At 41.1% G+C, this 144,179-nt stretch overlaps 2 protein-coding genes across 8 annotated transcripts; one reads left to right on the forward strand and one right to left on the reverse strand.

Moving 5' to 3' along the window:
• Positions 1–31,525: 31,525 nt before the first annotated feature.
• Positions 31,526–92,852, reverse strand: LOC147439595 (uncharacterized). 7 transcript variants are annotated; one of them, XM_086485414.1, is made up of 4 exons: positions 92,087–92,835; positions 91,017–91,590; positions 31,899–31,952; positions 31,526–31,809 (listed from the first exon to the last, which is right to left on the reverse strand). In XM_086485414.1, exons 1-4 carry the CDS (start codon positions 92,366–92,368, stop codon positions 31,769–31,771), a joined length of 951 nt encoding a protein of 316 aa, XP_086341540.1. In that variant the 5' UTR covers positions 92,369–92,835; the 3' UTR covers positions 31,526–31,768. The 7 variants fall into 7 exon arrangements, with proteins under 7 accessions (XP_086341540.1, XP_086341542.1, XP_086341543.1 ...); XM_086485416.1 differs by lacking the exon at positions 31,899–31,952 and having other exon boundaries at positions 92,087–92,841; XM_086485417.1 differs by lacking the exon at positions 31,526–31,809 and having other exon boundaries at positions 31,950–31,990; positions 92,087–92,840.
• A 25,678-nt stretch (positions 92,853–118,530) lies between these two features.
• LOC147439596 (large ribosomal subunit protein uL1) lies at positions 118,531–121,271 on the forward strand. The gene is made up of 4 exons (XM_086485419.1): positions 118,531–118,687; positions 120,114–120,333; positions 120,475–120,846; positions 120,936–121,271. The coding sequence occupies exons 1-4, from the start codon at positions 118,683–118,685 to the stop codon at positions 120,987–120,989; spliced, it is 651 nt and encodes a 216-aa protein (XP_086341545.1). The 5' UTR covers positions 118,531–118,682; the 3' UTR covers positions 120,990–121,271.
• The last annotated feature ends 22,908 nt before the right edge of the window (positions 121,272–144,179 follow it).

The raw sequence follows: 144,179 nt of genomic DNA on the forward strand, positions 1-144,179 counted from the left end.
ACTTGACAAGCACTTTCAAACCATTTTACAAGCACTTTCCGACCACTTGACAAACACTTTTTGACCACTTAATAAGCCCGTTTTGACCACTTGGTAAGCACTTTTAGGCCATTAGGCAAGCACCTTTAAACCACTTGCAAGCTTAGTTGCATTTATACGTCCGTATAATGAGTTTTATACATATAAAATGTGATTAAACGTTGTATTCCCACATAACACGCGTTTAATTGTATAAAGTATATGTTGATCTAACTATAGTTCAATCAAAAAGTATTTTGATCGAGCTACTAATTTATATAACAAAGAAAAAGGTGATGACAATTCGAACGAACTATCATATTTCAGCTTTTATTGACTGATGATAGCACTTAGAGAGTACCTGCAGAGCACTTAGAGAGCTAATGAGGTGATCATTCTGCCATTTCTTAATTGTTTTTTTATTTTTAATTAACTTTTTATTTTATGCTAACCCTATCGTTGTAGAGCACAGTCTCACACTTTAGGGTTGGCCTGTAGATCAGTACATTATTCTTGAATGTGTAGACCAAAGCGTCACACTATAGGAACGATTTAGCTTAGGCACTTTTCTGGATTGTGTAGACCTTCACGTCACACTACATGAGACTTAGAAAAATTCACACTTTTTTCATGATAGTGTAGACCATTGTGTCGCACTACAAGAAAAATACAAAGAGGGTTATATTTCATACCTCTAGGTGTGCAAACCATCGTGTCACACTATAGAGAGGGTTTAGGGTTCAATAATCAATCTATATCCAGCTGTGTAGACCACCACGTCATGCTATAGAGATGGTGCAATGAAGTAATTGATCACTTTTTCAGTACATGACATTACAAATTCAATGAGAAATAAAATGTTGCATTGTCATGACATCTATCATATTTATGCACATACAGATGCTTGAATGCTTGTTCTAAGCATGTTTGAGAGTGTTTAAATATGACAGATATGTCAATTGTGCACAATTTCTATTCCTCATTGAATTTGTAGTCATTTGTTATGAACAAGTGACTTTACTATATATCATGTTTTAGAGGATCATCTAGGATGAGCATTTAATCCACTTGCATCAAAGTTTGAGGATTTCATTACCGAGCTTGTGAGACACTGTTTCATCAAGCTCAAAGCCTCATTTTCTTTGATGCAATTTGACCCAATCATGTTGAAAAATGGAGTCATGCATGTAACAATCAAGCAACTCTTGGGACAAATCAACAGGATGTTTGAGAGCATCCAACAGCTTGAGCCTGAGACCAAGACTCTCCCAAGAATTCTAGATTGAATGCAACTAATTTCACAACCGCATTCAGTAAGGGCAAAAGCAGAGAAGAAGACTTCTCCAAACGTCCAATGACTTAAGAGGAAGTTCTAGTTGCTCATGGAGCACTTGTTGAATCTGTCACCCAAACTCCAAGAGCAATCACATCTTCTACATGTTCCTCTATTATAGAGGTGATTGCTCTGGATGAAAGCCTAACCCCCCCCATCCTTCACTTGCTTAGAAAAATTTCTACTTTTCACCTACAATCTCCCCAACTCGATGAAGGTTTCTTTGGTTTTGTGAAGCAAGTGAAGGTAATGCATCCAGAATTCAAGGATGCAGTGTACGCGGTCAATACTACACGACAAATCTCCCATACAAATGGCACTAGAAGAGGGCACTTCCATGCATATTCAACATCATGGTATGATCCTTCCAAAAGCTCTTGTGCACCATAACATGAATGCTTATCTTCATAATGTGGAACAGTGGACACCTAGAGCAGTGGATACAAGCATGGCACCATGATGGGAGAAAACCAGCCATAAGAGAGTTCCAATACATCTTACCAATCACAAATGCCCTCTTTCAAATGCTAAAATTTTTGTATAGCCATGACTTTCTACACAATGATATACATTCTTATAACATAATGATACACTTTAGCACCAAAGGTGTGTATGTCGGCATTGCTGATTAGGAATCAAGCATTGTTGCAAACACTAAAGAGACATTTCCTTGCATACTGCAACTAAGCCCAGAAGCAAGAGCACAACAAGAAAGAGATTGTCCATGGGAAGCTCCTAAAAATACTAGCACAAACCCCCCACCTTTCACTAAAGCCTCTGATGTATATAGCTTATGCTAAATTCTTAGACGCTTGATTTTGTGTTTTCACAACCTCTTGAACATAAAAAGCAAGCATACCACCCCAGGGAAAGAGAGGAATCCCTTAAATAGGCCAAATGCATGGGATTTATCACTCTATATGAATGGAGCCCACAATGTTGGCTATGATATTGTAACTTACTCTGGTCTACGACCAATTGATGAATGATCAATGAATTACATGTTTTCTGCCATTGTTTAATGTGTGCAATTCTTGCTCAATTTTATTTTTTAAGTATTTTTTGAAAATCGTGCCATAAATTGTTTCATATTTAGTAAAAAAAATTCTAAAGCAATTTCAAAGCTTGTGGGTCATGCAAATTTCATGTTGCTAACATGTGCTTCTTGCTATGCGTAGATGGAAAACGTACCTCATCACACTGACACACCACCCCAAGCTGATGATATGCCTTTTGAGCAAGATGATGTACCACCGCATCATGATCAAAATGCAAATGAAGATCCCTACTTGAACCATGAATCAACACAACAAATCTACCATGAAGAGGAGACTCATGTAGCTAAAGGCAATCTAAGTGGTTTGGCAAGGTCCCAACAGGAAAAATCAGAGAACGATGGAGTGTCTTTGAGCTACAAGGAATGCAAGAAATTGTGCTCGATTCATTTTGCACGGCATACACTTTTCAGGTCCTCTCGCAAAACGCAACAAGTTCTCCTCCTTTAAAGATTTCAAATTTTCAACACACAATAGTGGCACATCACATGTACGCCAGATTCTTACAGGTGTATAGATAGAATCCAAACAACAACCATATAGCAATCTATGTTTTGTAGCAATGCTATTGTTATATGTTTTGGGGTGCAAAGTAGATTGGAACGATCGACCTAGAACATGAGGAGTTGGCAAGGAACGACCGGCACAATGAGTTCACGCTCATGAAACAAATGAAGGAGAGTCTCCATGCAAGAAGGGCTTCACTTACCTCCTTGAAGAGACAACAATCCTTGAGCAATTGGCAAGCCAAGGTATTGAACTCTCCAACCAAGGAGAGACTGCAAAAGCCTGCGTGCCCAATGCGAAGCATTAGAAGCCGAGAATATTGGATTCAAGCAGAAACTAGTAAGATATGAAGAAAAATTTGGACCCTTAGAGGAAGATATACTACAAGCAGGGACAATCAGATCCATGGGAATAAATGAGTTTTTCTTGTTGAAGCTTATGGAAGATTACACCCAAGATCTAAGCTAGATCTTCTCTATGCACATTCCATCCTTTTTGTAATTTCTGTTTTTGTAAAAGCCCACACTTTTAGAAATAACCAAATTAATGAAATTGATTTGTGTGTGTGTGTGTGTGTGTGTGTGTGTGTGTGTGTGTGTGAGAGAGAGAGAGAGAGAGAGAGAGAGAGAGAGAGAGAGAGAGAGAGAGAGAGAGAGAGAGAGAGAGAGAGAGAGAGAGAGAGAGAGAGAGAGAAAGAGAGAGAGAGAGAGAGAGATGTCTAACACTCCAGATATTTATTTGATTAATAATGTTGCTTATACATCATCTGGAGTGTCAATCACAGGGACCAAGTCATCTACTTCCTCCACATTTGAACAATTTGGATCCACATCTTCAAGATCCCACTCAATTTGATCATCAGAGTGGGCTTCATCTGCAATTGCTTCATGGGTCTAAAAACATCCGAAGCTTTGCTCTATAGCTCGTGTAGCTCTCCTTTCTAGCTTGTGCATTAGTCACAAATTGCAAAAGACGCATACTAGATCTGTAACCCATTCAGGAGTTAATCAATTTCTTTTCTTAGTGTGTACAAAGGCAAAGGATGACCAATTTTTTTCACAACTTCCACTAGAGTCAGCAGACACTCACAAGACCCTGATAGCCACGTGTTGTAGCTCCACTTTCTCCCCGCCATATTCTTTCCACCAAATAGATTCACTCATTATCTTGATTGCATCTATGTGTCATGGATCTCCGAACATTCCTTTTTTGTTGGTGTAAGTTGTTTTCTGTGTATAAGCAACCCTGCCATCTACATCACACAATAAATGAGCACACACTTTGTTAAAATTATTGATGACCTTGTTATTAGTAGACTAATTTTTCATTTGAAACTTTGGATCTAGTACAAAGCCTGCTCCATGTAACGGGGTGTGTAATTGATCCCACTGTTGCTCAGTAAAAGAGACCATCATGTTTTTGTCTCTTACTATAAATTACATACTCTCTTTCAACTTGCAAACAACTTCATGCATGTACCAATAAACCTGCCCAAATATGAACGCATCTTTGTCAAACAAGCACACTAGATGCACGAAGGGCTTTGTAACATTGATAGTTTTTCCCACATTTCTCTAGAACACTAGAGATTTCACAAGCTCAAAGCACTTAGTGGTTGTGGGCTCATAGCAAGGATACTTGTCAATCCAAATATCCCATGTTCTGTCTGAACTTGTTTCACAAAGGGCCAGCTTTACCTGTAGCAAGAATGCAATACGCTGTTGCAAATTGTGTTTCACAAAAGATCTGCAAATCCTTGCCATTAGTTCTAAAAAGAGCATAAGTAAAGGCATGCTCTCTAATGAACCTGACTACATGATTAGTGTCTGTTAAAGTCGTTCTCATTGACGACACTTTTCCAAAGCCTTTGAGAAGCAAATTCAAAGTGTGGGCAGCACATGGAACCCAGATAAGCTTAGGATACTTTTTTTAAATTGCACGCCTTGCACCTTTATAGTTTGATGCATTGTTTGTGACAATGGGAGTAACATTTTTGGGCCCACCAGCTTTTAGAATTGCATGCTCATAGATGACTACTAAAAATTGTTTGTTTTTTCTTTTAAGGATGTATCAATTGATTCAATGAAAATGAATCGCCTAGGACAAAACAATATCGCATTTATCAAGGGTTTTTTTTGACAAATTTTCCATCTGTCAAGAGCAATTGTACATCCATATTGTGGCACGTACTCAAGCATTGTGCACTTTAAAATACTCTCTGTTGAAGCTTTGACTTTATTTAAATATTATGTATGCATCTTGTTGTAATCAAGTGCCACAAATTCTTTCTTTGTTGTGCTCATCAAAGCATCTTTGAAGATAGGATTACGGATTACATTAAAGGGGATTCTGTAAGCGACAAAGGCTTGATTCCACTTGAGATGTAGCTCAATCAACCATTGCTTGTCAAATGCTTGATGTAAAGTGTAATGGAATGACCTATAAACTTTGAGAATAGCAGAAGGAGAATCAAAGAGAACATTTTGGTGAGATTACTTTGAGAACATAGAGGGTGAACTCAATTCATGGTAGCAACACCTTGTGACCTAGTTGATGCAATGAAGATGGAAAACTTCATGCATCACGAGAACAACATAAACTATGTAAAAAGTATTAACTATCCCAAGCCTTAGTCCCAAGGCCTCAAACACCTTCGAAGGTGGAGAGAGCTAGCGGGGAATGAGGGTAGGGAAGAGGAAGAAGAAACATTCCATAGGAGAAAGATGTAGTTCCTCACTTATCACCACTCTTGTTGCTAGCATACATAATAGCATAGTAATGAAGATGGAGAAGATGAAAAGCTTAAGCATTGAAGATGGAATTGTACCAAGTCTCTCTTAATGGGAGAATCTATAATACAAATGTCTATTGGAGGGGGGATCGGCTCCACATAAATTTGGTCCTCAATTGTTGTCAAGTTCTCTAAACTCTTTCTCTTGCAAAAGTATTGTTCATGCCAAGTTAATTAAGTATTATGTTTATGTTGCTACCATCAATTAAGTTCACCCTCTATGTTCTCAAAGTAATCTCACAAAAATGCTCTCTTTAATTTTCCTTCCTCTATGTTCATAGGTCGTTCTATTACATAAAGTAGTAGTATTATATGCCTATTGACCACCAACTGGTGCTACTCATCATCCTTTTAAATGGGAAGTGATAGGTATGGGATTTGAACCACCAGATGCTTTGATTGTATGTTGTAGTAGCATGGGAGCATTTTTCACCCTATTCTGCACACGCGGGGGGACGGGCTTACTTCATCTTCAAAAATAGTCTTCACATCCCTCTTGCTAAATGAATTATCAAGCTAGCACATTTTCAGGTATTTTGAACACATGTTCTTTATTTTGTGTGCATTCCAGCTAAATTTGTGGCCACAAGATCATTAACCTCAACCTCAATGAGGTCTTTCCTACTATCAATTCATCTATGTAGCTCCACTCATATCCTTTCACCATATCGCAAAGAGGTCTCAAAGCATAGCAAAACTATTTATCAATATTATACGTCAGATTAGTTTCAATCTGTACAAACCATTGCTACTCTATTTAAGTATCAAATTGTCACCATTGCTTTCTTATTTAAAAATCAACAAACATCTACTATGTCACAAACATAAACATTTCATAATCTATTGTTTATTACATCTTAAATGTTATTTTTCAGTATGAGAGTTCACTCTATACATGACAAAGAATCATTTAATTTATATTTATATACTTTTTAAGCGTGAGTAAACTCTACACATAACATGCAATTTTCTAAATCTACTCTTAATGACCTTCAAGTGTGAGTCAATCTCTACACGTGAGGTAATTTTTTGCTACCCTACCTAAATCACTTCCAAATGTGAGTCAAACTCTACACAAGGTAAGTGATGATTATTTTCCTTGCAGAAATCACCTCAAGTGTGAGCATTACTTTACACTTGGCAGGCAATCACTAGTTAAGTTTAGTTGAGTTACTTTTAAGTGCGAGCATGGCTCTACACAAAGAAGTAACTACAAAATTAAATAAAATTAAATTACGTCCAAGTGTGAATTTGCCTACACATGGTAAGCATTCACTAAATCTATTCTAACTAATTTAATTCACACAAAATATATAATCCAATTTATATAACTACCAAAATCTAAATCTAATTTTGTATCCTTTTACAAAAATAACCTTACTTCTAAATGAAAACTCAATCAATACATTTTTTTTCTTTGGTTTTGATTTTTAGAGTTCACTTGTAGGTTGAATTCAAGGCAACTAGTTCAATAAAGAAGCCTACAATGGAAAAGGGCTCGCGATTCACGTAAATATAGAACAATTTAATTCGATCAAAATATAATTCAATCAAAATATAGTGCGACCAAACTACTAAGAAATTAAACGATACAGTGATTTTGCGGATGTGGCCTTGTATTATATGTCTGTTTAAGTGATGGTGTTCTATAATACATCCATTTAAGGCGTAGTATGTGTACGTTGTATAATGTACAATGCAACTTAGGTAAGAACAACTAAAGTCGCACCAGGATAAGAAACACACAAAAAATGTAAAATCTTAGAGTTTGTGTAAGGAGTTGTTGATTTGAGTTGTTTTTTATGCTGTTTTTATTTTATCTTCCTTGTTCATAGGAGTGGAGTAAGTAGAAGTGTGTGACAAGTACTCTCATCATCTTGGATTTGATTTGAGTCGGAAAGACCATCATTGCTATTTTGAAGCTAAAGTGTGGTCAATGGAGGGTGAATGTCTAAAAAGTGAAACACATGAAAACAAGTTGTGATCTGAGAATGCAGATTGCATGTAAAAGAGTGTGTCAATGCACAACATCAAACAAAAAGTTCAACTAAAAGAAGGATGAGAGGAAACTTGATGCCGGCTGTAAAAGGAAAGAGGTCTTATTTTATGCTTGTAGGATCCTATGATTGCATAAAGGATAAGGTGTCAGTGAAACTCTCTATAGTTTCTTAACAGATTAGTTTAAAGCCAAAAAAGAAAAAGGCTGCTAAACCACCCAAGGACATGCCTAAGACAATTGATGAATTTGTCAAGCCTTGTTGGACAAAAGTTGATCAAAGAAAGAAATATAACCAATTGAAATGGACCTTGAAAGAGGTGTGGATGACGGAGATGGAAAGTGGGAATGAAAATGGGTCAGAGAAGGACTCGGGTGGAAAACAAATTGCTATACGCAACGTCAATCTACAATTTAACAGCCACCTTGGCATTGACTCATGTCAAGGATGACATGAAATAAGAGGGGGGGAGTGTTGGAAGATTCCAACATCAATAGATACCGACTCTAGAAAGAGAGATACTCGAGAAGACTTTTTAGCCTTTGTACCAAAAATTGATAGAAACTCTATTGCTAGAAAACCATTAGGTCTTTGATCAATCTATAATTATGAAAAATTTGTGAATATGAGCTCTCAAGTTGTAACTTATGTTATTCTTGACGTAAATCCAACCCTTCTACATGAAACCCAAAGCCGGGGTTTGTAAAGTTTTGGAGAATCGTCATTATCATTAATGAAATTGAGTAGATAGGAATTTCTTTGCACGGCGTGTGTTCTCTATTTCTATTATTTCTTTATCTCTTTGCACCGCATTGCATGATCATTGTATTGAAATTTTGAGAGCACCTTTGTGTTAGTCTCAAGGAGCTCTATGCATAGATATCAACATTGCAAGCGTCTTGTGAGATTCAAGTGTCTACTCCTACAACCTTTTAGGTGACACATCTCACTATATGAGTGTTGGTTTGAGATTTTGCAATTATATCAGATTCTCGACACTTTGAAGCACCTAGTAGGCATGCCTAACATTGGATTTGATGACCTGAAATTATGTTGCTAGAAAAAAACACATTTTTTTCTTGTGTGCAGATTTTAGGTGTGTTTCAAACCGTGCATAGATGATGTCTATTAAGTTTCATGTTGTTTGGAGTTGATTTGCTATTGGTTTTGCATGTGGATGTGTGATTGGATCAAAGAGGTAAAAAACACGTTTTTGGTAGTTAGAGTACACAACGACTATTTCATCAGAGTGTATTGTGTTCAGATGAGAGATTGAAAACCTCTTGACATGTTTCAAGGCATGCCTCCATGACCTAGTTGAGTCGCTTGTTTCCCATGATTGAAATTATAGCCTTGGATCTGTCTCATCATGAGATGTGAGTAACCCCGAGACAGTGCGAAAATCATGGACACGTAATTTGTCAATGTTCTTCTCCCCCCCCCACCCCATGATGGTGCATCCCCTTTGTGCGGTGAGAGGAAGGTTGTACCCAAAATATTTGGGTAGTGTCAAATCCTCGTGTTAGTGTATACACCGATTGCTCAAGGAAATTACAACTATTTTTGCAAAATGTGAAGTCACTCTTCACTATTGTACCTCTTCACAAAGCTTGGAAAAATTTGAAGCTCAAGGATCTTGGAATCTCTAATGCCTTTGGTGTGGTATGCCTTGATTCCATTGATGTTTGAAGTGTGTGATGTGATATAGCTATGTGCTAAAAGATAGAGTACAATGAAAAATTACACCCAAAAAAAGATAATGTCATCACCATGAAAAATAAATTGTTGGGGATAAGGATGGGCACATTGGGAACAACAGCCAAGGTGTTTGAGTTGGGCCAACTTGAAAGATCAACCTTTAGAGAAAGTCAAGAGAGTCTTGAAGTGTGAACGACCTCTTTGATAAATTCCAATAAAGGAATATACCCAACAAAAAGAAAAAATACTTTAAAGCTTACAAGTTGTTGACGACGAATAGGTGTCGGTATCTAGGCAAGTAGGGGCAACCCCAAATTATACCAAATGGCAATGGATGCCGGGGTTGGTGAGCAATGCATGCCACAAGTGGTTAATGGGAAAGCGGGGTGTCGATGACGAGCTTGCATATCAAGTGGGACATATGTGCGTAGATTGGAGGTGCTTATGAGGACGACAAGGACTATGAGTGATGATGGTGAAGCTAGTGGCAAGACAAAATGTAGCACATTTGGAGGTAGTAGCCAAGCAGCTAGAGCAAGGTCGTGCAACTTCATCAACAGACTTTGGAAACGATTCATAGGCAAGGCAAGTGCATAGGTTGCAGGTAGTTGACAATGTGAAAGCAAGTAGGGAAAGTATGACTAGGCAGTAAGCATCGAGAATTTGATAAATGGATATACAATGTCCTATGGTTGTGTTCACAGATGCCATCGAGGAGTAGTCTACCCTAGCAAGTCAAACTGTAGAAGAAAAAGCAAAGGCATAGGCACTTGCAAAATAAAATAATGTTGAGCATGACTTTGCAGTTGCTAGATGATGTGTGAGCAATGGGTTTGACGGCAAGCTGTAGTCGGTGTGGGCCATGAGTGCAAAGATAGAGGCCCTACCTCTTGTGGAAGATAAGCATGCCACGAGTTGAGTCACCAAAAAAATAGCCGAACTTGATGTGATAGTTGGTGCAATTATATGCCATCTCATACCAACCCAAATATGGCGTGTGTGTGCTGCCACTGACTGATTGCATGTGTTTTCTTTTTTTTTTTTAAAGGTCTCTTGTGCATGCCTTTTCCTTCAATGCCTCAAATGGTTTATGTATTTCCAATTACTTGCTAAAGCTAAGAATTGTGCTTGCACAAAGATACAGAGAGAGAAGATGAAATGGAAATCGATGAGCTAAGTGTGCGACTAATTAGAGCTAATAGAGGTCAATTATCATAATGATTATTAATGCAAACCTATGAGCTCTAATATTAGTTGAAAGGATTAAGGAGGGTAGATTAGTGTGCCATTCATGGAAATGGCATCCTTGGAGAGGTTAGCGTAGAGCTTGAGCGAGAATACACAATGGAATAGATGCAAAATAAACTGAGTATGTGCCCAAGATTTTGAAAAATGAAAGGGCGATACCATCTCTCGCTTTAGAATAATCACCCCAACATATGTGGCGTCTCTCGCTGTCTCTCTCTCTCTCTCTCTCTCTCTCTCTCTCTCTCTCTCTCTCTCACACACACACACACACACACACACACATCAAACAGGTGGCTGGAAGATTTCGAGGCAAAGGCTATTGTAGAAAGGCATGCAGGTAGAACATACTGAGACAGTGGGTTGTTGCAAAAATGAGGCAACTCTCTCTCTCTCTCTCTCTCTCTCTCTCTCTCTCTCTCTCTCCTCTTATTTTGTCTCGCATGCTCTCTATGTGTGTCATGAGATAGCTTTCTCTCTCTCCGCTTTCACTGAAAATTCCTTGAGAATTGTTGGAGGAGGACATGGGGATGCAGATGGTTGGGTGCAGAGGAGCAGCGGATAGACTAGGGTGGGACAAGGGAATCTTTCCATTTAACTAATGAATTTAATAAAAGCTGATTATTTCACACACCAAAGAGAGTACAAAAAACTGCATATATACTAGCTTGTGACATGGACCTTGCCTGCTACACATGCTTCACATACACACAAGCTTCTTGCTTACTCACACCTCTTGTCTTCATAAAGGCATACACATGCTCCATATGACTTCTAGACTAGGGGGCTTTCCTATGGATGTGAGGTGCGACAAAATCCACAACCCCAACACTTTAATATGCTCATGCTAGAGGCTAATGAGTTGATGCCAAGACACAGGTCCACATATGGATGAGAGGGATGTAGCCATCCTAGTGATGCTGTGCGCTCCTTGCCGCACTGTCGAAGCAAGGGACTTGCCAATACACCGTGTGCGAGCCACAAATGGCTCCAAGCACACAGCAAGCCTAAACTAGCAAGCTCAAGAGAGCAAAGGGTGTGTCACTCACCGCTCTACGCTCGCCTTCGTGGTGGATTCCTCGCCGCGATTAAGAAGAAGCTGCAGTCGTGCCGCGCTCAACCGCTTCGCCGCCGTCGTGCCTCCGTAATGCTCGATCGCACACACACACTCCCTCTCTCTCTCTCTCTCTCTCACACACACACACACACACACACACAAGGAGGTGAAGAAGAAGAAGATGGAGATGGAGATGGAGCAAGAGCACTCTTCTATTGCGCAAATGAGAGAATGAGTAAAAATTAGGTTTAGTTGGCTTTTATATGATCTTACCCCATTCACACTTGGGCGCCCATGCTTAGCCAACTAATCCCTTGAATGTCCCAGTTAGAGTGTGCCTCTCATCTGCGATCACTCTTACCCTTTTCCTATTGGTCCGACAAGCCCGGTACCTGACTCTACCAAATACATAATACATGTCCGTCGTAGGTTTTGGGGTGTCCGTGAGCCGTGAGGGTTAACATGCCCCCCTTCCTGATGTAGATTCCGTCCTCGGAAGCTATTGAGTTGAAGCTGGTTCGTCGAGGTGGAAGAGAATTTGAGATGAATGTCCTTAGCCTTCTTCAGTCACTGCAAAATCAAACAACATTGGCACAGTAATTGCATTCTCATAAGTGATTAAAAAGCATATGCAGTTTTAGGTAGACAAATTGATTGGTAAAAGAATTTCAAACAATTTGTTAGCAATGAACATTAAATTTCAATGTAATCAAATGCATAAACAGATGTAAAGGTAAAAAATTAAACAAGTCTGGGGTCGCTAATTTGACGGTCGAAAGGCACTAGAGATCGAATATTAATACCATGGGTAAGCTTCTTAATTATCTGTGGTCAATTAAGTTGTTTAATCGCGAGAGCCAAGTATTCATGTTCGAGGGCTGACTAGAGGCTATATCTAGAAAACCTTGTAGTTAAGCTACCATAAAAGGAATTTCTCATGAAATCATCGCCTGACTGATTACTTTTTCTTTGACCCCCCAAAGTCTTTTCACATTGATTCAATTATGATGTGTGTGCTTATTTTGTATGCCTTGGGTTTTTTGCTTTTCAAGGAAAAGCGCCCACACTGGGAACCTCTAGGGCTCTAGTACCATAGGCAATACATGTGAGTGAAGTACCAAATCAAGCTGAGATTTCTCTTCCAGCTTAAAATTTTACAGTGTGGCACTTTGATTTTTTGTTTGTTCATTTTCAGCATTTTAATTTTGTAACTTTGGGGGGTCATATAACACTGTTACCCTCCCCAGGCTCATCACATTAGTAAACTCCCTTTATAATACTTAAGCTAAAGGTCAATAGGGTTAAGCCCACTAGAAAGCCCTAGTACATTTCACACAATGCTGCCTAAATCGGATTAAGAACCTAAGTAACCATTGCTTATTAGGAAGGCATTCCCCATGTTATTAAGAGAAGATTTCTAATACCTAGCTTGGTCAAACTAGCTTAGTCGGACTGCTTGATTTTTAAACCTAGACAAGTGATTATGACAAAACATTACATTGAATTAAATGTTTGATACTAAGCAAATGCGTTGAATATTATGGTACCAATCACAATCAAAGCAGACAAACATGGATGCAAAAAGATAAGGGCAATGCTAATGGACATAAAACACCTGTTTGTGTCGATGGTCGCGCTTGATTTGAAGTGTGAACGAGAGAAAGATTCCATGAAGGTCCAAATCCTATCAATAGCAACACGTTCCTGTACACACTAGGAAACAAAAGGAATACCTCCAGGAGGCACATCAGTGGGAAAAGAGAACTTTGCTAATCTCTCAACTCTAAAACAGAAACACTCCTATCGTACTAATCTTACCTACCCTCCATCACTCAAGTGATGAGGATCAAAGGTGTTTTATGGCATAGGTTTCTGTTTCAGTGTACCAGATGTAACTGTGTAGGTCTGAGTCAATGTTTTGACTTTTAATGTGCATACTCGTTTGCTAATTGCTCTTGCTCTTTTTTTTTTTTTGTGAGTATAAAGCTATATATATATATTTCCTAAAATTGGTGATTGAGAGGTCAGGGAAAAAGGTTGAGAGGGAAGCAAGTGAATGATGACTGTCAGCAAACACTTCCCCCTTCCTTGGGCAGATCATACCATTTGAAATGAGCTTGTCATCCTTTGAAACCAATTGTTCCAGTTGGTAATAGGTGAGGATTTTTGATAGTAGTTTTCTATTACCCTAGGTGCCTCGTCAAGTTGCAAGGGTGGTAAGGTACTCTCCCAGGATCGAACTTGAAGTGGTTCATCAGGTGATTCTTGAACACTGGGAGGTGTGGATTCTTTTGTAGCTTCATGGAGGTCCACTACTATAGATGGAGGCTGTGTAGAAGCTTTTACCTCTATGGATGTATTACATGAGGAGCTAGAAGCTTCATGGGACTCCCCCATTCCTGAGCTAGGTGGAACAAATCGTTCTTTCTTTGGTACCCAAACTAGCTCGGGAGCGGGTGTGTAGCATTTTGTGATTTTTTTCTTTCCACGATCATTGATTCGTTTTGGAGCTACGGGATTGGGCTCACTTGGGTCAGGTGATAGGTAAGAGCACAATCTACGTTTTGGCACCCAGATTTGATTATTTCCTTGATAGTAGCCTTGGGCTTCCAATAGTCGTTTAGGGATCCATCGCAACATTTTCTTACTTTTCTTGGAGCGAGTGGTACGTTTCTTACAAGGCTTCTGTTTTTTAGCACTAGCTATGGTCACTAAGGAAGCTTTAGGGACCCACTTGTATGTTTTCTTCGTTACCTTAGGATGAGTCTTGTCGGAAGCGATATGCATTGCTTGTAGCATATTTAAGGGTACAGGCATTTCATCCCCCTCAGGTGTTACCCAAGTCGTCCCCCTATTTCCCCAAGTGTCTATGGTTGCTGCTAGGTGGACCCAATCCACATTGTCTGACTTCGTCATCCCAGGTAGGATATCCATATGGACACTCTTTGGGGGTGTGGGGTCCACGTGCGATGTGAAAGGAGAGTCCATTTCCCCACCCCCTTCGTGTGCTTCATTTGCATCAAGTTCCGAGCGAGTAGCTCTACCTAATGTTTCCATGAAACGGCTAAACATACTAGTACTAGGCTATGGAGCTTCGGGAGGTGCATGGCCTTCTCTCTCAGTGTTTTGGGTAGGGTATGCTTCCATGATTTCTGAGTCGGAGGAGGAATCACTAGCGGCTATTTTAGGGTCTTGGGTGGTGCTACCTTGTGTCCCCGCTGAGGGTCTAGAGCTTATCGTGGATGGGTAATGGGTGTCCGTATGAACAGAGGCACTACCAATGTGATCGTGGTCTAACACTCGTCCAGAGCGTAGGTTCATATGACTTGATCCCCTAGAAGCGTCAGTGAGTGCCCGTGAAGGCTGCTCACCTAGTATTTTTGGGTGTTTTGCAACCCAAGTCTTTCCTTAATTTGACTTTTTGGTCCTTTTTTTCTGACCCGGCTATAGAATAGAGCGTATGATAGCTCAAAACGAGCGTCTATGTCAGAGGGTCGTGCCGTGCTTTACAGCAATCCGTTTGGTCACTCTATGCCCTCGGAATCCCTAAAACTGTCAATTTCCAGTAGGGAACTAGGCCCAAACTAAAAAGTCTAAGGGTGCAAGTGGGAAGAGAAAGGAGGAGAGTGGAGGACTTGCCCCACATGCTCTCATTCTCTCTTGAGGGAGTAGGGTATATATATAAGAGTGAGTCTAGTACATATCATAAGATTGAGAACTAAGGCTTGGGCTTGGGCTAGCTTGGGCTTGGGCTTGGGCTTGGGGAAATGATCCCGATCTATCTTTTATACAAACCAACCCGTCCGTTTTTATAACTCATGTCTTTTATACAAACCAACCCGTCCGTTTTTATAACTCATGTTTTTTATTTTCGAAAATTTAACCGCCCGCTCACTCGCGTTTTTATAACTCATGTTTTTTATTTTCGAAAATTTAACCGTCCGCTCACTCGCGTTTTTATTTTTCGGGCTCACTCGCGTTTTTATTTTCCGGATTTTTTTTTATTTTTATTTTTTCAGAAAAAAATTTTAAATTTTTTTTTTTTAAATGCGAAAAATGCAGAAAACGCAGAAATTGAAAAAACGCAAGAAATGCAGAAAATTGAAAAAGCACAGAAAATGCAGAAAAATGCAGAAATTGGAACTTGACAGAAAATTTAACACTGAAAATGCAGAAAATGTAGAAAATGCAGAAATTGAAACTTGACAGAACCAGAAAATGCAGAAAATGCAAAAACGCAAGAAATGCTAACTGTGCAGTGCAAACCAAAAAACGTAGAAAACGTAGAAAACGCAGAAAACGCAAAAAACAGAAATCTCCACACAACTACACACACTCATTCCCTGCCTTTCCTATGATAGAAATTGCACCACAAGAAAGCGTAAAGTGCTAACCGAGCTTAGTGTAGGGCATATCCCCGACAGCGGCGCCAAAAATGTGCGCTCCTTGCCGCACTGTCGAAGCAAGGGACTTGCCAATACACCGTGTGCGAGCCACAAATGGCTCCAAGCACACAGCAAGCCTAAACTAGCAAGCTCAAGAGAGCAAAGGGTGTGTCACTCACCGCTCTACGCTCGCCTTCGTGGTGGATTCCTCGCCGCGATGAAGAAAAAGCTGCAGTCGTGCCGCGCTCAACCGCTTCGCCGCCATCGTGCCTTCGTAATGCTCGATCGCACACACACTCTCCCTCTCTCTCTCTCTCTCTCACACACACACACACACAAGGAGGTGAAGAAGAAGAAGATGGACATGGAGATGGAGCAAGAGCACTCTTCTATTGCACAAATGAGAGAATGAGTAAAAATTAGGTTTAGTTGGCTTTTATATGAGCTCACCCCATTCACACTTGGGCGCCCATGCTTAGCCAACTAATCCCTTGAATGTCCCAGTTAGAGTGCGCCTCTCATCGGCGATCACTCTTACCCTTTTCCTATTGGTCCGACAAGCCCGGTACCTGACTCTACCAAATACATAATACATGTCCGTCGTAGGTGATGGGGTGTCCGTAAGCCGTGAGGGTTAACAGATGCACATCCATACATGATGAGTATTCCTAATGATGTAGTGCATGTAGTAGATAGCACAGAGAACGCTAGTATAGCCAGGGTTGTGCAAATTTTGACGGCACTCGGTTGTCTCATGTACGACCTCGCCTATAGTGGGAGCATTTGCAGTAAGGATTGTCAATTGTAAAATGATTGACACTAGCACGATGTATTGTGGAGCTATGTAGACTATACAAAGATGTATGTGAGATTTGCATGCAGGCTTTAGCATGGATTTGCACGCTCGTCTATCGCTAGAGCTAATATGACTACATATAGATTAAGTGAGTGAGTTAGTGGACATAGGCTAAGAGAGTCAGGTAAAGGCGGCATGTACCTTGCCCTATCCGGTGTTTGATCACACACTGACTTCACTGACTACTAATATTATTCTTTCTCATAAAAGAATAAGGGTTCTCTTTCATTTAGTAGTGAGTACTCCATCCACAAACACTCTTATCACTCTACACTCAACACACACACACACACACACACACTTGCACCACACAAATTTTTCATTGGCGTGCTCTTCAGAGATCCTTAGTCAGAGCCCCTATTCCCAAGCCTAAGACTTCCAAGTGTCAAAGCCAATGATGTCCTCTCCACCTATCACTTAAAAAAAACTAACTATTATCTAAAAAACCATAAGAGAAGCTTCACACAAGAGTCAAAAAGGTAGCCACATAAATTTGTATTTTTTTTCCATACTCATAATTGTGAATTGAGATAATTTATATTAACCCGATAAGAATACAATAGCCCTCAAGCACAACATGTGCCTTGAGGGGGCTAGGGTTCCATAAAAAAAAGTTCTATAAAAATGTTTGAAAAAGTCTATAAAAGCTTCATCTCAAATAAACCTTTACCTCTTGATACATGCCAACATATTTGTGATATAACGCACCTAACATCTAAGTCTATCAAATCATAATCATGGCACACATATTTATTGACCTATTTTGTATGACAAATTTCTTTCTTGGGATGGCACACTTAGGGGCATTGTATTAAGCTACAAAAAGGTTCTTTTTAAGTTAGGTATGCCATATCACTCCAAAGGAGAATTTCTATCCACCCATTATGATGATGATGTATAAGTGCCTATTGCAAGAGGACTAGATACTATCCTCTTTAAAAGTATAGGATTTTTCTCGTTGACAACAATCTTATGCATATAAAACATTATGCATGCTATACATATATCCAAGGCATCTATCACTTGTGATACACCACTATTGCCTAGACCAACAACATCATCAATCAACTAACCAAAAAAACAAGCAATGGATAATGCACAAATCATTAAAGAGCAAAAAGGCACCCACAACAATAATCATATTGCTACAAGAAGATCAATGATACCAACAAAATGGAATTAAAAGAAACTAGCTGTAGATGCTATGGAGGAGATACAATTGAACAAATTATGAAACCAAAAATTAAACCCTAATATGTAAAGCACTTTTTGGCCTGCCCAAAGGGCTAAGGCCATAGTGATGTGTTCTCTTTTTGCTAATGGAAAAAGAGAGATTATTTTGCAAAAATGCATATTTTTTTATTTTTTGATTGGTTGTTGGAGAGAGAGGATACTCATTTTAAGGACTCAGCAGCCTGGAGTGTGTTGTATCATGATTTTTTTCATTAAATAAGTGATAATTTTGCTTTGTTGTGTGTGCATCGTAGTAGACTGTAGGGTCCTTAATTATGAAAATACTTGTTTTGAGTGGAATCAAAACAGAGTGGTTGAGGAGACGTAATTGAAAAGTTAAGAAAGGGTCCTCGTTCACTTATAATGACACATGCATGTAGCTCTGTCTCTCTCTCTCTCTCTCTCTCTCTCTCTCTCTCTCTCTCTCTCTCTCTCTCTCTCTCTCGCTTCTTGCGTGAGCCATCCTACTCTGCTAGTCTCTGTCCTGTCCCCCCTCTCTCTCCTCTACTTCCTTAGGCAAGCATCCCGTCTCTCGCTGCCCTGTAGTCTTTTTCTTGCCCTCAAAATTCCTACACCTCAAACTCCTATAGCCCTCCCATTTCCTTGTCTGCACTGTCATTTTTTGTTGCTTTCCATCGCCATGGCTACACCCTAACTTTTAAGTAGGTGTGTTCAATGATTTTTTTGGGGCTTCATTCAGGAGGATCAGAGTGATCATTGCCATTCAGGTTCAAGCAAAAGTTGCATTCAAGGAAGGGTGGTGGATGGTGACAGCAAAGAAGGGGAACAAGGAGCTTCCAATGTGTTTGACCGTGAGTAATGTAAAGAAAGAGGATGCAAGAGAGCTACACAAGACAAGCACAAAGCACACAGAGATGGAAAGCTTCTTCTTCTTCTCACAGAAAAGAGAGTACAAAATGACTAAGTGCTAAAACTAAAAAGTAGCCCATATGTACATGCGGTCACTAAGTGTGAACTCGCTAGAAGCGTACTAGGCTGGCACTATAAGTGTAGTCCAGCTGTAGAATCATTGGTAGAGATCCTCCGTGTCGGTCACCTGACGCGCCAGTCAGTAAATGTCGTAAGCGGCCAAGACCCGTAGTGGATGCTAGCTCAAGATGTAGAGCTCGACATCTCAACACTCCCCCTCGAGCTCTGCATGTCGCAGAGTCCAAGCATAGTCCGAAAACGCCGAAGCTTCTCAGCTCCGAGGGCCTTGGTAAAGATATCCACTATCTGCTCCTCTGTGCTGACGTAGACCAAGTCGATGTCGCCCGCCAACACTCGCTCTCGAACGTAGTGGTAATGGACCTCTATGTGCTTGGTCCTGGCATGGAACACTGGGTTCCTAGCCAACTGCATGCTACTGAGGTTGTCACAATGGATGACAATCTGCTGGGCTACCTGCACTCCCAAGTCCTCAAGTAATGTGCGTAGCCAAGCTACCTCGTACGCTGCAACTGCTGCACCTCTGTACTCAGCCTCTGTGCTCGATAAAGCAACCGTAGGTTGCTTTTTGCTGCTCCAAGTAACAGCAGCACTCCCAAAAGAGAACATGAAGCCACTCGTAGATCTCCTATCAACAATGCTACCTGCCCAATCTGCATCTGTATACCCATACAATGCTAATGGCGCATCTGTTGCATAGAAAAATGCGTAGTCAAGAGTCCCTTGCACATACCGAAGTGTGCGTCGTACTCCATCCAAATGTGGCTTCCTCGGAAGCTGCATGAACTGACTCTCCAAGCCTACTGTGTAGCTCAAGTCTGGCCTCGTGATAGTCAAGTAGATTAGACTACCCACAATCTTTCTATACATCTTGACATCCTCAACAACATCACCCTACTCTGCACTCAGCTTTGCATTCACATCCAAGGGAATAGAAATTGGCTTACAATCAGCCATACCATACTTTGACAACATGTCCAAAGCATATTGTCTCTGTGACAGCCATACACCCTCTAGAGTCCTGATCACCTCAATGCCAAGAAAGTAGCGCAACTCGCCCAAATCTTTCATTTCAAACTCCTATTTGAGAAGACCCTTCACATGGTCAATCTCCATAGCATTGTCACCCACAATAATAAGGTCATCTACATATATGATAATGACCACAATCCCCACATCACTCTCACGTACATAGAGTGAATGATCAGCATGAGCTCTCCTAAACCCAATACTGACAAGATACTTGGCAATCCTGTCATACCATGCTCTAGAGCCCTGCTTCAAACCATACAAAGCTTTGAGAAGTCTGCATACATAATCTGTGTAACCTGGATCGACATAACCAGGTGGCTGATCCATATACACTTCCTCTTGCAACTCACCATTCAAGAAGGCATTCTTTACATCCATTTGATACATAATCCATCCTCTAGATGCAGCCACTGCTATGACAACTCTCACAGTCGTCATCTTTGCCACTGGAGCAAAGGTCTCCTCATAGTCTATGCCATACGTCTGTGCATAACCCTTTGCGACCAGCCTTGCCATGTGACGCTCAATGTTACCATCAGCCTTATGCTTGGTTTTATACACCCATTTACAGCCAATAGCTTTCTTGCCACTTGGCAATGGCACCAACTCCCATGTGTCGTTTGCTTCCAATGCAGCCATCTCTTCATTCATTGCGTCATCCCAATGCACATTTCCAACTGCATCCTCAAAACATGTGGGCTCCACATCTTGTATCACCTTAGCCATGTAGGCTTGGTGATGCGCTAGATACCCATCATAAGTCAATTTCTGAACTGGATTTTTGACTCTGTTAGATCTGCGCGGTCTTGGGTCAATCCTTTTCCCTCTAGCATCTTCTTGTACTTTCCTTACACCAGGTGTCCTGACAGCCGGAATTCCAAATTCCTCATCAAGACTTTGTTCAGAACCATCTGAATCCATGTCTACATGTGAAAAACCTGATCATGCATCAGCCATAAAGGGAGGTTCATCAACCTTTTCCTTTCCTTTTCGTGATACATTCCCTGTACCTGCTGGTGGAGTAACTTGCGTACGTAGTCTACCATTCCATGGCTTCTCAACAGAGCCACGAGAAGACGACTCTTGTGGTCCACTCAAAACCTGAGACTGTGGCCTCACATTTTGTACAACCACATCATCTTTTACATCAGCCCCAATAGTGCCATGTGCATTACTGTACCAGCTGCTCATCTCATCAAAGACTACATCTCTGCTCAATCGTAATTCTCGTGTAGTAGGATTGTAGCACCTGTACCCCTTTTGTTCAAGGGAATATCCCACAAGAATACATTTCTCTGCTTTAGGATCCAATTTCCTACGCAACTCATCTGGTACATGCACATAGGCTATGCAGCCAAACACTTTCAAGTGTGCCAAATCAAGCTTTGTACCTGTAAAATTTTCCTCAGGCGTTACATCATGCACCGCAGCTGTAGGTGTCCTGTTCATAATGTACACAGTTGTATTTACAGCTTCAACCCAGAAATGATGAGGCATATTCTTCTCATTCATCAATGCACATGCAACCTCTGCAATGTGCCTATTTTTCCTTTCTGCGACCCCATTCTGCTGTGGAGTATATATGCATGTAAATTGTCTGCGTATACCATGCATTCGCAAAAAATCTGAAAAATCATTGGAGAAGTACTCTCCCCCTCCATCTGAACTCAATGTCTTGATTTGCATATCTGTCTCCTTCTCAATCATGACTTTGAAGTCCTGAAAGTGACCAAACACTTCACTTTTGTTATGCATGAAGTAGACCCATACTTTCCTTGTATGGTCATCAATATAAGAGAAATAATACCTGCAACCATGTATACTTGTAGTATCAGTTGGACCCCAAACATCTGTGTGCACCACCTCAAGTGGCTTTTTACATACATTGCGCTCATGTGGAAATGAGTCCTTTGACTGTTTTCCAAACTGGCATGCTGCACACACTTTATGCATACCATCCACCTTGAATTTGGGCAGGCATGTCTACATTCAGCGTAAACATTCTGCCCACACATTTTCCCTCTGTGATCAGCTTACAGCCATTCTGGAAATCTTCTACATAACAGCCATTCGGATTGAAGCGAACCTGCAAACCCTGCTCAACCATTTGTCCAACAGAAACAAGATTCTTTGTAATGTTTGGGACATGAAGTACATCTGCTAAGTACTTTGATTTCCCACTCTTCGTATTTAGAGGTATGTCCCCTACATGAGCAATGGGGTGAGTTGTGTCATCTCATGTCTGCACATAGCCTGACACATTTGGTTTGCGCATATCTCTAAACCACTCTCCACAAGACGTCATGTGATTAGAGGCACCTGAATCCACATACCAAACATCATCTTCGAAGGAATTCTCTGCAGTCATTGTATTCATTACATGCTGCATAACAAACATGCGCTCGTTTTTGCTGTCAGCTGCATCTCTGCTAGTAGATGCATAGTTGCCTTGTTCTCTCTTTCCACTTGCTTTTCCCTTTGGACAGTCATGTGACATGTGACCTCTTTCACCACAAGTCCAACATTCTATGCTATCTGCAGTATGTTGCTACCTGCTTGATCCTGCACCATGACCTCTTTGACTCCCCCTGCCTTGAGACTGGTTTCCCCTGCCACCTATATTGTTTTGATTTGATTGACCTTCTTGAAATTTTCCCCTGCAACCACTTGGGCCTCGACCACGACCTCTACCTCTACCTCTGTTGGAGTTAGAATAGAAGGCCTGTTCAGAATTATTTCTGCCATGAGAAGAAGATGTGTCAAGGTTCTTCTCCTCAAGAATAAGCATAGAAATCAAATCTTGGAACACGGGGATGTCGTCTCTTGTATTCATGGAAGACCTGAAATGTACATACTCATCTCCTAGTCCATCCAAGCATGCACGGACAATGTCATCGTCCTCCACTGAGACTTTAATAGATCCAAGAGCCTCGATGATACTCTTGATCTTCAAAGCATAATCATTGATGGAGAGGTTGTTCCTCTTAACCTGATTTAGCTCCAACTTTAGTTGAAGCTTCCTGGCCTTGGTGTTCACCTCGAAAACTCTGCCTAAGTTTTTCCATGCAATGGCGGGGGTTTCAGCATCCTGTAGATAGCCCATCATGCCATCTGTGATGCTCATAGAAAGCCAATACGTCACTTTGCTCTGGCCTTGTTGCCAGTCCCTCAAAGCTTTCATTTGTTCTGCTGTAGCATTTGCCTCGGGAATCTCTGGTTCCTTTTCATTGTCTCCTTCTACATAGTCCCAATAACCTTTTCCTTTTAGGAAATTTGTTATTCTGAACTTCCATGCAGGGTAGTTATTTTTCTCAAGCTTCTCAGTGACAATCTGGCTGAAACCGTCAGATATCTTGAAGCACTAAGACAAAATAGCTGCAATCCGCAAAATTCTGCAAATCTGTTGAACCTGCTATCGTGGTACCTGTAACGCTTTCTACACTCAACGAGTGTCCACAATCAAGCGTACATACAACCACTATACTTGTACAATAAATCTCTGTATACTGCACTTTGGAGACCTTGTCGTGCATTGCGAACAAAGGTATTGTGATGCTCTTGCTCTCTTAGCCTCTCTTGCCTGCACCAGGCTCTGATACCATGTAAAGAAAGAGGATGCAAGAGAGCTACACAAGACAAGCACAAAGCACACAGAGATGGAAAGCTTCTTCTTCTTCTCACAAAAAAGAGAGTACAAAATGACTAAGTGCTAAAACTAAAAAGTAGCACATATGTACATGCGGTCACTAAGTGTGAAGTCGCTAGAAGCGTACTAGGCTGGCACTATAAGTGTAGTCCAGCTGTAGAATCACTGGCAGAGATTCTCCGTGTCGGTCACCTAACGCGCCAGTGAGTAAATGTCGTAAGCGGCCAAGACCCGTAGTGGATGCCAGCTCAAGATGTAGAGCTCGACATCTCAACAAGTAAGGGAAAGGGCTATGGAAATGGCCAAGAGACGTGTGGGCTGCGAGGCAACAGGGGGAAAAACGAGGGCATGCATAACAACTAATTCTGTTTATTTCTAAAGCAATGGTATGTAGGAGCGCCATGTGTGTTGGTGCATAGCCATGCCAAGAGAGAGAATTAGGGTGCGGGATCAATGGCGTAGTGCAACAAGCATGGGAAAATCCAAATGAGGTTGATTGTGTTTGCTCTCAGCAAGGCCTATGTGTTGAGTGGCATCCGTGGGGTTCCCTAGGGGGGCAGATGGAAGGCGCACATGTAGATAGGGCAAGGGCTGCTTGTATGTTGAGTGGACTCGATTGCGTGCCAGAGGGAGACATGGAAGGCACACATGCAGGTAAGGCGAGGCACAAGGAGGGTGAGGCGGAGGGGCGGTGCACAAAGCCGATGATGGCCACTTTTGCTTTGCAATTGGGACGGAAATCTATGAATACTTAATAGAAATCAATGGTTTCTATGCAAGATGGACCGAGCTTTCCTCAAAAATTGAGGGGAATTTTTCCCTTGTCACTATCATCGCCATCTCTACATCATCTACGCTCGCCATTGCATGACCATCTCTACCCTCTGCTTGCCCCCTAACCCTTCCTTCACCATGGCTTGTTAAGTTGTTTTGCTCTCGTCTACGCACTCCTCTCTCTCTCTCTCTCTCTCTCTCTCTCTCTCTCTCTCTCTCTCTCTCTCTCTCTCTCTCTCTCTCTCTCGTCTAAGTAGATCCATGTCACTGCCCCCATGGGTAGCTCACCCGTCAGGCACCTCAACCTCGACCTGCAGATGATTGAAGACGAGGTCAAGGTTGAGAAGTTTTACTTGTCCTTTTTGTAACAAGGCCAAGGGATTGCGTATTCAAAAAGCCTTTTCCTTGGTTTTTTTTGTTGGGGTATAGGCGCCTGTGCCTTGCCCGACCGCCCAGAGTCTGGGCGCCCACTGACTTGTATAACTTATACATAGCATAAGTGTATAGGGGGCTGCTCACTCTTTGAGTCTCCCCACCCACATCGTGTGTGTGTGTGTGTGTGTGTGTGTGTGTGTGTGTGTGTGTGTGTGTGTGTGTGTCTCCTTATCTCTCTCACTCTCCGTCTGTGGTGCTCCCCGATCCCCTTCAATTGGTATCAGAGCGTAGGTGCGGAGGGAGCACGTATGTGCACAGTCACGACGACAGCGAAGAGCCAGTTTCATTCCCGAAATCGCGTCCGCGCGCACGCACTTTCAAGAGTGCAAACAGGGTTTCGACTTCGGCATCAGCAAATTCAGCTTTCCGAGAGCGTTGCCATCAGAAACCTCATTCGAGCTACGGTTGAGGAGCTACATTTTTCAGCCCTCTTTTGGCAGTTTATGCTGCGTTTTTGGGTCGAAACGGAGGTTTTTGGCATAGCTTTCACACCCGGACTCGGATACATGTGATCCAGGAGTCTACCTTGGGGTTTTGGCACGCTCCGGACACGCTCGTCATATCAGAATTTTAAAATTCTGAACGCTGAATTTTTAGCAGCAGCAGTTGTTTATTGTGTGTCGAAGATTCCACACATGGTTTGATCTCAGATGTGAGAGTGATATTTGCTGCAAGTTTCCTCACAGGTGGGAGGATACAATGTATGCCTTATGTGGTTTGATGCTCAGGGAGACTAATGTGATTGCATTTTGCGCTCGGCAATGTATGCCTCGAGCATGTTTTTTGGCAGTCACAGGTAGAGCAGATATTTGTGTACTAGATTTGCAGGTGTTTGCAATGATGTATGCAAAGTGTGGAGATTGGTGCATGCATTTGGAGTGCGGTTTGATGCGCTTTGGTTGCTCATGGTTTTGAGTGTGCAGTCAGTTTGGTTACTGGTTTTGTGGCCGTTTTACTGACGAAACTCTGGCGAAATATTCCCAGGAGTTTTATGCGCATCATTTATGCGATCTAGGTAGAGATTGCGGGTTGCACTCAACATTTGTGTGCGGTGTTCTCTGCAGGTGGGAGATTTGTGTGTGTGTATGCATCAATACCGCACAGTGTGGGCTTGGTGATTAGCTCACGGGTTTGACAGGCGTACAGTTATCTTGGCACACTCACAGGAGTGAGTATTGTGATGTATGCTTGTGTGGCTACGAGCTAGGTAGCCGGATTCGAGCACTAATGGCTTGAGGTTTTTCAACAGGTTTCAGCTACAGGTTTACAAGTTTACAGGCAGGTTTGAGGGCTTATTTGGGTGCTGAATTTTCAGCCATTGTTTCCTCTTTGCAGGTGTCCATGTATGCCTCAGTTGTAGGCTGATCTGGGACACGTTTGTGACTCTTTTATGTAGTTGTTTAAGAGCTGAATTTTGGGGTTGTTTTGGGGCTGATTTATAGCCATATTTGCAGACTTTTATTGATGCGATTCGAGCCAGTTTAGGGCTGATTTGGTTGACATTTGCTACTCATTGTTGGTTGCTCTTTTGCGAACATTATGGCTGATTTTTCATTTGACTTCCAGCGTTATGGTCTGACACAATTTGATGGTACAGATTTTGTTGCTTGGAAGGAACATATGCTTGTTGCATTGACAGATTTGGGGCAGGATAAACCCTTGCGTGGTTTATCGGCGAAGCCCAAGTCTATGAGTGATGATGATTTGCAGGATCTTGATGAGTTAGCCATGTCTACGATTCGTTTGCATCTGGTTGAGTCTGTTGACTGGCAGGTCTCGAGGGAGACTACAACTCATGCTTTATGGCAGAGTTTACATGCTATGTACGCGACATCCATGTCTACAGGGAAGTCTAGTCCCACTTCTATGTCCATGGGAGAGATTGGTCCCACACGCAAGTCTCGACGGCATAGAGACTTGACATGTTGGCATTGTGGACATAGAGGGCACATTAGGCGTCGATGTTTCAGGCGTTTGAGACAACGGAGGCGACAGATGCGTGATGCAAATTTGGGCATGACAGATGCTAGTGAGATCAGTACGGTGGTTACTGAGTATGCTTGTGACGGCGATGTCACATTTACATCTAGTTTGTCTTCGGACGATCTTATGTCTACGGATTACATATCTGCACATTGTCTTCACATTGGTTACTAGATTCAGATGCTACTTTCCATGTCACGTCACATCGTGAGTGGTTTAGCACGTTTTCTAGTGGGAGACTTGGTTGTGTGCACATGGCTGATGGTGTTATGTATGACATTGAGGGTGCAGGAGACGTATGTTTGTCCTTGCCCAGTGGTATGAGATTTACCTTGTCTTCACATTGTCTTCACATTGGTTACTAGATTCAGATGCTACTTTCCATGTCACGTCACATCGTGAGTGGTTTAGCACGTTTTCTAGTGGGAGACTTGGTTGTGTGCACATGGCTGATGGTGTTATGTATGACATTGAGGGTGCAGGAGACGTATGTTTGTCCTTGCCCAGTGGTATGAGATTTACCTTGCGTCATGTGCGTTATGTGCCAGATCTGAGACGGGATTTTATCTCAGTCAGACAGTTACGGAATAGTGGATATCAGATTTCGCTTCGAGAGCGAGATTTTGTGATGTATTTGGGTTCGCTAGTGATTGCAAGAGGTGCCAGGAGTGGTACAGGTTACCCATTGCATGTGGATCACGGGAGAGACGGTGTTGTCTCTCTGATCATGCAGCCAGGTAGAGAGCGAGAGAGCAGGCGAGTCTCTTTTGCTCATGGGTTGCAGGGTACTTTGCATGGAGTGCAGAGTAGTGAGCTCGTTGTGCACACAGTTGGGGCACGACTTGAGCAGTCACACAGAGAGGTGACAGAGTCAGACATCCATGCCTTGCTAGTGACTGAGCAAAGCAGAGAGTCAGTTGTGCGAGATACTTCTATGCAAGATAGACAGGTAGAGCGGTCTTGCTCTAGTGAGTCACGACAGGAGGACGTTGTGCAAAAGTCTATGCATACAGAGTTAGAGCATGAGAGCTCTAGTGAGTCACAGCAGATTGAGTGGTCATGTTTGCAGTGGATGATTGCAGAGGAGGCTGAGATGTCAGCGATTATGCAGTCATTCCTTTCTATGCTCGACAGTGAGCATGGGGATATAGTTGTGCAGGATATGTCTTCCAACAGACACCTAGAGCAACTATTTTGCTCTGAGGTTGCACGACAGGTTGATGCGTCTTTTGCGGACAGTCATAAGATGCATGTGGTTGACACGCCTTGTCAGTCAGAGATGCCTATTTCCAGGGATATATATGTTGATGCATGCTCCGTAGAGCTAGGAGGGCCCGCTAGCATTGCATCGGCATTCGGTGGTCTCATGTATGAGATGTTGATCTTGAGACCGGATATCGCAGTTGTAGTGGGAGCATTTGCAGTTGGGGTTGTCAGTCGTTTGTTGACTGATGATGGCAAGGTGCACGAGGGAGATATGCAAGTATTGCGTACATACTTGCAGTACGTGTGCGGTACGTCTGGTGGTGTATGGACTTACACGGGAGCAGGACAGCCGGATGCACACGATCACAGCCAGCCAGTGGGTATCGGTTGAGAGAGGTTTTCTCTCACCTTTTGTAGTCTTTAGACTAGGTTCCCTTGCTTAAAGGCACAGTCGCCTTTAAGTGGGAGGTTGTTGGGGTATAGGCGCATGTGCCTTGCCCGACCGCCCAGAGTCTGGGCGCCCACTGACTTGTATACCTTATACATAGCATAAGTGTATAGGGGGCTGCTCACTCTTTGAGTCTCCCCACCCACATCGTGTGTGTGTGTGTGTGTGTGTGTGTGTGTGTGTGTGTGTGTGTGTGTGTGTGTGTGTGTGTGTGTGTGTGTGTGTGTGTGTGTGTGTGTGTGTGTGTGTGTGTGTCTCCTTCTCTCTCTCACTCTCCGTCTGTGGTGCTCCCCGATCCCCTTCATTTTTGTACGGAGAAATGTTGTTTGAGTTGTAATTTTTAACCTAAATACCTAGATTTTGAAGAGAAAGCCCTCATCCTTCGTTATGGTCGTACAAGGAGTTGATGTGGCCAGCCACATGGCCCAGTCCCAGGCCCAAACCTAACACATGTACAACAACATTACTTGCATCCTCATCCACATCCTCAAGAGAAAGCATCTCATGATTTCCTAAAGCATCTGAGCACTACCTCGCCTCCTCCCTCCCTACGCATCTTGTCCCTTGGTTAGCTTCAAATTGAAAACAAAACAAATTGAGAGGAAATTTTGTGGAGTAGTTCTTGCACATCTCTCTCTCTCTCTCTCTCTCTCTCTCTCTCTCTCTCTCTCTCTCTCTCTCTCTCTCTCTCTCTCTCTCTCTCTCTCTCTCTCTCTCTCAATGTAGTTCTTAGATAGAGAAGTGCTCCAAAATCTAAGGCACTCAGCAATTACCAAGTTACTACAACACCACAGTAGCCTATCACCTGATGCTCATTATTTGAGATGACATGTTGTAGACTCCTTGATACACAATTACCTATTTTACCTTATGAAGTGAATCTAACAAATTGATAAAATTATTTAGGTCGTGGAAATGGTATATTGGGTAGGCCTCATCATTTCATCACTTGCTTACATTCCAATGTTGATCATGGGTAGGCCTCGTGATTTTATCACTTGTTATATCATCCCTCAGCCCTCATTTTGTGCAGGGAAGCTTGTGCACCTTTCCTTTTGTTTGGGAGACTTGTATGTTAGCCCTTGGGTTTAATGGGTGTCTTGTGTTTTGTGTGCCATACCCCTAATGTGTTTTGATGGGAGGATTGTGTGAGTGCAACAAAACCCATAAGGGAAGATTTGTTGGGTGTGAGTTCTGTTACAACACCCTCTACCTATGTGAAAGCCTAGTAAGCCTATCCATGTGATCTATCCCATGTGGAATCCTATGTGTAAGGTGAGTTGGAAAGAAGAAACTACCTGTACTTCTTGCATGTGTAAAAATTCAAATATCCTTTCTAGCTCTACATAAGAGCTTGTGATCTACAAACTTTATACATAATTAATCTACTCTCTACTTTTGCATCAAGACTATCTCTTTAATATCTTGCTTAAGTGGTATCATCTTGTTAGTGTACTTAATCAAATGTATTAACCATGAATGGCTTGAATCATCCACCATAATCTATATCATTGACATCCCCTTATCATCCTCTCAAACAATTGCATTGTAAGAGAGGATGATTGATGTAATGAATGATATAATCAAGAAAATGATTACCACCTACATCAACCCTCTTTACAAGAGCAATGATGCCATCTTGCCAAATGTCTTTTGCACCCACACACTTTTTTGTATGATGCAATAAAGTAAGCCCTTTTAGGGATTTACATGTCCATGATCCATGATTACCTCCCAACTTGCACACAGTACATGTCCATCCAACCAAGGTAGATATAGTGGCATGATTGGATTGCAAGCATTTCTAGGAAACTCTACTTTGAAGTGTTTTTTGCAATAACCTCCGATAGTCTCAATACATTAGAAGTGCACCTATGGAAATGATATCTAGCCGAGTTCAAGGATGGACAAGGAGTGTTATTGTATCACCAACTTTGTTTGTAAGGCATGAGTGAGCTTCTTCTTCAGAAATTGCTCAACACCCATCATATTTGCACCAATATCTACCATCTATAGCACCTCGCCTATCAACCTCCCACATTTATACATTCAATAAAAATGCATAATTTTCTCTACCCTCCTTAAATATCCCAACTTTCAATTGAGGGGGAAGGTGTCAAGACCTGGCACTTTGGAAATATAGCTAGGTATCACAACTAGCAGGGGATGTCACTGATTGTTGTGGGGTTCTTTGTCTGCATATAAAGACCTATAAGATAAGAAAAAATTTCCAATAAAGAGGTGGTCATTTTCTTGTTCCACAATATGCATGGAGCATATGAGGAGTTTATTCTAAGATTTTATATTGAATGCTAAGAAGGGTAAATTACATTTATTATACCCAATTAGTAGTTGATATTCTAAAATAGTTTTGCTTCAATCTTAGAGAAACCTTGTTAAGGTTTACCTCTACTTTTTGAATAGTTGTTACCTCTATTCAACAATGCGATAAGGTACTACTAATGTGCGCAACAGGATGCCAGTTGCTCTGACTCTTGTGATCGAGTGTCTCCCTCAAATAGTTGGTGTATAGGTTGGAAAATTTTGTTCTTGGATATGGTTGGTTACCAGGTGGATCCCAAAATAGAAGATATACAGGATGTTTGTGTTTAGTTTTGTCTATGGTTATCTATGGTACCCTGGCTCAGGTTTGTGGAGCAGGGTCAGCTTGTAATTCTTTTAGGGAATTAATTATATTGCTCATAGTTGTGAGTGGTGCGGAAAAAAAAAGATACTACTAATGTGAATCGATGGAATATCTAATTATCTTTACGATAAAGCCATTTACAAGAAGTCCACATACGTTTGCCAAGCAATTTAATGTTGTGACCTCTCAATGTTGATTGCCTTGTCTCTGATCTCTTCTATGTTCTATGTCAACAACAAACAAAAAAGGTTTATAAGGGCAAATGCTCAACATGGCACAAAACAACATTGGGAGAATACTATGCAAAGATATTTAGGCTAGATATCAATGAAAATAATGTATAGTTGGAACAACTTTAGCATTGTAGAAGTTTTTCTACAGAGTCGTTGGTGATCCATCAACATATTGAAACTAGGAACATGACCAGGTCATTCTTGCCATTGTTTCAAGGTTCGGCAATGAGCTAAATTTTTTTTATAGTGTCCCAAGGACTCCCATGGCCAAGCCAACCAACCCTGTATAAAATAAGGAATATTAACCATTTTTTTCAATGTAACATCAACATATGGAAAGATTTTATCTCAAATTAAAGATGCATCATTACCTCCCATTTTTAGAGCTTTGCCGAGTAAGTGGAGACTTCCTATGGCAAGACTTACTGGAAGCCATGTTAACAGGAACAAGATATTAAACATGCTAGAGATACAAGTATGTCATTAAATTTACATAGAAAGAAATAGTGATTTGTGCTTTTGTAAGTAACTCTAAAGAGAAGCCTTGTAGCAAGATCATGAGCATGGACTCTCTCTCTCTCTCTCTCTCTCTCTCTCTCTCACACACACACACACACCAACTCATACATACACATGCATATTCATGCATGTGCACACCAACTCATACACACACGTGCATGAATATGCACCATACATACACACACACACATGCATGCATATTCATGCATATGTGCACACCAACTCATACACACACATGCATGAATATGCACCATACACACACTCACACATGCATGAATATGCATGTGTGTGTGTATGGTGCATATTCATGCGTACACACACACACATGCATGAATATGCATATGCATGTGTGTGTGTGTATGGTGCATATTCATGCGTACACACACACACATGCATGAATATGCATGTGTGTGTATGGTGCATATTCATGCATGTGTGTGTATGAGTTGGTGTGCACATGCATGAATATGCATGTGTGTGTATGAGTTGGGGTGTGTGTGTGTGTGTGTGTGTGTGTGAGAGAGAGAGAGAGAGAGAGAGAGACAGAGAGAGATTGTTTGCACATGTACACGCATGCATGTGTGTGTGTATGGTGCATGAATATGCATGTGTGTGTATTGAGTTGGAGTGTGTGTGTGTGGGAGAGAGAGAGATTGTTTGCACATGTACACACACACATACGTGTTTTCTTCGCATGTATCTTTTAAAGAGAGAGAAAGAGAGATTGTTTGCACATGTATACACACAAACACACACACACACACACACACACACACACGTTTTCTTAGCATATCTCTTTGGATGTTTTTTCATCCATTAAAACCCTCTAGCTATACAACATTTCCTGCAGTAAATGTATCAACTATCGGAGACATAAATATGTTGTATTGAGATTACATCCTCTACCCTTGCATGAGTGTAGCTGGCATGTTTAAGTGATTACTTGAATTATTCCAACATACCAAAATCTTGCTTTTTCGCTATAATTATCTCTCCATTCTTTCTTGAGATAAACATTGTATATCATTGGGTCACACACACAAACAAACATGTACACGTGCACATACCCATATAGATGACATATCATCAATGTAGGTCAAAGACAACCTAAGGGTCCATATAAAACTATTACATGCTCTACAATGACCATGTCAATAAGCCTTGAAGCTTGTGGAGATTAGGATGGAAACTGAAGGTACAAAATGCAAATTTGTGAAGATAACCAAGAATTTAACGTAGCAAGCTTCCACTATCACATCCTGAATGTAGTCACAAAGGTTCTTTAAACCTTGCTTGTTTAAAGAACCCAGTCTATACCAAATCATAGGTGTATTGGAAAAAAAAAAACTTGTACATATTCTATTCTATTGAGAAAAAGGCACATGGCCTATATATATATACACACATAGTTCCAATCACAAATAGGAATTAAACATGATCACTACTATAAAACCTAAATAGATTCTTGTAGGTGAACTTTGAAAAAACTACAATGCTTTGTTTTTTTGTTGCAAAACTCACAATTGTGAGTGATTATTGTATTAGAATTCCATCAAAAAATGTACAAATTCACCTGAGTGACAGATAGTTACATTGGTCGCACCAAGTACCAAACTATTAACAAATCTTTACACAGGATGACTCGATCGGATGGCGAGAGTCGTCCTAATCTAGTCATCCAAGTTTTTCCCTTTTCTTAACACAAATATAATCTCCTTGATTTTATGTACTATCTCTAAGAAGCTAGCCATCGATAGGTCGCTGTCAAAAAGTCGGCAGTTTCTAGCCTTCCAAAGATTATTTAAGAAATAGTATCTGACAATTTGAGTACAAATTAACAGTGCTGAACTTCTAAACTGTTTGCCACCAAGGCACAAATTTCTCTTGAAAAATCCTATTTCCCACATCCTTTGAATCCATTTGCACAGCTTTCCTTCGAGGCCTCTGATAGCCGAGCATTCCATGAAAAGGGGGCCCAGGTCTTCGCTAGCCAATCTGCACCCTGAACATCTATCAAGTCCGATACCACCTGCTTGAATCTTGACTCCTGTAGGCAAGGCCCCCCAAAGTTCTTTCCACAAAGATATCTTCATACACTGAGGCCACTGTGGATTCCAGATATTCTTCATGACCTCCATCCATCGAGCCTCCGACCAATGCTTCTTCCACTTCTTGTTTAAAGGGGCAAACCAATCAGCCTCATGTATTAAAATTTGATAAATGCCCTTGGCCTGGGGTATAGAGAATCGGCTACTCATGGGTCATTTCCAAGCTTTCCACAACAAAGTAGATTCACAGATCGGCATCAGAACGCGGTATGGCGTTCTACAGCCCTGTTAATAAGTAGCTTCTCCATGTTACTGAGTTTAAACTGGGCAACCACCTGGTGAGCAGATTTCCAACACTTGTTATTCCTATCCTAGAAGTGGCACAGCCTTTGAAGCCCTTTATTGTTCATCCTTCTTGCAACCTCTCTCCAATAAGGGTTCAAGAAAACTCTAGCAGCTTTAGACAACAATGGGGACTAGTGCAAGATAGAGTTCTGTACGTATCTGGTTGATTCATCCCATTCCAGTGTCCATGTTGCTCTAATGCACTTTCGCACCAGCTCTCCAGTGATGCCACTCAGTTTTAAGTTGGCCCACCCTGGGGCTAAAATTTTGTCATGCACCTCGATCTCTTTCGATTGACAACCTTCAGAGAAAAGTTTTGCCTTGTCAATCACATCCTTGGTCATGATATTCCAAGACCGGTCTTGATTTGAGATGGACACCACAAAGCTGGCACATAGAGCCTCCACATGAATAGTTGGGCTAAGAATTTCAAGGCCACCTTGCATCAGCGGTCTAGCGTTGCCCATTGCCACGGTGCCCAGGTTTTAGTGTTTGTTTCTCCATAAGATACTTTTAACGGAATTTAAAAACTCCTTCCATTTACATTTGGCCATTTTGAGGAGCAAGCTAGTGAATGCAATATAGGGAATCATAAATGAATTGATCACCCTGATCCGACTGTGGAAGGGAAGCAACACATACTGTGAAGCTTAGTATATCTCGGTATAAGCTTAGCATATCTTAGAGTAAGCCTTGTATATTGATATCCCAAGAGAGCCATAGCCTTATGTTGTAGTTCCTTACTTTGCAACTTCTATAGCGATCCCTTGCACACCTTGTCCATACTTTGTATGTCGAAATCATCTTAATATACTCCTTCCGCTTGCAATCTTTATAGTGTGCGTATTTTGGTATCAGAGCCATAATCAGAGTAATTACTCAGTCATTAATTCGTGTCTAATTAATCTCTTGCAATCATTAAGCAAAGGTTACCTTTCATACTACCAAGACGGCTAGCAAAGTGTTTGTTCTCTTTCAACAACGTCTGCCAAAGAATCAATTGGTGTTTTCCAAAATCGTGTTGTAAGGCAAGGTCGTGTGGTCACGTGGTCTGACGGTCGCCGCCGGCATCTAAGAGTGTAAATCCACAAGCATCAAATCCTCAAGTAAACTCCCGCAGTAAACTCCTACCGTACAACTCAATTTTAGGTAAACATTCAATGGCATTATTGAACAGATCTTTGTCAAAAGTGACCAAGTCTTTTGCACACCTCCCTATGGTTGTAGAAGAATCCGAACCTTCTGCTCAATGGCAAATCCCAGAACTTAAACCCGATCAAGTATATAAACATAAAAATTAATTAAACTTAGAGCCTCTACTGTCTATCTAGATAATAGGTCAATAGCATCTATTCCCTCATATATTTTTATGCATTTTATTAAGCTTACTGAGATCCTCCAACATGACAAAGCAGAAGCCCTAAAAAAGGTTATCACTTTGTTCACCTTGGCTGTGTACAAATAGGTGTAAATCCTCTTTTCAGAGCAGGCTTAGCTGTATCATGTCTAATAATGATTTTAGACACCATACACAAAAATTTGCAAGATCAATTCCTTAGCGGAATTGAAAGTAACCTTGCAGACGGACCAGTCTATTTGCAAGTTCCTCCAAACTATAATGTGTCGCTAGACGACCCCTATTTCGGCGAAGCTTTAACTCTTGCAATAAAAATTGTTGGTTGTGATCTAAAGCATTTAACTCCCAACGTTGAAATTGCTTTCTCTGTTTTAGGTAGAGCAATTAACGTCGGGTTACTAGCAATATATGAAGGTAAATTAACAGCAAGTGAGAAAAAAGATCATAAAGGGCAAAACATTATTATGCGCTCAGATGATCATTCTTAGATGCTTCGCTGTGATCAAATGGCTTGGTCCGGAGTAAAACTACCAGAAAATTGGGCAGTTGATATACAGCTTAAACTACAAACAAAACTTATAAATAGAGTTCTGAATATAGATAGCATAGATTCCTCTAATTATTTAATTAGTTCACAAAAGCCCATTTCCTCAGCTATTGGGCATAAAGCCCCTACAAAGTCTAGAGCTATGCGAGTAAAGGATTGCCAGCATTTTGGAAACCTTTGAGCAAAAGGATCAAACCTTTTGCAGACACTGCTTAAGACTCATAGGAAGGTTAGACTCTTCCTCCTCTGCTTTTACTATCCAGTTTTGCATGATTGAAGGAAAATATTTTATTGTCTCTGACACAGATAAAATCTTTATAGCTCCTTATGTGACTATGCCTGATCAAGCAAAACATTGCCCTGAATTGCTTCAAAGCAATTACCATACTGTCAAGCTCCATTTCCTGGAAAAGCAATTGAATGACTTGCATAAGGTAGTTATTGAGTCAACTCATAAACTTGCTCATATGCAAATTCAATTACAACAAATGCTTGAAAAACTCTCCCTCCTCTGTACATACAGATTTAATAGTTCCCTCTTCCCTTGAGTTACCTTCCTTCTCATTTCATAAACCCTCAATGCATACTCGCTCTGGTCACTCTGGAAAAAATATTTCGTTTAATGTCATGACTGTTGATCAAGAACATGATAGTTCTTTAGACATTGAACCGGGGTGGGAAGACTGGAAAGCTGCGGAGCAGCTTTATTACTAGCCACGAAGTGGCTTATCAGACGAATATGATAGAGATCTTTACACTCTAGCTTGTTGCCACAAAAATCGCAACAAACTAATTGATAACGCAGGTAAACCTCCATCCACAAAACCCAAAGGTGTAACCATAGAATCCATCGACTACCAATGGACTGATGACCAACTCGAGCCAATATGGGATATGACCAATGAAGAACGTAGAGTTGGAATTAAAGATTATGGTCCAGCATTTATCAATGGTGATTGGGATCAGTTCGATTCTTTCTATGATGAAAGAATTTACAATGGTCTTCAAGAAGAAATAATTGCTGACAATCTTCCATCTCCTCCAATAGAAATTGATAATCCTTTTTCTCAGGAAGAGTCAGAGATTGATGATTTGCAAGCCGACATCCCTCTAGTGCCATTACATATGAAAAAAGATGAACTTATGGATGAAGCCTCTAGCAGTGCAGCCCAAGCTTCTAAACATCCCCAATTTGTGCAAGGAATTAAAAAGGTAGGTGACATTATCTTTTACAACATTGATAATTTAGAACAAGAGGACATCATTCTTGTTCTAGAATACATGCATAATTGGATCTATCAGCAAATGTTATTTGGGCGAATGCGACAACAAACTACAATAGAAGCTGCAGTAAATGGTTTTACAGGTATGCTCAAAAGGTGGTGGGAAATGTTACCTCCAGAGATCAAAAACTCTATCTTACGACCTGCTGGTAATGCGTCACCTCTATTACTACTGATAGAGAGCATCTACAAAGAATCATTGGACATCAAGAAGATCAAGCATCAGTGGCCTTACAAGCCTTTCATGAGGCTCAGATCTGTAATTTCTCCTCTACATGGGATTTTTGTATTTATTGCAGAAATCTAATATACAAAGCAGGAAAATACCATTCTCGGGAAATCAAAGCAGAATTTGTGTGCAAGCTACCAAAAGCAATTACAAAGCTCCTTATTGAGAAGCTGGATAACCAAAATCTAAATCTCCAAACAATGACTCTTGGAGATATAATCCAAGCTCTATAGATAGTCATACAAGAACTCTGTATTCAGAAGCAGGCACAAAAAGAATTGAAGGATTCCAAACCTTCAAAGAAATTCTGCAAACAAAATCACTACTCTAGAGATTTTGGATGCACAGACAAAAAGATAAAATGTTCTTGCAAGCATTCAAAGAAGGAAAAGAAGGAGAAAAATTATAGAAAGAAACCCAAGCGCAGGTTTTTCAAGAAATGTAAGTCCACATCTTCAAAGAATGACAACAAATGTTTTATTTGTGGAAAACAAGGTCATTGGGCTTCAGAATGTCCAAAGAAGAAAAAATCAGTAGCATTCAAGAATATTATTCTTGAAGATGGATATAGCTACTCTGAGATATCCTCCTCTGATTTCTCTAATTTTGAGTTCAGTATTGCTCAACTTGAAAGCAAAGTGCCTTCAACAGAAGAAAGCAGCTTCGACTCCGACTCAAGTACCGAGATATACTAAGCTTCACTCAAGATAATTTACAATGAAAGGGAGTCTCCATTTTATAGGAGTTTGGGTGGCTTCCTTTACAAGCTTCATGTAATGCGCATTCTACAAAGTGGGCATGTGGTCTTCTACTAAAGAAAAAGTGGACATGTGTTAAAAAGTGGACATGTGTTTTCCACTAAGGTGATCATGTGTATTCCACTAAAGTAGAATCTTCTTGTGTGTTCCATTATGCTTACGCTTTTTTCCAGTCACTATGTGCCGGAGATCAAAAACTCTATCTTATGACCTGCTGGTAATGAGTCGCCTCTATTACTACTGATAGAGAGCATCTATAAAGAATTCATTGGACATCAAGATCCCACTAGAAAGCTGCGGAGCAGCTTTATTACCAGCCACGAAGTGGCTTATCAGACGAAGATGATAGAGATCCTTACACTCTAGCTTGTTGCCACAAAAATCACAACAAACTAATTGATAACGCAGGTAAACCTCCATCACAAAACCCAAAGGTGTAGCATAATGAAACACACAAGAAGATTCTACTTTAGTGGAATACACATGATCACCTTAGTGGAAGACACATGTCCACTTTTTCTTTAGTGGAAGACCACATGTCCACTTTGTAGAATGCGCATTACATGAAGCTTGTAAAGGAAGCCACCCAATCTCCTATAGAAGGTAGACTCTCCTTTATTGTAAATTACCTTGAGTGAAGCTTAGTATATCTCGGTATAAGCTTAGCATATCTTAGAGTAAGCCTTGTATATTGATATCCCAAGAGAGGCATAGCCTTATGTTGTAATTCCTTACTTTGCAACTTCTATAGCGATCCCCTGCACACCTTGTCCATACTTTGTATGTCGAAATCATCTTAATATACTCCTTCCGTTTGCAATCTTTATAGTGTGCGTATTCTGGTATGAGAACCATAATCAGAGTAATTACTCGGTCATTAATTAATGTCTAATTAATCTATTGCCATCATTAAGCAAAGGTTATCTTTCATACCACCAAGAAGGCTAGTAAAGTGTTTGTTCTCTTTCAACAACGTGTGCCAGAGAATCAATTGGTGTTTTCCAAAATCGTGTTGTGAGGCAAGGTCGTGTGGTCGCGTGGTCTGACGATCGCCGCCGGCATCTAAGAGTGTAAAGCCACAGGCAGCAAATCCTCAAGTAAACTCCTACCGCACGACTCAATTTCAGGTAAACATTCAATGGCATTCTTGAACAGATCTTTGTCAAAAGTGACCAAGTCTTTTGCACACCTCTCTATGGTTGTAAAACAAGTCGAACCTTCTGCTCAATGGAAAATCCCAGAACTCAAACCCGATCAAGTATATAAACATAAAAATTTATTTAAACTTAGTGCCTCCACTGTCTATCTAGATAATAGGTCAGTAGCATATATTCCCTCAGATAATTTTATGCATTTTATTATGCTTACTGAGATCCACCAACAAGACAAAGCAGAAGCCCTAAAAAAGGGTTATCACTTTGATCACGTTGGTTGTGTACAAGTAAATATAGATAGTATAAAATCCTCTAATTATTTAATTAGTTCACAAAAGCCCATTTCTTCAGCTATTGTGCATAAAGCCCCTACAAAGTCTAGAGCTATGCGTGTAAAGGATTTCCAACATTTGAAAACCTTTGAGCAAAGAGATCAAACCTTTTGCAGGCATTGCTTAAGACTCATAGGAAGATTAGACTCTTCCTCCTCTGCTTTTACTATCCAGTTTTTCATGATTGAAGGAAAAGAATTTATTGTCTTTGACACAGATAAAACCTTTATAGCCCCTTATGTAACTATGCCTGATCAAGCAAAACCTCGCCCGGAATTGCTTCAAAGTAATTACCATACTGTCAAGCTGCATTTCCTTGAAAAGCAATTGAATGACTTGCATAAGTTAGTTATTCAGTCAACTCATAAACTTGCTCATATGCAAATTCAATTCCAACAAATGCTTGACAACTCTCCCTCCTCTGTACATACAGATTTAATAATTCCCTCTTCCCTTGAGTTACGTTACTTCTCATTTTATAAACCTTCAATGCATACTCGCTCTGGTCACTCTAGCAAACATTTTTCCTTTAATGTCGTGATTGTTGACCAAGAACAGGATAATTCTTCAGACATTGAACTGGGCTGGGAAGACTGGAAAGCTGCGGAGCAGCTTTATAACCAGCCACGAAGTGGATTATCAACCGAAGATGATAGAGATCTTTACACTCTAGCTTGTTGCCACAAAAATCGCAACAAACTTATTGAAAATGCAGGTAAACCTCCATCCACAAAACCCAAAGGTGTAACCATAGAACTTATCGACTACCAATGGACTGATTACCAACTCGAGGCAATATGGGATATGACCAATGCAAAACATAGAGTTGGAATTAAAGATTATGGTGCAGCATTTATCAATGGTGATTGGGATCAGTTCGATACTTTCTATGATGAAAGAATTTACAATGGACTTCAAGCAAAAATCATTCCTGACAATCTTCCATCTAGTGCCATTACATATGGAAAAAGATGAACCTATGGATGAAGCCTCTAGCAGTGCAGCCCAAGCTTCTAAACATCCCCAATTTGTGCAAGGAATTAAAAAGGTAGGTGACGTTACCTTTTACAAAATTGATAATTTAGAACAAGAGGACATCATTCTTGTTCTAGAATACATGCATAATTGGATCTATCAGCAAATTTTATTTGGGCGAATGCAACAACAAACTGCAGTAGAAGCTGCAGTAAATGGTTTTACAGGTATCCTAAAAAGGTGGTGGGAAATGTTACCTCCAGAGAGCAAAAACTCTATCTTACGACATGCTGGTAATGCGTCGCCTCTATTACTACTAATAGAGAGCATCTACAAAGAATTCATTGGACATCAAGAAGATCAAGCATCGCTGGCCTTACAAGCCTTTCATGAGGCTCAGATCTGTAATTTCTCTTCTATATGGGATTTTTGTATTTATTGCAAAAATCTAATATACAAAGCAGGAAAATACCATTCTCGGAAAATCAAAGCAGAATTTGTGCACAAGCTACCAAAAGCAATTACAAAGCTCCTTATTGAGAAGCTGGATAACCAAAATCTAAATCTCCAAACAGCGACTCTTGGAGATATAATCCAAGCTCTACAGGTAGTCATACAGGAACTCTATATTCACAAGTAGGCACAAAAAGAATTGAAGGATTCCAAACCTTCAAAGAAATTCTGCAAACAAAATCACTACTCCAGAGATTTTGGATGCACAGACAAAAAGACAAAATGTTCTTGCAAGCATTCAAAGAAGGAAAAGAAGGAGAAAAATTATAGAAAGAAAACCAAGCAAAGGTTTTTCAAGAAATGTAAGTCCACATCTTCAAAGAATGACAACAAATGTTTTTTTTGTAGAAAACAAGGGCATTGGGCTTCAGAATGTCCAAAGAAGAAAAAATCAGTAGCATTCAAGAATATCATACTTGAAGATGGATATAGCTACTATGAGATATCCTCCTCTGATATCTTTGATTTTGAGTTCAGTATTGCTCAACTTGAAAGCAAAGTGCCTTCAACAGAAGAAGCACCTTCGACTCCGACTCAAGCTTTCAAGATTGCCCTATTGCAATGAATGTCATGAGTCTAGAAGACTTCATGCCTATTCCCTTCAACCCTCAACAATGGAAAAGGTTTTCCAAAGGAAAACAACAGTTCCAATCAGATGACTTTTTAGATCAAATTTGGAGAAGACTTTTCCGCCATTTGTTCTTCTGATTAAGTCTTCCTGAAGAGGGATAGGAAATTTCTTCGGAACCAGAAATTTGTTCAGGGGTTTGTAATCAATTACTAACCTCTTTTTCCCTCTCTTCTGTTCGTTGTGATTGTTGACGTAGAAGGCTCTACAAGCCCAATTTGAGTTAGATGGTTGGATTATACCTTTCTGCAGTAGTTCTTCTATTTCTCTGCGGCAAAGCTCATTATCGAAAATTGACATTCCTGGGTGGGAAGCTTTGGTTGGATTAACTTCAGGGATAGTAGGGAGAGTGATCATGTATTTTTCTTCATCCCAGAAGGCTAAGGGGTTGTCGGAGGTTCTCTGCATGATCTTTTCTTTTATTTCTTCTATTTGGGTTTTGTATTTTGCTTTGTTTTTTTGGAACCACTCTCTAAATGTGCTATCACAATAGTTTATGGAAACTAAATAGTTATTGATAGCATAACTGGCTCTCTGCTTAATCGGAGCAGTATATCTTTTACCCAGATAAGAGAAATGAAAGCTTGTTTCTGTGAATGTGCTAGGGGTTAGCTTTGATATTAGATCAAACCCAATTACTAGATCATAGCACATATTTGAACTGTGTAAGGATAGTCTAATAGGTAATCTAGCACTGCCTAGCTCTATCCATGCATAGACATATTCTCTGATTGTTGCCTTGGAGCCGTTACCATATTTTACCTGCCTGACTTCTGGATATTTCTTGATCATTATTGATGGGAATAAAGCTTTTTTTGCAAAGCTTCCTCCTGCACCTGTGTCAATTAAAGCATCCAGAGCAATTGCTTGAAAACCTTTTGGTTTGATTAGCAATCCTACAATAGGGATGGCCACATTATTTTCATTGATGATTTGTGTGTCGTTGGCCATATTCGTTTCTGTGGACTCCCTTGTTTCTTTGGGTTGAGGCTTGGGTTGCTTGAACAGGGTTATCAAATCTTTCAAATTTTTAAAATCTTCTTCAGATAGTTGATTACCTTTTGAAGTTGGCTCAGCTAGCTATTCTTTTGGAAGTAAGATATCCCATGGAACTGGAGCAGGTGGAGTTGGGGTATTTGGAAAGAACTGAGAAGTCTGAGAAGTCTCACCCCCCCAAGAAAGGAAAGTGGTTTCTCTAGCAGTGAAATCGGCTTCCCATTTATGGAGAGCCTGCTGTTTTTCAAACAGAAGCTCGCGTTGACGCAATTCCTGTTCTTTTTTACACAATTCTTTATAAGAGTGATCTTGTTTAGAACGGGATGTCGATGGCATATCCTGAGGGAAATCAGAAGCTTCTTCGTCAGAATTAGAAGAATTGAAAGGTGTTCTTCCTGGTAGCAATGTTTGGAGAGGTCGAGCTTTGATTTTGCCTGAGACCAGATTACTGATGAAGTTGTGATCAAAGAGAGGCTGACTTGCTTTAATTTGCTTTAGTTTCATTTTGGTGGCTAAAGCTAGAATGACCATTTGTTCTAAAGCTAGTGCTTTAGGTTTGTCAGCTTCACGTAGAGCATTTCTAAGCTCCTTCTGATAAGTAGATGCTTCTTTGGAAGTATGTTGAGAAGAGGTCTTCTTACCCGGTTTTTCAGATCCGAAGGAAGAATCTGAATTGCTTGAAGCATAGTCATCTGATTGGAACCGTTTTTTTCCTTTGGAAAACCTTTTCCATTGTTGAGGGTTGAAGGGAATAGGCATGAAGTCTTCTAGGCTCATGACATTCATTGCAATAGGTCAATCTTGAAAGCTTGAGTCGGAGTCAAAGCTGCTTTCTTCTGTTGAAGGCACTTTGCTTTCAAGTTGAGCAATACTGAACTCAAAATCAGAGATATCAGAGGACAATATCTTAGAGTAGCTATATCCATCTTCAAGAATAATATTCTTGAATGCTACAGATTTTCTCTTCTTTGGACATTCTGAAGCCCAATGACTTTGCTTTCCACAAATAAAACATTTGTTGTCATTCTTTGAAGATGTGGACTTACGTTTCTTGAAAAATATGTGCTTGGGTTTCTTTCTATAATTTTTCTCCTTCTTTTCCTTCTTTAAATGCTTGCAAGAACATTTTATCTTTTTGTCTGTGCATCCAAAATCTCTGGAGTAGTGATTTTGTTTGGAGAATTTCTTTGAAGGTTTGGAATCCTTCAATTCTTTTTGTGGCTGCTTCTGAATACAGAGTTCTTGTATGACTACCTGTAGAGCTTGGATTATATCTCCAAGAGTCACTGTTTGGAGATTTAGATTTTGGTTATCCAGCTTCTCAATAAGGAGCTTTGTAATTGCTTTTGGTAGCTTGTGCACAAATTCTGCTTTGATTTCCCAAGAATGGTATTTTCCTGCTTTGTATATTAGATTTCTGCAATAAATACAAAATTCCCATATAGAGGAGAAATTACAGATCTGAGCCTCATGAAAGGCTTGTAAGGCCAGCGATGCTTGATCTTCGTGATGTCCCATGAATTCTTTGTAGATACTCTCTATCATTAGTAACACAGGTGACGTATTACCAGCAGGTCGTAAGATAGAGTTTTTGATCTATGGAGGTAACATTTCCCACCACCCTTTGAGGATACCTGTAAAACCATTTACTACAGCTTCTACTGCAGTTTGTTGTCGCATTCGCCCAAATAACATTTGCTGATAGATCCAATTATGCATGTATTCTAGAACAAGAATGATGTCCTCTTGTTCTAAATTATCAATGTTGTAAAAGGTAACGTCACCTACCTTTTTAATTCCTTGCACAAATTGGGGATGTTTAGAAGCTTGGGCTGCATTGGTAGAGGCTTCATCCATAGGTTCATCTTTTTCCATATGTAATGGCACTAGAGGGATGTCGGCTTGCGAATCATCAGTCTCTGACTCTTCCTGAGAAAAAGGATTATCAATTTCTATTGTAGGAGATGGAAGATTGTCAGGAATGAGTTCTGCTTGAAGACCATTGTAAATTCTTTCATCATAGAAAGAATCGAACTGATTCCAGTCACCATTGATAAATGATGGACCATAATCTTCCAACTCTATGTTCTGCATTGGTCATATCCCATATTGGCTCGAGTTGGTCATCAGTCCATTGGTAGTCGATGGATTCTATGGTTACACCTTTGGGTTTTGTGGATGGAGGTTTATCTACATTATCAATTAGTTTGTTGCAATTTTTGTGGCAACAAGCTAGAGTGTGAAGATCTCTATCATCTCCGTCTGATAAGCCACTTCGTGGCTGGTAATAAAGCTGCTCCGCAGCTTTCTAGTCTTCCCACGCCAGTTCAATGGCTGAAGAATTATCATGTTCTTGGTCAACATTCATGACATTAAAGGACAAATGTTTGCCAGAGTGACCAGAGCGAGTATGCATTGAGGGTTTATAAAATGAGAAGTAAGGTAACTAAAGGGAAGAGAAACTATTAAATCTATATGTACAGAGGAGGGAGAGTTTTTCAAGCATTTGTTGGAATTGAATTTGCATATGAGCAAGTTTATGAGTTGACTCAATAACTAACTTATGCAAGTCATTCAATTGCTTTTCAAGGAAATGCAGCTTGACAGTATGGTAATTGCTTTGAAGCAATTCCGGGCGAGGTTTTGCTTGATCAGGCATAGTTACATAAGGGGCTATAAAGCTTTATCTGTGTCAGAGACAATAAAATCTTTTCCTTTGATCATGCAAAACTGGATAGTAAAAGCAGAGGAGGAAGAGTCTAATCTTCCTATGAGTCTTAAGCAATGCCTGCAAAAGGTTTGATCTTTTTGCTCAAAGGTTTCCAAATGTTGGCAATCCTTTACTCGCATAGCTCTAGACTTTGTAGCGGCTTTATGCACAATAGCTGAAGAAATGGGCTTTTGTGAACTAATTAAATAATTAGAGGATTTTATACTATCTATATTTATTAGTACACAGTCAAGGTGATCAAAGTGATAACCGTTTTTTAGGGCTTCTGCTTTGTCTTGTTGGAGGATCTCAGTAAGCTCAATAAAATGCATAAATTTATCAGAGGGAATAGATGCTACTGACCTATTATCTAGATAGACAATGGAGGCTCTAAGTTTAAATAAATTTTTATGTTTATATACTTGATCGGGTTTGAGTTCTGGGATTTTCCATTGAGCAGAAGGTTCGGCTTCTTCTACAGCCATAGAGAGGTGTGCAAAAGACTTGTTCACTTTTGACAAAGATCTGTTCAAGAATGCCATTGAATGTTACCTGAAATTGAGTCGTGCCACGGTAGGAGTTTACTGCGGGAATTTACTGTGGGAATTTACTGCGGAAGTTTACTTGAGGATTTGATGCCTGTGGCTTTACACTCTTAGATGCCGGCAGTGACCGTCAGACCATGTGACCACGCGACCTTGCCTCGCAACACAATTACGGAAAACACCAATTGATTCTTTGGCAGACGTTGTTGAAACAGAACAAACACTTTGCTAGCCTTCTTGGTAGTATGAAAGATAATCTTTGCTTAATGATGGCAAGAGATTAATTAGACACTAATTAATGACTGAGCAATGACTCTGATTATGGCTCTGATACCAAAATACACACATTATAAAGATTGCAAGCGGAAGGAGTATATTAGGATGATTTCGACATACAAAGTATGGACAAGGTGTGCAGGGGATCGCTATAGAAGTTGCAAAGTAAGGAATTACAACATAAGGCTATGCCTCTCTTGGGATATTAATATACAAGGCTTACTCTAAGATATGCTAAGCTTATACCGAGATATACTAAGCTTCACTCAAGATCCTTTACAATGAAGGGGAGTCTCCCTTTTATAGGGGATTGGGTGGCTTCCTTTACAAGCTTCATGTAATGCGCATTCTACAAAGTGGACATGTGGTCTTCTACTAAAGAAAAAGTGGACATGTGTCTTCCACTAAGGTGATCATGTGGATTCCACTAAAGTAGAATCTTCTTATGTGTTCCATTATTCTTACGCTGAGGGAACTATTAAATCTGTATGTACAGAGGAGGGAGAGTTGTCAAGCATTTGTTGTAATTGAATTTGCATATGAGCAAGTTTATGAGTTGACTCAATAACTAACTTATGCAAGTCATTCAATTGCTTTTCCAGGAAATGCAGCTTGACAATATGGTAATTTCTTTGAAGCAATTCAGGGCGAGGTTTTGCTTGATCAGGCATAGTTACATAAGGAGCTATAAAGATTTTATCTGTATCAGAGACAAAATATTTTCCTTCGATCATGCAAAATTGGATAGTAAAAGCAGAGGAGGAAGAGTCTAACCTTCCTATGAGTCTTAAGCAATGCCTGCAAAAGGTTTGATCCTTTTGCTCAAAGGTTTCCAAATGTTGGCAATCCTTTACTCGCATAGCTCTAGACTTTGTAGGGGCTTTATGCACAATAGCTGAGGAAATGGGATTTTGTGTACTAATTAAATAATTAGAGGAATCTATACTATCTATATTTAGAACTCTATTTATAAGTTTTGTTTGTAGTGTAGGCTGTATATCAACTACCCAATTTTCTGGTAGTTTTACTTCGGACCAAGCAATTTGATAACAGCGAAGCATCTAAGAATGATCATCTGAGCGCATAATAATGTTTTACCCTTTATGATCTTTATTCTCACTTGCTGTTAATTTACCTTCATATATTGTTGGTAACCCGGAGTTAATTTCTCTACCTAAAACAGAGAAAGCAATTTCAACATTGGGAGTTAAATGCTTTAGATCACAACCAGCAATTTTTATTGCAAGAGTTAAAGCTTCGCCAAAATAGGGGTCATCTAGCGACACATTATAGTTTGGGCGAACTTGCAAATAGACTGGTCCGTCTGCAAGGTTACTTTCAATTCTGCCAAGGAATTGATCTTGCAAATTTTTGTGTATGGTGTCTAAAATCATTACTAGACATGATATAGCTAAGCCTGCTCTGAAAAGAGGATTTACACCTATTTGTACACAGCCAAGGTGAACAAAGTGATAACCCTTTTTTAGGGCTTCTGCTTTGTCATGTTGAAGGATCTCAGTAAGCTTAATAAAATGCATAAATTTATCTGAGGGAATAGAGGCTACTGACCTATTATCTAGATAGACAGTGGAGGCTCTAAGTTTAAATAAATTTTTATGTTTATATACTTGATCAGGTTTAAGTTCTGGGATTTGCCATTGAGCAGAAGGTTCGGCTTCTTCTACAGCCATAGAGAGGTGTGCAAAAGACTTGTTCATTTTTGACAAAGATCTATTCAAGAATGCCGTTGAATGTTTACCTGAAATTGAATCGTGCCGCGGTAGGTGTTTAATGCGGGAATTTACTATGGAAGTTTACTTGAGGATTTGATGCCTGTGGCTTTACACTCTTAGATGCCGGCGGCGAACGTCAAACCATGCGACCACGCGACTACGCGACCTTGCCTCACAACACGATTACGGAAAACACCAATTGATTCTTTGGCAGACGTTGTTGAAACAGAACAAACACTTTGCTAGCGTTCTTGGTAGTATGAAAGATAACCTTTGCTTAATGATGGTAAGAGATTAATTAGACACTAATTAATGACTGAGCAATGACTGAGTAATTACTCTGATTATGCCTCTATTACCAAAATACGCACACTATAAAGATTGCAAGTGGAAGGAGTATATTAGGATGATTTCGACATACAAAGTATGGACAAGGTGTGCAAGGGATCGCTATAGAAGTTGCAAAGTAAGGAATTAAAACATAAGGCTATGCCTCTCTTGGGATATCAATATACAAGGCTTACTCTAAGATATGCTATGCTTATACCGAGATATACTAAGCTTCACTCAAGATAATTTACAATGAAGGGGAGTCTCCCTTTTATAGGAGATTGGGTGGCTTCCTTTACAAGCTTCATGTAATGCGCATTCTACAAAATGGACATGTGGTCTTCCACTAAAGAAAAAGTGGGCATGTGTCTTCCACTAAGGTGATCATGTGTATTCAAATAAAGTAGAATTTTTTTGTGTGTTCCATTATGCTTATGCTTTTTTCCAGTCACTATATGCTGGCATAGCCGTAGCATCGTGGATGACATCAGTGCTTGTGTCACTAGGAGATAGTGGAGGAAATAATATTATTCCACCTGGCCTTTATGATGAGATGGCTTTAGGATGACAGCGAGGACGTTGTAGGTATCATACATTGAGTCCTTCGTGGAAGAATGTACAGGTTGTAGCTAGATAGGTAGCTGCTTGTGATGAGGTTACAACTTCAGTTTGGGTGGTAATTGGAGTTAGGTTAAACTCATTAAGATATACATTGGGCCATTCATGTGTAGCAATGGTATACTGAAGTTGGTGCAGGATCTTTGGATGATGCCTTTTTGCCTTCCATCGGAATTTAAAATATTTATCATTAAAGGTGATGGGCTGCAATTTATCCAGAATATCATTACTGATGATCATATCATAACTGGGCTGAGAGTAGAGATAGGCAAAGATAGGTATTCTGGCCTTACCAAGCAGTAACCATAATCTGGCTTGATTTTTTATCGGTTCTTCGGATTTGTTAGCACACTTTATCAGAAATGGTTCATCTAGTTTTTTCCAATAGTTTTCAGGAACAAACCTTTCATTTAGAAGATTTAGGCTAGCTCCTGTGTCGATTATAGCATGAAGGGAATTCTGAAACTGAGTATTCAGAATTATTGTAATGGAGACTCCTTTTAGTGGTGAGACACTATTGTCTCCATTTAGTGGGTCCTGAATTTCTTCTTGTTGTGAAGAGATGAACTCTTTACTTGTTTTGAGATCTTCTTAAGGGTTTGATGATTGTTTAGAATCAACCTTGTGTTGTGACACACGGTGGTTTGGATGTCATTAATGACTTCTTGAAGTTTGTCAAGTTTAGAGGGAATCAAACTTGAGTGGTCAGAGGTTTTTAATTGGGTGCTTGTTGGAGAGAACCAGTTTTCTAATGGTTGTTTTTCTTTTCTTTTACTCTGTATAGATGATTCTCTTGAGATTTGCTCATGGGTATGTATATCATCTATTTTTTGAGCAAGGACTTGAAGTTCTGTAGGATCATCAATCCATTGTTGAACATGTCTGTTGATTGGATTGATCCATGCTTTCTTTATGGCTTCCTGGTTAATTGGCCTGATCTGTTCAGCATTCAATTGCTTTGGAGGGTCAGCTTCTTCAGAGATTTCGGCTTCTGAATCAGAGTCTTCATAGTTAACATAGAATTTTCTCCAATCTCCATACCATGCTGTCCTAAGTATGGTTACTTTAGTATTGATCCATTTAGCCTTATCTTGATCAGTTTGCTGGCTAAGAGGATTCTAGATCTAGAATAGTTTCTTTTTTCTTATGGGAATAATAGATAGAGGAGTCTACCTTTTCTGCTTGGGTTAGAAATGGTAGATCTTCTACCGGAATACCATCAATACTTATTGCCGGAGATTCTAAAATATCTTGTCTCTGTCCTTCAGTGATTTCTTGAATTGTAATAGAGACATTGCTTTTAGTTTCAGACTCTTTACCTTTTGTTGATGAAGAGCTTGATCCTATTTCTTTGGTCGAGGAAGCTGGGGGTAATTTTCTTTTGAAAGGGGCCTTGCCAATTACCATGATATCTGTTTTTAGAGGTCGGATATTGTTCAGGCCACTTTCAACCATATTCATTTCTGTGGACTCCCTTGTTTCTTCGGGCTGAGGCTTGGGTTGCTTGAACATAGTTATTAACTCTTTCAGATTTTTAATATCTTCTTCAGATGGTTGATTACCTTTTACATTTGGCTCAGCTGGCTATTCTTTTGGAAGTAAGATATCCCATGGAATTGGAGCAGGTGGAGTTGGGGTATTTGGAAGGAACTGAGAAGTCTGAGAAGTCTCACCCCCCCCCCGAGAAAGGAAAGTGGTTTCTCTGGCAATTAGATTGGCTTCCCATTTATAAAAAGCCTGCTGTTTTTCAAACAGAAGCTCGCGTTGACGCAATTCCTGCTCTTTTTTACATAATTCTTTATAAGAGTGATCTTGTTTAGGACGGGATGTTGATGGAATATCCTGAGGGAAATCAAAAGCTTCTTTATTAGAATTGGAAGAATTGGAAGGTGTTCTTCTTGGTGGCAATGTTTGGAGAGGTCGAGCTTTGATTTTACCTGAGACCAGATTATTGATGAAGTTGTGATCAAAAAGAGACCGACTTTCTTTGATTTGCTTTAGTTTCATTTTGGTCGCTAAAGCTGGAATGACCATTCGTTCTAATGCAGGTGCTTTAGGTTTGCCAACTTCACATAGAGCATTTATAAGCTACTTCTGATAAGTAGATGCTTCTTTAAAAGTATGTTGAGAAGAGGTCTTCTTACCTGGTTTCTCAGATTCGAAGGAAGAATCTAAATTGCTTGAAGCATAGTCATCTGATTGGAACTGTTGTTTTCCTTTAGAAAACCTTTTCCATTGTTGAGGGTTCAAGGCCCAATGGCTTGTTTTCAACAAATATAACATTTATTGTCATTCTTTGAAGATGTGGACTTACGTTTCTTGAAAAACCTGTGCTTGAGTTTCTTTCTATAATTTTTCTCCTTCTTTTCCTTCTTTGAATGCTTGCAAGAACATTTTGTCTTTTTGTCCGTGCATCCAAAATCTCTGGAGTAGTAATTCTGTTTGCAGAATTTCTTTGAAGGTTTGGAATTCTTCAATTCTTTTTGTGCCTGCTTCTGAATACAGAGTTCCTGTATGACTAAATGTAGAGCTTGGATTATATCTCCAAGAGTTGCTGTTTGGAGATTTAGATTTTGGTTATCCAGCTTCTCAATAAGGAGCTTTGTAATTGCTTTTGGTAGCTTGTGCACAAATTCTGCTTTGATTTTCCCAGAATGGTATTTTCTTGCTGTGTATATTAGATTTCTGCAATAAATAAAAAAATCCCATATAGAGGAGAAATTATAGATCTGAGCCTCATGAAAAGCTTGTAAGGCCAGCGATGCTTGATCTTCTTGATGTCCAATGAATTCTTTGTACATGCTCTCTATCAGTAGTAATAGAGGCAACGCATTACCAACAGGTCTTAAGATAGATTTTCTGATCTCTGGAGGTAACATTTCCCACCACCTTTTACGGATACCTAAAAAACCATTTACTGCAGCTTCTACTGTAGTTTGTTGTCGCATTCGCCCAAATAACATTTGCTGATAGATTCAATTATGCATATATTCTAGAACAAGAATGATGTCCTCTTGTTCTAAATTATCAATGTTGTAAAAGGTAATGTCACCTACCTTTTTAATTCCTTGCACAAATTGGGGATGTTTAGAAGCTTGGGCTGCACTGGTAGAGGCTTCATCCATAGGTTCATCTTTTTCCATATGTAATGGCACTAGAGGGATGTCGGCTTGCAAATCATCAATCTCTGGCTCTTCCTGAGAAAAAGGATTATCAATTGAGATGGACAATTGTCAGGAATGATTTCTGCTTGAAGACCATTGTAAATTCTTTCATCATAGAAAGAATCTAATTGATCCCAATCAGCATTGACAAATGTTGGACCATAATCTTTAATTACAACTCTATGTTCTACATTGGTCATATCCCATATTGGCTCGAGTCAGTCATCAGTCCATTGGTAGTCAATGGATTCTATTGTAACACCTTTGGGTTTTGTGGATGGAGGTTTACCTGCGTTATCAATTAGTTTATTGCGATTTTTGTGGCAACAAGCTAGAGTGTAAAGATCTCTATCATCTTCGTCTGATAAGCCAGTTCGTGGCTGGTAATCAAGCTGCTCCGTAGCTTTCCAGTCTTCCCACCCGTGTTCAATGTCTGAAGAACTTACTCTAAGATATACTAAGCTTATACTGAGATATACTAAGCTTCACTCAAGATAATTTACAATGAAGGGAGTCTCCCTTTTATAGGAGATTGGGTGGCTTCATTTACAACCTTCATGTAATGCGCATTCTACAAAGTGGACATGTGGTCTTCCACTAAAGAAAAAGTGGACATGTGTCCTCCACTAAGGTGATCATGTGTATTCCACTAAAGTAGAATCTTCTTATGTGTCCTATAAAAGGGAGACTCCCCTTCATTGTAAATTATCTTGAGTAAAGCTTAGTATATCTTGGTATAAGCTTAGCATATCTTAGAGTAAGCCTTGTATATTGATATCCCAAGAGAGGCATAGCCTTATGTTGTAATTCCTTACTTTTCAACTTCTATAGCGATCCCCTGCACACCTTGTCCATACTTTGTATGTCGAAAGCATCTTAATATACTCCTTCCGCTTGCAATCTTTATAGTGTGCGTATTTTGGTATCAGAGCCATAATCAGAGTAATTACTCAGTCATTACTCAGTCATTAATTGGTGTCTAATTAATCTCGTGCCATCATTAAGCAAAGGCTATCTTTCATACTACTAAGAAGGCTAGCAAAGTGTTTGTTCTCTTTCAACAATGTTTGCCAAAGAATCAATTGGTGTTTTCCGAAATCGTGTTGTGACGCAAGGTCGCGTGGTCGTGTGGTCTAACGGTCGCCGTCGGCATCTAAGAGTGTAGAGCCGAGCCACAGGCATCAAATCCTCAAGTAAACTCCCGCAGTACATTCCCGTAGTAAATTACTACCCCAAGACTCAATGGCAAGTAAACATTCAATGGAATTCTTGAACAGATCTTTGTCAAAAGTGACCAACTCCTTTGCACACCTGTTAACCCTCATGGCACACGGACACCCATCACCTACGATGGACGCGTATTATGTATTTGGTAGAGTCAGGTACCGGGCTTGTCGGTCCAATAGGGAAAGGTAGAGTGATCGCCGATGAGAGGCGCACTTTAACTTGGACATTCAAGGGATTAGTTGGTTAAGCATGGGCGCCCAAGTGTGAATGGGGTGAGCTCCTATAAAAGCCAACTAAACCTAATTTTTACTCATTCTCTCATTTGTGCAATTGAAGAGTGCTCTTGCTCCATCTCCATCTTCTTCTTCTTCTTCACCTCCTTGTGTGTGTGTGTGTGTGAGAGAGAGAGAGGGAGAGTGTGTGTGCGATCGAGCATTACGAAGGCACGACGGCGGCGAAGCGGTTGAGCGCGGCACGACTGCAGCTTCTTCTTCATCGCGGCGAGGAATCCACCACGAAGGCGAGCGTAGAGCGGTGAGTGACACACCCTTTGTTTTCTTGAGCTTGCTAGTTTAGGCTTGTTGTGTGCTTGGAGCCGTTTGTGGCTCGCATACGCTGTATTGGCAAGTCCCTTGCTTCGACAGTGCGGCAAGGAGCGCACATTTTTGGCGCCGCTGCCGGGGATATGCCCTACACTAAGCTCGGTTAGCACTTTACGCTTCCTTGTGGTGCAATTTCTATCATAGGAAAGGCAGGGAAGGAGTGTGTGGAAGATTTCTGTTTTTTGCGTTTTCTGCAATTGCTGTCAAGTTTCAGTTTCTGCTATTGTCTGCGTTTTTTCAATTTCTGCAATTTCTGCATTTTCAAGTTCGGTGTTTTCAATTTCTGCAATTTTCTGCATTTCTGTCAATTTGTTGCAATTTCTGCGTTTTTTCTGCATTTTCTGCAATTTCTGCGTTTTTCTGCATTTTTTTCAATTTCTGTATTTTCTGCATCAACAAAAAGAAAAAAAAAATTTGGAAAAAAAAAAGTTTTTTGAGAAAAAAAAATAATTTTGAAAAAAAAAAAAAAAAAAAAACGGAAATAAAAAAACGCGAGTGAGCGGGCGGCGAAATTTTTCGAAAATAAAAAACGTGACTCTTAAAACGGACGGGTTGGTTTGTATAAAAGATAGATCGGGATCGGGATCATTTTCCCAAGCCCAAGCCCAAGCCCAGGCCCAGGCCCAGGCCTCAGGCCTCAGTCCTATGATATATACTAGACTCACTCTTATATATATACCCTACTCCCTCAAGAGAGAATGAGAGCATGTGGGACAAGTCCTCCACTCTCCTCCTTTCTCTTCCCACTTGCACCCTTAGACTTTCTAGTTTGGGCCTAGTTCCCTACTGGAAATTGACAGTTTTAAGGATTCCGAGGGCATAGAGTGACCAAACGGAGGGCTGTAAAGCACGGCACGACCCTCTGACCGATACGCTCGTTTTGAGCTATCACACGGCCCATTCCACGACACGCTCTAAAAAATCTAGCAAAAAAACAAACAAAAAACACACTAAAAACTAGTCACAAGGCCTCCTAGAGCAGCTTTTTGACACCTTAGGGTATCAAAAGCACATGCACTTGCGCTCTGGGCGGGTGCTAGAACACGAGCATATTGAGGGTGCCTCTGTTCATACGGACACCCATTACCCATCCACGATAAGCTCTAGACCCTCAGCGGGGACACAAGGTAGCACCACCCAAGACCCTAAAATAGCCGCTAGTGATTCCTCCTCCGACTCAGAAATCATGGAAGCATACCCTACCCAAAACACTGAGAGAGAAGGCCATGCACCTCCCGAAGCTCCACAGCCTAGTACTAGTATGTTTAGCCGTTTCATGGAAACATTAGGTAGAGCTACTCGCTCGGAACCTGATGCAGATGAAGCACGCGAAGGGGGTGGGGAAGTGGAATCTCCTTTCACATCGCACGTGGACCCCACACCCCCAAAGAGTGTCCATGTGGATATCCTACCAACTTCTTACCAAGAAGGCCCTGTTGAGCTGCCTCCTTCAGAAGTTCCCTCTAGAGTACCGTTGGTGGCAAGTAAAACCACGGGGAGCAACATTGCTTCTACCTCACAAGAAACCGTTAACACGTCGACTCTAGAAGGATTGTTCATTAATGATCATTGGACATACGACCTCCACACTGAGGTGTTGACGGATCTACACTCTGGCCACGCCTACCATCTAGGATGGATAGAGATTGTACAATCCACCTCTAGTGCCACGAGCATCGAAGATCAACAGAAAATGATCTGTAATGTTATCCATGGCATTATTCAATCAGAAAGGCAAAACCGAGGGGTAAATATACTCTCAACTGGCCCCATGAGATTTCTGGATACGAGCAAGGCTCAACAGCCTACTCTATCACAAATGGAGACTCCTCTAATGAGCCCCATGGACCCATCTTACGTCATTTCACCTGGGGTCTCTATGCAATCTGAGCCTCCGAGCGAAAACTTTAGCTTCCCTAACTTGGCTCAACCCTCTATCAAGGAAAACACAGTGCTCACTCCAGGGATAAGCCTGACAGAGAATGTACCGATGACATCTACGGTTAGCGCAGTGCCACTACCTAGTGTCGTAGTACCTAATATGGGGCCTCGACCATATGTGCCTCTAGCCCCTTATGCACACATGGCCCCCACACCTCCAATTGTACCACTTGCTTATGCTCCTCGAGTGCCGCTCCCTAGCTCTTATCCGAGTGGACCTATGCCCGGTTATGTTCCATATCCTGCATCATCTACACATATGCCAAGACCGACACCCGTCCCTCTCCCACATATGATTCCAAGAGTACCTCCACCGGCCCTGCCTCCTCACATAGGTGACTTGGCAGCGTTTGCTCAAACCATAGGTTGATCTATCGCGGAAAATATGCGTCATGCATCTGATAGAGAGCCTAGAAGTAAGGCAGTACAAATTGCCAAACTCACGCAAAAATTCAATGGGGATGAAGATGCTAGGAAACACATTGAAGTGTTTGAACAAGTATGTGATTCCTTAGGGGAACACAACGAACTACATAAGTGCAATGCCTTAAGCTTGACATTAAGTGGGAAGGCTGGAGATTGGTATAGGACCCTAAGGGTGGACGAGAAAACAATCTACCCTACCCTTCGAAGGTTGTTTCTAAAGGAGTACATACGAGAAGGTGTGCTTTGGGGTGTAGCATCTCAGCTACAGAAGGCCGAACGTAAGGAAGGAGAGTCAGTAAGGGACTTCATTAGTCGTCTGAAGCACTTAAACTCTCGTTGCCCTGTAAATGAGCGCTTCAACAATAACCAACTGCTTGATCGATTCATTCGAGGATTGAGGAATGAAGGAATCTATAATGGACTAGTGATTAGAGGTATCACAACCTGGGAAGATATCACTGCCAATGCAATCCAATTAGAGGACAACTTGATGATAGCAGGCATGAGGGTGTCTACTGACACGAGATCCACTAGCTCACAAGCCATTGAGTATGAACCCATGACTACAAAGCCCATTGCCAATGAGCCAAAGGTATTTGAGACATTCTTGACAGACCTCACCAAGGCAATCCAAGAGTCTCTTAAGGATAATCGACCCCCTCAAAATAGTCACATGTATCCAAGAAGGGAGCAACAATGGTGTTCCATTTGCTTAGGTCCACATAGCACTAGTGAGTGCCCTACGTTTAGAGTAAAATTTAATGGAACTTGCAACGCATGTGGTAGGTATGGTCACCAAGCTAAGGATTGTTTAATGATCAAACGTATGATGGCAAATAGACCACCTGTAGCCTGGACGGATGCGCCTCGAGCTCCTGTATTGATGCCTACTCCACCTGTTGAGCAACTACCGCAACACATGGTCCCTAGATCTCAAAATGTTGTACAAGCTACACCGCTACCACCTCCTGTGCTAGGACCGCAACCCCCGCATCCAAGAGTCGCCCCTATGAACCAAGTGGGTTGCGAGCCATCAAATGCTTATCCAGATGGCTGTGAGGAGGAAATAGACACCAGTATTGCCTACGGACTTGATACATTGGAAGAGTGTCCTATATACTACATGGAAGATTGTTGGGGACAAGTCAAGCCGGTTTATCAAGCTGCTGCTCTCGCATCCAGAGGTCAAAATATCAACACCCAGGCTAGGAGGCCACCTCTTCAATGCTACGAGTGTGGTGGACCACATCGAGTAGCGGAGTGCCCTATTAGGCTGCAAAAGAATGCTGCACAGATGCAAGTGAATCAAGGGAGCACGTCTGCAATGCCAATACTCACATGTAATCGTTGTGGCATAGATCACTTGATTGCCCAATGCCCCTATAACCCAAATGCGCCTAAAATCACACCCCTGAATTTGGTCGAAATTGCTAGTGTGACGTCACCAATACCACCCGTCGCACCCGCTTATGCGATTACACGGTCCATGCTTCAAGGGCCAAGACATATCCTCGAAGAGAGAGATACCGCGTCAGTTATCCAAGCAAAGAAAAAGAAGACACGAAGGAAGAAGTCGCAGAATACGGAAAATTCAAAGCCAAGTTCCAAAACAAACATAGGAACAGGAGATGACCCCGTGTATATGAATGACCTCGAGGATGATTCAGATTCAGTCGAGACAATGGAGACTAGAACCAATACCACAAAGGGAAAGACCGACAAAGAAAACCGTAACATGGAACCAAATGAAAACCGAATGAGAGAAAACCATAAAGAGCCTCTGAAAACACCACAAGTGTTTCCAAATCCAATCCAAGACCCCCAAGATAAACCGCAGGGGCAAAAAGGGAAGAATCGTAAAAAGAAGATTGGGACGTACCCAAACCCTGTAGACGAGATTAAGCAGGTGAAACATCTAAGAGGTTTAGTGGAGGAGACTCAAAGGAAACTAGAACCAGAACCCATGCATATCAAAATTCATGACACAGTGTTTCCCACGCAAGTTCATCCACCCCACATGAACCATAGACCGTTAGCCATATCTAGTATCATCCAAGAAGGGAGTGAGGACAGGACATCATAAAGTGAGCATACACCTTTCTTGTTGGAAAGGATGTTTAACGAAGGAATACCTGATCCCATTGAGGAATATGAGATTCCATCCTCACCAGTTCCTAGTCAAGGACCTACACCCTGCAAAACGCCAATGAATGTTGCCAAACTAGTGGACTTCATGTCTTCTGAGGTCCGAACCACGATCATAGCAAAGCTGTATGGAGATCCTGAGTTATTCCTTGCACTTCGAGCATTCCTTAACGGAGAGCTACGAACGGGATTACCGCAGTTTGCGCAACCAAATAGGCCTGACTCGATTATGATTGATGAGGAAAATCATGTGCAATCACTTGACTTAGATGGACACGAGTCTGTGATAGAGGTACCCATTAACGAATTAGGCCAGTATTTTGAAGGCGACGAGTCTAATGCGACCCTACCCATCACTACCAAGGGATTAACTATAAAGGGAATTCTTGATGGTGGTGCAGGAGTTAGCATCGTTACAAAAGATTGTTGGGAATCCATGGGAAAACCCCGCCTCAGTGTTACTAACATTGTGGTAAAGATGGCAAATGGTACCATAGCCAAACCTATGGGGATGCTCAAGGATCTTAAGATCAAAGTTCTAGGACACAAGGTACGACATACGTTCATTGTAATGGATTTCTCTAAACACCTTATGTCATATGAAATGATTTTAGGACGACCATTCATGAGGGAAGCACAAATGGTTCACGATTGGTCTAAAAATCATGTCTATTTGCAATTCCAAGACTCTGTCCTTAGAGTGGATTTGGTGACTGGTAAGGTACACCCCTTAGGGAGTAAAACCATTATTGATCATCGCTCTGACACCACAGTTCACTCGACCCCACTACAATATTGTTACACTTGTAAGAAGGATACAGACATTGGCCAAGATTCTCCTTACATGGATGTGTTACCGGGTATGACGGAATCAGACAATGTAGACTGGGTCCACCTAGCATCAACCATAGACACTTGGGGAAATAGGGGGACGACCTGGGTAACACCTGAGGGGGATGAAATGCATATACCCTTAAATATGCTACAAGCAATGCATATCGCTTCCGACAAGACTCATCCTAATGTAACAGAGAAAACATACAAGTGGGTCCCTAAAACCTCTGTAGTGAGCATGGTTGATGCAAAAAAACGGAAACCTAGTAAGAACCGTACCACTCACTCCAAGAAATGTAAAGAAACGCTGCGTTGGATTCCTAAACGACTATTGGAAGCCCAAGGATACTATGAAGGAAATGATCAAATCTGGGTGCCCAAACGTAAAGTGTACTCTTACCTGTCACCTGGCCCATGTAAACCCAATCCTGTGGCTCCAAAACAAATTGAAAATCGCGGAAAGGAAAAAATCATGGAATGTTACATACCCGTTCTAGAGCTAGTTTGGGTACCAAAGAAAGAACGATTTGTTCCACCTAGCTCAGGAACAGGGAAATCAAATGAAGCTTCTTGCTCTTCATGTAGTTCCTATATGCAAATAGAAGCTTCGACACAACATCCACCTACCACTGTACATATCCATCCAAGCACGAAAGAGTTTGCACCTTCCGGGGTAAGTTCACCACCTACAACAACGTTGCAAATAAAATCCTGGGAGAGTACCTTACCACCCTTACAACTTGACGAGGCACCTAGGGTAATAGAAAACTACTGGCAAAAATCCTCACCTATTACCAACTGGAACAATTGGTTTCAAAGGGTGACAAGCTCATTTCAAACGGTATGATCTACCCAAGGAAGAGGGGAGTGTTTGTGGACATCCATCATTCACTTGCTTCCCTCTCAACCTTTTTCCCTGACCTCTTAATCTCCGATCTTAGGGAATGTATATATATAGCCTTATACTCACAAAAAAAGAAAAATAGTAAAGAGCAAGAGCGCCTAGCAATGAGAGAGCACCCTATCAGATCTTACATATAAGTCCAAATTCACCGTGTCAAGTCAAGCAACACACAAAAACAACTCTTATGTTTTAAAGGCCTAACCAAATCTATCTGTCTTGTCAGAAATGGCTACTTCACCAAAGGCATGCACTTCTATTTTTGATGAAAGGTACCCCTTGTCTTTTCAACAAGTGTTCTACGTATGCTACCCTATACTTTCTTGCGAATGGGATTTGATAGAGAGCCTTGCATGTGAGAGAAATTTTGAGGAGTTAGAATGGCTGATACGTCTATGGCTAACTAGTGATCCCTACCCAGTGGCGAATGTGTCTCCAATGGCACATGCTTATTCTTTTGCACAAGATGAGTATCCACGCATCACGAGGGTCTTGATTAGCATGCTTGCACAAGAGGATGATGAAGAGGAACTAATAGAGACCGAGGAAGACTATGGCCTCACGGACAACGATTTTATTTATCTAGATGATGAGGATAGAGGCCTAGCCTTAGGGTGGCCACCCGGTTTATATAATATCCTCTTTCCTTGATTCTAAAAGGGGTGACAGATAGGTAGGTTAGGGGTCTAGATTGTGTTTTGAGTTTGTTTTTTAGGAGTTTTAATTTTTCCCACTGATGTGCCTCCTGGAGGTATTCCTTTTGTTTCCTAGTGTGTACAGGAGCGTGTTGCTATTGATAGGATTTGGACCTTCATGGAACCTTCAAATCAAGCGCGACCATCAACACAAACAGGTGTTTCTTATCCATTAGCATTGCCCTTATCTTTTTTGCATCCATGTTTGTCTGCTTTGATTGTGATTGGTAGCGTAATATTCAGCGCATTTGCTTAGTATCCAACATTTAATTCAATGCAATCTTTTGTCATAATCACTTGTCTAGGTTTAAAAATCAAGCAGTCCGACTAAGCTAGTTTGACCAAGCTAGGTATTAGAAATCTTCTCTTAATACCATGGGGAATGCCTTCCTAATAAGCAATGGTTACTTAGGTTCTTAATCCGATTTAGGCAGCATTGTATGAAATGTACTAGGGCTTTCTAGTGGGCTTGACCCTATTGACCTTTAGCTTAAGTATTATAAAGGGAGTTTACTAATGTGATGAGCCTGGGGAGGGTAACAGTGTTATATGACCTCCCAAAGTTACAAAATTAAAATGATGAAAATGAACAAACAAAAAATCAAAGTGCCACAATGTAAAATTTTAAGCTGGAAGAGAAATCTCAGCTTGATTTGGTACTTCACTCACATGTATTGCCTATGGTACTAGAGCCTTAGAGGTTCCCAGTGTGGGCGCTTTTCCTTGAAAAGCAAAAAACCCAAGGCATACAAAATAAGCACACACATCATAATTGAATCACTGTGAAAAGACCTTGGGGGGTCAAAGAAAAAGTAATCAGCCAGGCGATGATTTCATGAGAAATTCCTTTTATGGTAGCTTAACTACAAGGTTTTCTAGATATAGCCTCTAGTCAGCCCTTGAACATGAATACTTGGCTCTCGCGATTAAACAACTTAATTGACCACAGAAAATTAAGAAGCTTACCCATGGTATTAATATTCGATCTCTAGTGCTTTTCGACCGTCAAATTAGCGACCCCAGACTTGTTTAATTTTTTGCCTTTACATCTGTTTATGCATTTGATTACATTGCAATTTAATGTTCATTGCTAACAAATTGTTTGAAATTCTTTTACCAATCAATGTGTCTACCTAAAACTGCATATGCTTTTTAAGAGAATGCAATTACTGTGCCAATGTTGTTTGATTTTGCAGTGACTGAAGAAGGCTAAGGACATTCATCTCAAATGCTCTTCCACCTCGACGACCCAGCTTCAACTCAATAGCTTCCGAGGACGGAATCTACATCAGGAAGGGGGGCATGTTAACCCTCATGGCACACGGACACCCATCACCTACGATGGACGCGTATTATGTATTTGGTAGAGTCAGGTACCGGGCTTGTCGGTCCAATAGGGAAAGGTAGAGTGATCGCCGATGAGAGGCGCACTTTAACTTGGACATTCAAGGGATTAGTTGGTTAAGCATGGGCGCCCAAGTGTGAATGGGGTGAGCTCCTATAAAAGCCAACTAAACCTAATTTTTACTCATTCTCTCATTTGTGCAATTGAAGAGTGCTCTTGCTCCATCTCCATCTTCTTCTTCTTCTTCACCTCCTTGTGTGTGTGTGTGTGAGAGAGAGAGAGAGAGGGAGAGTGTGTGTGCAATCGAGCATTACGAAGGCACGACGGCGGCGAAGCGGTTGAGCGCGGCACGACTGCAGCTTCTTCTTCATCGCGGCGAGGAATCCACCACGAAGGCGAGCGTAGAGCGGTGAGTGACACACCCTTTGTTTTCTTGAGCTTGCTAGTTTAGGCTTGTTGTGTGCTTGGAGCCGTTTGTGGCTCGCATACGGTGTATTGGCAAGTCCCTTGCTTCGACAGTGCGGCAAGAAGCGCACAACACCTCTCTATGGCTGTAGAAGAAGCCGAACCTTCTGCTCAATGGCAAATCCCAGAACTCAAACCCGATCAAGTATACAAACATAAAAATTTATTTAAACTTAGAGCCTCCACTGTCTATCTAGATAATAGGTCAGTAGTATCTATTCCTTAGACAATTTTATGCATTTTATTAAGCTTACTGAGATCCTCCAACAAGACAAAGCAGCAGCCCTAAAAAAGGGTTATCACATTGATCACCTTGGTTGTGTACTCTTCCTCCTCTGCTTTTACTATCCAGTTTTGCATGATTGAAGGAAAAGATTTTATTGTCTCTGACACAGATAAAACCTTTATAGCCCCTTATGTAACTATGTCTGATCAAGCAAAACCTCGCCCGGAATTGCTTCAAAGCAATTACCATATTGTCAAGCTGCATTTCCTTGAAAAGCAATTGAATGACTTGCATAAGTTAGTTATTGAGTCAACTCATAAACTTGCTCATATGAAAATTCAATTCCAACAAATGCTTGACAACTCTCCCTCCTCTGTACATACAGATTTAATAGTTCCCTCTTCCCTTGAGTTACCTTCCTTCTCATTTTATAAACCCTCAATGCATACTCGCTCTGGTCACTCTGGAAAAAATATTTCCTTTAATGTCATGACTGTTGATCAAGAACATGATAGTTCTTTAGACATTGAACCGGGGTGGGAAGACTGGAAAGCTGCGGAGCAGCTTTATTACTAGCCACGAAGTGGCTTATCATACGAAGATGATAGAGATCTTTACACTCTAGCTTGTTGCCACAAAAATCGCAACAAACTAATTGATAATGCAGATAAACCTCCATCCACAAAACCCAAAGGTGTAACCATAGAATCCATCGACTACCAATGGATTGATGACCAACTCGAGCCAATAGGGATATGACCAATGCAGAACATAGAGTTGGAAGATTATGGTCCAGCACTTATCAATGCTGATTGGGATCAGTTCTATTCTTTCTATGATGAAAGAATTTACAATGGTCTTCAAGCACAAATCATTCCTCACAATCTTCCATCTCCTCTAATAGAAATTGATAATCCTTTTTCTCAGGAAGAGTCAGCGATTGATGATTCTCAAGCCGACATCCCTCTAGTGCCATTACATATGGAAAATGATGAACCTACGGATGAAGCCTCTACCAGTGCAGCCCAAGCTTCTAAACATCCCCAATTTGTGCAAGGAATTAAAAAGGTAGGTAACATTACCTTTTACAACATTGATAATTTAGAACAAGAGGACATCATTCTTGTTCTAGAATACATCCATAATTGGATCTATCAGCAAATGTTATTTGGGCGAATGCGACAACAAACTGCAGTAGAAGCTGCAGTAAATGGTTTTACAGGTACCCTCAAAAGGTGGTGGGAAATGTTACCCTACTACTGATAGAGAGCATCTACAAAGAATTCATTGGACATCAAGAAGATCAAGCATCGGTGGCCTTACAAGCCTTTCATGACGCTCAGATCTGTAACTTCTCCTCTATATGGGATTTTTGTATTTATTGCAGAAATCTAATATACAAAGCACAAAAATACCATTCTCGGCAAATCAAAGCAGAATTTGTGTGCAAGCTACCAAAAGCAATTACAAAGCTCCTTATTGAGAAGCTGGATAACCAAAATCTAAATCTCCAAACAATGACTCTTGGAGATATAATCCAAGCTCTACAGGTAGTCATACAAGAACTCTGTATTCAGAAGCAGGCACAAAAAGAATTGAAGGATTCCAAACCTTCAAAGAAATTCTGCAAACAAAATCACTACTCCAGAGATTTTGGATGCACAGACAAAAAGATAAAATGTTCTTGCAAGCACTCAAAGAAGGAAAAGAAGGAGAAAAATTATAGAAAGAAACCCAAGCACAGGTTTTTCGAGAAACGTAAGTCCAAAATGACAACAAATGTTTTATTTGTGGAAAACAAGGTCATTGGGCTTCAGAATGTCCAAAGAAGAAAAAATCAGTAGCATTCAAGAATATTATTTTTGAAGATGGATATAGCTACTTTGAGATATCGTCCTCTCATATCTCTCATTTTGAGTTCAATATTGCTCAACTTGAAACCAAAGTGCCTTCAGCAGAAGAAAGCAGCTTCGACTCTGACTCAAGCTTTCAAGATTGCCCTATTGCAATGAATGTCATGAGCTTAGAAGACTTCATGCCTATTCCCTTCAACCCTCAACAATGGAAAATATTTTCCAAAGGAAAACAACAGTTCCAATCAGATGACTATGCTTCAAGCAATTCAGATTCTTTCTTCGAATTTGAAAAACCAGATAAGAAGACCTCTTCTCAACATACTTCCAAAGAAGCATCTACTTATTAGAAGCAACTTAGAAATGCTCTACATCAAGCTGACAAACCTAAAGCACCAGCGTTAGAACAAATGGTCATTCCAGCTTTAGTCACCAAAATGAAAGTAAAGCAAATTAAAGCAAGTCAGCCTCTCTTTGATCACAACTTCATCAGTAATCTGGTCTCAGGAAAAATCAAAGTTCGACCTCTCCAAACATTGCCACCAGGAAGAACACCTTCCAATTCTTCTAATTCTGATGAAGGAGATTCTGATTTCCCTCAGGATATTCCATCGACATCCCGTTCTAAACAGGATCACTCTTATAAAGAATTGTGTAAAAAAGAGCAGGAATTGCGTCAACGTGAGCTTCTGTTTGAAAAACAGCAGGCTCTCCATAAATGGGAAGCCAATTTAACTGCCAAAGAAACCACTTTCCTTTCTCCAGGGGGTGAGACTTCTCAAACTTCTAAGTTCTTTCCAAATACCGCAACTCCATCTGCTCCAATTCCATGGGATATCTTACTTCCAAAAGAACAGCCAGCTTAGCCAACTTCAAAAGGTAATCAACTATTTGAAGAAGATATTAAAAATCTGAAAGAGTTGATAACCATGTTCAAGCAACCCAAGCCTCAGTCCGAAGAAACAAGGGAGTCCACAGAAACGAATATGGCCAACAAAACACAAATCATCAATGAAAATAATGTGGCCATCCCTATTGTAGGTTTGCTAATCAAACCAAAAGGTTTTCAAGCAATTGCTCTGGATGCTTTAATTGACACAAGTGCAGGAGGAAGCTTTGCAAAAAAAGCTTTATTCTCGTCAATAATGATCAAGCAATATCCAGAAGTCAGGCAGGTAAAATATGGTAACGGCTCCAAGGCAACAATCAGAGAATATGTCTATGCATGGATAGAGCTAGGCAGTGCTAGATTACCTATTAGACTATCCTTACACAGTTCAGATATGTGCTATGATCTAGTAATTGGATTTGATCTAATATCAAAGCTAACCCCTAGCACATTCACAGAAACAAGCTTTCATTTCTCTTTTCTTGGTAAAAGATATACTGCTCCGATTAAGCAGAGAGCTAGCTATGCTATCAATAACTGTTTAGTTTCTATCAACTATTGTGATAGCAAATTTAGATAGTGGTTCCAAAAAAAAAGCAAAATACAAAACCCAAATAGAAGAAATAAAAGAAAATATCATGCAAAGAACCTCCGACAACCCCTTAGCCTTTTAGGATGAAGAAAAATACATGATCACTCTCCCTACTATGCCTGAAGTTAATCCAACCAAAGCTTCCCACCCAGGAATGTCAATTTCCGATAATGAGCTTTGCCGCAGAGAAATAGAAGAACTACTGCAGAAAGGTATAATCCAACCATCTAACTCAAATTGGGCCCTCAGAGCCTTCTACATCAACAATCACAGCAAAGAATAGTTCTAAACAATGGGAGATCTCACACAGCAAAACCATCGAGTTAATCAAGCTAATCTGTCAGCAACTTCTCCCATTAAAGCTACCAGGTGAAGGACAACTTATCCTCTACACCGATGCCTCTCTTGAACCATGGGGAGCATTTCTCTATGAAGCAATTAATCATAAAGAAATGATGGTCTGCAGATTTGCAAGTGGATCCTTGCTAAAAGCCGAACAAAATTATCCCTCTGCTCAAAGGGAGATTCTTGCTGCAAAATTAAGCATCAAGAAATTCAGGCTATTTCTTTTGGGACGAGTTTTCATTCTCTGAATGGATCTCAACGATTTCCCTGGATTTCTTACTTCAAAAAATGCTAGCGAAGATAAACGCCTCATCTGATGGGCCTCTTGGTTTGCCCAATGGGACTACAAGTATGAACATATCAAAGGCACCCGCAACGTCCTTGCTGACATCCTAAGCCGTCTCATCCCACGGGCCGGGTGGAATAATATTATTTCTCCTAGTGACACAAGCAGTGATGACATCCACAATGTTACAGCTGTGCCAGCACATAGTGACTGGAAAAAAGCGTAAGCATAATGGAACACATAAGAAGATTCTACTTTAGTGGAATACACATGATCACCTTAGTGGAAGACACATGTCCACTTTTTCTTTAGTGGAAGACCACATGTCCACTTTGTAGAATGCGCATTACGTGAAGCTTGTAAAGGAAGCCACCCAATCTCCTATAAAAGGGAGACTCCCCTTCATTGTAAATTATCTTGAGTGAAGCTTAGTATATCTCGGTATAAGCTTAGCATATCTTAGAGTAAGCCTTGTATATTGATATCCCAAGAGAGGCATAGCCTTATGTTGTAATTCCTTACTTTGCAACTTCTATAGCGATCCCCTGCACACCTTGTCCATACTTTGTATGTCAAAATCATTTTAATATACTCCTTCCGCTTGCAATCTTTATAGTGTGCATATTTTGGTATCAAAGCCTTATATATCTATATATATATATATATATATATATATATATATATAAAAGGATAAGTGGGCATTGTCTCTTAACAACTAAAACAAGGTGAAGCTTCACTTTAGTCTTTGGCATTCTAGAATAATAGAATGCGAGAAAGGTAAAGCCGCATCAAGTTGTGAAATGAAAGGTGAAATAACAAGGTGACGAGAGTCATGAAGGCTTCTGAATTTAAGAGGGGAAGAGAGTTATGGGGATTGGGGAGTATGTTAAAATCAATGCCTACAATCACAAGACATTTTTGTTGTGTTTATAAAATCATATTGTCCATTATATACACATAATCACAAATTTCTTATATATTACGTGTCCCACTTAAACAACATAATATGCACATTGGCATTGTAAAACAAAATAGATTGAAAAAGAAATCAAATAAAAACAACAAAATAAAAGGACCAAAGAACGTTTAATTTAGTGCATAAGAAAAAGTAACTCTATAAGAATACAAAATAATAAGATAATTTAATGAAATAAATTTTTATGAAACCCTTAAATGAAAGCACTTTTTCACAAATAAAAATATCAAAAAATTTCATTACATCAATACTTCACATCAAGATTCCAGGGGATCAAACTCCTATGAATGCACTCCTTAATTTCTTGTTCTTTAAGGCCTGTATGAGCAAGCAAAAAAGACCCATTTGATATAATAAATCCAAGAGGACATTAAGGCACGTCTCAATCATCACTGAAAACATTGAAAGTATGCCTAACTCAACTCTCCTCTGAGCCCTTTTTTTTTCCATAAAGGACGACAGAGTTAGATTAATAGAAAAGGCAAAACTACAAAAGTACAAAAAGCTACATCGCCCCCATGGGCTTTGGGTGTACTGCCAGATGGACTGTTACAAATCACTTTTGGGAAGATTAGGTGTAATTGCGGTGATATATACATTACACGGAGTTTAGGGTCTCCTCCAAAATCTCCATTAGCCTAACTCCATTCCACCACAACCTCCTTGTAGTTTTGCCTTCTACCTGACACTTGTCCATCGTGTTTCTAAGGTGGTCAATCGAGCCGTTCACTATTAATTCATGAGATTTGTTGAGGTCAGCTTTTGTGTAACACTCCACTCCCAACAGTCCAGGAAGACTTTATACTCAGCATTGTATAGGGTAACTTTGTCGAGCTTGAGTTGGTTTGCCTGCACATTAGCAAAACAAAACATTTTTCTCATATTTGGTGTCTGGTAAGCCTGGTCAAAGATTCCGTTGTTCCTCTCAACCCAGATTGTGTAATACTCCACTCCCAATAGTCCAACAAGACTTTATACTCAGCATTGTATAGGGTAACTTTGCCCAGCTTCAGTTGTTTGCCTACAGATTAGCAAAACAAAATAGTTTTCTCAGACTTGGTGTCTGGTAAGCCTTGTCAAAGATTCTGTTGTTCCTGTCAACCCAGATGATCCAAAAACATTCTGCTTTAATTGTATTCCAAAGACAAGAAAAAGTGCCTATGAAGTCAGCTAGCAGAAGTTGTTTCCAATTAGGAGTAAAACCAAGAGCAGATACCAAGGGTTTTAATACTTTGAGACCTTCAAAACAGTTACATAAAATATGCTGAATATTTTCAATTCCCCATTTGCACTTGACACACATACCATCCCCCAATCCTGCAGCTGCTCTTTTCCCCCCCATCCAGATGGCTTTGTGCAAAGCGCTAGCCTTTATAGGCCTTTTCCTCACCCGAAATGCCCCTCTTCCATTAGTGTTTTTGTTTGCCCTGGCGTTTTGCCATAGTAAGACCGAGTGCTTTGGCTGAAATCCTCGATTCCAAATGTTAGTAAACTTGAAATCCCGTTGTTTTTTAGCATAATTAACTTTCCATCTCTTATTAAGAGTGACATGCAGGGGAGTAGGGAGGCTAGGGGAATCAGGAGGGTGTTGCATCTTGAATCCTCCTTTCCAGTATACACTTTTAGCTGAAGGGGAGTCTTCCACGGAAAGGGTCCAGTATTGTTCCTTGGGGAATTGATCCTGTTACTGATGATTTTAAGATCCCACGGGAGTATATTAAACCTAGCAAGGAGCTCTGTCTTGGACACCCATCTATGCTCTGCCTTTTTCCATAAATCTTGCCATGTTTTGATGCCCTTGAGATGTACTCTTCTTGTTGTTTTTCACTCTCTTTGTGTGATTGGTAGAATGGAGGCCATGGGTAGCCAATTGAGTCTATGCTTCTGATGGGGAGAGAGTGTTTGTTATCCCAGTCAACTCTAAGGAGTCCTCTATATCTGTTCCATGCTTCCCACAAGGATTTGAGGAGGTCATATCCTATTGGGATGAAGGGTTGAGGGCCAAAAAAGATTGTGAACCAGGGGAAGTTCACCCACTTTTTATTGTCTTTGACAAAGAACTTTGATAAGTGTCTGAAGAGTAAGGCGGCCCACTCCTGCTCATGCTCTTCAAGGGCTCTTACTATGGTCTTGATAGCTAGTTTGTTTGCCCATTTAGTAATGTCTGTGATCTCCAACCCTATGTTTGAGGTGGATATCAGGTGGCCTCTAATAGGAGAGGAAGTACAAAACATATGCCATTAGGAAGTGCTTCACTACCACGGCTCTGCCTGCCATGGAGGCTTGGAATCCTAGCCATCTGTTGAGCTTGGTGGCAAACCGATCCCTAACCCATGCCCATCTTTGGGCTAGAGTGACATTGAAGCCCATAGGTATACCTAATAGTCTGAAAATTGTTCCATTCTAAATTATCTCGCATCCTTGTACTCTTAAGATCCAATTAGGCATTGGTGATTTGCTCGCTCGGATCCCAGTCTTGGCATGGTTGATTTTGGAGCTCGAGGCTTTGCAGAAGATATGCAGACATTCCCAGAAAGTTGTCAATGCGGAATCTTCATTGATCAACACTGCATTTGTATCATCTGCGAATTGTGATAGGAATTGTTGCTTTCCGTCTGCCAGTGCAATTCCTTTTATGAGCCCTTTCTCCATTCTGTCTTTAACTAGGCAGTTAAACCCATTTGCTGAGATTGCAAATAGTAAAGGGGCAAGGGACAACCTTGCCGAAAAGTCCTAAACCGTTTAAGCCCTCCTCCCTAAGGCTTCTTTTAGAAAGCCAAAAATAGACCTTGACTTTATTGAGAACATGGTGAAGACTTCACGATGGCCTAAAAAATGCAACATTTTTTGTTGTAATAAATTGAGCAATTATTAGAACACATTTGATATATTAATGGAGAGAGATTATATATATATATATATATATATATATATATATATATATATATATAAAGAGAGAGAGAGAGAGATGCATGTACACACACACATACACATACACACTCACTTTCATAATGAAAATGTTCAAATAAGTATAGTAAGGCTTCATTACAAAAGAAAACTTAAAGGGTCCAATCTTTATGACAATTGAGCTTAATCAAAGCTATGCACCAATGAGCTCACAAATAAAGGCATTCGTGTCCAAAAATGATCACGATTTCATCTTCAGAGCCTGCAATACCATCTAAACTCCTAATTCTATCATCTATTGAGAAAAACTAGTCTGGTTGCAAAAAAAAAAAGCCTTTGGAGATGTTTGTGAGGTTAATGAGGGGTAATTTAAGAATTTTGGAGAATTGAAGGGAATTTTGGGAATTGAAAGCCAAATATGAGGAGTATATATACAAGTTCAAAACGAGTGACAAAGGGATTCTTGATGTGAATATACAACGAATGGAAGGAGGTTTACTGCATGCTCACATTTTGGGAATTATTGCAATTTGAGGGGTATCTTGAGAAGTTCCATCAATTATAGGACATTTTGATAATTTTTGCTATCTTTTATTGGATGTTGAAGGTCTTCAAACTTATGTTGATGCATTTCAATAGGTTTGAAGACTATGCCACTTATTAGGATGTATTTCAAATCCACTCAGTTACGATATTTCAACATGTTTGAAGATTATACTACTTATTGGGGATCTAAGACACGATATTATGAGGTGATGTAAAGGAACATAAACAAACAAAGTGAAGAGTCACGTTGGAAAAAAAGAACCCACTAGGTTGAACAAATGAGAGCCTCATAAAGAAAAGCACTCTTTTCAAAGAAAATTTCAATCGGTTAATACTTCACATAAACAAGTGAAAGGGTCACGACGGCTTTCAAAAACAATAAGAAAGTGATAAAATTGTTTAAACTGGTATCAGTGTTTGGGAAATGATTGCATCAGCTTAGTCTTGAGCCGATTGAAAATCAAGACTAGCTAGCTGCAAACCATGGTAAACGAAAAATGGATGAAATATGTGAGAAAGTCGTCCAAACATTTTGCAAATCTCAAAAATTTTGCTAGTATTTCTTGTTTTTTTCTTTGTGAGGAGGAAACTCGATCAGCAACCGCTTAATAAAAGAGACTTTCTTGAATGTTAACACTAATTGGAATCAAGCTATAAAATGCAAAAAATGTAAAGCCATGTGAAGTTGTGAAATGTAAAGTGAAATAAAAAGAACTAATTAATATATATGTGTGTGTAGAATTTATTAGAATTATGCAAGGTGAAGCTTCACTTTAGCATTCTAAAACAATAGAATGCAAAAAAAACATATATGTTGTGTGTGTGTGTGTGTGTGTATGTAAAATTTACTAAAATGATGTACGTGAAACTTCACTTTAGCCTTCTAAAACAATAGAATGCAAGAAAAGTAAAGACAAGATGTGAAATGAAAGGTAAGTCTCCATCATGCACTGAAAACTATGAAAGTCCCTCTAACTCAGCCCAACACTAAGGGTTTCTTTTAGAAAGCAAAAAAAAAAAAGTTAATATGACCATTGGATGATGAGAGTTGCAAAGAGGTGTTGCACGTTTTCTCTACCACTCCTATGGCCTTCTTGACCAAAAAGGTGAAAGAGGATGAGAAAAATTGTATGAAACCCAATATCCAATGCCCCTCTTTAAAGAGGGAGGTCAAATGTCAACACCCTCTCATAAGAGCCTACAACAGTGTACAACTTATCATGTGGCTCTAATCAGCAAACAGTTGTATCTAAGGTGCAAAGTTTTACTAAGGACTTATGCATTCCAAAAAGTGAATGCCCCCTTGAAAAATAGCTTCTAAAGTTAGGACCCATCCTCCAAAAAGGACATTTAAGTCTTTTAGTCTTAATATTTTTGGCTTTCTAAAAGAAACCCTTAGTGTTGGGCTGGGTTAGGGGGACTTTCATAGTTTTTAGTGCATGATGGAGAATTACCTTTCATTTCACATCCTATCTTTACTTTTCTTGCATTCTATTGTTTTTACAATACTAAAGTGAAGTTTCACCTTACATAATTTTAATAAATTTTACACACACACACACACACACACACATATATGTTTTTTGGCCTGTGAAAGACCATAGGGTTCATTGTGCAAGGTTGTTGCAAGACTCGGGCCGTTGGATTCTTTGGCTGGATGAGCGCCACATGGCAAGGGTCTTTGTAAAATAACTTTGTTGTCCTTTTTGTTTCCTTACATCACCTCTTTGAGAGACAAGTGTCCCTAAAGCTAGATAGAAAGCTAAAACTTTGAAATGGAAAGTTATTCTCCAATGCAGCATTTACTTTCTCTACATGCTTGAAAAAGACTTTAGAGATCAAAACACTAAACAAAATATTCATAGGAGTTTGATCTTATGATGCAGTCTTCGAGAAAGTCCTTTTTGTCTAAGCAGCAAGTTTCCTCCTTATTAAAAAATGAAAATACTAGTAGAAATTTTTAAATTTGCAAAATATTCGAACTATTTTCTAGTATATTTTATCGGGTTTTTTCTCCTTTGCCATCCTTTGCAATCGGCTAATCTCGATTTTCAATCGGCTTAAGCCTAAGCTGAGACACATCTTTCTCAAACACTGAGGTATTGATAAACGGTTCTCTCATTTGAGATTTTAAAAAAAATCATCACTAAATCGTTTAATTATTTTTATGCTTATTTGAAAGCATTAAAATATTCTTTTGTTTTGATTTTTAATGTGTCTTTTTATTTTACTTCCTTTTTGTTTTATTTTGTTTCAAAATACTAATGTGCAATGTGCACCATTTACCTTATTTTTGGGGCTCTTTCATAATATATAAGCCATTTGCAAGAGCAAGAGTACTGACTAGAAGAACATAAAAAAGTGGCATGATTGAGACTTACCTTAAATGTTATTTAAATTTTATTTGTTTTCTCTCACATAGCCTTATGTAGACCATAATGAGCTTTCACATTGTTTTTTGGAACTCCATAAGGCCATTGTAAAAGGGTTACATTTTGGGTGTAATTATGGACCATTGGTTAAAAAGCTTGTTGATTGGTGATACATGGCAACAAACTATCTTTTTTGGCTTTCTAAAAGAAGCCTTAGAGATGTGTTGGGTTATGATACTTTCAATGTTTTCAGTGATGATTGATACTACCTTAAATGTTATTTTGGTTTTAAAGTATTAAATAGATATTTTTATTTCATCTTAATTCTAGTAAGTTCTATACTACATACATACACATACACACACATATATATTAATTAGTTATATAAATATAAATATGTATATATATATATATATATATATATATATATATAATGAACAAACCATGATAAAGAGAAGAAAAACCGATGCAATGATGTCAAAACTTAGCTCAAAAATCCTACAATTTAAAAAAAAAATACTATTATAATTGGTTTGCTTCTTTGCGAGGAGGACACTTGATCGCTTAATAAAAGAGACATTCTTGAATAGTGCTTCACCTTATATAATTCTACTTAAGCTCAACCTAAAGATTTTATTATTTTCTTAATGTTTTAGAAAGCCATCGTGATCCTTTCACTTGTTAAGCCCCACCTGAGAGACACATGTTCATTAGAAGGAGTTGAGCGACCTTTCATAACTCTCTCCTATGTCTTGTTTTAACGAGCCAAAAATAAGGGATATGCTAGAGTTTATATGGGTGATATGGTCTACTCTCTCAAAATAGAATATGTGTTTGGCCTTAGAGAACAAGGAGAAAGGTGGATAAATTTTTTAATCCATTTTTTTAAGATTAAAAATGGTTTCCTTCCTTGAAGAGTCTCGACTTCTTTTTTAACTTTTTGCTTTAAAACGAGTTAATTTAGTTTGCAAAAAGTTTCTTCATTAAAGGCTTAGAACTGAAGCTTATTGTTGGACTGCATAAGTCCTTAATGCCTTGATTATTTTCAAGTGTAGCATCCATGTAAGTGTGTTGCTTTGTCAAAGGTTCCAATGTGCATATGTTTGGATTTAGAACACTTGTGAGTTTCGACTTACTTGCCTTAAGCTGATAGAGTGAAGATACTATCTCCTCCCCCTCATTGACATCACGTGTTGATCTTGATGAAATGAGCATGCTAGTCTTTCAAGTCTTGCTTGCTTCCTAGCGTATAGATTACCACTCTGCTTTCTTGTATAATCTTTGAGAAGCTTTCCACATCAAGATCTCCTTTCAAACACACAGTGGTTCCTCGCTTTCCATATATGATGAAAGAAGAAGTAACTGACAGTTTGAGTGCAGACAAGCAGAGTAGGGCTTCCCAACTTCTTGCCCCCAAGGAACACATTAGTCTTGAAGAATATGGTTTGCCATGTCTTTGCACTCGCTTGCAAATTTTTCCTGCAAGGCCTCTGATCGCTTGACATTCCATGAATAAGTGGGCGAGATCCTCACTAGCTCTATTGCATCCCAAGCATCGATCTGACCCAATGTCTCTTTCTTGGATCTTTATGCCCGTCGGTAGGGCACCCCACATCACCTTCCTTAAAACTTATCTTCATAAACTGGGGCCACTTTGGTTTCCAAATGTTCTCCATGACTTTCTCCCACCGTTCTTCTAGCCATTGTCTCTTCCATAATCAATTTAGGGGGCTATACCAATTATTCTTGTGTATGATTGTACGATATATGCCTTCAGAAGGGGGTTTCCATAACATACTACTTTAGGGCCCTCTCCAGGAATTCCAGTCAAACTTGGATTCAGAGATTTCCATTATAACCTTGTCAATCTCTTTTATCACTCTATTGACTAACAATATCTCATAGCCATTTAGTTGATATTGGGTTTCCAGAAGGTCAATGGTTTTCTAGCTCTTACTATTACTGTCCTAAAAGTAAGCTAGCCGATTTAGACCCTTATAATTCACTGTCCTTGTCGTTTCTATCCAAAAGGGGCTTTGAGGTGGTCCTACCACTTTAGAGAGCCAAGGGGACTAGTGCAAGATGGAGTTCTTGAAGTACCTGGTTTCTTTCTCCCCACTCCAAAACCCCTATATTATCAAAGACTAAATATCAATTAAAAGCACATGGGAATTACAAATATTGTGCTTGAAACATTTGAGTCTCATATATCCATCAAACTCTCTATCTATATATGTCAATGGAGTATGTTATTGATAGCCTTCATAAACAAAATATATGAAAAATATATCATTAGGGAAATTTTGGACTCTCAAAGGGGCCCTATAAGGAGGTTTGACTATACCTCTCTTTTCCAAAGTGAGCAACCCGGTGAAGTACATGAATGCTTTGTCAAAACCTTATCAACCAAAATATCAGTGGAAAGATCTTAGAAAGTAGGTTCTAAATCCCCAAACTCCGACAAATTTGGAGTTGATTTGTAGAAGTTATGGCCTCCCCACTCGAGTTGAAAAGTGGAGAGAGATTCCATTTATAAGATAGTGTTGTCACATCAAAAAATGGAATCTTCTAGCATATAAAGAATCTGAGGGCATGCTATATATCGATGGATAGATCTCGATGAATACATTTTAAATCTAAAAGGTCTGATAAGTTTTGATTTCATTTGTAAAAATTTTACCGTGTGTCCATTTTGGACAAGATGGAGAAAGTCAAAGTCCTTATAGGGCCCATATGAGAGTCCAAAATTTCCCTAATGGCCTATACTTCGAATATATCTCACACAACTTGGAGAAGATGAAGAAGCTCAAGGAACACATCAAAGAGTATATTGCTTAGTGCACAATGGAAAGATACGTTAGCCCTAGAGTGATGGACGTATATAAATGCACGAGGAAAAAACCTCCTAGTGAGGGAAAAATTACCTCGGCACTCCTAAATGTATTCAACCCATCACTACCACATGTATGTGGTAACACACACAGGCAAGGGGTGTTCTATTGCAAGGGTTACTTCAAAAATCCCTTTTTACAAACCAAGGCAGAGAACACAAAGTTTCTATTGTCCCAATGTTGCCAAAAGTATTTAGAAAGGGATGTCATGTGCCTTTGAAAAAGAAGTCTTCAAGTGCTCAAGGAAAATCTTGAGGCCCCTCTCTTAATGCTTATAATCTTCCAAGGTAGGCAATGAGGGAAAAAAACGCTTGAAAGAGTTGGGGTATCTCAATACACCATCACCAAACAAACCATTGGAAACTTTCCCTCTCAAAACGTTGTCAAAGTTGTAGACGGTCAACTTTCCACTGCCTCTGGCGTCTTAGAACATCGTCACAACACACCCTTGCCTAGCACAATTGTAAGACTTTCAAAATGTTGTAGTGGGGCTAGCTACTATCTGATGTTCTGCCACCAAGGTCAACAAAAACGTTGGCTTGCAACGTTGTTGGTAGGGCTCCAAGTTCCAACCACAAATCCTCTTCTTTGTGCCACTTCTCCTCCCTCGGTCATCACGAAGCTCTTATACCATGTTAAATTTGACAATGTGGAAGCATAGAGCAATGGGGAGAGTACACACGAGAGAGAGAGAGAGAGAGAGAGAGAGAGAGAGAGAGAGATTGCCAAACCAACCAACCTTAGCAATGAATTGATGATAATACAATGGGGGTTAGGTGTACTTATATAATTACCTTAGCAAATTTCTCTACTCGGACTTTTAACAAATTAGTAAAATAAATACCTAAAGACAAAATAAATATTGGGATCACATTGGGCAGTTCACTTGAGATGCCATAACTTAAACACGTCTCTGTACGATTGGCATTCATATATTGAGTTGTGTTCCCCAACCATTTACAGAAAGTCTTCTGGAAATGATTGGTAAATATGGGTGCACTATTTCTCTCAAAATTGTAGGGTAATGTAGGCAACCTATCTCCAAGCGTCCATATCGAGCCATCACCTTGTATGGTGGTTGGTAGACCCACAATAAATCCCATAGAGGTACTACACATGTGGTGCAAAAAGATTCATAAGCTTTCTAATTCAAAAATTTGCATGCCATCCCAATTATGCCTTTGCTAGACACTAGGGCCCCTAACACGTAATGTGCATGCATTTAGCGAAAACATATTAGAACCTAAATTTTCATGGCTATAGGTGCCAATGCTTATGGTGGATGCTCATAGCACACATGGAAGAGGATGGAATAAAATGTGTAATTAGCTCTACAAAAGGAAACTAGATACTTTTAGTGATTACTTGAAAGGAAAGTGTAATTACGAATTACTCTACGATAAGAAATTCTACAACGTTTGGACCATAATAGAATGTGAAAATTGATCACATCTAGCTACCAACAATGAAGCACTTTCATTAAGAACATAGCCTTGCTATATGTGCAAATAACCATCCATTAATTTGTTTTTTAACAGTACTTGTAACCGTAACAAGTCTTATTTGATATTTGACAATTTTTTGCCACTATAATTGTTTCTGATACTACGTACTAAAATGGGCTAATAAATAGATATCACCAACACCTAGGGACTCTATCACAACACATAACTGGAACAACAGGCATTAGTGTCAGTCTCAGAGACTCATATTCTCCACATGTTAACATCTCATTTAATGATGTCAAGAAATATGACCTCCATCAAGTACAATACATACTTGTGTGTGGAAGTAATTGTAAACACTCCGCAACAAGAGTGAGAGAGACCCTCACAACCCTTGCTCCACACTGACTAAACTGAACTCCACGAGTTCCTGGACCATGTTGCACCTCTTGTGACTAACAACATGCACCAGACAAAACGCTACCATGTAAGCCTATAACCGTTTCAATAGGGAGTGAACCCTCAATTGAATTAGAATGAACAACTAGGAGAGAAAGTAACTTGTTGAAAAAATGGTACCTGGTATACTACTTTTCCAAAATCCTTTGCTCATACATGACCTTGTCATGTGTCTAAAGAGTTAAGTGGACAATAGCATTGCAGCATATGTATCCCACATATAAAGCTCGATCAGCATATTCAAAAAGGAAACAAAACCAAATTATACGCTTCTATGAGGTAAAAGTACCATATACTTATGCAGAGGTCAACGGAAATTTTCAGATCTCAAAGGTACATTACCAAAATTCTAGCATCAAAAGACCCAGTATTCCTTTGACTTGTTAAACACTAAAAGTAGAGATTAGTGAAGATAATCAAATATTTAATTGACAACCATGCGTGTTGCCTTGGCAATCCGAACCCCTTGGTTAGATTTTGTAAAGAAACTTCTTAAACAATCAATTAACTAAAATCAGCATAGTCTATCGTGTTGCTTCCAACAGTGATTGTAATCAAGTTGGTAAAGGGAACTTAGCTACTACCCCTTGGTAGTTGAGAACTTGTTTCCTTGAACGTACAAGTGTGAAAAGGGATTTTTCATGAGTGGGTCATACCCCTGAAAAAACTACTCCTATAGTCACGATCAGTGCTATAGACTAAGCAGCATATCCTTTCAAGTTGGAATCTTATTCACAACTAGATATTGAAATAATCATAGCTCCTCATTGAAAGAAGAGAAATATTCCCAAAATCAAAAGAATTTGATCATACTATGTGTTCTTTGGTTTTTGAAACAAGAGTGCCCCTACTCCTGTAGGCTCTCTTAAAGAGTACCCCTGCCTAGAGACTCTCTTAAAGAGTCATGTTATCACATGAATTTGTTTCTTGATAGCAAGGCCATGCATGTTTGCTACGGACAAAAACCATCATCTATAGTGCATGCATAGTGCTTGTTGATGCATGGGTATGTGACGAGCATGAGCAAAGATTGTTGGTATACTTGCAATGCTCACCTCTCTTAGTTTTTCCACCACAATATATGTTGCACAGTTTGTAAGGCCCCCATATGAGGAGAAGCCAATGGTGCACATATATTTGGTGGATTCCAGCTTTGCACGCTGATGAGATCTCTATTTGGGATCGTGGATGGTACGGAGCAAATTCAGGGGCAACTTTGGGACCGGAATATTCCTTTTAGTTGAAATATCTTGGCCGGACGACAGCCGGAAGACAATCGGAAAATGGCCGTCCAGAGGCCGGTGGTCGGCTGCCTGTGGTCTTTGGCCGGTGGCCTATTTCTAGGAGGACTTGTTTACCCAAAAGCGGCTACAGATGGGAGCATGGGAGAGTCCTACTTGGACTTGGCTATCTAAGGGCAGCTACACATGGCCGTTTAGAGGCTCCTTACATCTATATAAGGAGGCCTTCTCATGAGTAATTTAAATGGTGTGCACACTTGATGCACACAATACATCCTTGTGTAGGGATTGTTAGTCCCTTGTATTCCTACTTGCTCTAGTTATCTAAATCGCCATCTAAGCTCTACCTTGAGAGCGCATGGGTGGATGACGCCATCACTTTGTAATAGTGTGCTAATCTAAAGTTTTTGATTTTCCACTAATCTACTTTGCATCGTATCTCTCTCTACTCTCCCTGCTACTAGATCCTTATTGTATTCCGTATTTCTTACAAAGATACCAACCTCAACTGCTATTGAGTAGACGGTTACAGCTATGGGTAACTCCTAAAGCCTAATCAATGGACCAATACTAGCCTCTTAGCCTAGTATATGCCGATACTTCTATGATAATCCGTCACAAATACTCTCCTCCAAGACTCATCTTTCCAATTCGTATGCTGGCAGCATATCACAAACTTTGGAAGCGATGATGCCAGAGACATAAAATAGGAAGCCTTGCTTTACAGTAGTATGTGCCCATAAGCCTTGTCACCTATAGAAAGCAATAAGCACAAACAAATTGACAACGTGATTTTCCTAGGGTTCTTTAGAGAGCCTTGTTCCCCCACTCTAACGAAGCCTAAATAAAAAATCCGTCATAGTTTCAACCTTTGCTTATAGATAGTTGTAGGACCCATCAGTTGCCCTAACATAATGTCAGGACAAGGGAAAGGCCAGGGAGTCACGGACTGGGCCAGGGGCCAGGCTAGGCAGTGTGGACAAGGGGATGCGTCTAAGGCAAGAGGCTAGGAGCCTACCTTTATATTGAGAGGTTGGGAGGAGGATCCTAGGTCTAGTCACCCCAAGTTCTTACACTGGTATCAAGACCCAAGTACTTTTTTGGGGAAGACAGGCGTGGTCCTCTCATGCTTTTGCATGTGCATGAACAGGGAGCCATGGAAGTGACCCCTTGACAGGCGGGAGGAAGACGATGGGAGGGGCCATGTGCAGGGCCTCTTGAGGCGAGAGGAGGTGGCTCGTCGACCGGCTCCAAACCACTCGTGGTCAGGCTTGATGGGAGCGCAAGGCGGAGCTGGAGAGAACCCGACCCTGTGGTGGGCGCAGTCGAGCAAAGCATTGAGGCCCTTCTCCCTTTCTCTCTCGTGGCAACTCTACTGTGAACTCCATCGCCCAGTTTGATGACCGTTTCATATTAAAACACCCTAAGGCCTTTGGCCTTGGGCAATTTACTTACAATAGGGTGCATGCCCACCCCGGCATACACCCCATTCCAATTACAACCTCGGCATCCACAGTACGGCGAGGTCGTGCATCTTGACACATCCGACAACCACAAATTCAAGGAAATTGCAAAGATTTGGAAAACCGAGTTTGGGCAAATAATTGGCAGATCGTCTTCTTCCAACATTGTTGTTGGGCAAGAGGAATGAATGCAAAGCAAGGCCTAAAACACTTAACACTAGGTTGGTAACCTAAGAGGACATAAAAGTGTCCTTTCAGGGTTTTGAAAAAAACCTCCAAAACCATAGTAGATCCACTCATTTTGTAAAATCCTTTCATGAGGTTATAGTTCAAGGCCTACTACACATGGAAAAAATAAGACACTTGTAAAATTTCTCATCTTTTGGTCACACCAAGCCTCCAAAGTTGATGGACCATTACATTTTCATCAAAACAGTCATTTCTTACGTTTTGTTGCATAAAAATAATATTAGGGATTTTTGTAGAACTTGAGATAAATTCCCTAGTTAACTTCAATGGGTTGGTGATCAGAACATGTGATTGCTTCTCAATCACTATTTTTTGTTTTACCAAAATAAATAGGTACAAAAAAGTTGAATGTTTACCATTCTGCAAACCTATCATCAAAGTTTCTATAGCCACGCTCAATACAAATAATATATGCATGTTTTCTTAGTTCCCTATTGTCCTTTAGGTTCATAAGGAGCCATGGAGCATGTCAAAAGAATAATACATCTCTTACCAAGGGGAATCTTGGGTACAAAGATGAAGTTTTAAATACAGCAAACATGAAAAAACTGGGTTCAACATTATGAGTTGTAGAATCCCATAGAAACTATTCAATATCTAGCCAAATTTGATCCTTATGACTAGATATGGTTACTACCTACAAAATGCATGTAGTTTTCACAAGAAACTAACAATATTGAAAAAGCTATACTTGATATACTAGAATGTTTCGTTTTCTTCTATAATTGAAAAAATCAACCATCGTTGTCTTCTATGCAAAATAGGGTATTAGGTGCCCCAAAACTCAAGGAATATTAGCTTTATATTACAATATGCGACATAGAAAATCAAAACTGCATTTGGATATCATGAAAGCCACCAAAAAAATCATAGAAGAGCTAAAATTGGCTAAAAAACAGGATTTGACAATTTTTGTAATTTGGTCATAACTTACAACTTTAACATTTATTTCTCCCTAGAAGCATCACGACATGTTGAGGACTACTAAAGATAGTTCTTTAGCATTATAGACCTCACAAACATGAATTCTAGAGTGGTATAGTTGCAAAAAGTTGAAAAAAGCCAAAAACAGGACCCGTTTTTTCACACAGTTTAGGTTGTGAAATGTTGTGCAAGGACAAGGTTAAAGATGAAATTGATATTCCAAAAAAATGTCGAGTTTTTTTCAACTCATGAGACAACTTTCTAGACAGATAGCACCTTAAAATCCATTTTGAAACTCTTCACATAATTCAAGGAAAATGGTCACTTCACAGGACATAAAAGTGTCCCAGGACATAAAAGTGTCCCATTACCAACCTAGTGTTAAAGATCAATAGCAAGGAGCAGAAATTGCATTTGCTGAATGTCCGCGGCGAGTAGCAATTGCAAAAAATCCAAAGCAAGTAAGCAGTCGTAAAGGCAATGAATAAGGGCAACGACAACTGATGTAGCTTTCGGATGACATGACTACAATTCGTCCCTGACCTTTAAAGGTAAGGTATGCATAGCTTTGGTTTTTGTTTGCCAAAATTTTTGAGTCATGCCGTGAAACTCTCGTATGCATTAGCCGTGTAAGTGCATCCACAAGCAAGGCTTGTGTACCACACACAAGGTGCTTCTGTGGTTAGCATAAGCATAGCCAGGCACGATCGGATGTATTCCATCATTAAGGATTTGCAATAGATAATCCATGTAGCAGCAAATCCTTTCAGGTAGGCTTTGTCTGTGCATTAGGATGCTTGTACTTTATTGTCATCTACATAACTGGTCACACAATTCTGGCCATATCTCTACATAAGGTAATGTATGAGACTGGCATGAGGCACTTAGCGTACATCTTTTGATCGTCGACCATGAATTGATGTAATAACAGCACGGCCGTCGATTACTTATGAAGCATTTTCTCTAGATGGAGCATATATCACCTCTATTGCATATCTCTAACATGCATCAAAGGTTGTGCACTTTCTCCACCCCAAGCACAGGCATGGCTTGTGGCAGTTCACATAAACACTCAAATTTTGTTGCATACATTGATGGCAAGGGCCAATGTTTTATTATCTCAAGGAAACAGGCATGGCCTCTTACTGGACTTGTTGAAGGAAGCAAGTTGCTCGGCATGGCCGACTCCTTGTCACGGTTTCTACACGCCGAGGGGGGATGCTTACCACACAGTACTGATTAATTTCAATTGAAATTGCTCGATACGGTCGATTCTTTTTGTCATGATATCTTCCACTACATCCGTTGCCTCTCAGCACAAACATATTTATGTGAAGCAAGGCTTCAATTTCCGACTCTTGCATTGAGATTTTTCCCGTTTGGGGTATGCTATGAGCACATGCCTTTGGGGAATTTCTCCATATACCTGCAGGATATTTCAGGCCAACTTTCTCTCGTGCAATAGAGATGGTTATGATCAACATTTGAGCGAGCTTGTCCTTCGACATCTCCAGACAACGGGTTACTGCAGGATGACCACGTTAGACCATGTTCAATATTGTTTATTTCTCCATGTTTATACCTTTAAATTGGAAACTACTGCTTTTGTGCAAAGCACAGTGCTTTGCCAAATTTACATGCAGCAAGGCTTCTCCCTTGTGCCAAGGTACTGCCCAATGACTTGGCATCACTGGCAATGGCAAACAAGTTTGTGGAACTGGCAAAATGGGAATATCACTCACAGAATCCCTACCATTACATCTGTGCAAGGCACTTATGGTTTTGGCTCTCACGTTTGAGCCATCATTTTTGCCAAGGGCTTAAAATTCTGCATGTACGGCATGCTATCTAGGTAGATTCAATTCTCCCGCCTCATGCAATATGATTCCGCTATAACACCAGACACTTTGTCAAGGGGAAGATGAGTTCTGGATTGTTTCACATAATTTTGGTTGTTGTCAACACCACACTAAAAAGAATGCATGCTAGGCATCATATGCACATGAGCAGGGGCACCAACTATACACGTCATAAATGCTTAAGGAAAGTTCCTCAGCCCTGCATGTTCTTTTTCTCTCTCTTTCTTATTTCTCTCAAAGAATTATGAAAACTTTCTAAGAAGATTTTGAACATGTTTGTTTGGGGGTCATCCTGAGCCAAGGTGCTCTAACTCTCAGCTAACAATAGGGCAAGACGCCATCTAAATTACTCTTCATCAGTTCGTTGATTGAACACTAATTGCCATCAGGACTATGAGACATACACGCTGGCTACGAGTCATTGTCAGATCTCGGGTAAGACCCAACTGTTGGCATTCCTTGGGTGATTGTTCTTAAGATCGAACAGATCTGCCGAGTGGAGTACACATCGAACACATCGACGTTAATGGACAAGCACGCATCTTGTCATTACGGATGTTTAGGGTGTCATTGTTGCACTACATGTTTTTAGTGCGACGCTCAAGTTGAGTTTTTGATAATCTTACACTCACATCAGCTAATCTATACCACGTATTCTAGAGGTAGCAAACAGTTGAGATAGCATGGTTATTCATATGAGCTAGGCATCTCAGTTGTGTGGATTTCTTGCTCTCTCTATAGCACTATGAGTGTCTATGGCATCACAGTTTTGGGATACGACCCAACGGGTGTTTACTAAATCACCCCATAGGCATTCACAATCACAGTTTGATCTATCCCAGTTGTACTTTCAAAGAAAGAAGTCCGCAATCTACCAGGGGGTAGTGGACAAATTCAACTTTTCAAGTTGATTTCAATCATTTTTATACACAGTTGACTACGTTGGTTACCGTTACCTGCCAGTTGAGCAGATTCTCTATAAAGGGTCTTACCAAGGGGTTTGACAACATAGATTATAACCAACGGGTTTGGATTGCCAAGGCAACACCCAGAGTTTCCAGTGCAATGTTGCTTGGTTTTTTCTCAGGTGGGCGACGTGCTCCTCTGCGATTGAATACGGGTAAGTGAACATATAGTTCAATCCCCAGGTACGCATCTATTGATTTGGTGTTATTCCATCTTTTAGTATGCTTTGTTTGATTTTTCCAACCCGTATAAATATGATTGTAGGTTTCCAAGACGTACCAAAGGCATGTCGGAACAAAGTATTTTGGGGCATAGTGTCCAATATACATTTTTGCACTATGCTATTATGAACCCACTTATAGGGTTCGCTTTGGCACATGTTGTCACACGGGATACAACATGGTCTAGGAATTCGAGGAGTTCGGTTTAGCCAGTGTGGAGCAATGCTAATGAGGGTCCCTCTCACTCGCGTCGCAGAGTGTTTTTAGTTACCTCCACACACAAGTACATCTCGTTAAAGGATGTTCTTTTTACAAACTTCTTTATTTGAGACATATTCCACATGTGGCGAATATGAGTCTCTGGGATTGACACTAGTGACAAATTCCTAATGACGTGTCGCGACGACGTCCCTACGTGTTGGTTGCATCCGTTTATTAGACCATTTGGAGCACACCGTATCAGGAACAATTTCAGTGGCCAAAAATTATCGGGTACTCAGTACAGACTTGTTGCGATGACAAGTGATGTGAAACCACCTTAACGGAGGGTCGTTTTTACATATAGCCAAGTATGCTAAGTTATTGAGAATGTCTCTTGGTTGGAACCTAGGTGTGACTGAGCTTTCACATTCTGTTATGATCCAACTCTTGTTGAAAGGCTTTCACGTACGTGTCATGGAAAGTCTCGTCATGGAATTGCCGTTTGGATAAGTTTGTGTTAAATGCATGCACACTTGGTGTTATAGGCCCTACTGTTTAACACTGATTTATTTGGAGCGGCATGCAAATTCATGGACTTTATTCTTTTTACACCTTTTTGGCACTGCAAGTGCAATCTCTGCTACAGATTTATGATGAGTTTACACCCTGCCATACAAGGTAATGGCTCAGTATGGGTATCTATGGTTGTTTGGTCTAAACTCTAAGAGTTTACTCCACTCCAACCCGCTTTCAACCTAGTTGGTTGTCTCCATTCCATATCGAGTATATGGCTGGATACTCAATGTTTGATTCATGCTTTATCATCAGTCGTGGAACATTGTCTATAAGCGGTTGGGGGAAAGTACCTCACTCTTATTGCTGCTATTCATCCCGCGTTGGATGGGCAGCTTACAAGTATTTTTTGCTAAAGGATCTGCTAAGACATACGTTAGCACAAAGCATTCTGAAAAGGCGATTCTCTCCCTATTCTTAAATTTTCTTAGGTTAGGTTTTCAACTTTGAACACCTGTTGTGGTGGGGTTGGATACCGATTCAATAGTTTCATAAGTCAAGGATATAGTAGATGTGTTGACAAAGTATGTTGGCATGTAACCTTCATTAGGGGTGAACATGTAGTTCTGTGTGTTTCAAAATGTTCAGAAGTCTGACATGAGAACACTCCCTATTCTATCCCTCAATAGCTATGAGCTTTTCAAGATACTCACATAAGTTATCATGAGTTACTATTTAGATACGTGTGGTTGCAAAAGGAAAACAATGTTGAAAATCAAGATGTTGCTCTTGGTTTCATTAAACCTCCTCACTGCACCAAGTATAATATGAACAATTGGCTCGCGTATGGGATGCCAATAAGGAAAACATCAATGTTCTTACGAAGATAGTACCACTTGTGTTTTCGAGGACGAAAACGCTTCTCCAAGGGGGGAGTAATGTCAGGACAAGGGCAAGGCCAGGGAGTCACGGACTGGGCCAGGGGCCAGGCTAGGCACTGTGGACAAGGGGATCCGTCTAGGGCAAGAGGCTAGGAGCATGCCTTTATATTGGGAGGTTGGGAGGAGGATCCAAGTTCTTACACATAAGATTGAATCAAACAGAAATGAATGTAGTAAAGATCTCCTTGACTAACTAGCTCCTCAAGCAACTTTACTTCATGCCATGCAATTTTAGTAAAAATGTATGTCATTCAATGAGTCATGCCCTCCAAAAAAGATATGTAGACTAATAGGGCATACAATGCAATATTTTCACTAGAGAAGTCTCGACAAAGGAAATCCAAGCAGCACGAAGAGATTCACCATATGTATGTGCAAAACAAAACTTTGGAGAATCGAAAAGGAAAGCAGCTTTTGCAAATTCCTAACAATATGTGTTGTATTTATCATTCTGTTGCATCATATACAAATAACTGAAAAATTAAATACCTAATGTGCCACTTGAAAATCACAGCTACAACTTATTAATGGAATCGATTAAAGCCCTATTCATCAAGGGCATGAGGACAATGCTTTTTCTAGTGCGGTCCAATCGAAACATAATTTTTGCACCTTTGCTCTTTGAAAATGTGTAGTCGATAGTCTCTTCTTGGCCACGTTGGCAAAGACCGTTTCCCCTTGGGTAACATGCAATAGAGTATCTGGTGCCTCCTTCAAGGTAAAAGAATTTAATAACTCAGTAAGTGTCTCCACCTGAGTGGCTAGTAATTCGACACGTACTGCCAACTTACAAAAACGGTCTTCAAAATTTTGAAAATCATATCAGGTAACATATTCCTTTGCTTCAAACAAATTTGTGTCATCCTCGAGAATATTCAACACAATTTAGCGAGAAATAGATTTCCATGGAGAGAGCTCAGAATCAAAAAGTTGATTTTCATGAAGATCCATATCTAGTGAGTTAAACACAGGATCCATGGAGTAGTGTGTGGTTGGCTTACAAAAGTAATATTAAATACTTAGCTAGAAACCGCCTTGGACACAAACCGCCTTGCAAAGCCCTTTTCGAACTGTTAAAATGATTTCCAATAAGCAACTGCCAACCAAACGTTGAGAAATGCAAGCTTTGACTGCAACACCTTGTCGGATAGTGAGTAGAAGCCTTTAAAGAGCTTCAAATTTGTGAATTTGGAATTCCCATCACAAGATCAATGTGCCTGGCCAGCGTCAATTACGAATATCGAAAAAAATTACTTCCCACCCAAAAATTCATGTAGCTTGTTGAATTCGCTTTTAACATCAATTACGGCTTTTGAAAGCCACCACAAAACACTTCATTGCCATATAATGGAAGAAGATCTACCCAAAGCTATGGAATAACTTAGAGGTGAAGGAGATCCTTCACTCGAATGAGTTCCAAGGATCAACAATCCTTTTGAAACGATCCAAAATAATCAGTGAACAAATTGCTCACCAGATAGCTATTACGCAATAAGGTACGCAACATATCTATGCATGTTAAGATCTTCACATAAATTCTCATAAGACTTTCACAATTTTGAAAATCTCTTCACCAAATTGTGTATGGGTGTGTGCCCAGGGTGGGGGCATGCGCCTTAACTTGGTTTTTAGGGTTTAAGAAATTACCTTGACCTCAGTTCGAATGCACTCATGTGAACCAATCTCAAAACAAACGAGCCATGGCGTTGATGTAAGTTGCATGCAGAAATAAAGAGAGAGAAAGCTCATGGTGCATGTCGCTAGGGATCTCCCTCCAGTGATGTGAATTGTTTTGCATGCCAACGTGAGCTCACACAGAGAATCGGTCCCTGATTTGGCTATGGCCGACTCCTCCCTCCCCCTTTGACCAAGAGGTTGTGCCCGCACTACTCGTCGAGAGATCCACCGTCATCTTCACGGTTTGCATGAACTTTTGCAAGCCTAAAAAAGACCACGCCCAGCTTTTCTAATAATAGTTATGAAACAACCGTGAGGCCTTGGGCTATGAAACTGTACTCTCCTCCCAACTCTTTATAGGCAACCCCCGAGCTTGGTTTCATACAGAACTAACCCTTGGCCTTATACTAAGATACCTAAGACGATGATACTTGACAATCATAAGCATGACCTAATCTATTGGCAACAAGCTGAGATCTTGTTTGAAGCAAGAATAAGACACAACAAGTCTGTTAAAGATGGTGAGGAAGCAATTGCAAACTACAATCATAAGCTAAGGAGGATCAGGTTGACAAAATGTAAATAAACATGTTATGACGAGAAGGCAAAGAAGTGGCATAGCTTAACTTGCTTTGAGAAAGTCATGCTCGCTGTTAGACATGAGGAATTCGAACAACAGGATATTGAACAAAACATCAAAGAGAAGTAAAGCAAAAGAAGGTTTGTAAGAAAGCAGAGCTCAAGTAGAGTGGCAGTCACTCCAGAGCCAATGCAACAAGGTGATGATGTACTAGATGGCTCTAATGTTTGCAAAATATCTCCTACGAAGATTCTAAACAAAAAGAGTGATAGTGAAGGTAGTATGGCAACCAAGCCTTGCCTAATAATCAAACACAACCTAGAAAGGAGATAATCATATGAGAAAAGAAGAGGCAATTAAAGGGACCAAAATTGAAGAGATCATACCATAGTGTCTGTTGTGGCTAGGGAGTGAGTTTGAAAAAAGAGTAAGTTAGTTGGTTTGAGGTGTCAATGTAATTGAAGGTGACAAGCTCACAGCTGTCTCGTTTGAAGGAGACTCAGCTTGAAGGTTGTGGTTTGAACTTTGATATTGTCTTTACGATAAAAGAAATTTTGGTATACACCACAATTCAAGAAAAGGGGAAAGGACCAGACTCTTGGTTATTACAAGACAAAAATTGCAGATGAACAATAGCACAGTACTAATGGATGTGATGGAGATTGACATTGTTGATAACTATAAAAAGGAGACCCAAATCTCTATAACTTTGCTATAACAAGTACATTGCTTGTACTTTGTTATCACTTTGCTCATCTTATTTGCTTCTGCCACTCTTTGTATATTGTATCTTGTGTCTTTGTTCCGATTTCAATCATACCTTGAGTCTTCCTTTGTATCAATCATTCAGACTATAATACGTTAATTGCTTTTGGGTCTAAATTGTCTTGGACTTCTAGTTATTCCTTTTGCCGTCAATCTTTCAATTTAGTCTCAACTTGTATTTCAACCAATTACCCACTAGCCTAAACTCATCACAAGGGAAATTGTTTTCCATAGAAGATGACTCAAGACTAAATTGTATCCAAGCCTATCCATTGTCTGCTTCACACACTCAAACCTAAGAAGAGGACTTTTACCTTCAATCAATGATCTACCCAATAAGTCTTGAGCTCAAGACGTAACGCGTTTAGGAGTCTTGAACTCAAGACGTGTTACGCGCGAACGCGAGAGAGGAGAGAGAGAGAGAGGGGTGCGGGGGTTTAAAACCGGAGTAGACTGCTTACCGCCATCGCCAAAGCAGCTCGTGGTCGTGTTGACGCCAGCAGAGCAAACGCAGACAAAGCCATACGCATTGTAAGCACAGGCACCGTTGCTCTGCTCGCATGCCTCGCAGCTGGAGTAGTAGGCCGTCTCATCGTCCAAGAACTTGAGGGCAATTCCATAGGACCAGGAGGATGGATTCGGATATGCGGCTGCTGCAGCCGGGTCGTTGCCATCGCCGCCGTTCCCATATTGCGGTCCGAAGCTGTATATGCTTGTGTATGAAGAGCATTGAAGAAGCTGCAAATTGAGCTCATAAGGGGGGGTATTTGCCTGTGGGTTTGTATATACACAGCAACTGGATGTGGGTGCATTCACTGCCAATCCTAGTTGGGTCACTGAGCTACAACTATATAGGCTTTGGCATATCTGCGTTCCGGCCGGATCGCATAGCGAGCTGAGCCCATTGTACACTGATGATGTTGTTAAGCAGTTGAGGAGCACAAATGTGTCGCCCACAATTAAGAATGGCACGCCCACCGGTAGGCCAAAGTTGTTGCTCCCCTGCATCTTACCGCATGTGGACATTTTCGGGTCCTGTAATCATAGAAGAGAAGGTGCTTGAATTGATGCATTTGCATGAGATACACTTGTATGTTAGCGTTCCACATACACCATCCTAATACGCATGCGCATGGACAGAAAGGGCACATTGCCAGGGATTCATCTAGGGTTATGGTATGGTAAGAAAGAGGGAGATAAGGTGCATTCAGCAAAGAATGGTCCCGCCATAGAGGTAACTCAAGGGCATCTGGTGCACGCTGGTGATGTCTCCTTGTTTTTCCTAGTGAAACCCCCCCCCCCCCCCGCTCCCAACGGCTCATGCTCAAGCAGTTGAAATGCATCCCTTGGGCAGTACATGCTCAGCTAAACTGTCCGAGTGCATTAGGTTTTCAAAGGTGCGCATACATGTGCCTTGTACACTCACATAACCACCACTGAAGACAAAGCATGGATTTGGAGAAGATAGGATCCAGGGTTAGTGTCTGACAAAATTCTCAGAAAACCATACATATGTGGATGCGGATTTTACCTGAAGGATGAGGAGGTTGTTGGTGTAGTCAATCCTTTGGACTTCATATTTCCCTGTTGGTGTGTATAGCAGAAGCTTGCCCTTGCTGCAAGCTACGTACTTGTCAAAAAGCTTGCTACCACAACCGGGTGCTGTCCCAAATGGATACATCACTGGCACATCGCCGCACACATTTTGGCATGTAGCCGTCACCATTTTGAAGTGGAGATGCCATATGACGAAAGTTGCGACGGTCATCATCAGTCGCGTTAGCCATGCGAGCGTGCAAGAAGAAGGTGACATAGCTGTCTTGTGTCAGCAAGCCACTTGCGAAATTCCGGGTGGCTCTATGAGCTGATTCTGAAGGCTTTGCAAGTCACTATCTAGCCAAGCAACTCGATTCGGTTGTGTGCGATGTGTGATGTGATTATGGCTTGATCATGGAAACCTCTATGTGTGTGTGTGTGTGTGCGCTATGGCAAATGTTAGTGTGAGTGCCATTTCTATGGCTTAGTCACTTTACATCAAGCCAAGATCCAGTATGCTGCTGATGAAGAAACAAGCAGCTGGCATGAGAATGCCAAAAGAAGGATGCCATGGATGTAAGTTTCTGAGAGAGAGACAGAAAAAATGGTGTGCAAATCCACAAGAATCGATTGAAAGAGAAAGGACAAGGTTAAGGAATTTCAATGGTGCTGGGCAAAACAGCAAGTACCAGAATAAAATAGTGGGGCACTTAGCAAAAAAGAAAAGAGTAGAGGCAGGTGGGTTTTGTTGGATGTTTTGAATGGACATCTAGGAAGAGCAGGGAGGAGAGGACTAGAGCCTGCAGGGGAAAGTGAGTGTTCTCAATTGTTTTACACTTTTGTGATACCACCCCGCGCCCCCTTTTGCTTTTGCTAGAATACTGTGTGTGTGTGTGTGTGTGTGTGTGTGTGTGTGTGTGTGTGTGTGTGTGAGAGAGAGAGAGAGAGAGAGAGAGAGAGAGAGAGAGATCCAACTCTACAACTATTGCTTTGACTGTGGGCAACAGCTCATGCTTGCAAATCGCCATAGCTCATCTCTCTCGCGTCCTCTGCACGCCACACCTCCTTTGTCTTTAATTGGTAGCTCTGCAAGTCCTAGGGTCCAAAGTCCATAGATGCAAATACCACATACCAATACATGTATCACACACATAACCGTGTAAACTTACATTTACATGTATCTATGCATATGTCACTTTAGATACGTACACATGTATGCACGTTAAACATATGCAACCTATAAATCTACATACATGTGTGTACATACACAAGAAGTTTTGGACACATTCTCACAAAAATTCCCACATTATGACTTAACGCAACATCATGAGCTTCTCTGAGGGAGGCACAGCATACCTAGCTAGGTATGATTGGGGGCAGGGGACCGCCGGCCCGGTGGTGGGGCCGGTGGTCCCCTACCCCCAATCGTACCCACCGGGCCAGCGGTCCCCTGCCCCCAATCGTACCTAGCTAGGTATGCGGTGCCTCTCGAGCAGAAGCTTGATGTTATGCATTGTATGAAAAACACTGAAAAAGTCTCCCTTTTCCTACATTAGAAAATTTCTAAATCTTCTTGTGATATGTGTAGATGTGTTTGTGTATGTAAATATAGATACATATACATGATTGTGCATCATTTGTATGCCATCTATACATAAACATATGTACACATGTAGGTGTGTATGTATCATTTACAGCTTCGTAGTCTACTCTTTTGTTATCCAATAGATTGCAATTATGATACAATAGCAAATGTCATAATAATCAATATCTAATTCTCCTAAATGATTTTCTCATATTAAACTGATCATTTAATGTGGGGAAGTGCCAAGAGAGAAAAAGCTAGAATATTGGTTAAGTTAGCAGACCGGCCACAGTAGGGATCCAAAGGAGGGAAAATAGGGATCCAAAGGGGGGGCCATCTGCAAAAGAGCCATGTGAAACAACGGGCTAAAAAGACCCTAAGGTTCAGCCCATTAAGACTTCCAAAATGCTAAGGTTCCAAAATTCAAAGGTTGTGTCCAAAGGTTAACCTTAGGGAAAATTGGATGCTTAGTGTGTACCCAAAAAGTCTTTCTGCATCCCTACATGGGAGGGGGCGAGCCCCAAAGCTAGGGGATGAGAGAGAAAACCACACACACACACACACAGGCTCCCTTTACACAAAGGGAATGAGGGACACATGTCAGCTTCCTAGGCCAGATGCCCACAAGGTGTGCCCAATTCCTATTGGAAGACCCTTGAAGTGGACCAATGAGAATTAAGCTAGAGTAAATCTAGTTTAATTAATTTAAAAACATTTAATAAAAGAAACCAATAAGAATTAAGTGTCCTAGAAGACTATTGGGCAGTCTCCCAAGGGGTCCAATGAGCATTCAGAAGCCCCATGGCTTGCCTGATTCCTATTGGCCAGGAGGCAAAGGGGTCCAATGAGAGTTTAGTTTAATTATTTAATTATCTAAAGCTCTCACAAAAGGGGAAAGGGGGACACATGTCAGAAGGCTATCACTTATGCTGCTTAATTCCTATTGGCTTGACCTGGGGAGGTCCAATGAGGAAAAAGCCAGCCTAACTTAGCAGCTAGGGCTCGCCCAAGAGAGGGAGGGGGCTGATTTTTGCTTGGCATTCACTCACACACTCTCACACTTGACCATGTGTGAAGGGAAAACACTCTATCTCCTCCCAAGCTTTAATGGAGAGCTCATCACCTACTCCAAGCTTGTGAGATAGAAGCCTACATCAACACCCTCTTGGCATGTGGATGCAAATCCAACCAAGAGCCAAGCTTCAATGCATGCTCATCTTCTCTACCAAGCTAATTACTAAGCTAAGCTATGCTAATATGAGTGATTATGTGAGGAGATGTACTTCTTTCTCGTAAGATACTTCTTTTTCCTCTCAATCTACTCTCATACCCTGCTAGCTCTCACCATCTTCGAAGGTGTGTGAGGTCTTGGGTCTGAGAACGGGGATAATTCAAGTTGTGTTTGATTAAGTGTTTTTGCTTGGTGTATGAAGCTTCCATCTTCATTGCACTAGCTAGTCTTGAAGGAACACAAAGAATTGTATTGTACAATGTCTCTCTTGATGGGAGAAACCATAATACAAAGCCTTTTGGAGGGGGGACCGGCTCCATGCAAATCCGGTCCTCAACTGTTGTCAATAGCTTAATTGCTCTCTCTTTTGAAAGTATTGTCGATGCTATCTAACTAGGTGTTATGCTTTTTGTTGCTCTCTCCACCCAAGCACTCTTGTAATTCTCATTAGGAATCTATTCTAATGAAATGCCCACTATGTTCATGCTAATTTCCGCTCCAAATAAGATTTTAGGCCAATAAATGTTACATTGGTATCAGAGCTCAAGGTTTCTCTTTTCTTGCTCAAGAAGGGAGGTCCTCAAGCTAGCTACAAATGGTTGGTATTATTAATTGCCTGTGAGTAAGTAGAATAGGGATTTTTCAGCCTTGCAGTGCGCCTGCCTTTGTGCAGTTAACGGGGCATCACCGTCGAGAGCTATGGTCTTAATAGTGGAGTCCTACGGGGCTTGCCTACGGCTTAACCACTATTGAGCTATTAGAAGCTTGACAGGAGCCGGTGCTGTTTTGGTGTCGAAAGACCCTCTCTTCTATTCCTTGCAATTAATGGTATTCGAGCCGCGGGTACAGTAGCTTGAGTGCTTTTTCTAAAGGGGTAAAGAGGAGTAGCAACTAGGGCTTGAAGTGCCAAAGTACACCTAAAAAGTTTACACCTAAAAGTTGTTAGAATGGCTGACAATATTAAAGAGAGTGAAATTAATGTTGATAACTTTGATTTTGCTCATGAGCAAGCTACTAATGATGCTTCAATGCTTGTTAATTATCTTGTTTCTAGGCTTCAACAAGCCATGGGCAATCCATCTCTCCAAAGTGAAGTGCAACGGCAGCTCCGTGCTCACGGGATTCTCCAAGTTCATCACCATGACAAGAGAACACCTAGGAAGCCTCCTTGTGAGACTACCAAAAGAGGTCTCTCTCCGATTCGGGAAGAAGAAGAGAATCCATATGAAGGGCTCAAGAACTTACTTCTTGATGATGCATCTCCTTCCCAAAGGAGAACTCAAGAGCCTCCACCGAAGGAACGAGAAAGAAGCGAGTCTCCCGCCACCTCGGCGGAGATGGCTCCACGAAGACGGCGGGCTAAACGCTCTCCATCACCACCAAAGCGGAGAAGACCATCACACTCTTCTCCACGCCATAATTCAAAGAGGGATGATAAAAAGCAAGAGAAGAAAAAGGCGAGAAAGAGGACACCCTCTTCTCCATCTTCTTCATCCTCTTCCTCTTATGAAAGCTATGGTGAAGATGACAAAGATCAAGACAAGAAAAAGGCGAGAAAGAGGTCACCCTCTTCTCCATCTTCTTCAAATTCTTCATCTTCTGAAGAAAGTGATGGTGCAACTTTTGAACCATCAAAAAGAAGAGGCCATAGGAAATCCTATGCCGCATGGAAGAGGTCGTCCAAGCTGAAGAAATTCAAAGAGGGAGGGAAGAGCATCTCTTTCCTTACCTATGATGGCACCTTCGGTGCTACAGACAAAGTTTTGGCCTTTATCCAGCAATTCGATGCGGCGTTTGGAGATGAGGGCTTCACGGAGTCCTCTAAGCTACGCCATGTAGCTATGCACTTTCAAAAGTCCGCCAGACAATGGTGGTCTAGCCTACGAGCCAACGGTGAAGCTCCACGAACATGGAAGGCTTTAAGAGCTTCCATTATGAAGCAGTTTTTGGCCACCGATGCCAAAGACAAAGTACTCACCGAATGGCGAAGCTTAAAGCTCTCTCCCAATGAATCCATCCACAAATATGTAGACAAGTTTTGGGACCTACAACTCAAAGCCACTGTCTTCAAAAAGTTGGATTTTGGAGAGCAAAAGCAACAATTTTGTCCGGGCTTAACCGAAGAAATGGCGGAGTATGTCAACTCCCAAAGGCCACGTACCATATCGGCGGTAATACACCATACTATGGTGGCCTCGCGAATCAATTTCCAAACGGGGGGTAAAAGAAATAATAAGCCCCCGGAAAACAAGGGTTCCAATGAGCCTAAGGGGAAGGACAATGTCCAAAAGTCTCCTAAGGGCAATTCCAACAAAGCTAAAGAGAAGGGAGTTTACAAAGGAAAGAATAAACTCTCTCCTGAAGAGCTTGAGCGTTATCGTAAAGATAACCGGTGTTTCAAGTGCGGCGAACAAGGGCATGCGTACCGCGCTTGTCCCCAAAAGAACAACCGCCAAGATCCTCCTAGAGCTTCTTTGGTTGAAATCCAAGAGGAGGAGATTCACCAAACTCATCACAAAGGATCTCCTCTATGCCATGCTTGGGGAAAGGTAAGAGAACATGATGCTTTTATTCTCTTTGACCCTGGTTCTACTCACAATTTCATATCTATGGAGTTAGCCACCAAGCTAGGCATACAATCCTACGAGATGGGAGATATCCTACCCGCAGACAGTGCCTTCAAGGGGCAAGAAGCTTCAGTCACTCCCTTAATCGGGAAATTGAGGCTTCATGTCCAAGGCTATGTGGACAAAGAGGATTTCTTTATCTCTCCTCTCAAGCATGAGGATGTAATCCTAGGGGCACCATGGTTTGACCGTCTGGCTGCCCATGTTAAATTTCCTGAAAGGAGAATCTCCTTTAAGTTCAGGGAAAAGGACATGTATATAGATGCTAGGGAGATGGGTAACACCATCCCCATTGTACATACACCAGCTTTCAACAAGTCAATAAAGAGCTCTATTTCCGTGTACATGATTTTTGTTAAAGATTCTCAAAATGAACCTAATGCTTTAGCAAAAGAAAATAAAAGTAACCAAAAGGAATTAGAGTTATCCAATTTTCTCAAGGGGTTTCAAGATGTCTTTATTGACGACATCCCTTGTGAGCTACCTCCTAAACGAGGTAATGACGACCATGCAATTGAACTTCTTCCAGGAAGTTCACCGCCTAACAAACCTCCTTATAGAGTTTCTCAAGCTCAACAAGAGGAGATTATGCGGCAAGTGCATGAGTTAATTGAGAAGGGCATGGTTAGGCCTAGCTCATCTCCATTTTGCTCACCTGTGCTATTAGTGCAAAAGAAAGACGGCACATATCGTATGTGTGTCGACTATAGAGCACTAAATAGGATCACTATCAAGAATAGGTTTCCCGTTCCACGGGTAGAAGACCTATTTGATAAGCTACAAGGATCGACCTACTTCAGTAGGATTGACCTAAAAAGTGGCTATCATCAAATAAGGATAGTTGATCAAGACATTGTAAAGACCGCATTTCGTACTACATTTGGTCTTTACGAATACATTGTCATGCCTTTTGGCTTGACTAATGCACCAGCCACATTTAACCGCTTGATGGAGAAGCTGTTCAGGCCTCATCGAACCTTCACTGGAGTGTTCTTTGATGATATTATCATCTACTCTAATTCATTAGAGGAACATAAGCAACACCTCCAGATAATATTTCAAGTTTTAAGAGAGAATAAACTTTATGTTAATCGAAAGAAAAGTGAATTTTTCTTGCAAGAGATTCAATATTTAGGTCACATTATCTCTCAAGATGGAATCCAAATGGATCCATCCAAGTTAGAGGTAATAAAAGGATGGCCTAAACCAAGGAATCTTCATGAACTAAGAAGCTTTATAGGTATGTGTGCATACTATAGACGCTTCATAGAAAAGTTCTCACAAATTGCAGGACCATTACATGACCTAACAAAGAAAAATGTTAGGTATACGTGGTCTGCTAAGGAGAACAATGCTTTCGAAAAGATTAAAGAAAAGCTTATCTCTCAACCTGTGCTTACACTACCGGATCTCTCAAAACCATTTGAGGTCCAATGTGATGCTTGTGGTGATTGCCTTGGGGCTGTTTTGCTCCAAGAAGGGCACGCCATAGGCTATGAGAGTCGAAGGCTCGACCCTGTTGAGCAAGCTCTAGGCATATACGAAAAAGAACTCCTTGCAGTTCTACATGCCTTAGACTCATGGAAGCACTATTTATTGGGGACTCCTTTCATTCTGCGAACGGATCACCAAAGTCTTAAGTACTTCATGACGCAGACCAAGCTCTCCGACAAACAAATGAGGTGGGCAAATTTCCTTTCGCAATTTCATTTTCATATTGCTCACATTGCTGGCAAGCATAATCAAGTAGCCGATGCACTCTCAAGACGACCGAGAGTGAATGCGGTTTCCATAGCAACTCACAATGATCTATCTTTAATGATAGATGAGTATGCTATTGATCCCGATTTTAGAGATGTGATTTCAGCCCTTGCCTTAGGGAAGAAAGAAGAACCATTTACTTTCAAGATGGCTATCTTCTCTATGGCAATAGACTATGCGTTACTAACTCACTACATGAGAAAGTAATGTATGAATCTCATGCTCCCCCATATGCGGGGCATAGAGGGATTCAGTCTACTCTAAAGGGAATTGAAACATATTTCTATTGGCCTACCATGAAAGTGAACATACATGAGTATGTTTCCAAATGTGTGGTATGTCAAAAGACAAAATTTGATAGAGGGAAGCAACTTGGATTGCTTCAACCCTTGCCAATCCCTAATTCACCATGGGAGAGCATATCCATGGATTTTATCTTTGGATTGCCTAAGTCTATCCATGGGAATACGGGAATATGGACGATAGTAGACAGGTTCAGTAAACAAGCTCATTTTATACCTGTCAAAAAGACTATCAAAGCCCATCAAATGGCAACCCTCTTCATTTCGCAAATTTTCAAGTACCATGGCTTGCCAATGTCCATAGTGTCGGATAGAGATCCTAGAATGACCAGTAATTTCTGGAAGGGTCTCTTTGAGAATTTAGGAACAAGGCTAAACTTCTCTTCGGCCTATCATCCACAAACTGATGGCCAAAGTGAAATAGCTAACCTAACTATTCTCGATCTACTAAAAGCCTATGTAACGGAAGTAGATCAAAGATCCCAATGGGAGAAGTACTTACCCTTAGTAGAGTATGCTTACAATAACACTGTACATACTTCTACAGGAAAAGCACCTTTCGAGGTAATTGAGGGAAGATCAAAAAGTCCCTTGCTACTTAAGGTACATGGGAAGATCTTCGCTGCAGATGAGTATAGCCGAGACCTACAAGAATCTTTCCAAAAGATTAAGGATGCTATCTCTATCTCACAGCAAAGGCAAAAGGCTGCTGCTGACAAGCACAGAAGAGCCCAAGCCTTTAAAGAAAACGATTGGGTCTTGTTAAAGTTTCCCAAGGCTCGATTAAGGCACACTACGGGCAAGAATCCTACGGGCCACCAAAAGTACTATGCTAAACTAGCAAAAAGGTACTATGGTCCCTTCCAGATTCTTAGGCCAATCAATGAGATGGCCTATCAACTTAAGTTGCCCAATCATTGGCTCATACACAATGCTTTTCATGTGAGCCTCTTAAAGCCTTACAAAGGAGAGCCACCTCAAGAACCAACTATTGAAGACCCACCGGAGATCGAGGACCACGAGGAGGTGCTGCAGCCCGAGTCCATTCTCCGACATGAAGACAAGGTATTAAGAGGCGGTAAGACTATCAGACGATATCTTATTAAGTTTAAGAATTATCCTTTTGAAGATGCTAGATGGATGCAAGGCATACAATTAAAGGATAACCTAAACCTTGTCAATGCTTACAATGCTTCCCAAGAGTAAGCAAATGTACAAAATGTTAAAAAAATGAACAAAAATTTTTGTCTTATAAGACTCTTTTTCTTGATTTGTGCACAAAAATGAAGTAGTATGCATGCTTAGATCAAGTTTGCGGGGACGACGTCTCCCAAACACCAAAGTAGAGCTTGTCACTCTACTATGGAAGACTGATAGGACTAATGTACAGACATGCTTGCGGCAGCCTCAGGCTCTCAAGCGCCAAATGGACTAGTCATCCATTATGGAATGATGTCGTAGGGTAACATAGGGATCCTCTACCCGCTAAGAAAAGGACTCATGTATATGCTTTATCTTCTCTACACCATAGTCGAGGACGACTATGATTTCAAGAGAGAGGTAATGTCATAATAATCAATATCTAATTCTCCTAAATGATTTTCTCATATTAAACTGATCATTTAATGTGGGGAAGTGCCAAGGGAGAAAAAGCTAGAATATTGGTTAAGTTAGCAGACCGGCCACAGTAGGGATCCAAAGGAGGGAAAATAGGGATCCAAAGGGGGGGCCATCTGCAAAAGAGCCATGTGAAACAACGGGCTAAAAAGACCCTAAGGTTCAGCCCATTAAGACTTCCAAAATGCTAAGGTTCCAAAATTCAAAGGTTGTGTCCAAAGGTTAACCTTAGGGAAAATTGGATGCTTAGTGTGTACCCAAAAAGTCTTTCTGCATCCCTACATGGGAGGGGGCGAGCCCCAAAGCTAGGGGATGAGAGAGAAAACCACACACACACACACACAGGCTCCCTTTACACAAAGGGAATGAGGGACACATGTCAGCTTCCTAGGCCAGATGCCCACAAGGTGTGCCCAATTCCTATTGGAAGACCCTTGAAGTGGACCAATGAGAATTAAGCTAGAGTAAATCTAGTTTAATTAATTTAAAAACATTTAATAAAAGAAACCAATAAGAATTAAGTGTCCTAGAAGACTATTGGGCAGTCTCCCAAGGGGTCCAATGAGCATTCAGAAGCCCCATGGCTTGCCTGATTCCTATTGGCCAGGAGGCAAAGGGGTCCAATGAGAGTTTAGTTTAATTATTTAATTATCTAAAGCTCTCACAAAAGGGGAAAGGGGGACACATGTCAGAAGGCTATCACTTATGCTGCTTAATTCCTATTGGCTTGACCTGGGGAGGTCCAATGAGGAAAAAGCCAGCCTAACTTAGCAGCTAGGGCTCGCCCAAGAGAGGGAGGGGGCTGATTTTTGCTTGGCATTCACTCACACACTCTCACACTTGACCATGTGTGAAGGGAAAACACTCTATCTCCTCCCAAGCTTTAATGGAGAGCTCATCACCTACTCCAAGCTTGTGAGATAGAAGCCTACATCAACACCCTCTTGGCATGTGGATGCAAATCCAACCAAGAGCCAAGCTTCAATGCATGCTCATCTTCTCTACCAAGCTAATTACTAAGCTAAGCTATGCTAATATGAGTGATTATGTGAGGAGATGTACTTCTTTCTCGTAAGATACTTCTTTTTCCTCTCAATCTACTCTCATACCCTGCTAGCTCTCACCATCTTCGAAGGTGTGTGAGGTCTTGGGTCTGAGAACGGGGATAATTCAAGTTGTGTTTGATTAAGTGTTTTTGCTTGGTGTATGAAGCTTCCATCTTCATTGCACTAGCTAGTCTTGAAGGAACACAAAGAATTGTATTGTACAATGTCTCTCTTGATGGGAGAAACCATAATACAAAGCCTTTTGGAGGGGGGACCGGCTCCATGCAAATCCGGTCCTCAACTGTTGTCAATAGCTTAATTGCTCTCTCTTTTGAAAGTATTGTCGATGCTATCTAACTAGGTGTTATGCTTTTTGTTGCTCTCTCCACCCAAGCACTCTTGTAATTCTCATTAGGAATCTATTCTAATGAAATGCCCACTATGTTCATGCTAATTTCCGCTCCAAATAAGATTTTAGGCCAATAAATGTTACAATAGCAAAGGTACTCTTACTCAGAAGTTTAGCTTGGTCGTGAATTGTCTGGCTACCTACTAACTTCAAGGTGGATTAGGCTCCTCCTTTCTCATATTAAGTTATGTATAATGCCTCTAATGAAGGTGGCATTCCTCCTTTACCGAATCAAGCTCTGTATAATTCTTATTATTGTGTGCCACACTTTATAGATTGTTGGATTAAGTCTATCTTTAACACCAACCACTTCTCACTTCCAGGGTATGGTGTTGATTCATTGACCCTTCTTTTTAAGAAAATAAAAATTATTGAATCATATTAGAAAAGGGCAAAGAATGACATTAGAACAATTTGTGCTCCTACATGGAAGAACTTTCCTTTGAGACAAGTTCTTTTCATTGGGGTCAAAAACAGGCAAAAAAGGTTTGTGTAAGAAAGTAATTAAGTTGTCCATTTAGCGAAGGTTTGACCGTCAAAATAGCTCCAAATATAGCTATCATACTAAATTGAAGAGTATTTGGTACATCAAAAGAGTATCTACATTCATATCTCTATGCATTGAGGAGAAGTCACTTTCCTTGTTTTTCATGTTGAATTTTCCTCAATCTTTGTGAACTTTCAATTACTTTCGTGGCAAATGTACGTTTTGAACCTTGAAACAACTATTGTGTAGATGTTCTCTATGCCATTCTTTCTCCGAGCTCTAACATTCTTGCTTTACCATTCTTCCTCAAAGCTTCATTGCTTCGTTTCTATTGTATGCTTCAAAAATAAAGCCTTTTCTCTCATTCAATGAGTATTTCAAAGAACACCTCTAGTAGTAACTTTCATATGAATATCAAGCTTAATCAGGAGTATGCAACTACAAGAAGGTAAACCGAAGGTCTCTTAGAGATGCAGAAAGCAAACAAACTTCGGAATGAGGAAAAGAAACATATTGATCTATGGATAGATAGAAGCAATTACAAACTAGTCCCACTAAATGGAAGGTATCCACCATTTCATTCTGCTCATGATTTGATTAGATTTGTTGGAGATGGGATTGATGTTTAATTTAGGTATTGTTTAAGGCATTAACCACACAATCAATTGTTCAATATATCTCTTATCTAAAACATGCACTAAGTATGAATGAAACACAAATCAAAGAACTTGAAAAAAATAACATCACTGATGATCATTTACATGCTCTTACAAAAACACCCATTGGACGGAGAGCAAGGTCAAAGGGTTCCATACAAGGGGGGAAAAAAAGATTGAAACTAGCTAGAGGTCATGTAACTATGATTTCAAGTCTTAACTATGATTTCATTTGCAAGAGCATTTACATGCTCTTACAAAAACACCCATTGGACGGAGAGCAAGGGCAAAGGGTTCCATACGGGGGGGGGAGATTGAAACTAGCTAGAGGTCATGTAGCTATGATTTCAAGTCTTGACATGTTTAATGCTCAAGAAAGTGTGAGATAATAAATCCATCGGACATTTTAAGTGTTCTCAAACTATCACAAAACCTTAAAACTATGTTCCTCAAAATTTGTGAAAAAAATGAAAGTTTTGGTTCATCTATCACAAATCCAAGAGGCATGTGATACAATTGGAGTGATCAAAAGGGGATATTGTCATCTCAAGAATTTGGTTTTTGGAATGAGCTCGATCGCTTGATAGCTATTCCAGACTTATTCTCAAAGGAATTGGCCAAGTTCAGATGATCAGATGACTAGATGGAAACTTCAGACTTTAGATGATAGACTTAGACCTTAGATGATCTAGTTGTAGGATCCTTGAGTGAAGATTAAAATTGTTCTTTTCAAACATTTTTTGTCCCCGGATCCTTTTTATCGGCCTTGGTCAAGTCAACCTTCACTTGTCGTACCTCTTTCTGTGGATTTTCATCAGACCCTCTATTCTATAGTGTTGGAATTAGGGTTGCAGGAAAACACACACAGCTTGGAGAAGACGAAGGAAGCTCAAGGCACACAATAAAGAGTGTATTACTTACTGTGCAATGGAAAGATAGATAGCCCTAGAGTGATGGGCGTATATACAATGCATGGGGGGAAAAAACTCCTAAAGAGGGAAAAAAATGCCCCAGTGGTCCTAGTGTGTTCACACACGTCACTACCACATGTATATGGTAACAAATCCCCCCTGGAGTGATGCGGTGAACGAGAGCTAGCACATGAGTAAAGGGAAGTGCATGCCTTGAGGACATGATCAGTCCACAAAGGGGAGTAAGCCCAAAGCTTTGCGTAAAGCTTCGAGCTTCTCACGAGACAATGCCTTTTTGAAAAGATCTGCAAGGTTGTCTTGTGTTGGCACATAAGCCAAGCTAATCTCTCCTACTGAGAGCCTCTCCCTAACATAGTGGTAATGCACCTCGATGTGCTTTGTGCAAGCATGAAAAACTGGGTTCCTCGCAGCTGCCAATGCACTCTAACTGCCAGTGTAGGTAGTGTTGGCAGTGTCCTGTCCAACACCCAAATCAGCCATAAGGTGTCTGTGCCATACACACTCAACCGTAGATGTGAAGATTGCCCTGTACTTAGCCTCACAACTAGAAGTGGACACAATAGGTTGCTTCTTGCTCAACCATGATATACATGAACTGCCAAGCATGAAACAAAAACCACTTGTGACACTCGCATGTCAAAACAACCAGCCCAATCTGAGTCCAAAAAACCATGTAAGTCTGGTGGCAATGATCCCCCCTCGGGATAAAACAAGCCAAGATGTAAAGTGCCACTAAGGTAGCGGAAAATCCTCTTGACAGCTGCCAATGCTTAGACCTGGGCTATGCATAAATCTGCTGACCTGTGAGACTGCAAACTGAATATCCGGCCTCGTGTTGCATACATAAATGAGGCATCCAACAACAGTTTGGTAAAGAGTGGTATGTGCAGGATCACCAGCATCATGAAGACTCAACTTTAAACTTGTTTCCATGGGAGTGGCAATAGGATTGCAATCCTCAAGTCCAAACTTACATAGCAATGTCTCTATGTAACTTTTCTGACACACAAGGCAATACCACCATCACACAACTTAAACTCTAGGCCCAAGTAATGATGCAACAGCCCCAATCTTTCATCTTGAAAGTAGCATTCAAATCAGCCTTAAATTCAGCAATATGTCTCTCATTTGGTCCAGTGATCAGCAAATCATCTACATAAAGAACCACAATGAGAAGTACATCACCCTCACGCCCCTCACGCTTTACATACAATGCGCTTTCTGTTGGACTGTTACGAAACTCTCGTTTGACCAAATGAGTGTCAGCTTTCGCATACCAAGCATGAGGAGATTGCTTCAACCCATACAAAGCCTTCTTACATCTACACACTTTGTCTTCTTGTCCTTTCTTGACAAAATCGCGAGGCAGCGTTACATAACCCACCTCAAATATGTCACCATTCAAGAAAGCAGTAACAATGTCTGATTGATGTACATCCAAACCAAAATGAGCTGCCAATGCACATAGAAAACGCACAGTAGTCATACAACAAGTGGGAGCAAAAGTCTCTTCATAATCTATGCCTTTTTGTTGTGCATAACCCTTTGCAACAAGTCGAGCCTTATGGCGGCGATCTCACCATCCGGCTTGCGTTTCAACTTGTAAACCCACTTTGTACCAATGGCCTTTTTGCTAGGAGGCAAATCACATAAAGTCCATGTGTCATTTTCTATAAGCGCATCATATTCTGATTGCATGGAAGCCATCCAATTTTTTGAATTTGTGCTTTATCAAAAGACAGAGGTTCTCGCAAGCTAGATACAGCCAAAGTATAACAATCTGATGCATAAGATGCATGGCCAGAGCCTGAACGAGTACGATCAGACAAAGGTGCATCCAATTTACTGTCACGCAATGTATGCACCAGCCATTTTGGCATACCTCTAGCTTGCTCATTTTTAGCCCTTTCCTCATCAAGTACATCATGTGCATCTGCATCAGTAATAGACTGATCTGTAACATTTTCCGAAACCCCCATAGGCTGTACATTTGCCTCATTGGAATTTACATTCGAACTTCCACCACTAAAAAGAGGCAGCAAAGTGTCATAAATGTCCTGTGAGCTTACATTATTGTCTCTAGTACATGACAGCAAGGGCTAAATAGAATCTTCCACAAACACTACATCCCATGGAACCAGAATATGATTTGTTTGCGGATGATACAACCTATAACGTTTGCTTTCAGCACTATAACCAACAAAAATACATTTGACAACCTTATCATCCAATTTTCTGCGTTGTGTTCGTGCACCAAAGCATATGCCAAACAGCCAAAAACACGCATGTGCTCAATAGAAGGCTTTCTATCATGCCATGCTTCATATGGAGTAATAGACTGCAAAGCTTTCGTACGACACCTGTTAAGTACATAAGTGGCACACATGATGGCCTCAAGCCAAAAAGAATACGGCAAAGCTTGACTTTTGACCATACATCGTGCCATTTCCGTAAGTGACCTGTTTTTCCTCTCAGCAATACCATTTTACTGAGGTGTATAAGGCATTGTACCTTGGTGTTTTATTCCACGACTAGCCAGAAATGCATTAAATTCATGAGACATATACTCCCCCCCTCGATCGGAACGGAGGGTGCCCATAGTACATTTCGATACATTTTCAACCATAGCCAAAAATTGTTTGAAGCACATAAAAACTTTGAACTTTGCTTTAAGCGGAAAAACTGATGCATGCTTGGAGTAATCATCAATGAAAGTCACAAAGTAAAGGTAATTGCCCAAGGACGGAGTTTGCATGGGCCCACAAACATCACTATGCACAAGCTGCAACCTGCATGTGGCCCTAACTGAACCATCCTTTGGAAACTTCGAATGCTGCATCATTACCCAAAATATAGCCTTCACAAACATGTTTAACAGGTGCTTCAAGATGCGGCAAAGAAGCAACCATATCAGATTTCTGCAAACGCAGCAAACTGGCAAATTCAAATGCCCAAAATGTGCATGCCACAGTTTTTCATTTGAAAAAGCCCTTGAATCTGCAACTGCATTTGCAAAATTTTGTCCACACTTGTCATATAAAGTAAGCTTATACAGCCCACAGCACAAAAGGCCAGATGCAACAATTTCATCACCAAAACTGAGATCATGAATTGTACATCTGTCATCCACAAATTTGACTACAAGTCCAAGTCTAGCAAGTGCAGATACAGACAAAAGCTTCTTCTTGATCCCAGGTACATAAAGTGCATCAACAAGTGTGAAAAAACTTCCATTTGCAGCACTAGCACATTCTTTCCAACCCCCTGAACCGGATAAGAGGCATTTTTGGCACAAGTGACTAAATTCTCATGAGGGACAGATTTGAGAGAGGTGAATAATTCACGATGTGAGGTAATGTGCTTTGTAGCGCCACTGTCAAAATACCACACATGTGAATCTGTAGCAACTGACATGCATGCATCATGGACATCAGGATTGTAAGTGCACTCTGCACTAAAAGCCCATTCTACATCAACATCAACATCACAGTCTCCTTTCACAAAAGACTCAACAATGGATGCATTTGTAGTGGAACCAGCATTTGCAATGGAACCACCATCTTTCTTCTTAGCTTCTTTGGCCTTCAACTTAGGACACTGCTTGATCAAGTGATCATAAGCTTTACAATAATGGCAATGCATCTTCTTTTTGCCCTTATCACCAAAATTTCCAAACGAATTGCTGTCAGCGCCAGAGCTTTAGAAACAGGTGATTTTCCACTCGCAGAAGAACCATAAGAAGTGGTTGTATTGATGTTACCACCCTTTCTTTGAGAAGCAATAAAAGCCTATTCAACTGCACGCTGTCTAGTCCTGGCTTCTTTGGAAAGTGACTCTTGTAACAGTAATGTGCATAATGCATCAAACTTGACAACTTTAGAATTTCCTTGGGCCATCAGTCTCCAAGTACTAGCAAAAGTCTGGTAGGAATCTGGTAAGGCATCAAGAACAGTCTCCACAAGGGAACTGTCTGAAATGACTTCACCTGCAGAAATAAGCTGCTCATTGATATCCTTGACACTAGCAAGGAAAGTGTCCATATCATCTTCCTCATGCATAATCTTCGACTGCAGCTCTTTACGCAGCAAAGCAATTTTAGCCTCATTGCGACTTGCATAAAGACCAGCCAGAATATCCCAAGCTTGTTTTGCACAAGAACATGTTGCATCATATAAGCCCACATAGGGTAGTTGTCCCCATCCAACCTGTCCTCAACAGCAAACATCTCGAATACATCTGTGTTGTTGTTAGCCATGGTAATGTTGCACGTGATGTGAAAATTGCCCGAAAAGAGGAGAAATGAAGTGGAAACAACACGTTCTATATAAACCGTAGAAGACTGTAAAGCACCTATTATGCAGCAAACGGCATTGGCAAAAATTCTACACAAAATGACGAAATAACTTGTACAGTACTACCTCTAGTGGAAACGGAGGCCGAAATAAGCCCGAATCAGAAAGCTGAGCAGACTAATCTGTACGAGCTCTCCCGAATTTTTTGTCGACCTACGAACACTCGCCAAAGCTCACTGAAATCGGAGAAAGTGAGCGGGCGTGTGCTGGAACTGCTGGCAACTAAGCCCGGGAGGACGCAACCTGCTCTGATACCAATTGTTGGAATTAGGGTTGCAGGAAAACACACACAGCTTGGAGAAGACGAAGGAAGCTCAAGGCACACAATAGAGAGTGTATTACTTAGTGTGCAATGGAAAGATAGATAGCCCTAGAGTGATGGGCGTATATACAATGCACGGGGGAAAAAACCTTCTAAAGAGGAAAAAAATGCCCCGACGGTCCTAGTGTGTTCACACACATGACTACCACATGTATATGGTAACATGTAGGAACCCAAAATGTTTGTAATATGTACAATGGTAGCAATCGTCACTTTGATGCTCTTTGGATTTGCATTTAGTACACCAGGTTTTGACCTTCCCAACTGGAGGTCTGGTTTGTGAGATCTTAGAGAATTGTTTGGACAACTCCTCAATCTTTCTACTCCAAGTCCCCCTTTGTCTTGATCTCGAATGTGTCTTCTAAGTCCTTATCCAAAGAGCTAAATCTAGTTGACGAATCTGTAGTAGAAGACTCATCGGAGATGGAACTTACTTTCCCTCTTTGCCCCTTCTTCTTCTTGGCTTGCTAATCTAGTTTTAGAGCTCTTTGCACCAGATCATTAAATTTTTTAGTAGGTGTTGGTACCTCCTACTCTCTAAGCTTCTTGCTCCTAAACCCACTTAGGACCCAAGCTTGCATATCCTTCTATGATGATGGCTCATTCAATTGTCTGATTAGCTCTTTTATCTTTTCTACATGGCTTCTTATTGAGAGCTTACCTTGCCCGATTTTATCCAACTCACATAGGATCCTCATCCCCTCGGATCTCACTGTATTCTAGTAAGAAATCTTTTTGAGCTTGGTATATGTTTTCAGATTATAAGCTAGATAATGATAATAGCATTTCCTTACAACATCTTTCAGAGTTTGTGGTAAATATCTAGCCCCATCATCTTCATCTATACTTTTAGATCCACATACTACCGGGTCTATACTGCTCTTATTAAGCCGAATCTTGCCAGATACTCCTTTCCTTGACCTTCACCCCTTCGCCCTCGGCTATGTATGTCTCCTGCACTTCCCACCTCCTGCACTTCCCACCTATCTCTACAACCCTCATCTTGATCGCCCCTCTGCCACCTCCCCACTCTCCCCATTGCGAGATAGCATGATAGAAGAGAGAGCTAGAGAGTGCATTTGCGTGCAGGATTCCAAGCAAGGTAGGGAACCCGAGAGCGAGATTGAGACAGCAAGACCTCAACGGGCACAAATCTTCCATGAAAGACAATGCTGCACTTATCACCCTTGCCTCGTTCACGCGCTCAACAACCTTTATCAGGTTCGATCACTGCATGAAAACGGACTATGTTCACTTCAAGTTGCACTACTCGTGCGCTGTGCGCATGTACTACGTAGGCAGCTGCAGTGGGGCAGGATGCACTCCATCGCGATGAAACAAACACAATTAAAAATATGTACTGCGGTAATTCTCTGATCAAAGCGATGCATGGACTCTCTCTCTCTCTCTCTCTCTCTCTCGTGCCCTCCCCACTTTTTCTCAAGAAAAAACAAAGCATTTCCCTCCATTCATTTACTTTTTACATCCCTTGAAACAGAGGTATCTCTCTAGATTCTACCAAAATTAATGAATGCAAAATTGTGGCTTCCTACTTGATCAAATTCTTGACTTTGAACATTTGGATCATATTTTTGGCTACGTTTGAAAGTAGGAAATGCTATTTCTAGATCATTGGACCTTATACCATGCTTGGATTTTTTACCATGATCTGATTCCTTTGTAGATCCTCTGGATTTTTCATGAAATTTGGTTTCATTCTCTCATCAGGCTTTTCCTCATAGTTAGTATCTACCTGGACCCATCTCTTTATTTTGACCTAGTAGTCTCATAGATTTTTGTGATTGTGTTGGCCTCCTTTCCTTGACTAGTTTCGATTGAGATTTTGATCATTTATCCCTACATGTCTACATCATTTGTGCTAGTATGGACTTTGGCTTTTCCCATCCTAGCTGAATGACAAGAACCATATGATTGAGACCGTCTTGCAGCTCTTTTTGAATGGTGTCTGCAAGAATGTGTTCAATGTTCAAAGGTTCAACATTCTTCATTTCCTGTGATACCTAGATTTCCTTTGGTTTCTTTGCCTTAAGAGTGTTTTTTCTCATCATCTTACCCCTATTTTGATTCCTCTATCATTGTACCGATTTGATCTTGATTTTTTGTAAATTTTGTGGTGGCTCTCCTTCCTTGTGTTGAATGACATACATGCATTGTTAATGGTTGATTGACTAAACTAGGAGATTGGTTCCTGTCAAGAGCTGTGTCTTATCGCCATGATTGCCAAAATGGAATGAGCTAATTTGTTTGACAGTTGTTCCAGAGTTAGACTCAGAGTAACTGGCCACGTTCAAATTATCAGGACATGATCGATTGGGAACTTCAAACTTCAGATGACCAGATGATAGATTCAGACCTTAAATGACCAAATAATAGATTCAAACCTATTAATAAATTACTAGGTCCTATTTATAGGTATCCGCACTAAATTCTAATTAGTTGGAACAATCTTACAAGATAGCGTAATTGCAATCCTCTACATCGTAATTGTAATCTTACAATCCTCAACATCGCATGTATCCTCAGAACCCAGGACGTACATCAATGCCTTGCACAATGTTCCAGACACCCTTTGACACAAGGACATGTTGCATCATATAAGCCCACATAGGGTAATTGTCCCCATCCAATCTATCCTCAATAGCAAACATCTTAAACACATCTGTGTTGTTGTCAGCCATGGCAAATGTTGTGCCTAATGTGAAAACTGCCCAAAAAGAGGCGAAACGAAGCGAGAATAACACCTGCTATATAGCACAAACCATAGAAGACTGTAAGGGACTTGTTGTGCAAAAAACAACAGAGACAAAAATTTTGCACAAAATGACAAATTACCTGCATAGAACTGCCTGTAGTGGAAACGGAGGCCAAAATGAGCCTGAATCAAAAATTTGAGCAGACCAAGCTCTAAGAGCTTGCACCAAAATATTTGTCGCCCTACGAACACTTGCCAAAGCTCACATAAATCGGAGAAAGTGAGCAAGCCTGTGCTAGAGCTGCTGGCGACTAAGCCCGGGAGGATGCAACCTGCTTTGATACCAAATGTTAGAATGCAGGAAAACACACACAGCTTGGAGAAGATGAAGGAAGCTAAAGGCACACAAGAGAGAGTGTATTACTTATTGTGCAATAGAAAGATAAGTTAGCCTTAGAGTGATGGGTGTATATATAATGCATGGGGGGGGAAACCTCATAGTGAGGGAGCAAATGCCTCGGCAGTCCTAAGTGTGTTCACACACATCACTACCACATGTATATGGTAACAACAAAGCCCAAATATGTAGACTTTCATGGATGTCTTAGTCTGCTCCTCCCCCTTCACAAGCGATCGTGCATGCATGCTTCTCGACAGATGCTCCTCCATCTTCTTCATGACTTGCATGCATGCAAACCATGCAAAAAAGTAGCAACTCCATGGCCTCTTTCCCCCAAAAACACGGAGCTTTGATACCAATGTAAGAACTCGGGGAACTGCCTTGAGGATTCTCCGCCCTACCACCCTTTATATAGGCCCTTGTCCATCTAGATTTAGAATCCCCTGTCCACACCTAGCAGCCGACCCTTGGCCTAGGTCCGTGAGCCTCCCGAGTTTGCCCTTAGCATTACACATGGGCTCATTTTTTTCAGAAACCCTCATAGGCTGTACATTTGCCTCATTGGAATTTACATTCAAACTTTGACCATTGAAAAGAGGCAACAAAGTGTCCTGAATGTCTTGTGAGCTTACATTACTATCTCTAGTACATGACAACAAGGGCTTAACAGAATCTTCCACAAACACAACATCCAGTGAGACCAAGATATGCTTTGTTTGCGGATGATATAACATTTAACCTTTGCTTTCAGCACTATAACCAGCATTAATACATTTGACGGCTTTATCATTCAATTTTTTGCGCTTCTTTTGTGACACCAAAGCATATGCCAAACATACAAAAACATGCATGTGCTCAATAGGCTTTCTATCATGCCATGCTTCTTATGGAGTCATAGACTACAAAGCTTTCGTATGACACCTGTTAAGTACATAAGTAGCATACATAATAGCCTCAAGCCAAAACGAATGTGGTAAATCTTGACTTTTGACCATAATCTTGTCATTTTTGTAAGTGACCTATTTTTCCTCTCAGCAACACCATTTTGTTGAGGTGTATACGGAACTATTGGTGTTTTATCCCATGACTAGCTAGAAATGCATTAAATTCATGAGACATATACTCCCCCCCTCGATCGGAACGGAGGCTTCTCATAGTACATTTCCAGACATTTTCAGCCATAGCCTTGAAGCACATAAACACTTCGGACTTAGATTTAAGAGGATATACCCATGCATTCCTGGAGTAATCATCAACGAAAGTCACGAAGTACAGGTAATTGCCCCAAGGATGGAGTTTGCATGGGCCCACAAACATCACTATGCACAAGCTGCAACCTGCAAGTAGCCCTAACTAAACCATCCTTTGAAAAATTTGAATGTTGTATCTTACCCAAAATACAGCCTTCACAAACATGTTTGACAGTTTCTTCAAGAGGCAGCAAAGAAGCAACCATATCAAAATTATGCAAACGCAGCAAACTGGCAAAATTCAGATGCCCAAAACGTGCATGCCAAAGTTTTGCATCTAGCAGCATTTGCAAAATTTTGCCCACACTTGTCATACAAAATGAGCTTATACATCCCATGGCATAAAATTTTAGATGCAACAATTTCATCACCAAAACAGAGATCATGTACTATACATTTGTCATCCACAAATTTGACTACAAGACCAAGTCTAGCAAGTGCAGATAGAGACAAAAGATTCTTCTTGATCCCACGTATATACAATGCATATTGCCGTTTGCAACATTAAGCACAATCTTTCCAACTCCCCTGATCGGATAAGAGGCATTGTTGGCACAAGTGACTACATTCCCGTGATGGACATCCTTGAGAGAGGTAAATAAGTCACGATGAGAGTGATGTGCTTTGTAGCACCACTGTCAAAGTACCACACATGAGCATCTGTAGCAACTAACAAACATGCATCATAGACAGAAGGATCATAAGTGCACTCTGCACTAAAAGCCCATTCTGCATCAACATCAAGATCACCGTCTCCTTTCAAAGAAGACTCAACAATAGCTGCATTTGTAGTGGAACCAACCTCTTTCTTCTTGGCCTCTTTGGCCTTCAACTTAGGACACTGCTTGATCAAATGATCATTAGCTTTACAATAATGGAAATGCATTCCCTTTTCATCAGAATTCTCAAACGAATTGCTGCCAACAGAAGCATTAAGAAGATTTACCACTAGTTGAAGAACATAAGAAGTGGCTACATTGTTGCTACCACCTTTCCTTTGAGCAGCAATAAAGACCTGTTTAACTGCACACTGTCTAGCCTTGTTTTCCTAAAAAGTGACTCTTGCAACAACAATGTGCATAATGCATCAAACTTGACAACTTATGGATTTCCTTGGGTCATAAGTCTCCAAGTACTAGCAAAAGTCTGGTAAGAATCTGGCAAAGTATCAAGAACGGTCTACGCAAGGGAACTATCAGAAATGAATTTGCCTGCATAAATAAGTTGCTCATTGATATCCTTGACACCAGCAAGGAAAGTGTCCATATCATCTTCCTCATGCATAATATTTGACTCCAGCTTTTTACACAGCAATGCAATTTTTGCCTCATTGTAACTTGCATAAAGACTAGCTAGAATATCCCAAGCCTGTTTTGCACATTTTGCTGAAAGAATGTGAGGAGTAATCATGCACTTCACAGACAATGCAATCAATGCATGAGCCTACACATCAGCTTTTCACACAGCAATGCAATTTTTGCCTCATTGCAACTTGCATAAAGACTAGCTAGAATATCCCAAGCCTGTTTTGCACATTTTGCTGAAAGAATGTGAAGAGTAATCATGCACGTCACAGACAATGCAATCAATGCATGAGCCTGCACATCTTTTACATCCCAACGAGCTTACTCAGCTGTAGGCAAAACAACTCTGGTAGCAACAATCCTGCCATTAAAACCTGCAACATCCTCAACATCGCCTACATCCTCAACCAGGACATACATCAATGCCCTGCACAATACACCGAACGCCCTTTGACACAAGAAGATGTTGCATCATATAAGCCCACATAGGGTAATTGTCCCAATCCGATCTATCCTCAACAACAAACATCTTGAACACATCTGTGTTGTTGTAAGCCGTGGAAAACATTGCACTTGATGTGAAAACTGCCTAAAGAGAGGAGAAACAAACTGAGAACAACACGTGTTATATAGCACAAATCGTAGAAGACTGTAAGGGACTTGTTATGCAAAAAATGGCACTGGCAAAAATTCTTCTCAAAATGATGAAATAGCCTGTGCAGTAGTGCCTGTAGTGGAAATGCAGGCCAAAATGAGCTCGAATAAAAAATCTGAGCAGACCATGCTCTATGAGCCTTCCCAAAATATTTGTCGATTTGCGGACGCTTGCCAAAGCTCGTAGAAATCAGAGAAAGTGAGTAGGCGTGTGCTAGGGATGCTGGCGACTAAGCCCAGAAGGATGCAACCTGCTCTAATACCAATCGTTGGAATTAGGGTTGCAAGAAAACACACACAGCTTGGAGAAGACGAAGGAAGCTCAAGGCACACAAAAGACTTACTTAGTGTGCAATGGAAAGATATATAGCCCTAGAGTGATGGGCGTATATACAATGCACGAGGAAAAAAACCTCCTAGTGAGGAAAAAAATTCCCTTACGGCCTTAACTGCACTCACACACCTCACTACCACACGTATATGGTAACACACACTCTCACTTCATAGTCTATTAGTGAAGGTGCAAGTGTGCAATCCTCAAAACGTGGCAGATAGAGAGGATTGTGTGTACCGTGAGAAGGGCGGTAGTAGCGATGGCGATGGCCCCTGCACATCAATGATTTAAAGAAAATGAAAAATTTCTCTCTTTCTCCGAAATAGAGTTAAAAGAAAGAAATGTAATCTCTCTCTCTCTCTCTCTCTCTCTCTCTCTCTCTCTCTCTCTCTCTCTCTCTCTCTCTCTCTCTCAGATAGCCTTTAGAAAAGGAAATTTTCATTTGTGAAGAAGGTTGTATTGGCCATGTTGTGAGGCTAAGGGGGCTCAGTGAATATAGGTCAGTGCGGTCTGGTGTATATGAAGGAAAGTGCTAGAGCTATAGCCAACAACGTGAGCAAAGAAGTACCTTCCAACAGGAAAGGGGGAAACCTCAACAAACCACAGGAGAGGTCTACAATCAAATCTAGGAAGCTAAAGAAGCTAATGGAGGCTAGTGTGACTATTGCAATTGGGAGGGAAGACATACACGTGCACCTCCTTCCACAAGTGAACGATTTCCTTGAAAAGGAAACCTTAGCAGGAATATGTGTTATAGAAAAGGTGACAATGTTTTTCGTTTTCATTTTCAGATGGTCATTCACAAGATGTCATCATCTCTTATAGCTATCAACAAAAAGTTGAAGTGGTACTTGGGATACGACAAGGAAGCCCACTAGGTGTAATCATGTTTTGTAGAGCACTTAAGTAGAAGAACATGCCTACCTTCCAAGGGATGGTAGGCTATTACATGAAGGACAAAGTGGAGGTGCACTTTCAAAAGATGATGCACAATGTTACTGTTGACGACATCAACATGGGTGCAGAGATTTATAGGCTATATGGTGTAGACGAGCTAAAAAATCGGTTATCCTTGACACCAAACAATATCTTTGACCGGGCCACTATGTATTGGAAGTTTAAACTATTGCATCCTCTAGGGAATACCGGTAAAACTAACCTTCGTCGTCGTGGGTTATTCCTTGCGAAGGCCGATGAATATACATAAAGAAGATCAGAGCAATGTAGAAGTGCATGGCATTCCCCTTGATCGTTATTTTCCAGGACATTGTGAACATATTTGTGGCCAATGACTTATTAAATGCGCAACCAAGAAGCGATTGATTTAAGTCTTGATGGGATTTGATAGTGATATTGGTATCGTAATCTTTTGTTCTGTTTACCAGGAGTTTTTTTAAAGCTCGTTTTTATTGTGTGCCAAACGCAACCACCACATTTCAAGCAAATGACGTCGATGTCGAAAAGTCAAATGTTGTTATTTTTGACGATAGTGATCACGAAGAAGAAGGTCCGCAGATAGGCAATACATATGTGTCTCTGTTAAATAGTTTGGAGGCCATACTTGTTGCTTCCTGAAGGTTTTGAAATCGTGTTTTTTGTAGTTTTGTTTCATTGAAGTTCTTGAACAAAGGAGATTTTTTTTCTCTTTTTTGTTCACCACATTAGGTGTGGTCTACAAATTGCAAGACATTCTGCGTAGATTTGGATAGAGGTCCACGACCATGTTAATGGCACCTTGAAGTCCTTCATTCAACAATTTTTAGATTCAATAAAAGCTGTGGTTAAAGACTGTCAAGGAAACGCAACAAATATCTAAGTGTCCTAGCTTGAGGAACAAATTGCGTTGCTGCAAAAGGAAGTTACATCTTTGAAAGTGCAACTAAACAAGTTGAATGCACTTGTTATTATAAGATTCAATAATGTATTGGGACGTGTCCGCTGATAGAATAAATTGATTTTTAGTTTGGTTTCTCCTAGCGTCTCTATTTTTCTTGAATTTCTGTTCTTCTATACTGCCGTCGTCCATGAAATTCAATTTATTCCTTATTTTCTCAAGTTTTTATGTGGCTCACCTGTACGTATGAGTAGAATGGCTTATAATATTTGCAGCAGTTTTAACATGTCCATCTGCCAGTATGAAGTTGTATATGTCCACAGTGGCAATAAGAAGTGGTGAGTTGTACACATCTCTACCTTGTACGTATGACGCCACTTGTTATGTGACGTGGCAATAAGAAGTGGTGAGTTGTACACATCTCTACCTTGTACGTATGACGCCACTTGTTATGTGACATCACTTGTACGTATGACGCCACTTGTTATGTGACATCACTTGTATGTATGAGTTGGATGGCTTATGATATTTGCAGCAGCTTTAACGTGTCCATGTGCCAGTATGAAGTTGTATATGTCCACCGTGGCAATAAGAAGTGGTGAGTTGCACCCACTCTACCTCCAAGATTCCAAGGAATCTTGGAAGAAATGAATTTCTTTTAAAACCTACCAGGCATGTATGTACCTATGAAGTGGGCATTGCTTAGGGTATTTTGTGAGCACTGCTCGAAGTTCAAGTTCTTTCCTGCCCAGTCGCGGGAGCAAGACGAAGCAGCATGAGGTATGATTTAACGATAGCTCTATCATCTGCTTTGTCTTGTACTTGGAGCGACGACTGCCCATGTCCTCTGCCTGTGTGCCTTATGGCCCGGTGTAATGCCTAGTGTCTTACGGCCCGAGTTTTGCAGGGATGTCTGCCACGAAGAGTGGGATAGTTTCCGCATGGGTGATGAAAATTTAGATCTCTTGGCCCTCTGAGAGCGGATGTCAAGTAGAATAAAATGGCTGGTAGGAGTGGAGTTTTTGTGCTTCTGGGTGTAAATGAGAGATCAGTGAATGGCTGTGGAAAGCCTCATGCTGTTGATCCCTAGAGAAGTGTATTATGGAATGCCATAAATCCTCTTGTAGGTCTGCTTTTGAGCATATTGAAGGAGTCGACGTTGACCAGAATTGTATGTGATTGGGAGTACGTTCTTAGGTGTTGGAGCAGAAGCTATGGTGGGTGAAGACGATAGGAAGCCATGGATAAGAGAGTGAGACAGGTGCAGAGAATGCACATGCCAAAAAAAGAGGATTGAATTATATTTTTTTGAGGCAGAGTATGCACATTGCACACGCAAAAAAGCAGGATTGAATTAGATTTTTAGGTGCCTTACATAGGGTCTTACATGTTCACAGAGATATTTTTTGCCCAAGTTGGGCTGAACCCCAGCATTAGAGTTTTCTACTGATTGGTCACTTAAAAGTCATGGCTAGAAGGGGTTTCTGCCGCAACTTAAAGGTTGAAAAGATGAAGTTGGTCTCATTGCGGCGTTTTTGAGAAAATTACAAGAGAAATGGGTGGTGTAACTCTTAATTTTCAGCATTGTGATCTGCAATTCATTTAAAGTAGCTCAATTTCAATCAAAATGGAATATTGGAGACTGCTGTGAAGACCAGCACCTAACTTCAGGTCTAGTTTTGCACAATAGCTGTGGTCAGTTGGTGTGACTCTTATTATATTGAAAGTTCATGTGAGCTGTTGATAGTCCTGGACAAGAAGTTGGTGTTTACTGGAAGGGAAGTCGTGATGGCCAAATATCTTAAGGACCTTAAAAGATGGTTGTTGCTGGCATACATGTGAGGAGTAGATTTTGGAGCTGCTTAATATGCATTAGAGGCTTCACCCAGATGAGCTCTTTGCATGGCACTGTCTAACGGCTGCTATCTGGAATTTTTTTGATCTTGAGATAGATTGTCATGTCATCTCTGTTATAGTCTTATCCTGCATGAAATCTTGCACATAGAATACTTGTGTATTTGTTGTAGATCTAGGCTTTTGAAACATAGCTTGTATGTATGGAACATGCGTGTAAGCAATGTGTTTGCAGTAAAGAATTTCTTGTGAAATAAGCTTAGGCTATTCAGAACCAGAATCTATATGCTCTTGCAACATAAGGTGAAGCTTATTTACAATCATGATTCCCATTCTTTTCTGCCACGTACAGCAAGCTTCAGAGTGATGTGCTGAGAGAAGCCATCACACAGCTCGTATCAGAGTCTAAGGAAAAGAAGAGGAAGTTTGTGGAGACAGTTGAGCTTCAGATTGGGCTGAAGAACTATGATCCCCAAAAGGACAAGCGCTTTAGTGGGTCAGTTAAGCTTGCACACATCCCTCGCCCCAAGATGAAAGTGTGCATGTTAGGAGATGCCCAGCACGTGGAAGAGGTGAGTGCCACCCTCCCTTCTTTTGTACAACCTAATCCTTCAGTTGTCTTTGCAGGAAAATAGGCCTGGTTGCACATGCATCCATCCAGGATGTCTAACCAGAGAATGTGCTGATTTTTGGTTTCTCTCGCTTTTTACTAGGCGGAAAAAATTGGCCTTGATTGCATGGATGTGGATGCTTTGAAGAAAATGAACAAGAATAAGAAGCTCGTGAAGAAGCTTGCGAAGAAGTATCATGCCTTCTTGGCCTCTGAAGCTGTCATAAAGCAGATTCCTCGCCTTCTGGGTCCTGGTTTGAACAAGGCGGGGAAGTTTCCTACTCTTGTCTCTCACCAAGAGTCGCTGGAGGGGAAATTGAATGAGACAAAGGCTACAGTTAAGTTTCAGCTGAAGAAGGTGCTATGCATGGGGGTTGCTGTGGGAAACCTTGAAATGGAGGAGAAGCAGCTTTTTCAGAATGTGCAGCTGAGTGTGAACTTTCTCGTCTCGCTTTTGAAGAAGAACTGGCAAAACGTAAGTCCATGATGACATGATTGCACTCTCTTTAGTGATGTGCTTGTCTATCAAGTTTTTGACCATGCTGGTTACTTTATTTATTGCAGGTGAGAGTCTTATATTTGAAGTCAACCATGGGAAAGCCTCAAAGAATCTTTTGATTTCGAGTTGCAAGTGTCGAAGCCAATTTAGGATACTTGAGTGCTGACATGCTGCCAAAAGCTGAGGTGCCCATGTATGCCAGGATGCCGAGTGCGTGCTGCGTTATATTCCCTGTTTGTAGTCCTAAAAAGGAAGTTTTGCTTCAATTTTGCTTCTTGAGCATATTTTATTCCTTTCTTGTATTTCTGAGGAATGCCTTATACCTCATGAGTTTGGCGACATTTTTCATGAAAGCTGTTTTCTTATTCTATTTTAGCAAAAACTTCGGACTGGTTAGGATATATGTCTGTCTGAATCTTTTTATTGCTCGAGTAAATACGGTGTAGTGCTTTGTGCCTTTTGCAGGGATGCCTGCCTGACCTTTGAGTCGTTACATTTTTTGATGGATGAGAGGATGTTAACGACTTTCCTTTGAAGCTGGCATCTCTGGGTGCCATGGATTTCCCATTTTCAAGAGCTGAATACTCTCCACATGGTTGATTTCAATTTTGATCTCATGGCCTCTAAAAGAGGATCTTAGGTAAAATGGAATGATTGCTATGAGTAGCTTTTTTGCTCTGGAGTGAATAGGAGATCAATGAATAGCTGTGGATAGTGGGTTGCATAGTTGGGACTCGCTTTCTGTATGCATCGCTATTATGGAATGCTAGAAATATTACTGCTGGCCTACTTTCGTCTTGAGTTAAGGGCTTTCTTGTCAAGCCTAGGGTAAGACCGGGCAGGCCAAGGGCTAGGACGGACATGTGCTAAAGGGGGTCCTATTATCAGCATGGCCGAGGGCTAGGGTAAGACCAAGCAAGCCAAGGGCCAGGACGGACATGCGGTAATGGGGGCACTATTATTAGCAGGGCCAAGGGCCTGTATAGGACATGGTTGGGTGGTGAGTTGCATGGTCTAGTCCCCGTTGGTCTTAGATTTCCATTCCTATCATTGTTGACTGGGGTCAGTTGTCATGGGAAGTATCTAGTTATTGTTATAGACTTACTATCTGGTCCCTCAGAGGTAATGGTCAGAAAGAGTAGGAAAGGAGCCTAAACAAGTCAGCGAAGGAAAGAATGGCAACATGTGTCAAGAACACTCTTTGCTTCCATCCATTATGGAGGATCTATGGTTGGGAATAGGCACTGTTGATTAGGGGCGAGGTTGGTCGAACTAGGGCATCATAGTTGACCACTAGTTCACCTTTAGTTCACCCACTTAACCTGTAACAAAGTATTCTTTACACCCCCACCCCCCCCCCCCCCCACCCCCATTCCCCTTTTCCCTTGGTTTGGAAATAACATGGAGAAATAGAGAAATTATACACCTAATTTGCTTGAGGAAAACTCGGCAGTGTGTAATCATTGGCTTTTGCCAAGTGCCCTAGTTGATTTTTACATGTTTATCGCCCTCAATTATGTAACTGCTAGTGATAAGCCTATGGATGCTCCTCTGAATGGTTAGTAAAGTGTCTTATGAAATGAAGATATACAGGGATTTAAATGTTAGTAATGTTTTCCATGGCTATCAGCATACCACTTGCCATTGTGAAAGTAAAAAGACTTCATTAGATGTAGCCAATTTGTAAAATCATGTCTCATGGGATGAGGAAGGATGGCATACCATGCCTTTTCAGTTCTCTACCGGCAAAAAAAATGGATCTTGTCAGGGCAATCACAAAGAGGAAGATGAGCACCTTACATGGTTGCATTGATTTACAGTAAAGTAAGCTTTTGATTTTGAGCAACAAGATGAGAAAGATGGCTTTCTCCTCCCTAGGTTATAAAAATGGAAGTCATAGCTTGTAAGGCAAATATCAGTTTTCCTTGAAAGTTGAATCACATGCAGACTATTACACAATTAGACCCAAGTCTACATGTGAATACTCATACGTTGTGAGACATCAAATCATTTGTTAAGGATGGGGAATCACTTGCAATCAATTTGAAACCGATGCAAGTGCCGAAAAGCCAAAACCTTGAGAAGTTAACAGCAATAGTGGAGTTAGCTCTTATCATAACATATGAGGTGAAAAATTCATGTATGCACCACTATAGGTGAAGGGTCTTCATAAAAGAGTTTAGCATTCACTTCCTTTGGAGTTCTCACATGCTTGCAATCTATTATTCTGAATGCTTTCAGAATCTCTATTGTACGTTTTTGTTAAGAAATGAAGATGCCAGTCAAAGTTTGCCAAATCATACCTTTTAGACTAGTGCAGAAGCCCTAACTTGTCGTCTCAAACTCGGAGCCTAAACTCTATAGAGTTTGATCAATGCATTCTTCATAATAACTTGTGAGAATAAAGTAATCTACATGCACGATGGTAATGACATACATTCATTCTTCCTTGGCACATACAAATTTGCATAAAACACTCCTTTTAAACCAAAGGTTTTGAAAAAAATGTCTACTGTTTGGTACTATGCTCTTGGTGCTGAATTAGGCCATAGAAAGCCTTTTTCAACGCGCAAAATCTATTTGTAAAATGGGACACCTCAAACCCTGGTGCTTGTGATATACCGCCTCGAGATGTCCATTTAGAAAAGTTGATTTCACAAATCTTTTTGAAAAATAGGACAACTATTAGCAACATCCAAAGCAAGTAATAACGAACAATGGTCATTGTGTTAGTGAATAGTGGTCAGGTGGGACAATGGTCATGTGAGTTGTTGGAGCAAAGGTTTTATTAACATCAAAACCTTCAACTTATGAAAAACTTTGTGCTAATAACCTTAAGCTGTACTTTTCCAATTAGCCATTCACCTTGAAGTTGGCTATCCAAATCTATTTGGTGCCTGCCTTCTTCTTTGATGGATCCCCCAAGTGTTGTTCTTCATGGTCCCTTTACACTTAGACTTCAATTTACTTCTTGTCACTTTGAAAGTGTCATGGCCTCCTCCAAAGATGTTGTTACTTTGGGAGTGTCAACATGAGAATTGTGATCATCAAAGATCTATTGAGCTAACTTTGTCAGAATTGTCGTGCGATGCAACAATAAATTGGTTGGTTTTGCTTGAGCTATCTTCATTAGAGAGCCCCTTCTCCTCAATTTTTGCTTGATTTTGACGCGGCACACGAGTTATTCCTTCGTTTAATGAGCCATCAGGTGTTCTTGTTTTCTCCACTAAGTGAGGTTTGTCCTTAAACACCACAATTAGTATTTTCTTTGCCTACAATTCTCATTGCAATAATCATAGAATTTCTTTGAGCCAAATCTCGTCCTTGATCCTAGGCAAATGTTTTTAACCTTCTTTCTTGTCTATATTTCTGCAAGTTTATGCCACATCTCAATTTTCCAAAAGCTTCAATCTTCTCATGAATAAAATACATCCACTATTTCCTATTGCAATTCGTGCGACTAACCAAAAAAGAAAAAAAGATCCACCCAAAGAAAAAGTAGACATTTTACCATTGCATGTACCGACTTTAGAGAATCTATTTTACTCTCTAATGGCAATGCATTTCTTTTTTGCTTGCCCCCATCATGCAAGCCTTACAAACATCATGCATCTCTGTGATTATAGGCATATGTGCAGCCATCCCTTTTCAAAGAATGATACAAAAACGATCCAATCTCTGGTACCAAAGTTTGGTTGTAGCCTTTCTATAGTGACTATAAGTATGTTCAACTCATTAAAAAAATGTTGCGAGAAGGCTAAAGACCTAGTTAGATTGGCAAGTTGGTTGAAATCAACTATAAAGATACCCAATGTGGTCATGTAATACTTCATTGGATGAGGGTGAGTATTAGAGAAACCATATAAGTTGATGCCCTCATTGGAGCTACCAGATGAAGATACATAGATAAAAGGTGTTATGTGCATTGCCTAGACATTGCACATATTTATTGTGATTTTTAGAGACATTTTCAGCCATAACCATAGATTTTGTGAAACACATGAACACTTTAGACTTAGCATTAAGCGGATACACCCATGTATGCCCAGAGTAATCATCAATGGAAGCGAGAATGAATGTAAGGACACGGGTCCTATGGGCAAGGCTGAACAGTGTGTATGCTAGGGGGAGTCTATAAGATAGCATGGTTGGGTGGAAACTAGCACACCACATTACTCTCGTCCTTTCACTGGTATCCGAGCTACTCCAGGAAAGGGGAAATGCGGGTTGCATATGTGTGCGACGTACATCTCCTCTCCCACCATCCGTAGGCGGAGAAGATAGACACAGAGTTCTGTGCGCAACATGGGAGGCCAACCAACGAGGCGTCCCATATACGTATACGTCCTCCACAATGTAGAGCTAAGGCGGGCGACCAAGGTAAACTCGATCGGCAACTCTACGACACCGATGCTCCGTTGGTGCCGTTGGTTGCGCACATAGGAAGGCCCTCTAAACCCTTGCATGGAGGAGGATTGAACCCACCCCATGAGGGTAAGAGGCCAACACCCTACCATCCAAGCTATTGAGCCTTGTTGTATACAACAAGGAAAGATAGCATACTTAAGTTGACAAAAAAAGCTAGCAAGAAAGGGAAGCTACAAACTTCCTTCAAAGAAGTAGTTTTACCCTTGCTTTTTACTCCTTAGAGAAAGACAAGTTTTCTTCCAAAATTCTTTTTTCTTCAAGGAAGAAGCTTCACACAAGTGAACAAAAGCCTTCACAAAAACAATGAGTTTTTGTGAAGAATCAACAAAGGTTGTCTTACGAAGAACAAAACGTGAAGCACTATAATTTCCGCAAGGTGAGGATCGTATGCAATGCAACAGTCGTCGAGCTATAAAACACAAATGCTTCAAGCTTTACAAGGTACAAGTTGACGTTTTCCTCTCTCTACATTAGCGTGTTTTTACCATGGCCGGCAAGGATATCCGACCTATACACACTTTTTATTTTGAGCACGCACATCAAAATCCGATCACCACGAGTGTTGCCGACATTAATATGCATGACGATGATGATCTAGGAGATCATGGCCTTGTAGGTATGGTTGCTTTCAAGACTTTGGAAAATCACCAAAGCGTACTTGAACGCAACCTTTCTGCACTAAATGCAAATGTTACAAACCTTACTGAGCTACTTGTGAAATTTATGACTTTATAGACGCTCAAGGAGCTCAAGCTGGTACGGTTCAAGGAACCCAAGCTCGCACGACTCAAGGAGTCCATGAGGCAAGTGCTTCAGAAGATGCAGAAGGTAGCAATGGATTACTTAAGAATATCACCATTCCTGAGTTTCACAATGAAGAGCGTGATCGTAACAAGGATATGGTCAATACGTTCTTACACAAATGGAGTGATATTCATAGGCTGAGACACACCCCAGATATTGAGACAGCTGTGAAAACAAGTCTATATCTTAAAGGCAAGGCCTATAAGTGATGGATGACATTTCCAATAGATGCTCGTCCTCCGTCTTGGGTTGTGTTTCAAGCTTATTTCTCCAAAGAGTTTTTAATCTACAATGAAGAGGATAAGGATTGGTTAGCATGGAATGCATGCCGCATGTCTGGCCTCTCTCACTCATATCTTTCAAGTATCAGGAAATCATATTAAAGCTAGAAGGTCTAGATGAATTCCAAAAGATACGGGGTTTTAATAGGGGTCTTGACCAAGACTATCGTCTTCATGTTAACACCCAATATCCAAAAACTTTGGAAGAAGCCATCGGTCATGCCCAAAGATATGATGATGACCAAGAGAAGAAGGAAAAATTTCCCTACTCTAAGAATACTTTTGCTAAGAGCAATTCGGCTAAGAGCCAATGGTGAGGTAGATCTCCCACATGTTTCAAGAGGAACAAGAGACAATCTACCTCTTCGCGTCCACATAAGGCTAAGAAGCCTAAGCAATCATGAGATACTCCACGTATGTCTCTCAACACTGTCGATTTTGAGCGTGCAAAGAAGCACAATTTGTGTTTTAGATGGCTTTTGGACCAGCATAACAAAAAGGATTGTCCTCTTTTGCAAGGTAAAGAAAAGGCCATGCACACAATGCGACGTCTCACATTAGATTCATCTCCTAAATATTGTGTTGTAGAGATTCTTCATATGGAAGAAAAGCACAAGTGTTGTGTGCCTGCTTCAATGTGGCAGTCCACCTTTGGCCCCCATGAGTTGATTCGTATGCATGACACTATTAAAGGACAATGTGTTCGTATTTTAGTGGATGATGGTGTAACTCATAACTTCCTGAACTATAAGCTAGTCAAGAAATTGAAGCTTACACAGACTTCCTGTGTAAAGCCCAAGAAACTGCCTGGCCTGGATTCACCGCCCAACCTCCCTTATATAGCCCCTGGCTACTGAATCCCCTTTTTCACACTGGCAGCCGGCCACTTACTGGCCTAGGTCCGTGACCTCCCCTGGGTATCCCCTTGGCATGACATTACTCCCCCCTTGGAGAAGTGTTTTCGTCCTCGAAAACAAGAGTGATGATACACTAATGTTTTCTACAGTGGCATCCTTCATGGATCCAGCTATTTGCTTGAGTGTAAGAGGTTCAATGAAACCGAGAGTAACATCTTGATTTTCCACATTGTTGTCTCTTTGTAACCATCCTATGTTACCAGTTCCTATCCAATCATAGTGTGTACACTCCATTTAGAATGCACATGAGCATGCTAAACGAGCTATCACAACAAAGATGTACCCGAAAGAGTACCTCCTTTCACTATCCATGAAAATAACTTGATGACATAGTTCATCAGCCAAGTTTAAGTCCTTGACTTGTTCTCAAATCCAATCAGTAAACAACCCCACTATAACTAGTGTTCAAGGTTGAGAACCTGACTTATACATGAAGAGGCTAAACCTAATTGCCAACATGCTTTATCTGATGGTAAGCAAAATCCAAGTAGAGAAATAAATGATTATTAATTGGATTTCTTGGTGCTTATGTACGCACTTTACGTATCCTTTAGCGCAAGATTACACTTTGTAATCTGCCTATTGCTTTGGATAACTGATAGTACTGAGGTGTGTGTCCCCCACAATTTACAGTCTTCCCAGATGGCTGGTAAACGAGGATCACAATAGCGTACAACATTGTTGAGGAATCAACAATGTCCGGAATAACCATCGTGGTTAACTTGAAAAATCCACAAGCACCCAAAACGAGCCATGACCTCTATTGGTGATCGGTAGACCGAAAAGTAATCTCATAGAGATACTGCACATAGAGTGCAAAAATGCTTCATAAGCAACAACTTGATGAATACGCATGCCGTTCCAAATCAGCTTTTGCTTAGCACTAGGGCCCATAACACCTAGTGTGCATGCATTTAGCAAAAACATATCCGAACCTGAATATCCATGATCATCCTTGCCAATACTTATGGGGAATGTGATGTACGTAGCACACAGTAAAGAGGAATGTAAATAGTTCTAAAAAGAAACTAAATACTTTCAATTGCAATCATTTTCAAGCCTTGCTGAAATGTTTGAACCATAATAGAAGGTGAAACATTAATCACTTCTAAGGACAAACAATGAAACTTTTTCATTAACAACTTAGAGCCTTGCTATATGTATAAACAACCATATGTAATGTTGTTTAGCAGTACTTGTGCCTGAACAAGTCATTCTAAGTATCCGACAATTTTTGGCCACCGAAATTGCTCCTGATACGACGTGCTGAAAATGGTCTAGAAAACAGATTAGACCAGCACCTATGGACTTTGTCGTGACACATACTTGAAATAGTGGGCGCCAGTGTCAATCCCAGAGACTCATATTCGCCACATGTGGAATATGTCTCAACTAAGGATTTCTAAAAAAAGAACATCCTACAAGTACAAGATGTACTTGTGTGTGGAGGTAACTGCAAACACTCTACAACAGGAGTGAGAGGGACCCTCATTAGCTTTGCTCCACACTGGCGAAACCGAACTCCTTGAGTCCCCAGACCATGTTGTATCCCATGTGACATGTGCCAAATAAACCCTACAAGTGGGTCTATAACTGCATAATGCAGAAACTGATTTTGGACAGTACAGCCCAAATGGCTTGGCTCTTACATGACCTTGTCATTGCTCTTAAGAGCAAAATTGGATGATAACATAGTGTGTGCATCCGACGTGGAAAAAACAAACCAAAAATAAACAAAACCAAATTAGATGCGTACCAGAAGGTTGAACTTAAAGTTCACTTACCCGTGTTCAAATGCACAGGAGCACTAATGGAAAATTGAAAAATAAGCAACATTGAAATGGAAACCCGGGGTGTTACCTTCGCAATCCAAACCCGTTTGTTAGAATCTCTGTAGTCAAACCCCTTGGTCTGACCCGTGAGAGAAACTGCACAAGTAGCAGTTAACGGTAACGAACATAGTCGACCGTGTACAAAAATGATTGGATTTGTCCACTACCCCGTGGTAGATTGTGGACATCTTTCCTTGAAAGTACAACTGTGATAGATCAAAATGTGATCCTGAATGCCGATGGAGTGCTTTAGTAATCACCCGCTAGGTCTTACCCTAAAACTGTGCTTCCATAGACACTTGTTGTGGTATAGTGAGAGCAGGAGATACACACAAGTGAAATGTCTATCGCCTATGGATAGCAATGTTTTCCTAACTGTTTGCTGCATCTAAACCCCATGGTATAGATCAGTTGATGTGATTTTGAAATTATAAGAAACTCAACTCGAGCATCACACTAAAAACACGTAGTGCAAAAATGGCACCCAAAACATCCGTAATGGCAAGGTGCTTGCTTGGCCATTCACACAGTGATGGGTACTCCACTAGATAGGTTTGTTTGATCTTGAGAACACTCACCCAAGGAGTGTGCCATCGATGAATCGATGAAGACTAATTTGGGTGGCGTCTTGGCCACTTTCTAGCAGAGAGTTAGAGCACCTTGGCTCAGGCTGACTCACCAGCAAAACATGTATCAAAATTGTCTTAGAAAGTTTCATTATTCTTTGAGAGAAATAAGAAAAAGAGAGAAGGAGAGCATGTTGGGCTGAGGAACTTTTCTTAAGTTTCTAGAGTGTGTACCCAATCTGGGTGCTCTTACATATCTTATGTCTGACGTGCAGCTTATTCTATAAGCATACCACAATTTTTTGGTACGACGCTCTCATCGAGAGAGGTAACAGAAAAACACAAAACACATCCTGACCCATCTACCTTGCAGGGGTCGTGCTTGTACGAGGATGACTTGAATATGGCACTTTGCCTGTGACAGCATCCAAAAATAATGTGAAACAATCCAGAAAATATATTGTCCTTGATAGAGTTTCCGGTGTTATAGCGGAAGCGTAATCCATAGGGTAGCATGCCTTGCATGCCAAATTGTAAGCCCTTGGCGATAGTGACGGCTCAAACATAAAAGCGAAAATCGTAAGTGCCTTGCACCGTCGGTACTGGTAGGGAAGCTATGAGGAGATATCCCAATGGTTGCCAGTGCCCCAAACGTGTGTGCCAATTTCCTTGACGTCTAGTCGAGAGGCAATATCTTAGCACGAGGTAGAAGCCTTGCTTCACGTGTAACTGACAAAGCTCTTTGCTTTGCATAACTGACAATCCTTTACAAAGGAAATGTAGAAGCATGAAAAATCAAGCAGATCTTAACATAGTTTAGGGTTAAGATGTCTTGAACTTGTGAAGGTCAAATCCGACTCATAGCCAATTCAAACGAGCAGGAGAGAGTTGTCACATGTATCATATACACTCTCATATGGCATGCACACCTATCTGGTATGCAATGAAATATCATGCAAGCATAGTGTCAAATCCCTTCCAAGTTGGTATGTTCATAGCATATGCCAAACATGCGAAGTCTCAATACAAAATTGAGCAATTATGAAATCCGTGCTTCACATAAGTACTTCTATGCTCATAGCGAATAGATATTCTTGCCAATTTACAAAGCAAAAGAAAGTCGATGTTGTCGAGCATTCACAACTTATTGACCTTGTCGAATTGACAATGTAGTGAAAAACAGATAAAATACTTGCAAGGGATGTACCTCATACCAATTTGGCTTGCTTAATGTATTCTGGAAGTTTGTGGAGACGGACTCGTGCTCCTGTGATGTCTTAGAAAACTCATCGGATCATGCTTGTCAACAATGAGTGGATCAGATCCGAACCTGAATGCATCATGGGCAGACAACTTACCGAGAAATCAAGCCCGAGAAACTTGTTGAACAACTACGTGAAAGTGTAGTTAATGGTCGGCTGTACCGAGTACCTGCGCCTACTTCTTGGTCGTCAAACCAATCATTGATCTTGGATAGCCAAAATTTGTTAAACACAAACCTTGGCATGAGCGAACCGTGCTGGGTTGTGACGGCGTGGATAAGCCATGCTTAAATTTGATAACAACACAGTTTGCACAAGCCTTGCTTGTGTCTTGATGCAATATGTTTTGAAGGAAAGTAACAAGAGAAATTGAAAACTATTGGTTACCTCCGAAATGCCCTCGAGAAACTTGTCGAGGCGGCCACATTGCCTGCGTGTTCGAGCATCCGTGAACCTTGAACCATTTCCAATCTTGAGTCAAAGCCGTGCTTGAATACGGAAGATCATATCCTTGCCGTGTTAATACCTGCATACGGAAAGTGCTCCATACCAAAAGATATGGCTTTAGCATCGGCAGGTTGTCGAACGTCCTCGAGCTGGTGTGCAGCCTTACATGCCTTGCAGGCTATGCTTTGCATGTCATGCATGGCTGTGGATACTCCGCATGGTCCTTGCTATTAGTCATGCTGGTTGTAAATCATGCCTTGCCGACCCTAGTCGTGGGCCTCAACCCTTAATTGGGTGGGGGTGCCCCAAAATTAGGGCGGCCAGTCACAATTTTTTCTTTTTTAAATCGAGCTTTGTTTCTGCAAAGCCATGACGGCAGTACAGGCAGCGCGTGAGGCATAAAAGGCGAGGCCGAGCAAAGGGTTGCATGCTGGCTCTGAGCCCGTGTCAAAACAGCCTCCTACTGCCCCTGCGACCCTGTTGAGCCCGCCCGCGATGATTTTCATGCACCTGGACCTTGTGAGATTCTCCTTCCGAAGCCCCCATGCACACGGTTCAGTGCTTCGTCTTTGTCCCCGATTAAGCGGCCATGCCCACAGTGCCCCTGTTTTCATGTCGATCTCAACCTTGACCTTTGCATGGCATATCAAGAACTCATGCAAGACCACACTCCTTTGCTGCCATGAAACCCTAACAAGCCAGCCAAAAAGAGAGCAAGGATTCGTGCCAAGGAAGTTGGGAAGAGAGAGAGAGAGAGAGAGAGAGAGAGAGAGAGAGAGAGAGAGAGACCATGCTTCCTCCCCTCCTCCCGTGGCTCTCTCCCCTAGTGTAAAGCCCAGGAAACTGCCTGGCATGGATTCACCACCCAACCTCCCTTATATAGCCCCTGGCTTCTGAATCCCCTGTTCCACACTGGCAGCCGGCCACTTATTGGCCTAGGTCCATGACCTCCCTTGGGTATGCCCTTGGCATGACACCCTGCTCCCACAAGTATGTGGTAGAACAGATGTCTGGAAATGATAAAGAAGTATGGGACATGATAGTTCAAGGGGTTGAGGATATGCTAATTTGGTTTTTGAATGTTTGATATTCACAAAGATAGCTTATGAGCTGAAAAAACTTGGAATGTTTTTGGGCTATTGATTTTGGTTCAAACATTGTGTTTGACAAGGATTTTCCAACCTAAACTGTCCCAGAAAACGTATACAACACCATATTAGTGAATTTGGGAATTTTCCAATTTCACTTTCAAAACAAGTTTAAGATTTGACAACATGGCCAAATTCTAGCCAAAGTTTTGAGAGCATGGCTCATCAGAGATTTTCAAGTACTACCTTGTCGAAGGCTTTGGCCTTAAAAAACAATTTGACATTTGTCCATATGGCCAAATTTTCAAGACATTGGTGATTCCCGAATTGGCTCTAAAGTCTCAAACTCTCTAATATGATATTATGTTGTTTTTCACCATTTTCCATAAAATTGGCCATAGACCAACCTAGAACGCCTCTAAATGGTGGCTTCTAGGGTGCTCCATAATTAGTCTTTCCCAAAACCCTGAAAGGAAACTTTTCTGTCCTGGTAGGTTACCAAACTAGTGCTCCCCCATAGACCCTGTAAAGGCCCCTTAGGAGGGCCCTCTATCCTCACTCCCGTGCCCCATATCTTTTGCAAAGAGCAACACTGACCGGCAATTACCGTTGGATTTTTGGTAGGGCATGGCTCAACCACCCACAAAATAGAGAAACACTTTAAAACGTGCTTTGGGAGGTTTTGCAATGCTTCAGAGATGGGCTTCGTTGGCTGCATGCAATTTTGAGATGTTGGGCTCACATAGAGGGCCCTCCAATCATAGCACCATTTGGAGAGTGTTGGGGGAGGGCTCTTAGCATAATGCTCCACAAAAACAAATCCCACTTTGCATGGCATGCAAACAAAAAGCCCTCAAGTGAGCTACCACACTTTTAATATAGTGAAAAGGTTTTGAGAAACACCACAATTATATTCCTATATTAGGAAACATTGACAAAACAAACTGAATCAGCATAGCTTCCATGAGGTCTGCCAAATTACATACAAAAGCATGTATTTTTAGCAAAAGCCCTCAAAGAAACACATTCCACAACCATGTCAACCTTCAAAAGCCTATCTCTATTTAGAGAAGACCTACAACATTAGTAAGTCTCTATGTGAGCGTGCATACAGAGTCTCTCTCTCTCTCTCTCTCTCTCTCTCTCTCTCTCTCTCTCTCTCTCTCTCTCTCTCTCTCTCTCTCTCTCTCTCTCTCTCTCTCTCGTGCGCATCAACTAGCTAGAAACCTGCAACTCCCCTGCCCTCGGCTTACAAATTTCTTTCCCAACACTTCTTCGTTGTGAGCTTTCTTCATCCATGTGGCAAGCTTGAAAATGGATTGCCATTATAGAGTAGTATAGATAGCTGGCTTTTTTTATAAACATTATTCTTTTGAAGATCATTTAAATTTAATTTGGTAATTTAAGCAAAAAGGTTCAAAACTAGTGTCAGAATTGGTTAGCTTTATGTAAGAAAAGTGAAAAAGTGTAACAAATTTGGACACTTTGCTAGGTCGTGTCCAACTGCCATGGTGATGACCCCTGGCCCGGTCGGTGGGGAAAAAAGCATGTCTGTTACGCTTCAGATGGATTTTGAATCGACGTCTCCTCCACTAAATTTTAATGAAAAGGCACGAGTAGACGGACTAGCTAATACAAACAATGAAACCCTCGAGATTTAGAGAAGCCCGCCAAAGCCCAATGTAGTATTGGAAAGGCCACCCCAAGTCACTGCTTCACATTTTCCCCTAGAAAAAAACAACCTCTCCAGTAGTTCAGAAGATAGTTTTGTCATCAACATTTGGTAAAAAGGACAAAGATTGGTAGCAAATATCCAACATCTCATGCAAGAGGTTCAAATCCCAGGCATGGGTGGCTAGCCTACTTAAAGAGGCCCCACCAGATACTCCCAAATCCCCTTTCCTTTATGATAATATCTTTGAGGTTCTTCGGGATGCCAACCTGGAAAACCTCAGGGTAACTGAGGAAAAGGGGATATGACCAATGGAGGAGAATAACAGGAAAGAGGACACGTAAAAAGAGTTTCTTGAGGTGGAGGAGTTCGTACCCCTCTCTTAGTAATGGAAGAGTTTATTCTGCAATCCTAGAACATGAAGGGGCTCAAAACCCAAAAGAAGAGCTTAATCTTCTGGGAAGAAGTCAAAAAAGGAAAGGATATCAACTGTTGAGTGATCCAAGTGCACCAACTTGATGCTGTAAGTAAAATAAAGAAATCAATTGGGAAGAAGCTTGTCCTCCACAGAGGGGGTGCTGATGGGTTCAACCGTGTCCTTTTTGTAGTGCACAAGGATTTAGAGCCAAATGTGGTCTTCAATCACCCTTCAAGGATAGCTCTAGGGGTCAAGATCAAGTGGGTCGATCATCATATGACTATAGTCAACATTTATGGATCCTGCTTGGCGAAGGAAAGGGCCAAACTTTGGGAGCACCTTAAAGATATTCGGGTTGAAGGGGAATGGTTATTGGTGGAAGAATTCATTATGGTGGAGAAGACAAAGGACAGAACTGGATCCTCAAACACGTTAGCCTGATTTGAAAGGACCAAATGGAAAAGTATTTGTGAGAAGTGGGTGTTAACAGATTTGTGGGTGGTGGGCCCTTGGAATAGCATGCCAAGGTTTACGTACACAAGTCTATAGTATGCCGGACGGCCTCTAGGCTTGATCATTGTTACTCCTCTCACCAAGCCGGCTGGCTACCCTCATGGCCAGAAATGAAGGTGGTAACTTCTCAATGCATGTCGGATCACCTACCTTTATGCATGAAATTAAAACAAAACAAAGGAGGACTTTGCACCCAAGGGTCTAAGAAGCTTCTCACAACATGGATTCATCTTTTCAAAGACCATTTTTTCAAAAGCATGGCATCGAAAGGTATAAGAAAGCTTGGTAAAGATGTGGATTCGCCTAGGGCTTGGGATATCTTCACCAAGAATATTAAAAAAACAATCAAACTTGCAGACCCTAGAGGGAAGAAAGACCATGAAGAGCATCTAAAGCTCCTCGTTGGCAAAGTAGAGCTATTAACAAAAGAAAAACACGCAAAATCGGTTTTGAAGCTCAGCATAAAAAGTGGCTTGAAGCTAAGAATGAATTCTTCGAACAACTGCTAGAGGAGGTGAGGAAGGCCATAACTATATCCAGAGAAACCTTCGTCCTACCGGAGGAGGGTAATCAAGCTCAGTTCTACACGTCCCTTAAAGTCGAGAGAAATCGGGGCCTTTATAGGAATTCCATGATGTCATTTCAGCCGATCACCTACGTCAAATTATAGGTCAACCTAAGCCCCACTCCCTGGAGGTAGGTGAAGCCAAGTAACTCATCTTGAAAGTGTCAAAAAATCAGTCTCCCTCTCAGATGATGCGAACATGCTGGAGAGGGTGTTCACCGAGGAGGAATTCTTGCTAGCTTTATAGGCTCTGGGTAAAGAGAAGTCCCTTGGGTGGGATGGTTTGACTACCACCGAGGAAGATTGTGGAAAGGATTGGAGGTACACGACAAGGTGTTTGCCTTGCAGTGGGTTGTCCTGAAACTTGGTGGCACAACGGGCGAACTTGTCCGTAAATGCAACAGAGTAACGAAGGCCTTGGAATGGGGAGAATTAACCAAGTACTTTCAGAATTCTATTACAGATTGGTCCCCTTGGCTGTCTAAGGCAGCATGCTGTTGAATCCATTCTGGAGGGAAATAGCGAGAAAGATCAATAACAAAGGACTTAGACATATGGGCCAGTTTTGGGATAACAACAACAGAAGCTGGAAAGGAATAGATTAACTGGCTTCCAAGTTCCATCTCTATGGGACTAATAGTCTACTTGCCAATAGAGCTTTATAACAGCTAGACAGAGGTGGGTTGCCCTCTTTTGAATCCAGCTTTGAGTGGAAGGGATGCCGGTGGCCCAAGGACAAACATTTCCTTAGACCAAAAGCAAAGGATGTGTATAATACCCTTAATTTAGACACATTGGTTTTCCCCTTTGAATAAGCAATTGGGCCCAAGCAATGGCAAGAATCAAGATGGGTGTCAATAGCTAAGAATATTTGGGGCCCACAACTACCACTTGAAATGAAAGTTTTTTTTTGGAAAGTTCTATGGGGGGCCTTACCAACGGGTGTGAAGATTCAAGCTAGAGGTATCGGCTCTGATAGAGTCTCACAATGCAAAACAACTGGCGAGGAACTTTGTCATTTGGTCAAGGAGTGCCCGACAATAAGTGGACTGACATGTAAGATTGCAAATGGGTCCAAAAGACTTGGAAGATTGGATTCTTCAAGAACAACCTCTGCCTGGGGGGGATGGTTTTCAAGAACCAAGCGCTACTTATCAACACATAGATTGTGAGATTCTTTTACTTCAAACATGTGTGGAAGGCCAAGACCTATCAAACTTTTGAGAATTCCCTTGAAACAACTAGATTCAGAGAGATTGTACAAAAAAGCAGGGAATTGATTGTCGCCTTGGGGAGGCATATAAACTCAAAAGAGTGGATTAGAGCTATTGATGCCGCATTGACTGAATAGTTCGTTTGGGTGTTTTTACTAAAGTAGAAGTCCTTTACAATGTGTCATGGGGTGGCTCCCCTGTTAGCCAATGTACCTAGAAGACATCATGGCTTGGCTCGAGAATGACTTAAATTTGTAATTTTTTGGTTATGCTAATATAATGCACTCACCATTGTGAGTTTTGCAAAAAAAAAAAAAAAGTAAAAAAAGAGTAAGATTTTAGTATAGGAATATTTGTTACCATATACATGTGGTAGTGATGTGTGTGAACACACTAGGACCGCCGGGGCATTTTTTTCCTCTTTAGGAGGTTTTTTCCCCCGAGCATTGTATATACACCCATCACTCTAGGGCTATCTATCTTTCCATTGCACACTAAGTAATACACTCTCTATTGTGTGCCTTGAGCGTCCTTCGTCTTCTCCAAGCTGTGTACGTTTCTCTGCAACCCTAATTACAACAATTGGTATCAGAGCAGATTACGTCCTCCCGGGCTTAGTCGCTAGCTGCTCCAGCACATGCCTGCTCACTTTCTCCGATTTCAGTGAGCTTTGGCAAGCGTTCGCAGGGCGACAAATATTTTGGCCTCATTTCCACTACAGGAAACTGCACAAGCTATTTTGTCATTTTGTGCAGAGTTTCTGTCAGTGTCGTTTTTTGCATAACATGTGCCTTATAGTCTTCTACGGTTTGTGGTATATAGTACGTGTTGTTCCCGTTCCGTTTCTCCTATTTTCGGGCAGTTTTCACATCAGGTGCAACATTTACCATGGCTGACAACAACAACACAGATGTGTTCAAGATGTTTGCTGCTGAGGACAGGTTGGATGGGGATACTTACCCTATGTGGGCTTATATGATGCAACACGTTCTTGTGTCAAAGGGCGTCTGGAATATTGTGTAGGGTATTGTTAACCCTCGTGGCTCACGGACACCCTATCGCCTACGACGGACACTGTAACCATATTATTTATTTAAGTAGAGTCAGGCACCGAGCTTGTCGGTCCAATAGGGAAAGGTAGAGTGATCGCCGATGAGAGGCGCACTCTAACACGAACATGCTAGGGTTAGTTGGCTAAGCATGGGCGCCCAAGTGTGAATGGGGTGAGCTCCTATAAAAGCCAACTAAACCTAATTTTTACTCATTCTCTCATTTGTGCAATAGAAGAGTGCTCTTGCTCTATCTCCATCTCCATCTTCTTCTTCTTCACCTCCTTGTGTGTGTGTGTGTGTGAGAGAGAGAGAGAGAGAGAGGGAGAGTGTGTGTGCGATCGAGCATTACGAAGGCACGACGGCGGCGAAGCGGTTGAGCGCGGCACGACTGCAGCTTCTTCTTCATCGCGGCGAGGAATCCACCACGAAGGCGAGCGTAGAGCGGTGAGTGACACACCCTTTGCTCTCTTGAGCTTGCTAGTTTAGGCTTGTTGTGTGCTTGGAGCCTTTTGTGGCTCGCACGCGGTGTATCGGCAAGTCCCTTGCTTCGACAGTGCGGCAAGGAGCGCACATTTTTGGCGCCGCTGCCGAGGATATGCCCTACACTAAGCTCGGTTAGCACTTTACGCTTTTTTGTGGTGCAATCTCTATCATAGGAAAGGCAAGGAATGAGGGTGTGTAGTTATGTGGAGATTTCTGTTTTTTGCGTTTTCTACGTTTTCTGGTTTGCACTGCACAGTTAGCATTTCTTGCGTTTTTGCATTTTCTGCATTTTCTGTCAAGTTTCAATTTCTGCAATTTTCTGCGTTATCTGTGTTAAATTTTCTGTCAAGTTCCAATTTCTGCAATTTCTGCGTTTTCAATTTTCAATTTCTGCAGTTTCTGTGCGTATTCAATTTTCTGCAATTTCTGCGTTTTCTGCATTTCTGCATTATATATTAAAATAAATAAATAAATAAATATATATATATATTTTTTTGAAAAAAAAATCTGGAAAAATAAAAATAAAAAAATAAAATCGAAAAACAAAAACGCGAGTGAGCGGGCGGTGAAATTTTTCGGAAATAAAAAACGCAACTCTTAAAACGGACGGGCTGGTTTGTATAAAAGATAGATCGGGATCATTTTCCCAAGCCCAAGCCCAAGCCCAAGCCCAGGCCTCAGGCCTCAGTCTTATGATATATACGAGACTCACTCTTATATATATACCCTACTCCCTCAAGAGAGAATGAGAGCATGTGGGACAAGTCCTCCACTCTCCTCCTTTCTCTTCCCACTTGCACCCTTAGACCTTCTAGTTTGGGCCTAGTTCCCTACTGGAAATTGACAGTTTTAGGGATTTCGAGGGCATAGAGTGACCAAACGGAGGGCTGTAAAGCACGGCACGACCCTCTGACCGATACGCTCGTTTCGAGCTATCACACGGCCCATTCCACGACACGCTCTAAAAAATCTAGCAAAAAAACAAACAAAAAACACGCTAAAAACTAGTCACAAGGCCTCCTAGAGCAGCTTTTTGACACCTTAGGGTATCAAAAGCACATGCACTTACGCTCTGGGCGGGTGCTAGAACACGAGCATATTGAGGGTGCCTCTGTTCATACGGACACCCATTACCCATCCACGATAAGCTCTAGACCCTCAGCGGGGACACAAGGTAGCACCACCCAAGACCCTAAAATAGCCGCTAGTGATTCCTCCTCCGACTCAGAAATCATGGAAGCATACCCTACCCAAAACACTGAGAGAGAAGGCCATGCACCTCCCGAAGCTCCACAGCCTAGTACTAGTATGTTTAGCCGTTTCATGGAAACATTAGGTAGAGCTACTCGCTCGGAACCTGATGCAAATGAAGCACACGAAGGGGGTGGGGAAGTGGACTCTCCTTTCACATCGCAAGTGGACCCCACACCCCCAAAGAGTGTCCATGTGGATATCCTACCAACTTCTTACCAAGAAGGCCCTGTTGAGCTGCCTCCTTCAGAAGTTCCCTCTAGAGTACCGTTGGTGACAAGTAAAACCACGGGGAGCAACATTGCTTCTACCTCACAAGAAACCGTTAAGACGTCGACTCTAGAAGGATTGTTCATTAATGATCATTGGACATACGACCTCCACACTGAGGTGTTGACGGATCTACACTCTGGCCACGCCTACCATGTAGGATGGATAGAGATTGTACAATCCACCTCTAGTGCCACGAGCATCGAAGATCAACAAAAAATGATCTGTAATGTTATCCATGGCATTATTCAATCAGAAAGGCAAAACCGAGGGGTAAATATACTCTCAACTGGCCCCATGAGATTTCTGGATACGAGCAAGGCTCAACAGCCTACTCTATCACAAATGGAGACTCCTCTAATGAGCCCCATGGACCCATCTTACGTCATTTCACCTGGGGTCTCTATGCAATCTGAGCCTCCGAGCGAAAACTTTAGCTTCCCTAACTTGGCTCAACCCTCTATTAAGGAAAACCCAGTGCTCACTCCAGGGATAAGCCTGACAGAGAATGTACCGATGACATCTACGGTTAGCGCAGTGCCACTACCTAGTGTCGTAGTACCTAATATGGGGCCTCGATCGTATGTGCCTCTAGCCCCTTATGCACACATGGCCCCCACACCTCCAATTGTACCACTTGCTTATGCTCCTCGAGTGCCGCTCCCTAGCTCTTATCCGAGTGGACCTATGCCCGGTTATGTTCCATATCCTGCATCATCCACACATATGCCAAGACCGGTACCCGTCCCTCTCCCACATATGATTCCAAGAGTACCTCCACCGGCCCTGCCTCCTCACATAGGTGACTTGGCAGCGTTTGCTCAAACCATAGGTCGATCTATCGCGGAAAATATGCGTCATACATCTGATAGAGAGCCTAGAAGTAAGGCAGTACAAATTGCCAAACTCACGCAAAAATTCAATGGGGATGAAGATGCTAGGAAACACATTGAAGTGTTTGAACAAGTATGTGATTCCTTAGGGGAACGCAACGAACTACATAAGTGCAATGCCTTAAGCTTGACATTAAGTGGGAAGGCTGGAGATTGGTATAGAACCCTAAGGGTGGACGAGAAAACAATCTACCCTACCCTTCGAAGGTTGTTTCTAAAGGAGTACATACGAGAAGGTGTGCTTTGGGGTGTAGCATCTTAGCTACAGAAGGCCGAACGTAAGGAAGGAGAGTCAGTAAGGGACTTCATTAGTCGTCTGAAGCACTTAAACTCTCGCTACCCTGTAAATGAGCGCTTCAACAATAACCAACTGCTTGATCGATTCATTCGAGGGTTGAGGAATGAAGGAATCTATAATGGACTAGTGATTAGAGGTATCACAACCTGGGAAGATGTCACTGCCAATGCAATCCAATTAGAGGACAACTTGATGATAGCAGGCATGAGGGTGTCTACTGACACGAGATCCACTAGCTCACAAGCCATTGAGTATGAACCCATGACTGCAAAGCCCATTGCCAATGAGCCAAAGGTATTTGAGACATTCTTGACAGACCTCACCAAGGCAATCCAAGAGTCTCTTAAGGATAATCGACCCCCTCAAAATAGTCACATGTATCCAAGAAGGGAGCAACAATGGTGTTCCATTTGCTTAGGTCCACATAGCACTAGTGAGTGCCCTACGTTTAGAGTAAAATTTAATGGAACTTGCAACGCATGTGGTAGGTATGGTCACCAAGCTAAGGATTGTTTAATGATCAAACGTATGATGGCAAATAGACCACCTGTAGCCTGGACGGATGCGCCTCGAGCTCCTGTATTGATGCCTACTCCACCTGTTGAGCAACTACCGCAACACATGGTCCCTAGATCTCAAAATGTTGTACAAGCTACACCGCTACCACCTCCTGTGCTAGGACCGCAACCCCCGCATCCAAGAGTCGCCCCTATGAACCAAGTGGGTTGCGAGCCATCAAATGCTTATCCAGATGGCTGTGAGGAGGAAATAGACACCAGTATTGCCTACGGACTTGATACATTGGAAGAGTGTCCTATATACTACATGGAAGATTGTTGGGGACAAGTCAAGCCGGTTTATCAAGCTGCTGCTCTCGCATCCAGAGGTCAAAATATCAACACCCAGGCTAGGAGGCCACCTCTTCAATGCTACGAGTGTGGTGGACCACATCGAGTAGCGGAGTGCCCTATTAGGCTGCAAAACAATACTGCACAGATGCAAATGAATCAAGGGAGCACGTCTGCAATGCCAATACTCACATGTAATCGTTGTGGCATAGATCACTTCATTGCCCAATGCCCCTATAACCCAAATGCGCCTAAAATCACACCCCTGAATTTGGTCGAAATTGCTAGTGTGACATCGCCAATACCACCCGTCGCACCCGCTTATGCGATTACACGGTCCATGCTTCAAGGGCCAGGCCATATCCTCGAAGAGAGAGATACCGCGTCAGTTATCCAAGCAAAGAAAAAGAAGACACGAAGGAAGAAGTCGCAGAATACGGAAAATTCAAAGCCAAGTTCCAAAACAAACATAGGAACAGGAGATGAACCCGTGTATATGAATGACCTCGAGGATGATTCAGATTCAGTCGAGACAATGGAGACTAGAACCAATACCACAAAGAGAAAAACCGACACAGAAAACCGTAACATGGAACCAAATGAAAACCGAATAAGAGAAAACCATAAAGAGCCTCTGAAAACACCACAAGTGTTTCCAAATCCAATCCAAGACCCCCAAGATAAATCGCAGGGGCAAAAAGGGAAGAATCGTAAAAAGAAGATTGGGACGTACCCAAACCCAGTAGATGAGATCAAGCAGGTGAAACATCTAAGAGGTTTAGTGGAGGAGACTCAAAGGAAACTAGAACCAGAACCCATGCATGTCAAAATTCATGACACAGTGTTTCCCACGCAAGTTCATCCACCCCACATGAACCATAGACCGTTAGCCATATCTAGTATCATCCAAGAAGGGAGTGAGGACGGGACATCAGAAAGTGAGCATACACCTTTTTTGTTGGAAAGGATGTTTAACGAAGGAATACCTGATCCCATTGAGGAATATGAGATTCCATCCTCACCAGTTCTTAGTCAAGGACCTACACCCTGCAAAACGCCAATGAATGTTGCCAAACTAGTGGACTTCATGTCTTCTGAGGTCCGAACCACGATCATAGCAAAGCTGTATGGAGATCCTGAGTTATTCCTTGCACTTCGAGCATTCCTTAACGGAGAGCTACGAACGGGATTACCGCAGTTTGCGCAACCAAATAGGCCTGACTCGATTATGATTGATGAGGAAAATCATGTGCAATCACTTGACTTAGATGGACACGAGTCTGTGATTGAGGTACCCATTAACGAATTAGGGCAGTATTTTGAAGGCGACGAGTCTAATGCGACCCTACCCATCACTACCAAGGGATTAACTATAAAGGGAATTCTTGATGGTGGTGCGGGAGTTAGCATCGTTACAAAAGATTGTTGGGAATCCATGGGAAAACCCCGCCTCAGTGTTACTAACATTGTGGTAAAGATGGCAAATGGTACCATAGCCAAACCTATGGGGATGCTCAAGGATCTTAAGATCAAAGTTCTAGGACACAAGGTACGACATACGTTCATTGTAATGGATTTCTCTAAACACCTTATGTCATATGAAATGATTTTAGGATGACCATTCATGAGGGAAGCACAAATGGTTCATGATTGGTCTAAAAATCATGTCTATTTGCAATTCCAAGACTCTGTCCTTAGAGTGGATTTGGTGACTGGTAAGGTACACCCCTTAGGGAGTAAAACCATTATTGATCATCGCTCTGACACCACAGTTCACTCGGCCCCACTACAATATTGTTACACTTGTAAGAAGGATACAGACATTGGCAAAGATTCTCCTTATATGGATATCCTACCTGGGATGACTGAGTCGGACAATGTGGATTGGGTCCACCTAGCATCAACCATAGACACTTGGGGAAATAGGGGGACGACCTGGGTCACACCTGAGGGGGATGAAATGCATGTACCCTTAAATATGCTACAAGCAATGCATATCGCTTCCGACAAGACTCATCCTAATGTAACGAAGAAAACATACAAGTGGGTCCCTAAAGCTTCTTTAGTGACCATAGCTAGTGCTAAAAAATAGAAGCCTTGTAAGAAACGTACCACTCGCTCCAAGAAAAGTAAGAAAATGTTGCGATGGATCCCTAAACGACTATTGGAAGCCCAAGGCTACTATCAAGGAAATGATCAAATCTGGG

The sequence above is a fragment of the Adiantum capillus-veneris genome, chromosome 16, assembly GCF_014529385.1.
Source record: "Adiantum capillus-veneris isolate H3 chromosome 16, ASM1452938v2, whole genome shotgun sequence".
NCBI lineage: Eukaryota > Viridiplantae > Streptophyta > Polypodiopsida > Polypodiales > Pteridaceae > Adiantum > Adiantum capillus-veneris.

Coding starts and splice junctions, on each gene's coding strand:
- LOC147439596 (XM_086485419.1), top strand. Junction 120,334..120,474: donor ATGCCCAGCACGTGGAAGAG/GTGAGTGCCACC, acceptor GCTTTTTACTAG/GCGGAAAAAATTGGCCTTGA. Junction 120,847..120,935: donor TGAAGAAGAACTGGCAAAAC/GTAAGTCCATGA, acceptor TATTTATTGCAG/GTGAGAGTCTTATATTTGAA.
- LOC147439595 (XM_086485412.1), bottom strand. CDS start 92,368: ATGTCACCTTCTTCTTGCACGCTCGCATGGCTAACGCGACTGATGATG. Junction 91,591..92,086: donor ACAACCTCCTCATCCTTCAG/GTAAAATCCGCA, acceptor CTATGATTACAG/GACCCGAAAATGTCCACATG. Junction 88,245..91,016: donor GAGCTGCTTTGGCGATGGCG/GTAAGCAGTCTA, acceptor TTTACCTTGAAG/GAGGCACCAGATACTCTATT.